The following is a 144,179-nucleotide window of genomic DNA, read 5'->3' on the forward strand; positions in this document are numbered from 1 at the left end:
ACATAATACCCCCCACTGAACCATGCAGACACTCAAACTGATACTCAAAAAACCAACTAATAACCTATATAGACACCCATGTAGCTACTCAGCAACCCATGCAGCCACTTATACACAAAGTGAGAGACTGATACAGATATTTACATATTTAAACATTACTCACTAAGCCATGTATTCACTATGATACACTTAATCAGTCAGTTACACAATCAATTTTTCAAAAACAAATCATCCATTTAGACACTTATATACCCATTTATTCTTCCATCGACCTTGAGATATACATATATAAAACATATTTAATTTTCAGAATAACACACATTCACTGGATGATGTCATCAGTGATGTCATTTGAGATGTCATCAGTGATGTCATGAGTGATGTCACTGACCATGTCATGAGTGATGTAATATGTGATGTCATCAGCAGTGCATTGGGGGGGCGCGAGTTATAGTTAGCTGAACTAACTGTAACGGGGGAATTCGATTGGTTTTTCACGAGTGAAATGTCCAGCTAACTATAACATGTGTGAAACCTATGGTTTTTTCAGTGAATATATATATATATATAAATTTTTCCTTTACCATCGCAAAAACTACTGAACGGATTAACACCATTTCAAACAAAAGCGTGCTTTCTGGACCAAGACCTTTCTCCCTGCCAAATGTGGCGTAATTCCGTTCAGCAGTTTGACCTGTAGCCTTGTCTAAAGTTTCCTATGGAAATTGCATGGAGCAAACACGTTTTGGTACCCCCATTTTTTATCAGCCCCCCTTGACGAATCACCCCCAAACGTTCAAGATAGGAGCTGATATGAAAAGAGGAACTTTTTGGAAAATGTCGTAAAGATTCATCAAACGACGGCAAAGTTATAAGCACATCAAAAAATGCTTTTCCTATGGAAACTAGCTTCTAACTATAACTATCTACTGGCGACCGCCAGTAGATTATAGATATATATATACATATATATATTTTCACTGAAAAAACTATAGGTTTTAGGGAAAGTTATAGTTAGTTGGACATTTCACTCGTACAAATCCATGGGAATTCCCCCGTTATAGTTAGTTCAGCTAACTATAACTCGCGCCCCCACAATGCATGGCTGATGACGTCACATATTACATCACTCATGACATGGTCAGTGACATCACTGATGACATCACTGATAACATCTAAAATGACATCACTGATGACATCATCCATGTGAAAAATGTATGCATCTTCTCACACCCTAATATAACCTTTGATACACCCACTGTAAATTAAAGACTGCCATTCTCAAAACAATAGACACTCCAACACCAATAACTACATACCCACTCACTGATTCTTAGGTTTACACACACATCCACTCACTCACCCGTACAGTCACTCATACTTATGGTCACTCAGTACAGGACTATCATATGCACTCATACACCTATATACAAACTCATACACCGCCACTCATCCATAGAGGTACTCACACACCTAGTCAGTCATGCAAATAATTAATCACACTGCCATTTAATCACCTATACAGTTATACACACTCCAGCTCACTTACTCATACAAATACTAGCACATAATTACACTCTTATACAATCACTGATACAAGCACAGACTCATCCATACAGCCACTCTCACAATCACGCACTCTCAGTTATAGCCATTTATATACTCCAACACACATATATACTGCCTTTCACATATGTAGTTATTCACACATATACAACTGAGATATACATTCATTCACTCACTAACACACACTCACCCACCCATACAGTTCATCACAGATGCACTCTTGAAACCATGCAACCATGCACCCAGTGAATCACCCACTCACACATCTATGTACAGAGTCACACACAGTCCCCACCCACACATACACTCAGCAGCTTACACACCAACAGACAGACGGATACAGACATTCACACAGTTTACTCACTAACCCATGCATTCAGTAAGATAAGTTTAATCACTCACTAATAGAGTCAGTCACGCACCTACTAAATCATCCGTTCAGACACTTATACACCCACTCATTCTTCAATACGCCTTTCCCTATATATATTAAACATATTTAAACTTTACAGATATACACAGTCATTGGATGATGTCATCAGTGATGTCATTTGAGATGTCATCAGTGATGTCATCAGTGATGTCACTGACCATGTCATGAGTGATGTAATATGTGACGTCGTCAGCAGTGCATTGCGGGGGCGCGAGTTATAGTTAGCTGAACTAACCATAACGGGGGAATTTCTATGGTTTTGTACGAGTGAAATGTCCAACTAACTATAACTTTCCCTAAAACCTATAGTTTTTTCAGTGAATATATATATATATATATATATATATATATATATATAAAATATATGTATTTATTTCTAAACACACCCTCCTAGTCTCTTTATGGGATTAGAGGTCAAAACAAATGAGTTACACTTCAAACATGACAGTAAAATAGCACAAATACACGTCAGGCCCTAGGGGCGAGCCAAACCATATACTAAAATAGTGGTATAAGAACCACGAATTAGCTAGACACAAGGCCTAGAGCCTGTAGAATCTCTGGCACCCCAAGGAACCACCCAAGGTAGTGACACAGGGGACCCACGGGGGCCGTGTGTAGTGTGAGAACACAGCCGCGAGCTCCCGCTAGTTTCTATGTGGAAAGTCGCGGTTACATTTTTAAAGATTAGGGACACTTAGAAACGAGTCAGGACCAAACCCTTTGGGACTTAGGAAGTTCTAGGGTCAGCACCCACGGGAGCACCAGAGTACTCATGTTACCTCACCCAGGGAAGCCGGGTGCATAGGTGTCAAATGGTGTAAGGTCGCGTCGTCGATTTCAATGGGAGCTGGCAAAGAAGTGCTGCTGCTGGGAAGATGCGAAGTGTCCGAAGAGATCCAAGCCTGGATTAAAGTCAAGAAGAACCTGAAAGCAGAGGGGACAGAGTCTGGGTCACTAGCCAGTGACCAGGAAGGCGACAGGCAGTTGCCCACCGATGTCGGGTGATTTCAGGTGAACAAGGTGAAGCTTGACTCTTCAGCCACGAGGACCAGGAGGCATTAAGGATGACCAGGAGCTGCATTTGAGCTGTCCCACATAGGATGTCGAGTGCTGCAGCATCGGTGCCCAGATTGGACACAACAAGCCTTGGCAACAGCATCCCACGCAGAAAGGAGAAAGATGCTTCAGTGCAGACAAGCAAGGTCTGAGAGACTCACCACTTGGTAGGGAGTCAGGGCACGTTTGGAGCAACCAGAGAAGCCCAAGGAATAACAAAGTTACCCCCTCAGGGACCACCAGTCGACAGACCAGGGATCGTGAAGGGACCTTGGGAGGAAACACAAAATGGCAGCCCACGGGTCACTCGGGGTGACTCAGCAAATAATCTTCGGTGGTATCTCTGCTCGAGGTAGGGGCTACAAGTAACACCAAGCACGACTTCAAGAGATGTCTAGAAGTCAATGAATTTGCAAAAGTGCATGGTGACCAGGAGTTCCGGTTTCACGCTACTCACAAGGGCTGCGGGTCCCAGCTTTGCTGGGGGCTCAGGTCAGCCTCTGAGATGTCTGGAAATCTTCTTCCTGGGCTTCAAATACTTTGGAGTCCAGCGGGAGCTTCAGAGATTTAGACTAGCAAAATGCTTTGTTGGTGCCTGCCAAGCAGGGGAGTCACTCCTTGACCCCAAGGGAGATTTCTTCAGTCCTCTAGTCTTTAGTCGAGCATCGAAGTTCCAGGATTCAGCTTCAAAGTTTCGTCCAGGGATATCTAAAGTTCTGGTTACAGAGGTTCCTCACTTATACCTAAGGAAGGGGTTGGACTAACTCTGGGGACCCACCTATGGGAGTGTTTGGAAAGAGGGGTGGCTACACCCATTTCCTTTGTCCAGTTTCGCGCCAGAGCAGGGGCTGGAAGCCCCTGAACCAGTTTGAGCCGGACTATGAACAGGGACACCAAATGTGCCCCCAGTGCAGGACTTCAAAGCACTCAGAGAGTGCTCCCACCCAGCCCCAATACACATAAGCCTGTCTGGGATGTGGTTACACCTCCCTGTGACAGGAAACCTACTGTCCAGGGCTCCCCTGCCAGAATTTCAGTCAGCAGGAGGAGAACAGACCCGTGTCTGTGGCTGCAGCATCCATTTTGTGATGCCAGGCCTCTATTAGATTTCTACTGGGTATACCAGAACTGCCATGTCTCTCCCTCTAGACGAGTGGGATCATATCCTCACATCAAGAACTGATGTGGGGGTATGATTCCAAGGTGTTTGACACCGAACACAACATGTTTCCGTGCAGTCAGTCCAAAGTTAGAATTAACCATTTTAGATACAATGCACTTAAGAGTATATGGTCAGGCTGCACTACTGACAACCCTGGGGAAGAGATTCCGAAGGCAGCAGAGGGGCTCAGCTCATGCTTGGGCACCCTCTCACATATAACCAAGCACCCTGCCTTCAGGCTAGATAAGGCCTGCCATAGGGGTGACTTATATGTTTCTATGTGCAGTATTAAGTGAGATATAGTGAACCTATATCTCAGTAAGTGGTGCATGCACCACCTTCCCAGGCTGCTGTAGCAGACCTGTGGTGTCATTTTGGAGGACTTTCCAGGGGTGGCACAATACATGCTTCAGCCCCTGGTAAGCCTCTGGGGTACCTATGCCCTGGGAACATAGTATACCATATACTAGGGACTCACAAAGGTACCCCAGAATCCAATCTGGAGTATACCTAAAGTACATGCAATCAATTTAGAGAGGAAGCAGCTAGGCTGGGGCCCTGAATAGCAGGGTCCCAGCCAGACTAAAGTCGAAAAACAGTGAAACACCAGCAAAAAGTGGGGGTAAACATCTGAAACAGATCCTACTCTCCTACACAAGGGCTCCTGTGATCCCTCTTCTATCTCTCTTCTAACTTCTTGTACATACGCATGCCTCACACCGACTGTTGCATCGCTTCCCTGCTGATGCTCTAGCCGCTTGACCTGGCAAATCGATTCTGGTAAGGAATTCACTTTCTTTGTTTGTCGCATCAACGGTCTGTGCCCCATATGGTTTTAACACCAATTTAATTATACTCATGCATTTTGCCGCCTGATGTGGCAAGGCTGGAAGAAAATATTCAGTACTGGACAACACCCATTACAGTATGCTACTGTCTGTTGACACTGCTCTTGCCAAAATGTAAGATTGATACAGGTTTCTTATCATATCTCATAATTTAAACTCGACCCTGTGATCCCTTAATCCTGAAATGACGAGACCAGGATGGAGTCATGAAATGAGTAACAATGGATTAAACAACCTGATTATCTGCATAGGACCTTTTACCCAAAGATGCTGCTTGAGCTTGACACACATATACTTCAGTGCAAGACACGTAAAATCTTGAAAACTGCTTAGCATCGTCACATTCCTCTTCACATTGTTGCATGATCTGCATTCGGTCTTTTATTTTAATTTTATCTTTATTACATTTTTTCTTAAACTGGAATTCATCTGTTTACTATTTTTCTATCTTTTTCCCTTACTTTTCAGGTGGTTTATATATTTTTGTAATATTTTCAGGTGTTTTAATATATTATACTATTTAGTCTTGTCTCAGGCAATTGATTGACAATCCTGACGATGATCTCATATTTTCACTGGATCGAAACACCATCAACACACACTCTGCCCCATCAAATCATTATTCATTTTTTCTTTTGGGTGCAGAAGTGTGCTATTTTCTCTAATTATTTACCTTTCTGCTGTTATGTTTTTTGGTCACAACTTTTTTATTCTTGCCTGCATGTTTTACAAATGTCTTGTTTTGCTTAGTTTTAACACCTGTTTGGAATTCACTCCAGTGGGGGTAATTTGTTCCCGAAATTACTTATTACCCTTGGACCCTAACTATCCCAAGGTTAATGGACCCGCAGCACTAATTGTGCCTCCCACATGAGTAGCCCTGCAACCATGTCTCAGGCCTGCCACTGCAGTTTCTGGGTTTACAATTTTAAACTGCCATTTTGACATGGCAAGTGCACCCACTTGTCAGGCAGGGTACAGTTTATTTAAAATGTAGGGCATGTACTGGTGAGGTTTAGATATCCTGGTGGTGAAAAACTGCCAATTCATTTTTCAGTACAGCAAGGTCTATCACTCCCTTAGGTTAGCATTGAAGCTGCCTTGTAACATCTTAGAAGTGTATCTTCCAATTGGAAGCTGATAGAAAATTGGAGTTTAGTGACTCTGAACTCACAATTCAAAAATACATCTTTTAGTGAAGTTATTTTTTAAATTGCAGTTCTAAAAATGCTACTTTTAGAAAATTGGTATTTTCTTATTTTAACCATTCTGTGCCTCTGCTCATCTCTGAATACATGTCTTGAATGGATGACAGTTGAGCTTTGTAAATTCACTCTAGACAGTCACTCACAAAGGGATTTGAGGTGTGAGCTGCATAATTTGATGGCCTATCACCAGGCTGATGGGTCTTCCTGAGCTAGAGTAGTTGACACTTGCATGTGAATAGAGCTGTGGTTGTCTCTTAACAAAGCAGTATCTACCCCTGTAGTGGGACTGAAGCCAGGGCCAGGATGGGCAGGGTCTTGTTCATACAAAGACCTTTATTTGATATTTGCCTACCCCAAAGGCTGAACCTTTCTTTGAAGTGTGCCTACTTCAAAGCCAGAACTGGGTATAAGTACTGGACCTCTGACATCATATACTTGGAACACTTCTGGAGGGAGGACATTCTGCCAGGTAGAAGAGCTGTGTTATTGTCAGGAGAGACTGCCACTTTGATGTTTGTCTTGCTGTGCTGGCCTCCTGTGGATGATTCTGTCCTGGGAGAGAAGGGACTGGACTTTGCTTTCTACATTCTGCTTCCTAAGATTCTCCAAAGGCTTGAGTTGAGCTTATCTCTTGTTGGAAGTCCTAGGGCCATAAAAGACTTCACCTGTAGCATCTGGGATTTTTTGCTGAAAGCCGCATTCTGCCAAGTGTTGCCAAATCCAGTGCCTGGACCCTTGGAGGTGAGTTTGCTGTACTCAACAAGGAGAAACTTTCAGTGTAACTTCGGAGCCAGCGCTGCTCTTTCACACTGTGTCACTGCCTGCACCGGAACCGTGGTTCCTGCTGATTGACACAAATGCGACTTGCAGCGCAGTCCCCGACCCCGCTGCAGTGCCTCTGAAAAACTGCCACAAAAGGAGTCCCGAGTACAGCCTCCCCGAAGTCTGTATTGCCCAATTCTGACTCCGCACCTGTGGCTCGTGGTGTGACATTGACACTGCAAAATCGACGCCATGTTGCTTTACTCTCGACACTGAGCCGTGCAACATTCTGCACCAAGCGTAAGGAACTGATGTCGTACTAGCCCCAGTGACGCCTCACCTCCCCAGCGCCTTGCACCATCTTTGATATTGTCATCATGTCCAAGGTACTGTAACTGAGGTCTGTATAACTCTGTAGCCAGTCTGCGCTCCATTGCTGTCTGCCCTAAACCTTGAGATTCAACTCCATCAACACATCGTTATACCCCTAGTTGGAGTTATTGTGTTTCTAAGCTTTATAACTGCATGTAATCTTTGAGGATTCATAATTTGATTGGTATATGTTAGATTTTTGGTCTTGTTTTATGCAGATAAATATTAGCTATGTTTCTAAACTGGTGTGGATTACGTTTGTGGTGTTGTCACTGTGTTACTGTGTGTGTGTGAAGAAATAAATTACACATTTCCTCTGAGGATAAGCCTAACTGCTCATGTCAAGCTACAAAAGGGGTGAGCATGGGTTATTATGAGGGTGTAACTTACCCTGACTAGAGTGAGGGTCCTTGCTTGGACAGTGTGCAAACCATTGCCAACCAGAGACCCCATTTCTAACAAAAGTACACAAATGTAATCGCCACAATTTGTGCCTTTTAAGCCCAATCACTCTAGATCGTGGCTGAAATGCAGCCCATAGGTTCACTTCAGTCTACTGTTTACATTCAGACAAACAAGCATTATAGAAGTAAACATTTTCCTGCAGGGCATGACAGGGCACTGTATCCAGAGAGGTATGGATGAGACCAGGTATGATGTATTTGTTGTCCCAAAGAAGTATTGAATTTTGGGACAAAATTTCCGAGTGGGAAATTTCGAAAAAACCTAGACACCAATGTTTCGTCATCACTGGGATCACTTTAAGCCTTTTCTAGGCCTTGAATTTTACCTTCAGACTTTGAAGAAATGTTGGAGGCTAAAATCTCATAATGGAACATTATTGGGAACCAAATCCAATTTGGCTACATAAACTAAATACCTTCTGAATGAGATCCCACTGAGGCTGTATTTCCTCCAGCAACATGTTCTGAATATGACAAGCCAGCAAATCTTACCTGTCAAACTCACTCCTTTCTCTTTTAGCTCTAGCAGCTTATCCTGGTCCTCTGGAGGTAGAATTTATTCTAAGACCCAAATATTCTTGGATGCTGATGCTCATTCTCCGGCCACTCCTCAAGAACCCAGACTGCATTCAACAGCATACTGGGTACCAGGACAGAGACAGTTGTGTGGGGCTTTCTCAACCACTATCTTTAGCAAGGACCCTGACACTCTCTGTTTCATTGGTCAGTTGGTTCTTTAGCAGGATGTCATTTGTGTCCTTTATCTTTACATGACTAATGGAGGTCAGCTGGTCTGATCCTTGAGAGAACGTCCAATTCTTGGGTACTGGGTAAAGTAGGCCAGGGGTTGGTCCTCTACATTGTTAGACAGACAGTATGATATTCTTTTTTGATCTTCTCCAAGTCCTGCTGTGTTCTGACGTCATTAGAGGGAGACCTTTTGTTACAGTAGCCATGGGGTAGTAATTGGTCATTGGATATCAATCTAGCCTAAGAATGTTGCTATACCTGCTGTCAACAATTCTAGAAGCACAGCCAATTTCAAAATTACTCATTTCGTGATGTTTGGAATCTAGTCATAATCTGGCTGGTACCATATAGTAAACAATAAGAGCTGCTAACAATGTACAATGGGGATACCTTGCTTATTTCTTGGCACATGCTATGAAATCACTTTGCCTCTGTAATCGAGAATAGGCTGCATTACTTTTTAAAAATCTGACCAATTAGTGTGTGTAACAGAAAGCTATAACTGTAGGTCATGAACTGACAATCAAAGGACCAGAACAAAATTGATTTTTCAGAGGTTTTTATGTAGGTATAACGAGGAAAACTAATTACTCCATGCCAAGGTGATAACATTTTAGGATTCTACACCATAAAATGCTTAATTCCGAAGTTCTCTTTAATTGATTCCAATTTAATTTGGAAATATGCACTTATCAAGAAATGTAAGGGATTTAAATGTTTCCAAATTAGTTGTATAGATTTGCTGATGCATCTTTATGCCAAGCAGAGCCAGAGCAACAAAGACATTTTGCTATTGCTTCAGTAAACAACCTTGATGCAATGTGTCGGTTTCACTGTGTACCAAAGATGAGAGTGCAATAGGTTATCTGACTTTTTGATTATTTTCTTTTGTGACAGATAAAAAGACCAAGGCTCAGTGTCAGTTCTTATTTAAGCACCTTTCACCAAAGAGGGCTTCAATGGTTTGTAATGAATAGAACTTAGAGGGCACAACCTTAGAAACGTTGGAATTAATCAAACTTTTTTTCAGGTCAGCTCCAAAGATTTTGCTTCTTGTCACTCAAAATAATGCAGAGCCTTTAACTGTAGCCAAGTTAAACTATTGCCAATTATAAAAAAGTGATATTAATGTGGTACAGATGTTAAAGCAGATTCTAAAAAATAAATAATTTAGAAGCAGTGTATATATGCAATGGACAAAAGGCTACCCATAAAGTGTATTGCATAAGGTCAATGTTGCACATAACACAAGATTGCTTTACCTGTGGGGTTGTATGTATGATAGCAGTAATGATGAATCATATTAGTCTGAGCTATTTTGCACTTACTTTCACAGCTGTAATGCTATGCCCATTTATAGAGCAATTTGTGCATAAGAAGTTTGTATGATGCTATCAGTGATGTCTTCAGTAATGTCATTTGAGATGTAATCCGTGATGTCATAAATTATGTCATAGAACATCACAGTCACCTAACTCTAATCTTATTTTAAGCTTCATTTTCTTTCCGTGATTTTCTAAGGTTTTATTTGAACAAAAACAATGTGTGTATCACATCGAACTATAATGTTACTTTAACCTTTGTTTTTTTCAGTGAATTTCTAGTTTTTTTAAACATAAAATTATACTTTATTACCATACTTAAAGTCAACTCCCTTCTGCCTGGCCCTGTAGCAAACCTCCCCCGGTGTGCCTTTGAATTTTTTAACGGTAGGGGGGCCATGTTGCCCCCTCCCCAAGCCTTAGAAAGGGCCTGGGGATCCCATTCCTCAGAGCCATATCTCTATAAAGGGGAGGGGGCAACAGGCCCCCCTTCCCAAGCCATTATAGGCCCAGGGAGCCCATCTCTGAGATAAAAACTTACAGGAAATGGGAAGAGGCATATGCCCCCCCTCCCTGAGTCTCTTTGTGTCAATGGGGACCCCATCACCCAGGTCCTTTTTTTTATTAAAGGGGAGGGGGCCACATAGTCCCCCTCCCAGACCCTAATTAAGCCCTGGGGACCCCATCCTCTAGGACCGTATTTTTAAAAATGATGGTGGAGCCGCATGGCCCCCTCCCAGGGCCTCATTAGGCCCTGGGAACCCCTCCCCATGGCCCCTACTTAAAATAAAGGATTGGTGACTAGGCTCCCCTCCCTAAATCAGTATTGGCCCTGGGGACCCCAGCCTTGGGGTCCCTCATTACTTAAAGGTGGGTACACTGGTGTCTACCTAGGGCACCCACAATGCATGCAGTGGGAGCTGTAATTGCTCATACATGCAGCAGCAGCTCCTTATGGTGCACCCTCCAGGTGGGAGAAATATTTTGATATGTTTCTCTGCCTGCATCACTGTGGACAGGAAAGCAGATTAAAAGTCTGCTTCCAGATGTTGGGACCAATTTCAAAGCTCCCACCCTCTGGGAGAAGACTTTGTGTTTGCTCCTGCATGGAGGAAGATTCAATAATGCTCTTGCCAAGCTGAAACAAACACAGGTGCAGGCAGGTAAACAGTCATGTCCTGGGGTGGGTTCCCTGGGGCATACCTAGTGAGCCAGCCCCAGGGGATGGGATCCCCATGGTCATAGAAGGGCCTGGAAAGGGGACTGCATGATTCCCCCTCCACTTAAATTGTGACTAGCAGCCCAGGGGGATGGAGTCCTAGGAGCTTTTTAAAGGCTCGAGTAGGGTGGCGCCCAGCCCCATCCCATTTTGTGAACCATTTCAGGCCAGTGGTAGGGCTCCCTAGGGCCTTTAATGGCTATAAAGAAGTCCCGTGGGATTGCAGCAACATTTACTGATTTTTTTTTTGTTTTTGGTCCAGGGGGGTTCCTCTGGGTAATCGTTTGTGAATACAGAATTGAATAAAAATTATATGTTTCCAGTCATTGCGGAAATTAGTAAAGAATGATGAGATCACATTTGCCAAGATAAAGATGGAAGTACGACCCGAGGGTACACCAAGAAAGATTGCCATGACGGACAGAGGATTAGATCCATGTCCGTGGCTCAAATTTTGGCATGCACTTACTGAGAAGGATGAGGACTTACTGTTTCCTCATTATGGGACATTTAATTTGAGGATTTTAGAAAAGTTAAGGAGAAGAATCTATGAAATGAAGAACCTCTTAGATCCATTGTTCTTGAGGCTTTAAATACCTGGGAACATATTGTTCAACAAAAAGATAAAGATAAATACCAAGGAAGGTATAGGAGAAGTATGGATCACCATGCAGAAGCTAGATGGGATGCTCAACAGAAAAAGTGGAGAGCAGACATAATACATGGAATGCAATTGTATCTGGTATAGGAGTTTGGGAAAGAAGCAAGAGGCAAGAGAAATCAGAAAAAGAAGCCTTTAAAGATGGCCAAAACTGAAACAGGGAAAGAGGGAGAAGCCAGTGACAGAAATAATTAACTTTTGATGATTACCCAAGAAACAATGCTTAGTTCTTGTGTAAGCGGGAGGACAGAAATGTTAACTCCGATAAACCTGATTGATTCAAATGCTCCAGATGCTTTGACTGTTCCTGTTATTATTGCATCTGGTGTAACCCTTTATAGGTCCGGATTATAGGTAAATATGATTCACAATTTAGCGGTATTTACTGGATTAAATACAGTACATGGGAGTTTTTCTGATCTGACTGTAGAATCACTGATTCACACACCAATGGTTCCGATGCGGACTGATAATGTTGCTGCTGTGAATGTTGTCCCTAATCAGACATAAGCTGATCTGACGCAAAGAATGGAACAGAGGCTTCAACCTTTTTATTGTTCCAAGCTGAGTGGACCTCCTGAAATGAATTCTCATGCTTCTGATATTAATGTGCCAATGGGTATTTCAGTACCAGATTAATCTGTACTAAATGTGTAACCTGGAACCAGTACATATTTTACTTCTCAAGAATTTGAGAAATGGCTTAAAGGATACAATACTCTGAAAAATCAGAATTCAGCAGTAGTTCCAGCTTCAGTTCCAGTTTCAGCTATGGATTCAGTCCCATCTCAAGCTTCACCTTCTAGTTCAGCCCACATTTAAAATATGGTTACTGGTCTAAGTTCAGTTCAAAATTTAATTCAGAAAAATAAACAGCTCTTGGATGTGAGCAGATTAAAAGTAGAATTAGAAGAAATGATTCAAGGACTACTTCGTCCCTTCAAGATTAGAGACTTACGAAGAAGAGGAACTATTGACAAAGACAATGAGAACAATAGAGTACCATGAAGGAAATTAGTAATTAAGAGCTAATGAATTTAATCATAAAATGGGAAGAAAGAGAAACATAGGAAGGCAGATGGTCAAAAAAAGGAGTAAACAGAGCGAGTTAGAGTGCAGTCACCAACTGACATTTTTGGTGGCAGTGTAGGAGATGTACAAATGCTCCCTATGAGAGAAGTACCTGGAGGAGTTTATGTTCATGTACCATGGAACACACAAGAGATTTTTTCATTTACGAACGAGTTCCATAAATTGAGAGAAAATCCAGTGGAATGGTACAGACAAGTTGAATGATTTGTGAACATTTCATAGGTTTTGTGGATTGATATGAACACTTTATTTGAAATTGTGGTTCTATAAGTTTTAGGGAATGAATGTAAAAGTACTGTTGATTGGTCAGAGTGAGAACCAAAAAGGTATTCTAGAAAAGGTGCCATGCCTCCAGAGGTAATATGGAAATACCAACAGGTGATAACTCACCTGAAGTAAAAAAAAATCCCAAAAGAAATTGATTGGTTGCAGATTTGCAGGACAACTCAAGAGCTGAAAGAATCAGTACGTGCATTTTATGAGAGATGTGGTCAGGATTTCAAACAGTATAGTCGATCAGACTCTATTGCTGAGAGAGATGTGGGACAATTTGTTTACAAGTTTGTTATGGGATTGAGACCTGAGATTTCTAACATGATTCAACAGCAAATACTTTGTTGGCAAAGTAAATCAGTGGATGACATTTTGCGTTTTGCTAAATATTGTTTAGCCTATATTGATATAAGATGCAAGAAACTCAAAGAGAAATCAATTTTTGCATAGATAAATTAGATGCAGGAAAGGCAAAATCAGATGGGTTTTGAGAACACAGGACAAGTACAGAGAGGTTATAATCAAGTTCCTATGATGTACGGTTTTAGTGGTGTTCAACAACAGAATTTCCCATTGTAAGGTAAAGGTTGTGGTAATTCTGTAAATCAAATAACTGGTATTGAGGTGTCGCTTTTGAAAAAGATAAATCCATGTCACGCTTGTGGCAAGCTTGGACATTGGAAACGTGAGTGGAAGTCTGTTTTGAATAATATGGGGAATCAGATTCTGAATGTGGATTACGCACAGTCTCAAGGAAATAACATGGGACAAACCCAACAAATGCAAGGGAAGAGAATGCAGAATTCTAATGTATCACAGCAAATGCAAATGCTTCAGGCTCCCATGCCACAACAGAATGTTCAGGTACAATAATACAACATGAATAAAAATTCCTACCAAAATCAGAATATAGCACAGCAATATTTGATTGAATTAGATAACAATGATCAGTACCTGTTAGCATGATGGTGCCTAAGGGGAGGGGAGGACTGGGTGTTTGGCGCAGCTATAGAGGTAGACCAGAGTGGTACATGTGTGGATGGAGCAGTGGATTGGAATCCTATCTCATTCTTTGAACTATTAGACATAATTATTAGTTATTGTTTTTCTTCATTATTGCAGATATGTTGGAGAGCAATATAGCTCCGAATGTTTAGTGTGGGCATTTGCGACCTTTGGAACTTCATGTATAAACCAGTGTGCGATCATTTCTGTAAAGGAATATATTATACAAGGACCAGGAATATTTATCTGGTGGGTTGTATATTAATACTACTACACCTATCACACTCGGGTGGCAGTTACTGTATCTGAAATCACATTTAGGTGACATCAGATAAGAAGAGCACTCCCGGTGAAGGCTTGGTTTTATTCTATCACAGACTTTTTTGAATAAGCTTCGGTCACTTAAATATTCCTTCTCCATCTCTCATTCTTCTACACATTCTCTCTAACATCTATTTAATTCTTTTTTTGTACCAGAAATGGTAGAAATTTCAGGAATTATCTCCATTTATATCTGAAACATCAAATATTCAACAACAGTGAATTGTCGTTTAGTTACAAATTGTTTATAAGTACCTACATTATGTATTATATCTATATTTCCAGCCTTGAAAAGGTCTAAAGAGAGGAAACATGTGATGGCTGATGTCTTGCTGGAAGCATTGTTGCACAGAATACATCAACATTAGAAACTGGATTATATTAATGTTATTTGCAAAGATATTTCTGCTTGTTCCTCCACAAGGACACATGATCTTCATTGGATATATGTTTGTGTCTATCAATATCCATTAGTGCTTTGGTTAAAATATCTGCTTAGGAGGGTGCTAGGTGCAGTTCGATTAAATGCTCATTCTTTGTCAACACTGGTGATACCCACTCTACTGTAATACCAGCAGAGGTTCCAAACCTACCCCTCATGGGAGAAAGTATCCAAGTTATAGGAGTTATGAATAAAAAGTTGTCTACCCTAATCTCAGAGCCAGTTCCTGTTAAAACAGGATCTTTTGGGGATTGTCACTGATGTTTGGCATGTGACACAAGTTCAGTGAACCTTCTTGTATGTGATTTACTTTGTAATCTGAATTGTTCAATGTATTGCACACCCAGAGGAATTGAAATCCATACTAAGGATGAGGATGTTGTTTTCAAACTTGGCCAAAAGAAATCAGATGTAGGGATGTATTCTCTCCTGAGGAGTGAGTAACTGCCAGAGAAATTAAGAGACACAGTCCTACCTGAAGTCAAGGACCAGGTAAAGATATTGGACTAATCAAAGGGATTGAGACAGTCTGAATTCCAAATAAACCAAATGCAGAGTTTCCAAGAATCCCACAATATAATTTGTCTCCAGATACTATTGCTGGACTTACTCCTGTGGTTGACTCAATGAATGAGCAAGGGATTTTGAAGGAAATAAGAGAAAGTCCATGTAACTCTACTAATATGGGCTTGCAGAAGCCGAATAGTAAATATCGTAATGTGCAGGATTTGCGCAAGGTGAATGCCATTGTTGTTCCATGTTATCCTGTGGTACTGTATCTAGCTGTGATTTTATTTCTGATTCCATATGAGGCACAATGGTTTTCAGTCATTAACTTGTGCCAGGCCTTGTTTTCGATTCCATTGCATGAAGACAGCATATTTTTATTTGCTTGCTGTTTCAGCAGTCCTGTTTTAGCATGATGCTGATTCCCACAAGGGTGTACAGAAAGTCCCTCGATCTTTAATCGGATACTCAAAAAGAATCTTGAATCTCTGAAAATGCCTAATCACTCAGTGTTGATCCAATAGTTTGATGACCTATTGGTGGCGTCAACTATGAGAAAAGCTTGCAGAGTTGTAATAATTGCCTTGTTAAATCATCCGGACAAAAAGTATATATCCCTGACTAAGACACAGTTTTGCAAAACTGAAGTCCTGTACTTAGGACATCCCATTGAAAAAGGAGTGAGGAAGGTGTTGCAGAAAAGAATCTCAGCAATTTTTTACCATGAATCCTCCAATTACCCAAAAGGAAGTTTACATGTTCTTAGGAATGGTTGGCTATTTAAGACATGGATTTCAAATGTTTCCCTTTCAGCAAAATTCTTCAGAGGTTAACAAACAAAGACATGTCAGATCGTGTACCCTGAGATGACAAGGCCATGACTGCCTTCACAGAGCTGCCAGAATGCCTTTGCTGGGAACCCCACCCCTCTTATCGGGGGAGAAAGATTTGTCAGAGGATTATTGACTCTGTGGTAAATGAAAACGCTTCAGACTGTCTAATTGTAAAGGGTTACAGTTAGAGTAGTAAGGAGAGTAAGCATATAATGAATATTTTACCACACTTTACACACAAACACTACATTAGTTGATCCTAGCAGACTGCAGTGAATGGGTCCAGTTGTGGTCCTGGCTGGGATGGAATCTCTGTTTCGATTACTTGCATTATGCATATCTTACCTTCTGTTGGTGGTGCTTCGCCGGTGATGGAAATTAATGAAAGTATTAACAAAAATCCACAAGCAAACATCTTAGGACCACCCTTCCTCTTAGTCAGGTGCTAAAAATGTCATCAAGTTCTTTTTTTTTTTGTATATAACTCTTACAATAGATCATTTCTTTCACTGATAGACTGTAGTTTTTGAGGGATGCACTACTGTTGGCTGGTCAGCACCACATGAACTTGTCGTACTTTAATATTCAGGACCGCGTAGGGGACAGGGCCCTACCCCTGTCTATGCCGGTATTGGCGAACCGCAAATGGTTAATGCGGTATGTACAAGTGCTTTATATAACGTTCTAGCTATTAATGCACTACGTACACGCTATTTTTGCATCACTACGCGGGTTCCATTTTGCATCAGTGGCCATCTTATGGTTGCCCTCACATAGACTATACTGCACGAAGTAAAAACGGGTCTTTAGAAGCACATGTGCCTTTCCTTGACTTTTCCGTGACCTGGGCAGCTCGGCTCTGCTGCCCCAGGTCAAACTGGTCTCACGAGTTCCCCGTCCCCTGGCCACCTGTGATTAGCATCAGGGCTTGACACACCATAAAGTCTTTTCATCCTACACGAGCCTCCAGCTAATCTCTTTCACACCTGGCTGTTCCTGCTTTATGGCTTGTTTCCCAAAACAGGAGATGCTCATGTTTATTGGGGCCTATCGATATCTGATGTGGGATCTGAGCCTTACTGTGTAAATAATTGCGGGCTGGCCGAACTGGAATGTGGGATGGTCATCATGACTCTGCCTTTTCTTTTGAAATGTATACATGTAATGGCCATATCATAAACCTAGGAATGTATGCCTGAGGCAGGGAAAACTGTATTTAAGATGAAGTCCGTTGCTATGATTTTTAGCAGTCTCCTGAGAACATACACGCTGTTGTACTTCTAGGATATCTGTAATTGGTCTGCAGCCAATAAATGAATCTTTGACTTCACCCAGAAGACTCTGTGTTTCTGTAGGTCTGGAACAGGGAGAACCCAGAAGTCATAGGGTGTGTGCCCCTGCACCGCTGGGCTTAAAATACCCAGTACTTCAGTTTGGCGCCCAACTCGGGACGATTTCAGCGGTACCAGTCCAAGCCAGAGGTTCGTGAGGAGCTTCGTGTGGAAATTCCGGAGGAAGGCCGCCACTTCATCGACCCCTGCATGTCGACGTGGTCCGAAAGTCTTTTCTGCGAGGTTCTCCGCGTCCCGACGGCTACGAAGGACTGCTGCCCTGATTAATCGACCTGTTTTGGACCCTTGACGAGTTTTGATAGAGGGAAACAATCGAGAGAGTCTTCTGGTGACGCCATTGATCATCAATATTCAGTTAAGTATAAGTGGAGCGTCTCCCATTTGTTTGGTATCCCTCGGGATCGTTTTGATTTGGGAATTTGGAGTTTGCAAATGCCAAAGCCAGAGGACTCGTGTATTCACGAGACTATCGTAATTGATAATCCTTTGACGTTTAGATCTAGACTAGTGAGCGAAGATGCCTGGTTCTAGAATATTTGGTAGAATATTTTGTTTGGGTTGTGGAAGAGATTTCCAGCTGGAGGAATCATGTCCGGTTCCTCCGGTTGGAACTCCAACTTATGAGCTCTATGTCAAGCATGGCGTAGGCCCTATTGCATATAACGAAGTATGGATCCACTACACCAGAAAAGACGGTGTTTTAAAATGGCCCCAAAATGGTAGTTTTGATACCGATATTTTAGATAATTTGGAGATTAAATTGTTTAAAAAGAAAGCCCGGCCGGCGATGTTTGATTCTTTCCGCTTATGGCGAAAGGAAGCCAAACAGAAGGAAATTAAGCTAGCGAAAAAGAATAAAAGAGAGAAAGGTATGACAGTAATGCAAGCAGTTGTACAATTCAAAGACAATGAGGAGGAACAGATGACTGAGCAATTGCACAGGCAGCGTAAGCTAGGGATCGACAAATGTTACCCAGCTTTACCACACTCTAAGCAGAATGAGTCCAAAGAAAAGGAGAAAGATCCCTTGATGTCGCATTTGTTGAGTTTGCCACCCCCGTATGCTCAAAATGCCACGGCGCCTCCACCGCTTGTGAATATGCCACCTCCAGTTAATATACTGCAAGCCTTGCCGCTACCGCCAGCTGCTTTGCAGCCGGCTCCTATCCCTATAGCGCAGCCCCCTCAAGGGCCGCCAGTTGTGTTTCCAACTGCCCCCGCGCTTCCTGCGACTTTATCTAATTCAGCAGCTGCCTCCCCTGACACTCTTCCTTGCACCACTCCAGTACCTGTTTCTGCATCCTCTTTTCTCCCCTCTGTTTATCCCCCTGTTTTCGCCTCAACTTCTCCTTCAGCGCGACAGCGTTTAGCTAATGTGGTTACTACGTTAATGTCACCTCTCTTTGAGTCATCCGGTGCGACTCCTGGCTTACAGCGTAAGCAATTGCGCAGTCAATTGCCTAGCCCCGATGAGAAGAAGGTAATAGATCGCATGGCGCGTAGATGGATTGTTTTCCCTTCACTATATGATGTGGAATCAGTTGTCAACGTTTTCCATCAATGGGATGCCCCAAAACAGAGGTATGTCTTTGAGAAAATGTGCGAAATTCTCTGTGAGGAATTGGATGATAGTGGTAAAGACCCAAGCCCGCAGGAGTTGTGTCGAGTAAGATTTGATTTTGGAACTGGTACCATTGTAGATCGCGATGTAGATAAAGCAGTTGCGGTTGTATTATCCTTCAGGAATGATGATTGTCAACAGTCGTTGTTTGAACCTGATGTTCCTGTGGGAAAAAGGGTAAAAGCACGCCAATATCCGATGCGTGAGGTTCCCCCAGTTTGGAGACCTGCTGATCCAAATGCTAATCCACCTGTCGTAGCACATTTTCAGCGTATTTGGGTACATGTTCCATGGAAAAGATCTGAGGTGTTAGCACTGAAGCAGACATTGCCCGATCCCCGTAAAAACCCTACCGGTTATTATAAGGAGTTGTCACAAACTGCAGAATCCTGTGTAATGAATCTGGCTGATATAGATATGTTGTTTGGGAATGTGGTTCCACAGCCTTAGTGGGGATCCATTCGTAATACGGATCATGCTGCAGAACTAGGGGACACATGGGCTAACATCATCGCTGCTGACGCTAGACAGATTGGTGGCACGAAACCAGAGCCTTTAATAGCAGAACTCCCTGGTAGAATCATCACGTATATGAAGACAATAATGCCCGCGATGCGCGTAAATTGGGACAAGCTATCTGCATGCAAGCAGAAGAAAGATGAGACAGTGTCAGACTTCTTTACCAGGTTTGAAGAAACGTTTATTGATCACAGTGGGCAAGATATGAGTACTGAGGGTGGCCAACGGTTATTTGTGGATAAATTTGTGCAGAATTTACTTCCTGACCTGTGTAAAAAATTAAAAGAGTCAGAAAGTTCTTGGGCTGTTTCTTCTTCAGCGCAAATACTGGCTACTGCATAGTATTATGAAAACAGAGATAAAGATGAGAAAGATAGAACAGAAAAGAAAACGAAAGAGCTAAAAACGAAGGTCCTTTTACAGCAGGCCTATCCGCCACGTGGAGGTCAGAATAATTATAGGCAACCCCAAGGTGTCTATCACCAACCCCAACAATTTCAGAACAATCAGCAAATGAATGAGTATTATCAACCACGTGTCCCTGTAGGTCCCAATCAATGCTCATACTGTAAAGAGGAAGGTCATTTTAAATATAGTTGCCCTAAATTGATGCAGCGTAACGGCAATATGTATGGCGCAAGAGGGAGGGGTGGTCAGCAAGTTCCTAGAGGCAGAGGGCGTGGGAATGTTCCCCAGAACTCGCGTCCTCTTCCGCCTCAAAATACCATCAATAGCTCTGATCAGCAAGCCAACGCGACTAGTAATACAGCTCAGTACTACAATAATGATTATTATGCAGAGGACGGCGATGCAGAAAATAACGGTTAGTAGGACAGCCGTAGACAGAGAGAGGGAGTTGTTTCAGTGCCAGTGGATCAGAGCGGACCGTATGTTAAGGTGACTACAGCAAATATAACGGAGCCCTTTCTGCTAGACACTGGTGCTGCAAAGAGTTCAATTATGCATTCAAAACTCCCTGGCGCACCTTTGTCTGGCGATATAAATGTTTCAGTAGGTTTTTCTGGCGCCCCAGTTAGAAACCCGATTTCTAGTCCCATGTCACTTTCTATTGGGCCTTGCGAGCTGAAAGCACCCCTGATTCTAACAACAGGTTGTGGTGAAAATTTGCTAGGGTTAGACTTGTTAAAAAGATTGCATGCTACCCTGTATTGTTCACCGTCAGGAGTACAACTCACATTAGGCAGGAAAGTGATTTCCCCGATGTACTTATCTAAAAATACAATGCCGCCTGAATTGTCATCCCTTCCGGATGTTCTTTGGGCTACTGGTCCCAATGATGTGGGCCTCTTGGAGATACCGCCATACGTGGTAACTTTAAAGGCTAATGTCAGACTGCCACGTATTCCCCAGTACAAGATCTCTAATGAAGGTCAGAAAGCATTGTTAGAAATTGTCAGTGACTTGATTAATAAGGGTGTGATTGAAGAGACAAGAGGCAACGTTTGCAACAGCCCGATTTTACCTGTCTTAAAACGAACGGACCCTTCACAGCCACCTGTTTACAGATTTGTGATTGATCTTAGAGAGGTTAATAAGATTGTTGTGCCCCAGTTTCCAGTTGTCCCTGATATAACTGCCTTGTTAACGATGATTCCAGCCTCGGCTGCATGGTTTTCAGTGATTGATTTAAAGAATGCTTTCTTTAGCATCCCAATTGCAGAGGAGAGCAGAGACATTTTTGGCTTCAGTCTGGGAGGCCGAAGCTTCCGCTTCAAACGCGCTCCCCAGGGCTACTGTGAAAGTCCATCAATATACAGCCAAGCTTTGAAAGCGCAGCTTGATGCACTTGTTTTACCAAGTGGCGCTATCCTGATTCAGTACGTTGACGATTTACTAATCGCCGCGGATACTGAAAAGATCTGCAAAGAAGCCACATTGTCATTGTTGCGTCATTTGTCTGCTTTCCATCACAAAGTGTCTCTCTCAAAGCTGCAATATTGTCGACAAGAAGTGACCTACTTAGGTCATCTCTTATCGAAGGAGGGAAGGAAACTGACCCCAGAGAGAATTCAAGCCATTGCACAGTTGAGTGTGCCAAGAACACAGAGAGAAGTGCGTGCTTTCTTGGGCATTACCTCATACTGTAGGCACTGGATCCCAAATGTTTCCTTGTCGGCAAAACCTTTGTTAGCCTTAACATGCAAAGACACACCGACTCCTATCCCATGGTCTGAAGAGTGCCAGAAAAGTTTTGTGGAATTGCGCAATGCATTATGCTCAGCTCCTGTGTTCGGTACCCCTGACTACAGTAAGCCTTTTACATTGTATGTTCACGAGAAAGATGGTTGTGCATTATCAGTGTTAACACAGCCTTTTGGCGACAGACCACGCCCATGCGCATATTTTTCATCAACCTTGGACCCTGTAGCGAGGGCATTGCCAAGCTGTCTGAGAGCGACAGCTGCTGCAGCTATGTCTATCCGACAATCTGCTGGTTTGGTAATGGACAACACATTGATCGTTATGGTTCCACATGCTGTAGACACATTATTGAACAGAACCAAGACACAACACTTGACTAGTGCGCGATTATCAGGCTATGAGCTCAGACTGTTAGCAAACCACATACACATAAAGAGATGCAACACGCTGAATCCAGCTACGTTATTGCCAAATCCAGCAGACCTAGATGAGATTGAGCAACATGACTGTCTGTTCAGAACAGAGGAAGAGACGAAAGGGAGAGTAGATCTAAAAGATACTCCCCTGACTGAGTGTGATGGTACTTTATGGGTGGATGGTTCGTGTTTCAAGCTCCCTAATGGTGACACGACTGCTGCATATGCTATCACGACTTTACACACGGATGTGGAAACTGCACGAGTGCCACATAATTCGGCCCAAGCAGCAGAATTAATCGCCCTCACGAGAGCATGCGTGTTGTCTGAAGGAATGAGAGTGAATATATACACCGATAGCCAGTACGCCTTTGGCGTGGCTCATAGTTTTGGGCGATTGTGGAAAGAACGTGGGTTCCTGACTTCGCATGGAACTAAAATTCAGAATGGCAAGTTGGTGAATGATCTCCTTGAGTCACTGACCCTACCGTTACAAGTTGCGATCATGAAATGCAGTGCGCACAGGAAAGTCACCGATGACGTCGGACGTGGAAATGCGTTTGCTGATGAGATCGCAAAAGAAACAGCACAGAATGTAAAGACTAGAATGTATGTTGCAGGCCCCGCAAGGTGGGTTGATGATGCTGGAATGTGTGAAAACACGATAGAGAGTGTGAAGTCGCTTCAAGCTGAGGCCACAGAGAAAGAATTAAGCAAGTGGAGAGAAAGTGTGGGTAAGTTAGATGAGAATGGTTGTTGGATTGATCTGACAGAACATAGGCGATGGTTGTTGCCTGATGCATATGTGCTCCCAGTAGTTACAATGGCACATGGAATGGCGCACATCAGTACGAAAGGAATTTGTAAGTTGTTGGCTCCAGTATGGCAGAATGCTGGGATCCCCAAGTGTGCAGAGAATGTGGTCAAGAATTGCATGGTATGCTTGAAATACAACCCTGGTAGGGGAACCCCAACTCCAGCTGGTCATTTTGCACCCCCATCATACCCATTTGAAGTTTTGCAGCTGGACTTTATCCACATGGAAAGGTGCAACAACCTGAAATATGTACTGGTGGTTGTTTGTGCTTTCTCGAAGTGGATAGAGGCTTATCCTCTGAAAGATAACACTGCCCTGTCCACAGCCAAAGCTCTTGTGAAGGAGTTTTTTCCCAGGTTTGGAATGCCAAGAATGGTGTGGTGTGATAATGGAAGTGAGTTTGTGGGTAAAGTAATGAAGAATGTGTGTGAGGGTTTAGGCATCAAGCAAAAGTTCCACGCTGCAAATCACCCCCAATCAGCTGGATTAGTAGAGCGCTACAACGGTGCTCTAAAACTTAAACTGGCCAAAATCCAGGCGAGCACCAGTCTTAAATGGCCTGACGCTCTGCCTTTAGCACTCCTGTCCACCAGAATGACCGTACACTCACGAGTGGGACTTAGTCCTTATGAGGTCGTTTTTGGCCGCCCGGCTAATGTATGGGGTGTGCCAAGACCGGCGAAATTCAGTGAGATCGAGCATCCAGTACTACTCGATTACTTGTATGATTTGACTGTTAAACTGCGTGTTTTACACCAACAGGTGCATGATACTCTTCCCCCGGCTCCTGAAACTCCCGGACACCCTATCAACCCTGGCTCGTGGGTCCTGGTCCGAAATTTCCAGTGCAAAGGCAACGACGAGCCTCGCTGGATCGGCCCCCACCTTGTACTTCTGTCGACAAGATCAGCGGTTCGAGTGAAAAGCAAGAAGTACTGGATCCACGCCACCCACGTGAAGAGGATCCCTTTGCCTCTGCCATATGACCGGTGGGTCCAGGAGGGTATCGCAGACTCAGAAACAGACACTGTACCTCGTTTTGTACCATTCAGTGATGCACACATAAGAGACACAGCTTCAGACCAAGAGAACAGCGATATTCTGCAGGAAGCTGTGCTACCATCAAATCGATTGGACACCACAGAGCCTGAACTCTTGTTTCAGGATCAAGCAGCACCTGGCCGTCTCCGCTATAATTTGAGACCAAGGCCTATGGACAAATAAAGATTTCCTCACTATCTTTTCTTTTTTGACATTATAAGCTCTCCCATCTGAAGGACTTTCTTGATTTTTGTTTTTCGAACCACCATCCGGGTTCAGCCGCAGGGTCGTGGTGCCAAGACTTTGGGGTACAGGCCGAAGACGTTAGGTCAACGGTTCTGGTTGGTCTAGGGCGTTTCCCTGGACTGACAGGCGTACTCCTTAGCAGAAGAAACTCACCCGCCGCGAGCGGCACGATTAGAGGATGGAGTTTTGTAAGATGGAGAGATCCGCTGAGGAAATTAACTTTAAAGCGAGAATATGTACGATAATGAAAAGTAGATGTTTTGTATTCTTGTGCCTATTTATACTATGTAGTATAATGATGTTCATCGTTGGATTTGTATTTTTCTCCTTTCAAAAGCCCATTGCACCCACTGTACAGCCTATACCTCTTTCTACTGCCTCCTCACACTCTTTTCACCCTCTGCCTGAACACGAACAGACCAGACGATCAGAGTTTGTAAATAACTCGTTTATTCAGCTCTTGCACCAGCACCAACTAGTCATGAATACAACCAATTGCTGGGTGTGTGGGTTAATGCCACATACCATTAATAAGGGTATTCCTTATTTGGTGCTGCCATTTAGTTACAATGGATCGTCATGGGCATTCCAGACCATGTTCCTCTATGCTCTAGATGCCTACTCCCCGCGACAACCGCGTTCCATCAGACCTAGTACAAATAATAAAGCCTTAGTGAGAGGAATTGCCGATATGAGTAGGGATATTGATGCATACTCATCCATTCCCAAAGAAGAGCTGAGAGCTTATGCAGGGTGGAACGCGACGGGGTATAGTATTAGTCTGGGTGAAAGACAGCGAAAAATCTCATCTCCAAACTGGGTCGTACCCCACATAGGTCGTTTCTGCTTACAGGGTAATGGTCAGAATCCTAGAGCTCAACTGGGAAGAAGTGACTGTACTGAAACGTACACTTTCCCGTCACAGTTTTCCCCTGCGTTTTTGGCTGCCAAGGGTACATATTTCATCTGCAATGACCGAGCATATACATGGTTGCCCCCTGATTTCTCGGGCACATGTTATATTGCAAACTTGCTACCGCCAACATTTACTGCTGCCTCTGACTATCACAAGACCAGAGTTGTGAGAGGCGTGATCAGTAAGGAGGATACTGCCGGTCAGGAAGCGGGAGACTTCTTCTTGGGTTTCCTCCCGTTTTGGGGACCTATGGTAAATAGTAGGAACCTGAGACAACTGACTCGTGTGGTTGAATCCACTGTCAATGTAACGGCTGGTGCCCTTGGTAATCTGACCGCTGAGCTCCAAGCGGATCGCCTTATGACTTTGCAGAACCGCATGGTTCTAGACGTTATTCATGCAGACCGCGGTGGGGTATGTAAGGTGATCCAATCCAGTTGTTGCATTTTCATACCAGATAACGCTCCAACAGTCTATCAAGCCATCTCCAAACTCCATAAAATATCTGAATCCATACACGTGGATAAGGGAGACTGGTCACTGGTGGGGTGGTTCTGGGAATTGATATCTGCCTGGGGTTGGAAAGTTCTGATGGTCATTGGAATGATCTTAGCGATTCTTTTCCTGTTCTGCCTATGTATACAGTGTGCTCCCGCGATATGTGGCCTCTGTGCTACATTTTGTGTCAGGAAACCTGTATCGAGGGACGAACTAAGTAATAGGATGATGCTACAGCAACATCTCCATGACTTCGTGAACATTGACCTAGACTCTGATTGAGATGAGTATAGTGATTGCCTATGTAAGGGCAAAAGGAGGGTCTGTCGTACTTTAATATTCAGGACCGCGTAGGGGACAGGGCCCTACCCCTGTCTATGCCGGTATTGGCTAACCGCAAATGGTTAATGCGGTATGTACAAGTGCTTTATATAACGTTCTAGCTATTAATGCACTACGTACACGCTATTTTTGCATCACTACGCGGGTTCCATTTTGCATCAGTGGCCATCTTATGGTTGCCCTCACATAGACTATACTGCACGAAGTAAAAACGGGTCTTTAGAAGCACATGTGCCTTTCCTTGACTTTTCCGTGACCTGGGCAGCTCGGCTCTGCTGCCCCAGGTCAAACTGGTCTCACGAGTTCCCCGTCCCCTGGCCACCTGTGATTAGCATCAGGGCTTGACACACCATAAAGTCTTTTCATCCTACACGAGCCTCCAGCTAATCTCGTTCACACCTGGCTGTTCCTGCTTTATGGCTTGTTTCCCAAAACAGGAGATGCTCATGTTTATTGGGGCCTATCGATATCTGATGTGGGATCTGAGCCTTACTGTGTAAATAATTGCGGGCTGGCCGAACTGGAATGTGGGATGGTCATCATGACTCTGCCTTTTCTTTTGAAATGTATACATGTAATGGCCATATCATAAACCTAGGAATGTATGCCTGAGGCAGGGAAAACTGTATTTAAGATGAAGTCCGTTGCTATGATTTTTAGCAGTCTCCTGAGAACATACACGCTGTTGTACTTCTAGGATACCTGTAATTGGTCTGCAGCCAATAAATGAATCTTTGACTTCACCCAGAAGACTCTGTGTTTCTGTAGGTCTGGAACAGGGAGAACCCAGAAGTCATAGGGTGTGTGCCCCTGCACCGCTGGGCTTAAAATACCCAGTACTTCAAACTGTCTTCTTATAATGCATACATTCCATTGTTTAATTGTTTAAAAGCATTGCCATATTTGAGTAATACTGAGAAATGCAGAGCTTTTCTACTAGGATAAAATGCTGCATTACCTCATTAAAAGCAAAGGGACATAAACAGCGATCCTGTTCAGAGGTACATTAGTATACACTATAAAGGTAAGGCTACATTTATTCATGCAACTATCACCACTTGATAGCTTTGATCATCCGCATTATTCTAAAATATTATGGGGCATATCAGCAACGAGGCGATAAAAAATTATCGCCGCTTTTGCATCCGTTTTCTGGCGAAAAGCGGCGATAATTTTATCGCCTAATCAGCAAGGTCACTCTATCGCGTGAAACCTTGCATTAGCGCCTGAATTCTGAACACCGAGCTTTGCATCTCTAATGAGATGCAAAGTGGGCGTTCCTGCCCTGAGATGACTGGAGAAATGTCGCTAAGCGACATTTCTCCTATCATCAAGCCCCACGCTATGAAGCATAGCGGCAAGAAAAGTAGCGATAACCTGTGTTATTGCTACTTTCCTTACGCCTGTGTCAGGAATGACTTAGCCATGATATCCTATGGAAGGAGGATATCATAGCTAAGTTTGCCTTGCCCTATCATCAAGCTAACGCCAAACTTCGGGAGATTATCGCTGGGTTTCCAGCGATAATCTCACGTTTGGCAGTTAGCGTGAGGATTTTTATCGCTTTTGAGATAAGCGTTGCTAATAGCACGCTATCTGTTGGACTTGGCCCTTCTGGCAGGTTCACCCCTGAACTTTTTTTCTTTTTACTGATGACTTGGTGTGGTAATTGTTTGGTCTCTGCGCACTTTCCCTGTGTCCCAGGGTAAAGTGCGTGCGTGCTCTGAGTGCATGTGGTGAGATAGGCCTGCCCTCCCATAGGAATGCATGGGGAATGTATGTGTCCCTAGTAGTTCCTGATGCGTGGGGTGTGCAGGCCCGAGTTTGGTATGTGCGGACTCGTGGGAGTAAATGCTGCGCGATGATGTGTGCGGCGTGCATGTACCTAGTGTGGAAGTGCCACTTCTAGAAGTGGGCACTTCTGTGTGCAGTGTGTCTGTCGCGTGATTGTCTGGTCATGTCATGTGACGGGCTAGGGATTCCCCAGTGTCAGGATGAGTCACCCAGTGGTGAATGGGGAGATCAGCAGCTAGATGGGTGGGAGGAGTCCACCTGGGTCCTGAATAGGACAGGGTTTTCCAAACACAATGCTGGCCCCGCCCCCTGTGGTGCGACTGACGACCCTAGCCCTGCCAGTGAATAGAGTGAGGGGCTGAGCACATCAAGGGTGCTCCCCAACCAGCTGCGACTGGTTTTCCCCCTCACTCTGAACCCAGAACAAAGGGGTTTGCTGTATAAAAATGGGGCTGTGTCCCCACAGAAACTGTTCTTTGCCAGGATCCTGCCTGAGGGGGGCTGCTGCTGCTGCTGGACCAGAGGACCGCCACTTGGACTACCTCCCTGCCTGGAGGCCCAGTGAGCTGGCTCTGGGTCCAGCCTTGCCCCCACCCCTGCCCTGCTGCATGCAGGGGAGAACTTTGCTGGACTTTGTGCTTCCTGGAATTTCTAAGCGCCTGGAAGCGCTGGACTTGCTTGCAGCGCTGAGAGCGCTTCCACTTCTGCCCTTAGCGCTAGGAGCACTTTATGTCTGAAAGCCGGTGCCCACCCGGCGTTTGCCCCATCTTCGCTGATCTTAAAGTCCCCTGGCAGGTGCCCACCCTGCCAGGGACATTGCCGTGGTCGTTGGCGGGTGCCCACCCCGCTTATTGGTCTTAATTTCACGGCGGGTGCCCACCCCACCGTGTATTCCATAGCGCGAGGGAGCCTACCCCTCTCACGAGTAAAAGAATCACCGCCGCGGCCGGGGAAGCGTAGGAAGTCAGGCAGCGCTGCCTAGGACAGGGGCGTGGCCCAACCAGGAAGCAGACGGGAGCCTACCCCGCGCTCCTGGGACTCTGGCGACAAAGGAGAAAGAAGCCGTGTGGTGACCCAGGGAAGCGGACGGGAGCCTATCCCGTGCTTCCCCGAAGCGGAGAGAGAGACAAGAAGAAGCGGAGCCGGAGGTTCGGCGGGAGCCCATCCCGCCTACCGGCGAAGAAGATGGCCCCGGGCATGCTGCTGCTTCAACACGAGACGAAGGAGAGCCGGTGAGTGGGGCGCGAGCTTCGGTGGTTGGGAGGTTGTCGGGCCACATTGGCGGTGACCGCCCCCCTGTGCAAGCTACCTCCCAGCTGCCCCATCTGACAGCGGGCAGCTGCGACGTGTGGAGGGTAGCTTTAATCACGAGTCCCCCGAGCGGGACTCCAACGGCAGGGGCATTTCTGTTGTGCCTGAGCCAGGCACCGAGGCCCCCATTGATCGTCTGAGAGCCCAGGAAGGCTCCCACGCCCGTGGGGCATTGTGTACTTCAGAGCGCGAGTACGCTCCAACGACGGGGGCAATATTTGTTTAGAGCCCTGAGAGGCTCTAGGGGGCATCTTGCGACGAGAGCCCAGACAGGCTCCAACGACTGCCCTGATTGTCCTAAGGGCCCAGCGGTGCCCAGGCCCCAGTCCCTACAGCTGCCCAGCACTTAGTGGGCAGCTGCATCGTTTAGGTTGTGCCCCTGTGCATTGTGCGCCTGGTTTGCGCAGCCTGCGCAGTCGCGCACTGACAGTTGGATATTGGCCATTTCTGCACCCCTGAGAGGCCAGTTGGCCTGGGGACAGTTTCTGCTGTGTTGTGCCCTCCCCTAGGGTACCTGGTGATTTTCATATATGTACTTTTGCGCCTGCGCAATGCCTTCATGATATTTTCTTTCCTAAACTGTGTTTACACCTCTGAATGTTATGCATCATGTGTTTATGTGCTTAGACCCCTACAGGTATTGTGATACTTAGGTGGTTGTTTTTCTCCTAGTACAGGTGGTGCTAGTGAGGTCCTGATTCCCTGCGCAGTATTTTCCTAAGGTGGTTAGGGTTGCGTAGGTGGTACTACCTGATACCAGTAATTACTGGTTGTGTGCTATATGTTCTATTTTTAGTGCTACAGTGATTGTATGTGCTATGTTCTAAAATATTATTCCTACGTTCTAAGTGCTATTTCTACAAAGTGCTAATTCCTGACAGTGGTCCATGTGACCCTGTCCCCTGTATATATAATCCCTTGTAAATTCTGCCCGTGCCTGTTGGCACATTGTAAAGTGTGTGTTTTTATCTAATGTGTTGTGTATAATACAAAGGTTATTTTTTATAGAATACCCTGTGTGGAGTTTCCTTTGTGGTGGGCCTTGGGTGTTGTTGCTGGGTGCGCGCGCAAACGCTTTACACATCGCCTCAGGGATAAGCCTGACTGCTCGTGCCAAGCTACCAAGGGGGTGAGCAGGGGTTATCTTTGTCGTGTAACTCCCCAGCCCTGACTAGAGTGGTGGTTTCTGTCTGGCTTTGGCGCAAGCCTCAGCCAACCAGAAATCCCATTTCTAACACTATCTCAGCGATAAAAATCCACGTTAGCTGGCGATAATTATCCTAGCGCTAAGTGCGCTTAGCGATAATAATCGTCGGTCCTTGATGATATGCCCCTACTTGTTTTACTTGTGTACGTTCTCTGGGAGCATGTCCTCTAGGTAAAGAATGCTTAGACCTTGCCTTGCTTCGCTTTATTTTGACACCGAATTGGTAGGGCGCTGGCCATTGATAGACGCATGTAGACTTCAGACAGATTATTTTACAATAGGGTTTTTTATCTGTTCCCTGGATGCCTACAACAAGTTACAGGAAAACGTACAATAAATCCAGATAAATGTGATTGCAATATAATGAAAAATGTAAATTAATTGCACAAAATCTGCTTTTTTTAGGGGTGTGTGTGTAACATGATATTTTATATTATGTAAGTAGGAAACTCACTTTTTACTTTTGCCTTTTTTCACATAGTTCTGTAGTCCTTGAACTTTCTAAATGGTATGACAGAAATTGCTTTAATATATGGCTTCCATTCCCCCTTTTACTGACAACTTGAATGTGTGGCTGGTGCGGTGAAAGGCTGTATTTATCCCATATGGAGGAGAGCTGCTGGGCTCGCTATTGCTATCAAACTGTGATCAAAGAAGCGGGCTGCTGAGCTTCCCAAGTGCGCCGATCCTGCAAGCAGAATAATGTGCACTTGAAAGAGTAGCTTGAACTTGTTTTGCAAGCATGAGGAATCGTAAAAGATGGCACTTATTTTCGCCACCTGATAGCTTTGTTCATGCTGATGCCTCGAATGAATTCTGTTTCATGTCTCTGCGTCCTCCGGGGACATCTGTTCCCCCAGCGTGCCGTGCAGTCTGCGGTTAATGATATTTTACGCACCTTTGAGCTTCTGCGTGTGTGTACGTAGTTGCATCTCCGTTCAAGTGCAATGTTTTGCTCTGCACACGAGGAGCATATTTGTTAAACCCAGTAGAGCAGGTTCCTGAAGCAGCAGGAGGCAAATCTGAGCATTTTCGTTAATGTGCGCTTTAAACGCAATTTGATAATGGAACTGGTGACAGCTCAGCAACACTGCCTGACTGCAAAGATGAGATGGGACATTATGTGCAAAATGATGTTTAAATTAAGAAAACATCCCATCTCATACTTATAGGATAAACCTCCTTACCCGCTTTAGTAAATGTCTTTCGAGACAGAGGGAGAGGGAGCTGAGGGCAGGAGGGAGGGCAACTCGGGAAAGAAAACAACGACTAGGTATGGGAGCTTCTAAAAGAGTAAAACGTTTTAACCAGCGGGTTCATTGAAACGGATGCGTGAGGAAATAGGAGAGAGTGCGGGTCAATTGGGAAAGGAGGAGAAGGGCAACTAGAAGTCACACAAACAGGGGGAAGCGTAAGTATGTTAGGGCAGAGAAAGAGATTGCCAAAAACCTGCTCCTTTTGTGATTCCTCTCAAAAATATCTTCAATGTCACTTGTTTTAGTGTTTGTGCATCACTGTTGTAGGAATATAGCCTTCCACTTCCGGCTCCATGCACCTTTAGAGCAGCCATCATTTGGTTAACTGCCTGGAAAGTTTACTGCTGAAACCACAGAAGTGGCAGGCCACCATCTCGGATATTTTGCACCCTTAGAAGGCTTTATTGACGCATTTGCGGAAAGTCACATGGCGGATCACAAACATTTTTTATTTGATTTGATTTGTGCATTTATATAGCGCGCAAATGCCCGTTGGCATCTAGGCGCTGGTGCCAGTGAATCCAGTAGGGTTGCCGATAAAGACCATAGGTGACAATGTTAGTTGGTAAAGAGCCAGGTTTTTAGTGATTTCTTTAAAAATAATAGTGTATGGCTGTTCTTTATGCTGGCCGTAATCGAGTTCCATGTTTTAGCTGTCCCTAACAAGAAGCTTATTCCACCCCATCGAGCTATCTTGAATCTGGGCGTTTGTAGGAGTTTGCTGTGTGCAGATCTTAGATTTCTGGAAGGCACGTACCATTTCAGATGTTTCAGAAAATGAGGACCGGCTCCCTGCAATGCCTTAAATGCTAGGTATAAGGATTTAAAGCGGATCCTCTTGTCCACTGGGAGCCAGTGCAGGGATCTCAGACAGTGGGAGACTGGCTGGAATCTGGTGATATCCAGCAGCAGTCTAGCTGGAGACGCTGTAGCTTTTGTAGATATTGTGTTTGGATACTCATGTACAGAGCATTACCAGAGTCCAATCTGGATATGGCTCATGCTGTTACCAATGTTTTTTGGGTGTCTGGTGGGATGAACGGGCAAACTTTCCCAATTATCTTTAAGATAAAAAAGTTAGTTGAAGTGAGGGTACTGATCTGGTTTTTGAAGGTTAGGTTTTCATTGAAAATGAACCCTAAGTTTGTCACCTTCTGCACTCCGTCTGAAAGGTCCCCCAGACTGGATGGCTACCATCTGAGTGACCAAACAGAGGTATTGACACTAAAGGAGGTTTTGACTGGCGCTATAGAGATATTGCTTCTTCTAAGTACCATTTACCTCCATATTTTGAAAACTTGTGGGCATATTAACAAGCCAGGCGATAAACTTATCGCCGCTTTAGCGGCAGAAAACTGCCGCTAAAACGGCGATAATGGGCTTGATAATATGCTCTATGGAATTCCAATTGAAGCCCATGTTAGATGTGAAGGACATCTAACGTGGGCTTCAATTGGAATTCCATAGAGCATATTATCAAGCCCATTATCGCCGTTTTAGCGGCAGTTTTCTGCCGCTAAAGCGGCGATAATTTTATCGCCTGGCTTGTTAATATGCCCCAGAATTCTGAAGGTGATAATGCGTATCAAGAACGTTTGTGCACATTTCCCATGTGACATTTTGTTATGCTTGATATTTATTTTACTGTTTCTGTGCTTCTTTATTGCAGTGTGAATTGGATTTTATGTATTATGTTTTAATTGAGGTGTTGTATTGCTTTGTGTATGTCATTGTGTTATGTTCAGTTGTTTACTTGAGATATGTCAACGAACACGGCTATATTTCCAGGCAAACGCATTACATGCCTTCAAAGCTACCTTCTAAGACAAGCAACCATTTACCACTTTGTAATGTGGAAATATCGTTGCTCCATTTCTTTACCCACTTAGGACAACAGTCACCTTCAACAGTGGATGCTTACTTTATGTGAACATATCCTCAGTGTTAGAACAGTGTAAGAATTGGAATGTTTTACCCAAGGAAGCTCACCATGCAAAAAAACTTTCTTTAGCACTGCTGGTAAAGTCTTTAACTGTATTGGGGGCATATCAACAAGGGCTTTATCTCTGCTTTTTGGCTTTAAATGCCAAAAAAGCAGAGATAAAACTAGCGCCCTATCAGCAACAGGGTGCGAACACACAAATTTGCATGTTAGCACCCTTTTAGTCTACGCTTCCCCTTGCATCTCTAATGAAATGAAAAGGGGGCGTTCCAGAGTAAAATAATAGGAGAAATGTCGCTAAGCGACATTTCTCCTATTATCAAGGATATCTCTAACCCTGTTAGAGATTAAAAAAAAGCAGCGCCAATCCTCGGTTAACGCTGCTTTTTACGTCTGGTATTTTTCTGATTTAGCCATGATATCCTATGTAAGGTGGATATCATGGCTAAGTATGTCTATCCCTATCAGCAAACTATCGCCAAACCTTGTGGGATTATAGCTGTATTTCCAGCGATAATCTCACAATTGGCAGCATGCGCTCTGAATTTTATCGCTTTGGAGATAAGCGTTGCTGATAGCACGCTATCTCTGCGATAAAATTCAGAGTTGGCCAGCGATAATTATCCTCACACTAAGACCGCTGAGCGATAATTATTGCCGGCCCTTGCTGATATGCCCCTTGGTTCAATAGCAGTGATAGGGCACTACTGAAATAGTCTTACTCTACAAGAGTTGTATAGAAGGGACAGGGAACTCCTGAAGTAAACTCACATTGTTGGAGACCCATAGCAGTGACAGGGCCATGCTGGGAAGGCCTTTCCTGCTGGAGCTCTCTGTTATGTTATGTTATGTTAAAATTATTTATAAAGCGCTCTTACACCCAGAGGTTTCATGGTGCTGGTGCATAGAGAACGGCAGAGGTATGATGACAGGGGATTACTTGTATGCCTGAGAGAATAGAAGGGTTTTAAGGAGGGATCTAAATCGGGTATACAGAGTTACACATTTGCGCTCGGCGGGGAGGGAGTTCCAAAATTGAGGGGCCAAGAGAGAGAATCTGAGGCCACCGTGTTTTTTCCGCTTAAAGGGGGGGACAATGAGCAGGTTCAAGTGGGAGGAGCGAAGTGCATGTGAGGGAGTATAGCGGAGTATCATAGACAAGATGAAGGCCGGGCCTTGACCGGCCAGGGCTTTGAAGATAGTGCAACCAAGTTTGAATGCGCAGCGGTAGGCCACCGGGAGCCAATGAAGGCTTTTCATCATGGGGCGGACATGTTGATGTCTAGGCTGATAAAAGATGAGCCTAGCTGCCTGGTTCTGAACCAATTGTAGGCAGCGAATCTGATAGGCCGGGATGCCAACATAGAGCGAGTTGGCGTAGTCAATACGAGATATGACCATGGCCAGGAGAACCAGGGTGAGGGCCTCGGTGGTTAAGAATCTAGAAATTTTTGGGATTCTGCGTAGATGGAAGAAGCAAGATGATACGACTGTACTAATCTGAGCTTTCATAGACAGATCTTTGCTTACTGCTACCTGACTACTCCTGAGGCGGAAGCCGGGAGTCCACCATTTTAAAAACTTTGTATTTTCTGTGTCACCTTGTTCGCCGAATTTATTGCTTTTAAGCCTCACTCACTCACCTGGCTTGTCCAGAAACGAGTATCAGAAACCCCCTAAACAGCGCTTCTCGCTGCAACATATTCCTGGCAGAATCACTTGCCTGCCGCCATTGACGGCGAGGTCACGTGGCCACGCCCACCTTAGGCCACGCCCACCGCTCTGCCGAGTATAAGACTCCGCTCGCAGCGCCACGAAAACAGAACCTGACTACTCCTGAGGCGGAAGCCGGGAGTCCACCATTTTAAAAACTTTGTATTTTCTGTGTCACCTTGTTCGCCGAATTTATTGCTTTTAAGCCTCACTCACTCACCTGGCTTGTCCAGAAACGAGTATCAGAAACCCCCTAAACAGCGCTTCTCGCTGCAACATATTGCTGGCAGAATCACTTGCCTGCCGCCATTGACGGCGAGGTCACGTGGCCACGCCCACCTTAGGCCACGCCCACCGCTCTGCCGAGTATAAGACTCCGCTCGCAGCGCCACGAAAACAGAACCTGACTACTCCTGAGGCGGAAGCCGGGAGTCCACCATTTTAAAAACTTTGTATTTTCTGTGTCACCTTGTTCGCCGAATTTATTGCTTTTAAGCCTCACTCACTCACCTGGCTTGTCCAGAAACGAGTATCAGAAACCCCCTAAACAGCGCTTCTCGCTGCAACATATTCCTGGCAGAATCACTTGCCTGCCGCCATTGACGGCGAGGTCACGTGGCCACGCCCACCTTAGGCCACGCCCACCGCTCTGCCGAGTATAAGACTCCGCTCGCAGCGCCACGAAAACAGAACCTGACTACTCCTGAGGCGGAAGCCGGGAGTCCACCATTTTAAAAACTTTGTATTTTCTGTGTCACCTTGTTCGCCGAATTTATTGCTTTTAAGCCTCACTCACTCACCTGGCTTGTCCAGAAACGAGTATCAGAAACCCCCTAAACAGCGCTTCTCGCTGCAACATATTCCTGGCAGAATCACTTGCCTGCCGCCATTGACGGCGAGGTCACGTGGCCACGCCCACCTTAGGCCACGCCCACCGCTCTGCCGAGTATAAGACTCCGCTCGCAGCGCCACGAAAACAGAACCTGACTACTCCTGAGGCGGAAGCCGGGAGTCCACCATTTTAAAAACTTTGTATTTTCTGTGTCACCTTGTTCGCCGAATTTATTGCTTTTAAGCCTCACTCACTCACCTGGCTTGTCCAGAAACGAGTATCAGAAACCCCCTAAACAGCGCTTCTCGCTGCAACATATTCCTGGCAGAATCACTTGCCTGCCGCCATTGACGGCGAGGTCACGTGGCCACACCCACCTTAGGCCACGCCCCCCCTTTCCTTGATATGTGCCTGTATAGGAAGCGCAGCGGACGAGCGCAGCGGGAGCGCCGTTTGCGCGCCGAAGGCGCGCCCAAGGCAAGCCCGTCTGCGCCCGTCATCGCCAAGACATCGCCTCTCGCCAGTCCCCCTGCACAAAATTCCTCACTTCGAGTCAGCTATGACAGAAATCATCTCCACGCACTAAACGCCAAAACTATATGCAACAAGCTCGAAGGCCACCTCGGACAAACTACACTCCAGTGTGAATCCTGTAACTTTGCAACGCCCCTGCCCAGCCTGGTAAGTGGTACAGCAGCGATACCCAAACTACCCTCCCTCCGGGTTCTGCAACTGAATGTTAGATCTCTTGTAAAACACCATGCAGAAGTCAACACTCTCATTATGGACGAAAATCCTGATATTCTGTTCATATGTGAAACCTGGCTCCATAACGATCAAACCAGCATTTTAAATCTCACGCTGCCTAACGGTTTCTCCATGAAACTGGTTAATAGAGAATCTAGAGGCGGAGGAATAGCCGTTGTGTACAAAACCATATACAACTGCTCCTTCACCAAAGAAGAAATCTGGGGCTGCGAATGCGCACGCTTCAAGATTGCCACCTGCCCGCAATTCACTCTCTCTGGCCTTTACGTCTATCGGCCTCCTGGCCCCTCTGCCAGGTTTATTGAGGAACTCTTGGAACTTGCTCATACCTTGGCAGTCTCCTCCCCCAACTTTACCATCCTGGGTGACCTCAATCTTCACTTCGACTCCACCACTGACCCCACCATCAAAAACCTGCTAGCCGACATCACAGCATTGCAGCTAAACCCCTTGGTTCACTCCCCCACCCACACCGCTGGCCACTTACTGGATCCCGTTTTCTCGAACCTATCGGAAGTCACGGCTGATCCCCCTGAACCCATGGGCTGGACTGACCACTTTCTTGTCAAACTTACTATTATGGCAAAAAAACCACCCCCCAAAAGCACGGCCAACTCCTGCCACAAACGACCCTGGCATAAACTCATCTCCGGAGACCTCATCAGCCATCTAGGTGAATTCCACCCCCCCGAGGAGAATAGGGATATTAATACAGTTTACGCCGCCTTCCACGAATGGATAGTCACAGGGCTCGATGCCTTAATTCCGCCCAAATTGACCAAAACCCGCAGCTCCCCCTCTAACCCATGGTACAATGATTCACTTAAAATGTTACGGAAAGAGTGCAAAAAAGCCGAACGCGAGTGGAGGAAAGAATACTTAGATACTAACAAAACCCTCTATCTATCTAAACTTCGCATCTACCACAAGGCGATTCGCACTACTCGAGCCTCTTTTTACGCAAAGGAAATCGAATGCAGTTCCAACCCCACCAAAACCATCTTCAACCTAGTCCAAAACCTGAAGAACATCCCCAATCCAGGCTCCTGCATCACCTCCCTGAAACAATGCGAGGACCTTGCCACCTTTTTCACTGAAAAAGTGAGGAAGATCTACGAGTCCTTTCCACAAGACGATGCTACGCACCATAGCATTCCCCATTCAACGGCAGAGACATCAAAACTGCTAAGAATACCCGATATATCCCTAGACGACCTCGCTAAACTATGTAGACAGGTCAAGTCTGGTTCCCCAGCAGACCCCATGCGACCGTCCAAATTCCTGGAATCGCTTGACTTCTTTCTCCCCCCGCTTGCCAAAATACTCAACCTTTCCTTTTCCTCAGCGGTGGTTCCCACTTGTTGGAAATCTGCTTGGGTTTCACCCATCATTAAAAAACCCGCACTGGATCCCAATAAACCAGAAAACTTCCGACCTATTTCCCTGCTCCCCTGGACGTCAAAACTAGCTGAAGCTCACGTCAACAAAATACTATCCCACCACATGCAGCAAAACCATGTCCTGGACCCTTCCCAAAACGGCTTCAGACCAGGTCACAGCACTGAGTCGGCTCTGCTAACCACCACGGAGCACCTTCGAGGAATCCTAGACGCCGGTCAAAGTGCCGCGCTGATCCTGCTGGATCTTAGCGCGGCCTTTGACACGGTCTCACACAACATCTTGCTGAAGCGACTTGAGGCCATTGGGATTGGCGATTTAGCCCTTGACTGGTTCCAGTCCTTCTTAAAGGACAGATCCTTCCAAGTCTCAGCCCCCCCCCTACATCTCTCAACCCCACTCCATCGGGCAAGGAGTCCCCCAGGGGTCGGCACTTAGCCCATCCTTATTCAACCTATACGTTCAGCCTCTCGCAGTGGTAGCAAAAGAGTGGGACCTTACGCTGGTGTCGTACGCTGACGACACACAGCTGGTCATCACACTCTCTGAAGGTCCCTCACCTTCGGCAACCAAATTCAGAGACGGCCTCGCGGCAGTCGCACAGTGGATGACACTCAACTGCCTGCAGCTAAACGCCGGGAAAACGGAGGTCCTCCTCCTGGGAAAAAACCCCGCCCTTTGGAACAATCATTGGTGGCCCGCTGTGCTTGGCCCCACACCCGTGCCAAAAGAAGTCGTCAAAAACCTAGGAGTCTGGCTCGACCCCTCACTTAACTTTCAGTCCCACACAAAGAAAGTGGCAGCCACGTGTGTGGGTCTCATGAGGAGCCTCTACCCCATACTTGGATTCTTCAACTCCAAAACCCGTCAACTCATCATGCAAGCCATGATTCTTGCCCGGCTAGATTATGCCAATGTCTTGCTCTTAGGAGCAAACAAAACTGAACTTGCAAGACTGCAGCGTATCCAGAACTCGGCCGCCAGAGCTGTGGTTGGTCTCCCACGCAGGTGCTCTGCCAGAACCACCATTCGCAATTTGCACTGGCTGCCTGTGGAATCTCGGATCCAATTTAAAACCCTGACCACGGCTTTTAAGATTCTCAAATCCGAATGCCCTGAACTTCTACGCCCACTTTTGACACCATACACGCCCCAGCGCAACTTGCGTTCTCTGGGACAACACCTCGTGATGGTCCCCCGAATTAAGCTCTGCAGACAGGGTGGACGTTCCTTCAAAGTCCTAGGAGCTAAGCTATGGAACTCACTGCCGCCACACATCCGTGCCCAAACCAATCTGATCGCTTTCCGGAAAGCACTTAAGACCCATCTCTTCTCTGTCATCTAATTTCTCTGCTGGTTCCCCCCTCCCCTCTGGTATTGGTTAGGTCAGCGCCGGGACGCTCCGTTGCTGGGGCAGCTGTTTGCGCTTAACAAATAAATAACATAACATAACACATAACATGACGACCCCTAGGCTTTTCACCGATTCCACTGGGTGAGGGGGGTTGCCTAAGAGAGGGGGCCAGAAGTTAGGGTTCCAGGGATTTGAAGTACCGCCTGTCAGGACCAGTTCAGTCTTATCAGGGTTGAGTTTCAGTTGATTAGCATTCATCCAATTGCTGATGAGGTGCAAGGTAGACTGAAAGTTTGAGACTGAGGTGGTAGAGGAGTCAATTTTAAACACTAACTGGAGGTCGTCGGCGTAGTTGAAAGTGGCCACCTCACAGTCGTGCAGGGTCCGTATCAGGGGTGACATATATAGGTTGAAGAGGAGGGGGGAGAGAAAAGACCCCTGAGGGACCCCGCTTGTCAGCCTGACCCTTTTGGCCGAGAAAGTGGCAAGACGGACTGCCTGGGAGCGGCCATCCAGGAAGGAGGAGATCCAGTTCAGGGCAGTTCCCTGGATGCCGGCGCTGCCGACACAGTCGATAAGGAGATCATGATCGACCGTGTCAAAAGCCGCCGACAGATCCAGAAGGATGAGGGCCTGAGAGATGTTGTGGTCGGCCCCCTTCCTGAGTTCATCCATGACTGCGAGGATGACCAGCTCAGTGGAGTGAGCTGGTCTGAATCCCGCCTGCAGCGAGTGTTCCATGAAGGAGCTGATGCATTTAGTGACATGAGCTTCTAGGATCTTGCTGAGGTAGGGGAGTAAGGAGATCGGTCGAAAGTTACTAAGTATCAGGGGGTTGGCGTTAGGCTTTTGTAGGATGGGGACGACATCGGCGATTATAAAGGAGTCGGGGACAATGCCTAGTGTCAGAGAGTTGTTAAGAAGTGCTAGTGGGGGGTCAGGGCAGGAAGAGAATACTTTTTGTAGGATGTGCGGGGGACAGCAGTCTGTAGGGGATCCAGACCCAACATTTTTTAATAGGTCGAGGAATTCCTCTTTAGACATTGGAGGTATTTCGCTCAGCACATGGGAGTTATTGGACATGAGCGGAGGGTTCATGGGAGGGGTGGGGGGGATACTGTTTTTGATGGTGGCAATTTTCTCCATAAAATACACATTAAGGGAGTCACATAGCGGTTGGGAGGGGAGTGGTTTAGCAATTACTCTGTCCGGCAGTGACAGTTCGTCAACTATGGCGAAGATGTCTTTGGTCCTAGTGGCAGAGTTGATGATTTTTGACGAGAAATACATAGTTTTGGCCAGGATGATAGATTTTTTATGGTCATTTGAGAGGCTCATATAGATGGCTTTTTTATCCGGGGTATAGTCGCGTCTCCAACTGCGCTCGGCCTGTCTGAGAGCTAATTTCTTTATTTTCAGCTCATCAGAGAACCAGCGTTGGGCGTCGTGGGGGCGTTTAAGTTTGGAACGTCTAAAGGGGGCAACGATGTTGCTGGCTGATTCGAGCCAGTGCTTGATGGCGGCGGCCTGGTTATTTAGGGAGCCCTGGTCAGCCGGGAGGGAGGTTTTTAGTAGGGTGCAAAGTTCGTCGATGTTGGCCCGGTTCCAATTTCTAGGCAAATGGTTGCCCAGAAGAGGGGGTTTTGGAGGGGGAGTGCAGTGCAAGGAAAAGGAAATAATGTGGTGGTCTGACCACAGGCAAGGGGAGATGGAGGGTAGTGTAATTTTCAGGTTGGAGGTCCATACCTGATCTAGGATGTGACCCTTGACGTGAGTGGCGGTATGTACATGCTGGACACAATTTAGCCCGGACAAGAGGTCCGTAAATTCTAAGGAGCTGGTACTCTCCTTTATGTCAGAGTGCCAATAGTTAAAGTCCCCTATGATAATGACTTTAGCATTATTGATAACTAGTTGGGAGATCAATTCGCCAACCAACTGAGGGAAGGAGGGCATGTATTGGGGGGTCTGTAAAAAAGAGCCCAGATAAAAGGGGAATAGGGGGAGTCAAATTTTAGAATGAGGCTGTCCACTGACGGTATGCCGGCAACTGTCAAGGAGGTAAATCTGAGTTTATGGTGAATAATGGCGACGTCTCCGCCGCCAGGTTTCCCTGCAGTTCTGTTGGCCTGAAGTATGTAATACCCCATGGGTATTGCTGTCAGGATGTCAGGAACGGAGTCGGCGGTGAGCCAAGTTTCTGAGAGGAGAAGTATGTCTGGTTTGTTGAGGTCAAGTAGCTGGAATACTTCCAGTTGGTGTTTAACCAATGAGCGAGTGTTTAAGTAGTTAAGCAGCACGAGCACTCACCCAGCACAGTTGAAAAAGCAGTGCATTGTTGTGCTTTGATAGCACTGGGAGAGCGTTTCTGCTGAAAGCTCGCACTGCTGAAGTTACTTAGTACTATTGAAGCACTGCAGAAATAATTCTATATTTCTAGAGCTACATAGCACTGAATGGCACTGCTGTAGAAAGTTCTCATTGCTGGAGTTCTACTGCACTGACATCATACTGCCGGAGAAATCATACACTGTGGGGTACCTCTGGGATTGAGAGAGCACTCCTAGATTAAGTTCACATTCCCACAGTTAAAGTAGCTCTGACAAGGTACTGGTGGAGAAAGCCCACATGGCTCGGTTTCTGCAGCAACGACAGAGCAATGCAGAGATATCGTACTGTGCAGGGGTTCACACAGATGTTGAAATTGTACCTTGCTATAGTCCCATAGAACGAATACAACACTGCTATGATAGGCCTACACTGATGGATGTCTATAGCTCTAGCGAGACACTACTGGAGGAAGCTTCCATAGCTGGAGTTCTATAGCATTTACACGGCTCTGACAGAGGAATCATGTACTGCTGGTGCTCCATGGTGCTGAAACAGCACTCCTGGGGAAAGCTCACACTGCTCATGCATTAACATTAAAATGGAAGTGCTGAAATATGCTCATACTTCTGGAGTGATAGAGCACTGAGAGTGCACTGCTAAAGAAAGCTGGTATCCTATTGCGCTAATGGGGTGCTGTTGGTAAAATCTCACAAAGCTGGTGCTATGGCACTGAAAAGGCTTTGCTGAAATAGGCCTTTGCTTCCAGTTATATATGACTGAGTGGACACTGCAAGAGGAAGCTGACAGTGATTGAGGTCTACTGCACTTACATAATGTTGCTGGCAAAAGCTCACAAACTCACTCTTGCACTGGTTGGCCACTGCTAGAATAGGCATACACTTCCAGGATTATATAGCAATGACAGAGCACTTCTGGAGAAAACTCGTATTCCTGAAGTCCTATAGCTCTGACAAAACACTAACACGCTTGATTCACTGGTAAATTCAGATGTACACAATTGTAAAAGGTACTTTTAAAAGTTACATTTTCGCTGCCCACAGTCTGTGGAGGCCCATTTGCATGAACTCCAAGTACCACCTGGCAGCTGAGTAGTCCCCTTGATGAGGTATGAAAACTGCTCACAGAGCAGGACTAAGGCCTATTTGGATGTAGGGAGGTGTCCTGTTTCTCTAATATGTTGACCATGTGGGAGGCATCCAAGCACTTGATTTACTTTGTAGAGGGCTACCCAGTCACAAGCATATGTTAGCTGACATCTGAGCAGAGCCTTTCTTTGTTCCCCCAGGCAGACAGGCAGTAATCACAGTGAGAGAAAAGCTGCCCCAGAACTGGTGTGAAGTGACCACAGAGGAGGAGTTGCTTATTTCCGTGACCATACCTCTACCTTGGTAAAACAGGCTCTCTACAAGGGGAGAAGGGTTTCACCATCTTAGATTTGGGCATAGAAGGGCACTGTGGGATTATTTGCAGTAGTCGCAAAAAAAGGGGAACCAGGAGCTATATTTAAGCAGGTCCTGCACACAAGCTCCAGGGTAAAATGTGTTTCAAAAGGGTGTGCAGTTCCTAGGGAAAGGGGAAGGGAAAGGAAGGTATTTTTTCCTTATTGCCCGCCCCCACCCCCCCCCGGAAGATGTCATGCTTCATCATTGGGCCTTGCTCCTCGTTGGGCCGGCGCTGCAATGCCCGACGGGCTCTTTGGCGGAGATCTTTTGAAGAAGCCGTTGGGTGTGTGAGGGTGTGAGGGCTAGGTAGTGCACTGGGCTAGTGAGATAAAATAAGTCTAGAGCAATCCTACTGTAATGTATTTTATTCCTGTGGTAGCTCTAGCCTAGTTAAAATATGGGTAAGCCCCTGCAAGGGTGTAACGTTCCTACAGGGCTGAAGTAGTGTAGTGGGTCAACATGTTTCATGCCTGTTGAGCCCCTAGCGGGTCTAGTGGCACTTCATCAGGACCATATGTGAAGTTGTGCGGTTAGTGTGCACTACCGTGGAGCTGGTTCAATCAGTTATAGTAAGGTAGCAAGACCTGGTAGCGGACCACAGTTGGAATTGTCCTGGGGTGTAAAAGACCAGAATTAAGGATGGTCAAAAGCTGACGGGGGAAGGCAGAGCCCTCAGTTGCTCGTGTTAGCCGGGCGGCATGGCAACTTGTGGTGATCCTACCCTGGCTCTGGGCCCCGTGAATTGGTTAGGAAGTAGCACTAGACATCATACACAAGGCTTACATGTGGCAATCCTGGGCACCCTTTTTAAAACACCACTGGACCTGTGGAAGACAGGAGAAGGACTGCATCTTCTGTTGAGAATTGTGAGGAGACCTGATATCCAGGACCTGCTCCCTCTTGTACTCAAGACAAAGAAGTAGCCTCCAAGAATCAGTTGGCTGACCTCCTATTAAGCTACAGGGAAACCACATGCTGTAAGAAGCCACTTTTCCTGAAGAGCTCAGCTGATCAGTTCAAACTGGACCTACCCTGGACCCTGCTCATGGATTATGCTGGAGTGAGTTCTGAACCCCCATTGCTGTTCCTCAGGTCCTGGGACCCTTGGGCTGTGTACAAGTTTATTTCTCCTAATCTCCTGAAAAATCTAGAACTTTTTTGCCCCAATGAAATCTGAAGGACCTGACTAAACCTGCCATGTCCCTCTGATGAAGTTGTTTTGATGCCGAGTCAAAGATCTAGGTTGCTTTTACTCAGATCTTTACAGCAGCAGCTATTCTATTTCAGCTAGACATCACAAAGTGGGTATCTGACCTTGTGAAGCCCTTTTCTGCAACAGCATGCTTGCCCTGCTGGAGGATTTAGAACTCCAAATCAGTGACTAAGTTTGGAAGTAAAAATATTCACAGGGTGAAGGTGCGGGTCGTTCATTAAATGAGAAGTTTGGATTTCTCTCACTTCAAGCCTTCCCACCAAAAGTCAGCAGCTTCACCGGGACCTAGTGTGATAGCCATCTAGCCTTGTGGAGTCCTCCTCTGCCACAGCCTGCTGCTTTACCCCACTGAGGGCTTTTGACTTACATTTCAATGAATAAGAGACAGATTTTCAAACGTTTTTCCCTGGACTGTGGTCCAAAAGTGTCCCAATCCTGTGCAAAATATTTTTTGTTGGTTTTACTTTCCAGGGCAAATTTTGCATTACTCTGCATCAAGGGAGTGTTCCATGTATGGTGAATAGGTGTTCCCATGCAACCACTCAAGGTTTTTGGTCCAAAATCCCTTCAACTAACAATAGCAGACTCATCTTTGCACTAAAAATAAACACTACTTTTTAACAGGCATTCAAAAGAGAAATGTGTTTATTTCTCTTCCCATTTCCCACTTTACATGTGTGGTGCAGTCTGCAGCACACTGCTGAAGTTGTAAAAGTGTTAAAGTTAGTCTAAGCATAGTATTTTGTACTGAAAGTGTACCCTTCCAGTACAAGCCTACGCTAGATTCTTGCAGACACCTTTTCACTTAGTTGCACATATTTGTGCATGGTGCTCGTCAACTTGATTATGTGCCAGCGCTAGGGAGAGAGAAGAATAGCGGCATATCTCTATACATATAGTGCTTTCCTGCTCTCTCCCTGTCACGCAAAGCAGTACAGCAACTATGCTTTTTGCACTGCGTTGTGTGAGAGTTTGGTAAATCTGGACTTATGCAAAGGTAAAACTTCCGACTGGGTCAGACCTGGTTTCTGGATTTGACCCACGCTCCATTAAGCCAGCCTTAAAAATGTCTATATGTGCAATAGTTCTATCCATACAAAGATAGCGGTGATGTAGAGAGTTGACAATTCCGGGAGCCCTTGCATGATGTTTATGACTTTGCTTATAGTAGATGTCCCTTTTTACTTAAAGTTGTATCTATTGGGTGATCTTATCTATCCTAAGATGTTGTTGATGTAGGACGCTGACATTTAAGGTAGTCCATTCTCAATGTTCCATGACCAGGATGGTCATAGACTCAAGACTTGATGCTTCAATGGAGATTCAGTGCCCAGATACCCCTAGGGGTGACAGAGCTGCGCTCTACAAATGTTGTTTGATCGATTCATTGCTTGAAGTAGACGTTCCTTGTTTTCCTTAAGCTGTACATTTTGGGTGTCCTTATCTATACTAAGATGGCGCTGGTGTAGGATGCTGACATTCAACATAGTCTGTCCTCATTGTTTACGATTATGCTCTTAGTATAAATAGACATCACAAGATGGCGTGGATGTGGCACGCCAGTATTTTTAAATGGATTACTTTCCTAGAAGTTACAAAATATTATGGGTAAGATATGAAAATACAGGATTCCTTACTAATGACACAGGCAATGCTCTATTATGTATTGTATCTACAGGCACAGGATAAGGCAATCAATTATTTTAGATGTTGGGTCGTTCAGGCATATTAACGTAAGTACGTTAGACATGAACTGTACAAAAAGCCATTATAAATTGGGTGTCAAGGGAAAGTAATAATACTTAGTATAATTGGCTGTTGGGATAGTGAAGATATTTGTGTTGGCAATGATGATATAAATCAATCACTTTATTACAGAGGGATATATATATTTTAACTAGATGAATTGCCAGATAGACGGGTTGGCAGCCCCATGAAGAGATATGGTAAGAATACAATATTAATAATAGTAAACATAAGATTTTTGCTGGCTTTAGACTACTAAATATATTTCTTTATCCATATAGGATATAATGAGGCAGTAGCAATAAACATTGGATCATGTCTTGAGGTTTTATGTTAGAAACATTGAGTGAGTAGAACAGGATATTTCTAAGAAAAGTATAGCTGATTACTGGACAGGTTTAAATTCTAGATCAAAATAATGCAGTGAGAAACATGGCATGCTCCAAGAATGGGGATACGCTTGCTACTCCAACTTTAATTTCTTATTTTAACTAGATCCTTTGTTTTACTTCCGGCTCACAATGGTGAAATGAAGGTTGTTTTGGTGGAACTATGGAACTACAGCACATTTGCACTGAGAACTAACATTTCAGTACTTTTGCAGTTTGCTTTGTGATTTGGGGTTTGTTCCATTTATGATCTTGATCACTGTGGTGATAGTTAATAACATGGTAGAACAGTGAAAGAATATTACTGAGGTTGGTTATCATTTAATGTGTAGCCCTCATGAAGTCAATGGTCTACTTACCATTAGACAAAACACATGTTTGCTACATTTTCGTGATGGATGGATATGAAGAATAGAAATAAAGAGAAGATCACAACAACTTTGATTTTTGTGGACATTTGAAATTAGAACACTGGGGCTCAGAATAATAGTGAATGTAATTAGGAGGCAGTTTGTCTTAGTTTTGAAAGCATAGAGTAGCCGCTTCTTTTCATTTGAGCGCTATTTGAAACTGAATAATCTGAAACATTGGGGGATAGGATTGTGTGCAGATCTTACCCTGCCACATCTCTGATGTACATAATTATCGGTCAAGTGCAAACGATAACTGTGGTTGCCGTTTAACTCTTTTTGGCACTATTTTTGCTCAACATTTTAAACCTTCATAACTATTGGATTTGTGTGGTGTTGGTATTATTTTGTCCATTAAACTATTTTCTATTGTTATAAATTGGAGTAGGATGTTTAATATGTTGGGTTTTCAACTTTTTCACTGCTTTAGTACTGCTGTATGGTGTACACATTTTCGTAAGTTAAGCTTGTCTTTTGCCAGAGCCACCAAGGGTTGAATTCAGGTTTAAACAAGTGTATCCTTTGCTAGACCTAGCAAGAATGGTGACATTGCCACCTGTGGTGGACAAAAGGGATAGAGTCAATTTTGAAATGTATGCATGGATTATACTGAGTTCTTGCTGTCCATCTGTATGCCAAAGAAAAACATCAAGGCATCATCGAGGCATAGGCAGTCCAGATCTCTTTAATTCAGTGGTCAAATACATTGTTTAGACATCACTATGATTACCTTTAATTATAAAATTGGTATACTGGTTTTCTCACTGTTTTTTCTCACTGTTTTATTTCCTTTGCAAGTAACACCACACCTGGGCATTTGGAACAAGACTGCTCTGATTGGATCCATTATTATCTGAAAAGTAAAGATTAGAAATTCGTCATACATATTACTTCTGCCATTTTCCATTGAAACCTAGAGGCTACCTGAAGGTGAAAAAACAGCAAAAGAGAGACAGAATATCAGATTATGTTTTTCTTTTTTTCTTTTTCAAATCAATTTGTATTGCAAAGGGGAACAAAACAGTGCATTTTAATGATAGCCAGCAAGTCAGACGGTACGTAAGTGTTGTGTCCTTCAACATAAAAATAAAAAAAATCAAGTACCCAGGCTGCTTAGTCCCACACCATAGAAGTGCCTGCATTTACCCCAAATATGTTTCTGGGAGCATCCTCAGGCACAATAAATAGGTTCTTCCTGGTGGGCATCCAAATCCACACTTCTGTGCCAGTCAGAGGGTCTACAGACTTCTGTGAAAGAGGGTCTACAGACTTCTTCCATGCAATGTCTCTCTTCACAACCAAGGGGACCATTCCCACCACGATGCATTCACTTCAGGTGCTGCCAAGTCCCTCCAGGATACCAAGTAGTGCAATTTAGGACATCAATTTGATCATACAGTCAAAGATCTGGGAAAGAATATCTCCACTCCGGTGCCAGTAGTCTGCAACTTTGGGGCATTGCCAGGCCATCAGAAAGAAGTTGGTATTATAGGCAAGCGTTGTGGAAACGGACGGGTTGATGGATTTTGCCAGCATGCAAGAGCCGGCAAGGACTAAGATGTTGCACACAGGCAATTTAATTGGATATGCTGGAGTCGAGAGGATAGAGCAATTTCATGGGGCACCATACAAGCGTCCTGCCACTAGCCATCTTCTAGGGGGACTCACACATCCCTTCCACTTCTCTCGGAGGGTGGCAAGACAGTCGAGGGCATTAATCATGAGTGTGCAGTATATTTGCAGTATATTTGAGAGGTGCCACCTTTTCCAATGTCCTTCATCAGGAGTTTGTCTTTGAGGGTGTTGTACTCAGGTAAAGATGCCTGTGTGGTTTCTTGACAAGGGCATGGCAGATTTGCAGATATTTGTGAAATTGGATTTGGGACAGGTGTAAGTGGGGTGAGAGATATTGGACGGTGCACAGGTTTTCCCTGTGCCAGATGTCTCCCAGGGATGTAATATCAATCTTATGCCATTTGGCAAAGTAGACTAAATGTGCAGTCTGGTAGAGGCCTCAGCTGTGCCAGACCAGAGTTTTTTGTGTAAGTGTCTTGCCCCACCTGATGAAGCCAGTGCAAGAAGATCACTTTGGTAACCTCAAGGAGGTCTTGGGTAGAAGGGTTGCCATACAGCAACCCCTAGAACATTGTCAATGCTCAGGAGGGAAAGTTCTGCCTAGTATGCTGGGTCACTCCAGCCACTGCACATCCAATAAATAATATGTCGATGTTGTGCAGTGTGGCCGTAAAGCTGCAGATCTGTCATTCTCACACCTCCTTCAAACACTGAGAGGCAGCATTTGTCCATCCCTATGCTGGGGTGTTGGCCTACCCAGAGGAATGAGCATTGAGCATTGAGCATTGAGTATTGTAAATTAAGTACTCAGAACCATGTGTTAGGGATGATCAGTGAAAAGATTTGGAGGATGTAAAAAAAACATGGGCATAATTTTAAAAAGAGCAATCCTCCCAAGCATGTTGAGTGGCAATAATGCCAAAGAGAAAGGCCTAAACTTTATACCCAAAATGAAACAGAACTATACTTAGAATTATGGGACCTTAGTATATAGGGACTGAGTTATCCTATCACCTTAGTACCCATGAGGCCAGGACCAACTAGCTATAGTGTCTCACCTGCCCTCCTACTCACTCACAGAGAAACAAGTGATTAGACACCCCAGAACACAACGCTCCTGACTCTCTCAGGAATCGCAGTTGCAAGACACACCCTTCCGCTCACACTCTTGTACTTGTCCAGAATAAGATCTGATAGAGACACAAACACGATTAAAATATTTATTTTAACTAACGTGTTCTAATCCGCAGGATTATGTGCCGCAATAAGCAGACAAATGCATAACACAAGTACAGTCTCACAGCAAGTAGACTGTAAATCATAAAAGGAGCTGTCATGGTGAAAAACAGCGTAGCCTAACCTCCCTACCCTTGAGTAGAAGCAGGATGATTATATTTTAGAAGCTCTCTGGGCATTAGCTGCAGACCCCCTACCTCAGTCTATAGATAGTAGATCTACATCATAGTTGCTGTCATGCTCTTCTCCCCGGAAAGGTCCCTCTCCAAGTAGGGGTACCTGTTTGTCTGTTCCAATAAGACCAAAGTACACATTCCCAAACAACAGCTGCATCTGTATTTTTTGTCTAGTTGCTAGGGCCTGACCAGCACAGAATAACAAGCGGCATTGTTATTCGACCTTCTTCACAATGTTCAGACTAAATCCCAGGAACTTGCAAAGCATGAACACAGCAATAGTTTCTCATGTGAAAATATCAAAAAAGGCATTTGCAAAAAGAACTTGTGTAGTAACATGAGCAAAGCAGCGGACAGTCTGCAGCATGTTCAAGCTAATTTAGGGAACACGACAATGACCCCATGGGCCATGTACAGAACAGTAGTTAATTTTACAGAACAAGCACACTGGTCCTGTGGGTAACACTTTAAACAAGAACTATCATACTCATGACACAAATTCCACAGAGGGCATGATAGTATGTCAAATAAATAAATGAGACAAAAGAGCCCAAACTATTTTCCAGGATGATATATTATCTCATAACATTCTAATACAAATGTGAAGCAAATATTATAGATGGCGCATGGTTCAAAAGGTGCTCAGTGCGAAAACAAAAACAGTTTTACTTCATATACATATTTGTACATCCTGATCCCACAGGGTATTCACATCCTTTAATAGATCAATTCTGAATGAATCCATATAAATGGCTAAGTCCCATGATAATGTTAGCATCACAGCCATCTCCCAAACTCCTGGATGCAGAATTGCCTATGCCGGGTTGCCGCTCAGATTCCTTGAGTTGTGTCCAGTTTCCCTGTGGACAGCTGAGTGGACGGTTTGGATAGATTCCACACGTTCACTTGTAAGGCTAGGTGTCAGTCTTTTTGATCGAGGTCATTTATTAGATGGTGCTATCCTGAAGAGCTGTGGATTGTTTCCTTTATGGGTTGAAGCACCAACCTTAACATGCAGTTTCCCTATACACATTGACTTTTATATGGATTTATAATAAGAGGTGGATATGTCACCCAGTCAGTACATAGAAAAGGTATAGTTACAAAAAGTAGCCATTCTCGGCTGGTAACCATCATGTTCGGAAGCATCTACTAAAGTCACATCTATTGTCTCACTTATTCAAGGGGATCTGCATGAGGTGATGTGCCAGATTGCGAGGGCCTCAGTTTGTAGCGCAATAATATCGGGTTGAGGGGAGGCCGACGGCATTTGTTCAGTAATAGGGTATGTTTAAGGACAGGGGAGTCTGGCAAGTCCAGACGAGTCCGGGTGCTCTGGCGGGATCTCATCCGGCATGCAGACCTGGGTCTCCTACTGGTTGAAGGTAGTCAATTTGGCTTAGCAATTGGTCTTCTAACGTGTGACCTGGGGCTCCAAGAGCTCTTTTTTCAGCTGCCTATTTCTAGACTGATTGAGAGGTGTAGAAGAAGAAAGAGTGGCCATTGAAAAATGCCTAGAGTTTGGTGGGAAACATCAACATATATTGAATTTTAATGTCGCAGAGTTTTTGTTTAACATAGCCGAATGACTTCAGTTGGTGATAGACTGCACGAGTATAGGCTAGGAAGATCATAATTTGAGGGGATTGATACCACAGTTTGCCGGCTTTGCATGTTTCTTGGAGAATTGTGTCTCTGTCACAATATTTCAAGATTCGGACAATCAATGGATGCCAGGGGCCCCCGGGAGGTGGGTGCTGGGCCAGGGAGCGGTGTGCTAATTCGATCACAAACCATGAGAAGAGTCATCTCTCATGTATCCTGTAGTCGTCTGTGTGTTTTTTAAAACTGCTAGAGAAAATCTATAGGTTGTATTTTTCAGTGCCCCACCTCATTCTCTACTGTCAAGATGCACCCCTCTGCCTTGGCTATTCTTATGGAGACATTGCAGAGGTCCTGGCAGAGGAGGGAGACATTGATCCTAACCGCTCTGACTTTCATCTCCCCTGCCTTCTTTGAGGCTTGGATGGCTTGCAGTATTGCGGCTAGGTCCCCAGAGTCTGTGAAGCATGGAGGTGGTGGGAGATCTATGCCGGACCCGATGCCCTGGGGTAGAGACCATACATTTCTTTTCTCTGGTTTGGCAGCCTGAGCTTTTATCTTTGCCCATGGTGTTGGAGGCAGCTGGGGCCTAAAGGCTCCAAGAGGTCACCAGTGCCAGGGAGGTCAGTCATGAAAGCTGTGCATCCAGGGCAGGGACTGGAAGGTAGAGGGAAAGTGGAGAAGGGCTGGAAAGTCAAACGTCGGGGGAATCCCCTGAGTTATCAGACTGACTCACTTGCCCTGGAATACCTATAGGCCCAGCACAAGCAGTCAGTCATAGTTTATGCTGCCTGGGGCAGACTCGACACAAACAGTCAGATGGGCCCTCAGGGGGCTCCTATTGATTGCAAGAATGTCAATCCAATGCAGCAGATGGGCGCGCACTAAGTTCAGGCTGGTCGCACCTTTAGGGTGGGTGTATCACTTCCTGGGTGCATGAGGGACCAATCGGTCAATCCAGTCCCTGATTCCAGGGACAGGGTGGTAACTGTGGAGCCCACAGTAGTCAGATTGCACTCACTAGGTGCCCGCACTGGGTTAGGTCATCTGGCCTAGGAGTTGGAAGGGCCATAATCTCTATCTGTTGGGGCCACTGTAAACATGAGCCAGGGAACAAGGGGTCAAACCTGTTTGACCAGTTGTCTTTGAAGCGCGAAGCCTGCATCTGACTCCAAACTCCACCCGGTTCCCTCTTACCATATTATAGGTGTGTCTTCAGGGACGGGGAAGCAGGCCGAGCCTGTGTGGACAAGTCCGCACTCTCACAGCTGCAACCATGGCGTACATCAGTTGTCCTCCGAGTACTGCGTTTGGCTCTAGTGGAGGTTCAAGGCAGCTCAGTCAATGTAATATTCGGTGCAGCACCAGCCGCGGTTCCTTCCAGGGCACACCCGCTATGTGGGAATTAGCTGTATAGGGTTCTCTGGGCTAAGTCCAGATGGTTGGGTCCCCACTAATGTGCAGATCCACCATTTGGCCCCAGGGGAGAATGGGGGTGCCCTGTGGGACCAAGAAATCATTTAGGTGTGGTTGACCAGGCTCCATTCCGACAAATGATGGAAGAGGTCCTGGACCATTCTTTTAAAGCATCCACCATCTTGATCGGTCAGACCACTCCCTCCATATTTATTTTTCTTTGTATGCACGTCTTTGATCGTCCCCTACTCCCCCATGGTACTCAGGATCACAATTTTTACACATTTTATGCACTTTAGTCTCCGCTTTTAAAAAAAGCCAACCAGGAAATGTGCCAAATAAACATGACTGTCCTTTCAGGCCATGTTCAATTACAAGTACTTGCAGAGGCATTTAGGCCACCCTGGGCATACAACCACAGACTGCCAAGGGCCCCCCACAGTTTGCAGAGCACTGTCCTTAACAGTATGAAAAAGCCTGTAATTCAAATAGGTTTGTCATGCATCCATAAAGCAGCACATACATTGCTCTTTTTATTCAACACTTACCATAGAACTATCAGTGCAATGCTGGTAAAAATAAACACTGCTATACTACTTTTGTAATAGGAGAGACTCGTGTGCTCTGACTTGGAGTCATAAAGAGTGAAATTATTGTATTGAATACTGCTTCACCCGACTCCACAGTGAGCTGGTGCTCCCGCACCTAATTTCCCTTTCTCTCTTAAACTTCCCCTTTTCTCTCCTAGTCCACAAGACTCCACTTCCCATCCTACACATTTGCAGAAGCATACATATTCAACCTGTTTAGAGTAACTGGTACATATATGCTTTAAACCCCAGGGTGTAGCTGGATCCATTCACAAAAGAAAGTTCTGAAGAGGGTCCAAAGGAAATGTTATAGACCTGCAGAGGAGTATATCACCAATTCCATACTTAAATATAACATCCAAAATCCTTGGGTTTGACATGGAAAAGTGAATGGACAGAGACACTAGAAAAATCACACAGAAATATCTGTGGGATAACGTAATCCCTCACCCACCAAAGGGGACATGCTTCATCATCTGGGATTCTCTTCTTGTTGGAAAGACCTAGTTCCACCAATGGCTACATTCCCCTCACTGTGAGGGAGGAGCTCAGGGATGTTTTTTATATCTGCTCTTTAAAGGGAATTCTAAATCCACTGGATGAGAGAAATAAGTTGGGAGAGGGCGCAGCGCAACAGAAAAGTAACGTGTCAGAAGTGATGTTAAAACTAACTAGTGAGAACAAATAGTTGCTTTATTTGTGTGTTCTCACTGTCAGGATTAAAAACAGTGCACCTGCAGTATGGATTTAAACTGCATGCATAAGAAGAAAACAAGAGGTCAACACGTTTCAGCCATAATGACCCGCAAGGTGTCAAGGCTTTCATCAGGACCTAGGGAGATGCTGCTTCACAAACACCAGTGATTAGTGAACAAATAATAAACATTAATGATACCTAAATACGAAACCACTTGTGCATCTGGTTTCAGTTAAAAAAGTAGTAAGAGTTCCCGTCGTGTACGGGTAGGATACCTCACCTCTACCTGGCGACAGCTCAGGGAAGGGGAGCACCGCTCTCTCCGTCGGTACCCCAGACCGTGTTGCAGCTTCACCATCGCTGGGTCAGATATCATAAAGCTATCGAGACAGAGCTTATTTTCAGATGCTCTTTCTCCGAAGGCAGAGAAGAAGTGGGGCGCTTTCCCTGCTTACAATGTTCCAATATTACAGGTATCTTCCCAAGAGTCATTGTGGGTCACGCCATTTGCTTCAAGCATGTTCACATAGTTAGCTTTCCATTGTATAGTGATGTTCCCGAACTGCAAAATACTGACCCAGATTCCCAGGCCTTCTCTGGTGTGAAACACAACAATTACTCTTATCGACTTCAGCCCTGTATCTCCTTCTCCCATTTCCTAACTACTAAAAATAAGCATTATTCTAGCTAACAAGGCACTTCTTCCACCTGCAACACAAAACGTGATAAAGAACAAGATTCACAACACACATGAAATTGAAACTGCTAATTCGAAAATGAGAGCTTCCAGGGAAATTACCTTTTAAGCCTACAAGATGCAGCTAACATAAGAAAATGGCATATGACCTTCACGGAATTGCATACGAAATAAGGCACGCTCAGTTAATATTGCTACCTCTATGTAAAATACACATTATTAAACACATTTAATTGATGAGCAATTGTCAATTGCACAACACGAGTTAGTCACATCAATGTTTTCTGTGAGTTACATTTACTTCCAATGTTAAATATCCAAGGTACCATTCAATAGCCTAAAACACATCACGATTCAGGTTATTATATTCCACGATCCTAAAACTTCATATTAATACAACATAGGATTATATGTGGATGCGCTCTACACGTGTGATTATAATGCACCCCTACAACTAAAATGCGATTTCCGCTACATCAAGTATTTTGATATTTTGGAAGTGAGAGACCGTTATGTGTGCATGCAATGCCTGTCTCAGTCGAGGAGGGAGTTCGATACCATCACTGACCAATGACTTTAGGCATTAGTTGTAGTTTACTAGTTAGTATGTTTTACAGAAAAGGCCATTATTTCTACTACTTCTCAAATTATGATATGGTACTCTGAGAAAATCCTGTATACAAACATTTGAACAAATACAATTATTATAAACCAATAGAGAGAATGGAAAATTATTTCACACCTACAATTATTATAAACAAATAGAGAGAATGGAAAATTATTTCGCACCTACAGTAAAATTAGATACTGCTTATTCACATGAAGTTAACCTAACATTCATCCTAAGAGATATAGAAAAGAAATTTGTAGATCAAGAAAAAGATAGACGTACGGGATTAGTTGATAGTACTAACAACAAGGACAAGAATTCTGAATGGACCAAGGAGGAGTTTGCTCACAAGGCTAAGGGAAGTTCTGGTTCTATAGCTTTAGATTGGAAACAATGAGGAAAACTTTGCATACGTCAAGTTGCAATTAGATATGATACAGTGTTTGTGGAACAGAGTGCGTGTGATCATATCTTCTCAATAAATGGTCAGTGAAAGTTGTTTTTGCAAGAGTCAGTTCAAATGGTGCCAGGAGAGTATTTTGTGTGTGTAAAGAATGCATACGTCCGGTTATTGAGGACATGTTATTTGGCTGTCGTGTTTCCAAAGATATACCTTATGGAGGGTTTAGAGAGTTTGGAAATGAAGTCGAACAGTGGGGAAAAATGTGGGTTGAGCATAGGAGAGGTTGTAGGAGATATATTTGGACCAATAATACCTAGTTTAGGAGTAGTGTTAAATGAAGTCAAGAACAGAAGGCTGTCTACAATAGTGGATAAGATGTCTGTTAACACAGCTTAGTGTTTGTTAATCCTGGATGAGAAGATGGTCTCAATAAGATCCATGGTGATGCAGAACAATCTTGCATTAGATGTATTACTAGCAAAAGAAGGCGAGGCCTGTTGAATGCCGGAGGTCTAACAGTGTTGTACTTAAATCCTTGTTAGGAGTAAAGCTCCGAGGGCATATATTAATAACATCACTGATATTCATCTGAGATACAGGATTTGGTAGCCAAGGGAGTTTGGGATAAGGTTGGGAAAGGGTTTGGATCAGTTGGAAAGTATTTTACATATTTGGAAAATGGATTATTTGGATAACACTTGAAGCAAACATGGATTGTTATAATCTGCACCATTATCCTGGTAGGAATGATAAGAGCGTATAAATGGCACAAGGCAAGGAAGGTTGGAAACGTGTTAAGGGAAAGAGAGAGGAGGATGGAAAGAAAGCAGGTCAGTCATTTTGAGAGTCAGAAGTGAATGGAGGAGTTCAGACAGAGAAGACTAGCTACGACATCTGTTTCGATCAGTCTACTCTACTGGGATTTTGAAAGTTTTGTATTAATTACTCAGCGTCATCAGAGGGGGGAACTAATGTAGCAGAGATCTCATTTAAATGGTAGGGGTGTTAGAATTGTGAAAAGTTTTAACACAATTATGTGACGTGCTTTAGTTTACGGATAAATGCCCTGGAGAATTAACCCAGAAAATAAATGTAACTAGCAGAATAGTTAATACGGAGGACTCATTTTATGCAACTGACACATATACATATATCGAATGTGCTTATTAATCATGTTATTTCACATGTAGAATGAATGTATTAACTGAAATGCTAATAATGGTTATGGAAATCGTACTTATGGAAAAGAGACACATATTATGTTAGCTGAACTTTGTAGGCTGAAATGCAAGTCTCTGGAAACTCTGGCATTAAACTAATAGCTGAATTTCAAGTTCATTGCAGATTCTGTTCTTTATCACGTCTCCATTGCTGGTGTAGAATGCATTCTTTAGGAAAAATAATGTCTTTGTTTTAATGACATAGGCAGGGAGAGAAGAACTTACACTTGTGTGGCTTGGGTTGATAAAGGAAGGACTTTGACCTTCACACAGTAGAAGGCATTGGAACCAAGGACAAATTGTATCGAGAAAGGTACACCGTAGACATTGTGGAAAGTTACCTTCATAACTGTACGCAGGATGGATGCCGTGACCCGAACTGTACCATGGGAAGGTTATCCCTGATTAATTGGTTGTTGAAGTTAGGGATAGTGCACCACTCTTTTCGTTCCTTCAGCAAGAGAGCATTTTAGAACAAGCTCTGTCTTCTCTATCTACATGCTACTTGACCCATTGATTGTGGAAAGACTTCTCAGGGAGACTCCATTTGCTGGCAACTTTTACCCTTCTTTCTGAAAATGCTTATTTAGGGATATCATATTAGTGTTAGAGTGGGGATAGATTTATGCTTTTGACTCACCAACGATCCACGCAGGTAAATCTGGACTCATGCGTCCTGATTTTCTGTATTCTACTGTTGTGAGGGTTTAGGGGTGGCAGCGGATGTTGCTAAGTTAGCATTAGTTTGTGCTTTGCATCACCGCCATCTTGCCGCTTATGCACACAACACTACATGCCTTGGTTTTCCGTAAACACTTTTGCCGGTGCTGCTTCACATGGGAACTGTTTGCCTTTCACTATTTCTGTTGTGCTCTGAGTTTTCATCTGTACATCGTGTTCAAGGCCAGAAAACAACTCCACTGGTTAATCAGCTTTGGTCCGTCCCACACACATATAGACATAACATGGAACACAGCTGCACTTCTGACTTTTCGGGTGCTTTTGATATTGCACGGGATGCAAGTTAACAACACTTGGAGAAAACCTTTCCAGAGGAAGAGCTGTGCTTCCCGGAGATGCAAATCCTATCATCTAAGACTTGAGGTAAGGGGTTCCGCTGTCCAAGCCCAGAGGTCTTCCACTGATATAATAAGCATAGCTTGTAGCACCGGGAGGGTGGTAAAGCACTATAAGGCTTCATCCACTGTCATTATAATATGCTATCCCCGTTCATATTATATGGAATTGTACCCTTGCTGATTATATTGTTTGTATGCATTTCTTTACTAATGTTAGCACGTATACTGCATTACAGAGCATGTTAGTTGAAATAAACATTTTAAACTATACCGTGTCTCTGGTTACTCACATTGTGAACAGGTATGAGTGTCTAAATGAAAGAGTATCTTGTTCCCACGAATTCTGAGAGGCCCTGAATCACATGTTCTAGGATATCCAATCATTGGTAGCTTCGCTGTAGTACAGAGAACAAATGGGATATTATAGCTAGCCGGATAGGGGTTCTGGCAACTGAGGTGTATTTTGGTACACCACAATACACCAAAGTCCTGGTTTCCTGTGCATAGTTCTGTGTATGTGCAGAATCCCCGCAACATGGTGCACCTAACGTTTGGTCTGGTACTTTTTCACGAGGCACTTTAGTAGTTCTCATTGCTTGTTCACAATTCCCTCGCCTCCGTTTCCGGAAAACATTGGTGATGGTATACCTGCCTATATATATTTACTTTTATAGGTGATTCAAGCTTGAAATTTACAAAAAGGTATCGTTCGTATTTTGAATTACGACCCAATTTCGTCTTGCCGCCTTTTTATTTTGTGTTTTCTTTTCACATTTCTAAATAGATGACGTTGACATCGCGGCGCACATCTGTGTGGCGGTTCGACAACACTTGCAAGCATGTGGGGTGCGGACGCTGGTGTCAATCTGATCTTTGTGGTCCAAACCGACCCAGTGTACACATATGAGTTGTTTTATTCCTGGGTGACCTTTCCAACAGTTGAAGGGGCGGATCATTTGTGGCATGAAACAGTCCTACCGCCCTTCCTGCTGTGTATCGGCCATATAGAATGCTGGAGGTTCCGTTGACGGCATGGCAGCATCGCATTTGGTTTGATTGGGCCCTTCCCGTACCCCTGTCACCTGTCATGTTAGGCCCGTTATCGATTGATGGGGCCACTTGGCCCGTGTTAGCGGGTTACTCACCGCATCCACAGTATTTCACGTGTGATGTGGCAGCTCTCCATCTCATACACACTGCAGTTGTCTGTGTGTATAGAGCGCAGGTTCAATATATGAACCGCACAGCACCCAGCTGGTACTGGCGGTGTTACTATTAGCCCCGTTATGGTTAATTTGGTTATGGGCAAGCCTCCCCAAAATAAGGAGGGTTTACCTTATTCGCTTGCTGAGACATTTTACCTGCTGGAAGTGGTGATTCCACATACCACTCCTGTGGAGAAGCATCTGATTTTGATAATTAGTTTTGCAGAAGGACTTAGTACCCGAAGTCCATGATTGTGAGATTTGAGGTAAAATACTCGTGGCAGTTTATGCAAAGGGTTATGGCCCCCCATCCATGACAGTTCTCCCCTCTGTAATAAAACGTGTTCAAGATGAGCACGGACAAGAGGCGGCAGTAGAATTGGGGATAAGGTTAGTTGGAGCGTATGACATGGTTGCTGATCTAATCCTTGCTAATGTTAAGCGTGATGCAGTCAACTTTCAAGTGTCTAATGCTTTGGCGCTTGTCCCAGATGTAGACAAGCCCTGCGAATTATCTAAGATTATAGCCCAGGCTTATAAAACAGTTGGGCGTAATAGTTTGGGTGTTAAGCCTTTTGCTAAAGTACCTGCACAGCTGCAGGCTCAACAGACGTCTCAAACTGATCAAGGAGGCCGTCCACAATTCCCCAAAAATAATTGGAAGAATAACAAACAGGGGAAATCACAACAAAAGCAAGAGGGACATGCAGCGTCCCCTTACACATTCGGTCTCAGAACGCACTTATGAACTGCGTGACCGCGCGAGAATTACATCTCCTGATGGATTTCAGGTTCCTGATACGCGTTCTCCTCGTTTTTCACAGGAAGCATCAGGCTCACTTGCCAGTGGAGGTGATCGCCAGGAGCGCGGAAGAGGTTGAGCTGCCCCGTAGGGACGTGAGCAGCCACGGGCAAGTGACAGAAAGGGTAAACAAGACGACTTTACTCGTCAGCGCCCTCCTTTTCAGAAGGAGAAAGTGGCCGCTTTAACTGCCAGGTATGCCACGTACAGTGAGGACCCAGCTCCGGAATCTAACATGGGCGGTAACGCTGCTAGACTGAGCAGCAGAGGTTACAGTAGTGCGGCAAGCACTGCGTCAATTTCTGGAGGCCACAGCAACGGACACTTTCATCACAGTTGAAACTGCTGACACCCGAGTGGCTCCCCCTGACAGACTATATGAAATTAGTATTCTCATTGAAGGTAACATAAAACGCATTATGAAAGGTTTTTTGGGGGAAAATCTGACTTCTTCGTATGACATCCTGTTAGTGGAGGCAGACTTTTATTCTTGCAGCTCCGAGAGGGGAGGAGGCAATCTTCCCTAGTTTTTCACACAGTGTCTCAAAGGAGCATGCACATCCTTTTGCAGAACCGTGGGCTTCAGTGCTTGCGCCGGCTTTATACCATACTCAGGTGGGTTGGGATAAAACATCTCCCCACCACGAGATACCATTGCGGTCCATGCCACAAACACCACCCCAATATCCCATCCGAAGGGAAGCAAAGGCTCCCGAAGCAGAAATACTAGACCAATTGGAGTATCAAGGGGCAATTGAGACATGTGGGTCACCTATGAATAACCCTCTTTTTACCATGACCAAGCCAGACGGGTCGCACTGCATAATTTTGGATTATCAACATTTGAACTCTCATTGTCGGGCGAATGTGGTCCAGAATACCCATAGTTCAGCCCTAGTGGACAGTCTAGTTCGGAAAAAAAATAAAACAACGCTAGATATATCCAATGGATTTTTTAACCACAATCTGTCCCCCTTGTCAAGTCAGAGGACAGCTTTTACACACTGGGGCAAACAAAAACAATGTACAAGATTAGCGATGGGCTATAAAAACAGCAGAGGTGTTTTCGCTGCACGTGTGGTCTCATTGTTAGACACAATCGACCCTGATGCATATTCGTATGTAGATGACATTTATCTCACAGACGACGATTTATATCCACATCTTTGTCGCGTGGACCGCATCATTGTGGAGTTTGCGGACTACGGTTATAAATTTAATTTTGAGAAATCACACATTGCTGAGTTTGCAGTGTTGCTCTTGGGCTATGAGCTCAATAATGAAGGACACGGTTTGGCACAGCGCTTCTGGGAGAAGTGCGCACGTTTGCGTCCTCCTACAACCCTGAAAATACTACAATCCTTGCTGTTTTTTTTAACTTTGGTCGCACTTACGTACCAGTGTATGCCCAGCGTATCAAGCCTCTCTATGCTTTGATACAACCAACATTTGTGAAAGCATGCTTGCTTCTGGAACATACAAATATACTGCAGTCTTTGCAGTCTGATTTACTGGACTCTCAACTCTTGTTAACCCGTGACAACCATATTAACTTGGTGATAAGAATCGTCCCAGGCGCGGTGGGTTTCACTTACTTGACGGTTAATGAAGGAGACACAGTTCCTATTGCTTATAAGTCACACTTGTACACTTCAGCAGAACTGAGGTTTTCCTCTGTCGAAAAGTCTTGATGTCGATTCTAAAAGAACGTGCACTGCCACAAGGAAAACGCATGTTGGTGGTGACAACATATCCTGTTCTGGAAGCAGTGACAAAGACGAGTGTTCCTAATTCCAAAGCTTTACATCCACGGTGGATACAATGGGCTACATCATTGACATCCCCGAATGTCATATTTATCTATGATTCCTCGTTACAGACTCAGGAGTCCCTACAATATGAATTTGTTCATCCAGCATCTCTGTCTATGCGCCCGCTCGAGGAATACTGTTGTATCATTTACACTGACGGTTCGGTGCAACCGGCGATTAAATATTCTTATTCTGCAGCCTGTGCGATTGTGGCTGGTTCCATGGTGAACGGCGAGTTTAAGTCCAGTGTGGTTCACACACAGGCACTCGGCGACTATACTGCCCAATTGGATGAGCTGCGTGCTTTGTTGCTCGCACTGTAGTTTGCAGATCCTAATGTGACTACTTTAATTGTAAGCGATTCCTATAACTGTGTACAATCTTTTAATGACAATGTATTCATTTGGTCTAAAAATGACTACCGTGATTCCAAAGAGCTGAAAGAACGCCTGCCACTCACACAGGTAATTCATACTCTTGTCCACTAATGTGTAGGAGTACACATGGTTGGTAACAGCTTAGCTGATGAAGCAGCTAAGTCAGCAGTGAACGCATACTTAGTAGCAGCAGTTACAAGATCCATGAGTAAGATTGATGATGACATTTTGGCAGCTATACCTGCCACTGAGAAGGGAGGTAATTATCCTAAAGGATTCCCTTCCACATACTCTTATCATTAAAACCCTGATAACATTCCCTATGTGACAATTAATAACGTTGGTGAGAGGTTGATTCCTAACTCGGACCGCAGGCTTACACTGATAATCGCAGCACACAAGGGCATGGCCTCGGCGCATGCCGGTGTGTCTGCTACAGTCAGTATCTTGCAACAACATTACTGGTCGCATGGCTTATATAAACAAACACATACTTATGTGCGTACTTGTGAAATTTGTCAGCAAATCAAGCCATCTACTGTGACCCGACCACCACAAACACCGTTATGCATATCCAATAGACCACTTGCTTGTGTTTATTTGGATCACTGCGGTCCATTTTCTGCATATAAATACATCTTAGTTGCAGTTGATTCGTGCACACGTTTTCTATGGGTTTGACCACAACACAGTGCTGACGCTCGAACTATAGTCAGGGATTTACGTGTCTTTGTGGGAATTTTTGCAGTGGGTACCTTACATTCGGACCAGGGTCCGGCGTTCGCCTCTAAGGCGTACAAAGAATCCATGCGGTCTTTGGGGGTGCAGGTCACATTTCCGTCTCCATACAGGCCTGAGGGCAATTCGGTTGTGGAGCAAATGAACCGTGACTTAAAGCAATCCTTAACAGCTAGAGTCCTAGGCACTGGCAGGAACTGGCTCACCCATTTGTACAGCGTACAACATGCACTTAATAATCTCCCTAGAAGACCTCTGGGTGTGCGGACCCCTTACGAATTGCTCTTTGGCATGAAAATGTTTGTGCCAGACCTTGATGGTCTAGACTTGTCGTCTCAAGCCATCCCTTTTGACGTAGATAAACATTCTGCTGTATTACAGAACCTACAAGACACACGAGACAGTCTAGCAAAAGAACATCTACCTGCCGTCGCTGATGGTGCACTGCAGATTCCAGTGATCAGCTGGCTGCCTAAGGTTGGAGGACTGGTCCGAGAGAAGGTGGAGAACAAAAATTAATTTGGTCCATCCTATCGAGCTACGGTTCCAGTGCTGGGCGTGCAGGGAACTCGTACAGTAATTTTACCACCACTTCCAGGTCGCAAAAACAACAGCTACGTCTCAATTGACAATGTCAAGCTACAACATCTGGCCGATTCTGAATAGTTTGCCTCCTGCATCATCGTATGCCTCCATTTCAGGGAATCATGAGACTGACATAGAGATGAACTCTGTTTCTAATCCTTTGCTGGTCCTAGAGTCCACAGCTGTTACTGAAGAACCAGAATATGCTTACCCTACAAGTGGATCGTTGCCTGGGTTAAATGCTACAGACAGGAACGAGTCCTTTTTTTCCTTTGATGTTCAATTTTTATCTTCTGGTTTAAACGCACTTACTTGGTTCCCCCTTGGATATATATTTGGCTGGTGCTCATCTTTATATTTTTATTTATGTCCATTGGATTTGTGACAGTATTTTTTCTTTTGAGGATGGACACTACCTTAAAGAACGCTCTGCGGTGGAACTGGTAGATGGAACTTTGGCCCCGCATTCTTCATCACACATCATGAGAAAGGACCTGACTTTCGTCAACATTACAGCCTTGCCAGTTACGTATGACATAGTTTGGGACACAGTCCCATTTCAAATTCATGGTCCAACAGAGATTAATAATGTTCCGAATGTACTTTGTGTTTCAATGGGTGATGTGGTTAAATATAACATACGTTCTGATGACTGGGATGTGCGAGCAATACAATCTCTGTTTTCAGATTTAAAATACTATGCAGCATTTGATGCTGAGGACTTGTATTTGAATTCCGGCGAATTATGCTGACTTGTTTTGCTATCAGCATTATAGCCACCATTATTTGCATAAAGCAACTACTTTTAGAGCTGTTTTTAATTACACACAATGGGAGCATTGCCCCACCCCAACAATAGGGAGTTCTAAGACCCTGTTAAAGGAATATACATATTTTATGAGTTTTGATAGATCAAACCCTGAATCTTACTATTTTAAATTTTCTACATCAAATACGAAAGTTATGCTTACCCACACTAAATTGTTATACTCTGATTCCTTTATCCTTAAGTTGGTGGTGGGTGGCTATGATCATTGGAAAAATACAGTTGATTTGAAATCAGTTTGGGGTTCAAAAACCTGGCAGCTGCTGGGCACAGAAGCTTTGTTTTGTGCATGTCTTATACCAACACAAATATTGTTTTTAAATGAGTCAATCCATCAGACAACTTGTCTGGGCTTAGCTACAGCTAAACAACTGAAGGCTCCTGCTTTTCCACCACTTGCTGAATATCCAAACTGGATTTTTACTACCAATTACACATTTGAGGAGTTGCAGTCTTTCTTTACAAATGCGACATTTAATATCTCGAATCTTGACTCTATGGGGTGGTTGGTTTAGCAGACCAGTGCAGATGCATGCCAAATGCGTTTCCATAACAGGGCTCCAGGTTACACACAGGATAGGCCTGATCCACGATTTTCAACAACACATTCTGTTACAAGGTATTCTGTTGGTAAATTATGTCAAACTTGGTTACAGCACTCTACCTTAGCTTCTGTAAAACAGCATTTGTCAATGTTATCAAATTATGTGGATTTATCAGATTTCATAAAAGGCCCGATTGGCCCTAGGCTTAAACTATGGATATATGCTGTTTACAATGAAATTTGGAAGTTACGCTCTATTATGCAGTTAGCATGCACCTTGCAGACGCTTAAAAAGGGTCAAGTGCCATGGGGCTATGTAAACACGTCCTCAATGTTTTTGCCATTTAATTAGACTGCAAGACAGTCTCTGTCCATGAAAGATGCCACTTATACCCTTTTACAAATAGAAAAATTAGACCCTTTACCATTCTCAGTAGTGGAAACAAGCTCTGCTGTTTGGCTCGTGCACAGTGTTATAACACTGCTGTTCTCCTTATTTAAATTTACATCATGCATGAAACATTTTCCCCTCGGCCGCTATGAACCATTAGGAAACTAGTTCCATCATGAAGTTTGGTCACTCCCCTTCATGTTTAGATGTTTGCGTGATGACACAGAGGTGTATCTGACTGGTGAATCTTGTGATTCTTCCATTGGACACTCACTTGTGTGCAAAAATATACAGTTGCACGGCGCTTGTAATTTAGAGGCGCCGAATTTGGCTTGCATTTTAAAAGGCAAACCTGTCCCGTCGATTAAGCCGACATTCACACTGTTGTCTAACGGCAGTTATTTACTTCTGAATAATGAAAAAATGCTGCAACATGTTAATAGGCATACCGTACATTGTGACTGTGTCACAACGAGTAGTTTGCTGCAAAAATGCACGGTTTCCTCCACCTCGTGGGAGTCCCGATATCTCAATTTGGCCTTCCATTCCGACCTTGAAGGCAGGGTTCGACAAACTGAGCCAAAAAGAGCTTTATTGTCCCAGAAAGAAGTTTCTCTCACTTCTGCCCGTGAGACCTATGTCCTGCAGGTGGCTAATACAAGAACAGAAGTTCAAGAACTTTTAAACACTGACCTTCCACAACATTTTGGTGAGCTAATTCATTCTATTTTCAATGCTTCACATACAACGGGGCTGGCTCATTTTTTTTAAACTGTGGGCTGTGGCCTTGCAACATCTTTTCAAACTATTTTTGGTGTGATCCCGGATTTAATTCATTCTATTTTTTCCAGCGTCTTCGGCGGGTTGCCACTAATACTCGCCTTAGCTGCCGGGGTATTCCTGTTGATTTGCCTGCTCAGAAATGGCTGCTCCTTTCACAACTCGGCCCAGCTACAGCTGCTTTGTAACTGCATGCTTCAGTGCTACGGTTCCTTGCCACTGATAATCTGTCTTTCTGCTTTCCATGGTACACTTGCATGCAACCAGTTTTCACATGCTTGGAATGTCCTTTTCAATGAGCTTCGGATCTCTGCCTCACCAACACAGCATCTTTTGACCCAGACTTTGCCTTACTGATGAGCCCTCTAGTGTCTCATGAGCAGGACTATTCCGTTATGGGTCTGATGGGCTGTGCGGCTGCACTCAGAGTGCTAGCTCAGTGGGATAACGGTGCAGCAGCACATGATTTCCTGCAACCGAGTTACATCGAGTACCACGCAAGTTGCCCACCGATGGTGCTGGAAGCACCCATCATTAATGAGCATGTTTGCTCCTTTGAATTACTGAACTGGATGGCGTCTACTTTTTCAGACGATGACAATGATTTCCAGTTGGAAGCTGTCGCCACTTTTTGCGATGCATGCTGATGGATTGACACGACCAGGACATACACACATTTTTTTTAAATGATTTTATTTTATTAATTAATATAAGGATATATATTTTTTTTAAACTAAAGGAACTTTCCTGTTTTCCCACCCAATTGACTTTCTTCGCATACAGGTGGTTCCTATATTGGATATATGCTCTTGTTGCTCAGACATTTTGAACTCTGTGTTCTATTTCGATCACTGTGCGTAGGACTGCCCAAGGGGAGGGTGTCGTGAGGGTTATGGGTGCCAGCCGAAGTTGCCAAGTCAGCATTAGTTCGTACTGTGCATCATCGCAATCTTGCTGCTTATGAACACGACACTACATGCATTGGTTCCCGTAAACACTTTTGCCGGTGCTGCTTCACATGGGAACTGTCTGCCTTTCACTATTTCTGTTGTGGTCTGAGTTCTCATATGTACATCGTGTTCAAGGCCAGAAAACAACTCCACTGGTTAATAGGTTTTGGTCCGTCCCACACACATATAGACATAACATGCAACACAGCCGCGCTTCTGACTTTTCGGGTGCTTTTGATATTGCACGGGATGCAAGTTAACAAAACTTGGAGAAAACCTTTCCAGAGGAAGAGCTGTGCTTGTCCGGAGATGTAAATCCTATCATCTAAGACTTGAGGTAGGGGGTTCCGCTGTCCAAGCCCAGAGGTCTTCCACTGATATAATAAACATAGCTTGTAGCACAGGGAGGGTGTTAAAGCACTATAAGGCTTCATCCACTGTCATTATAATATGCTATCCCTGTTCGTACTATATGGAATTGTAACCATGTTGATTATATTGTTTTTATTAATTTCTTTACCGTTGTTAGCATGTGTACTGAATTACAGAGCATGTTAGTTGAAATAAACATTTTAAACTATACAATGTCTCTGGTTACTCACATTGTGAACAGGTATGAGTGTCTAAGCGAAAGAGTGTCATGCTCCCACGAATTCTGAGAGGCCCTGAGTCACATGTTCTAGGATATCCAATCATTGGTAGCTCCGCTGTAGTATGGAGAATGAATGGGATACTATAGCCAGCCGGATAGGGGTTCTGGGCACTGAGGCGTGTTTTTGGTACACCACAATACACCAAAGTCCTGGTTTACTGTGCATAGTTCTGTGTATGTACAGAACCCCCGCAACACTATTTCTTGAATAAATTGTGTTGCTCATGTTGCTTCGTCTAAACGGTATGCACAAATGTGGCTTCATGCTAATTTCTATGCATTTCTATACTCTTGTGTTGAGGTGTCCCTATGTTCAGTTGTTCTTGGCTTTGTAATAAATTAACTAACCTTAAGTAGTTTCCTGTGGGTATCAACGAGAGTTATTGGCTAATGGATTGTTCTCTAACGATTTTCCTCCCCTCTACACTTTTATGGGCATGACCCTTTCAGTGACCTAACATAGAGAAACCTGGAAGCCTGCACTTGGGAGTCTGCCACATGCTCGTATACCTGAACATTTCACAGGATTAAATGAGGCATTAAAAAGTATTAGTTTTTTTTCCAAATGATATGGCCTTCAATGAATGCGGGAACTGTTTTAAATTCCCATCATCAGTTTAAAAAATTAAAGCTTTAGACATAAAATGAACTAACTTGCTACAATGATATACTAATGTCAAATCTAGCCTGCCAACAATTGATTGGTAATTGCATTGCTTCTTTAGGGCAATTGCTAAATTGATTCCAAAGCTAGCAGACATTTTCAATTAAGTTAGCTACAGAATAAAAAATATCAATCCATTTTTGCAATGAACAAAGTATTGTAGTGATGGACATCACAATAAAGAAGAAAAAGATGAAAGAAGATACAAAGGAAAAGAAAAAAGAAAATGTGATTATCAATTTCCATGAATAATATTTATGATTCAGTAGTTATCTCAGTTCAGTAGGTATATCTTATAGTAGAGTCAATCAATTGAAAGATTAAATACCAGCATAATATGACGTCAGATTCAAAAACATAATTTCATTGGCATTTTCTCTAGTATGGATTCCTTAGTTAAATGTGATAAATTGTTCCATCTTGTTATACATGATAGGTAAATATTTTTGAAAATTGTAAATTATAGTTTTTAACCTCAATATTGAAGGTTTTACAACATTTAGTGTGATTCCTATTTCTTTTCCAAATATGCAATCCTTTGTTGACAGAAAATGCATTCTGCCTTGGGTTTGAAAAAACCCTCAAGGGATGTTAGATTTAGGGACTGAATTAACACTAATATTAATTCCTATAGATAATTACATCTATTTTCCCTGATTAAAATGAAGGACACTTCTTCAATGTTAAATTCAATGACTGACTGTTAGAAATTGGGTTATTGATCGAGGGGTGAAAAACCTACTCAAACAACAACCACAATGCTTGTCAGGGTGAACCTCAACTGTCACTGGATTAACCCGTGCTTAAACCTCTAGTAGCTTGGCACAAAAGCTTAACATAGCAGCAAAGTGTAAAGTATTTATGAAGCACACAAACAATAATAAAGTGAAAAGTCAGCACAAGAAAAAATGAAAATAATGTATACAAAATAGAAACAATTGTAATCAATAACATCACAACAAAACAAATTAAATCCAATTAGTCGAACCGGAGTTTCACATTTCAAAAGTTTTTTATTGAAATCCAGCACCTAGAAGAGCAAAGAGCCACTCGTGGTTAACTAGTCGCACAGGACTGGGGCAAGTCAAAAGTTAAGGCTGACCACAAAAGAGTGTGGGTTAGATACAAGAGGTAGATTAGGCCTGGTCTTGGCTTACCTTGGCATTTAAAATATTTTTTGAAGAAAAGTCCTGGAGAAGGAAGGGTTCAGCATGGCAAGGCAGCAGGCTGTGTCTTCGGAGGCATTGCTTTTGTTGTTGAGCCACTGTTTGAAGTCTCAGTGAAGCCACCGATGATTGTGGGGAAAAAGCTCAGAGCAGGAAAATCTCAATTTTCAGGTGGAGGAGGTCATCTTCATTGTTGAGGAGGCTAACCCCGTAGAGCCCATTAAAGATATTTACCTTTGGACTTTGACAACATTTTGGAAATTGAAAAATATCGAGAGGGATGAAGCCAAAATCCGTAGCCAAAGAGGGCTTCATAAGACTAGATATCAGTGCCAAGAGGTCCAGCTGAACAAGATTTACTGATGTGGAGAAAAACTAAGGTAAGTGCTGATGCAAAGTCAGGCCATCTGGTGATGCACATTGGGCTAATCAGCTTACATGTAGGTCCCGGTCTTCTGTTGGTTCTTCAGGCACCTTTTTGTGAAAATTATTTCAAGTCCCAACTTTTAGGGTTAGGCAGGATCATCATCTGTAACGCCACTTCCTAGGGTCCAGGATCTAGAGGGCACCACATGGGAGGTTAGCACTCACTCCAGCAGAGGCCAGGTGCAGTGTTCTAGGTCTTTGGAGCTTGTTATGTCCCTGTTGCTCATATCGGAGGCCATCCCATTAGGCCTTGGATTCTCATTGTGTATGCTGTCAAGTCCAGTAATGCGCTCCTGTGAACTTCTGAGGTACTCAATTCTTCTGCTGCAGATGTGGTCACTGGTGCATGCAGATTGTGGGTGTGAGGCTTGGTGGCTCCATCAATTGCAGAACTCAAAACACACATATGGAGTCAAAAGTAACAACATTTCCCAATGTGCAACAGGATTCAGAAAAGACTTGCAAGTGGGGCAGTCATTTTAGAGCCATAGAACATATATTTCAGAGTGTTTCTTGTTAGGCACCTGAAATACATAGTTGAAGCAGCTGGAATGAATTGCCAGGAGATTGGAACTCATACTGCTTCTATCTGGATTTATCAAAGACTTGTTCGATTCAGAGAAGTATTCTAGGTAACCTTTTAGATGAAGGATTTATGCTTGATTTGCAAACTAATATTCGACTCATCCTCTCAATGATTCCAAACTCTATTGTACTTCTTTACAAGAGGAGGCAGTGGACTCCTCAACTTGTACACACTTTGTTAATATTACTTGAGTCTTGTATGGTATTAAGGTATTGCCAGTGGTGGATAATGAATATTGCTGGGAGTGAAAGCATGCCACTAATGTGTGTTCATTATGTTACTGCTGATGAACTATTGATATTGTGAATCACTCACACAACAGACTTGATTTACAATTCACTTAAAATAGTTATCTCGAAGTTGACAATGTGATGTTTGTCATATGTGTGTTTTCTTAGCTAATCTCTCTGAGTTGGTCTTTTTTAGGTACCTTCACCATGTAAGCTTAATTTAGAAATTTCAGAGTTCTGACATTACCAGGTATATTATGCTGTTCGAACGTAAGAAGTGGACATGGATTCTTCATGGGAATCTGTGTCAAAGAGTTTGATTGTACAAAGTTGGTACCAAGAGAGCTTGCACAGCAATAGGATGGAAGTTTCCTGGCTTCCAATGGACTTGTTCCTTGTGGTGCTTTGGACTCTGTCTCTCTGGTGTATTGAGGCTGTCTCTGTGGTGCACAGACAGACCTCAGATGTGAGGCCAGTGAACTATCTCTGTCTCTCTGGTGTATTGAGGCTGTCTCTGTGGTGCACAGACAGACCCCAGATGTGAGGCCAGTGCACCATCTCTGTCTCTCTGGTGTATTGAGACTGTCTCTGTGGTGCACAGACAAACCTCTGATGTGAGGGCAATGCACTATCTCTGTCTCTCTGATGTATTGAGACTGTCTCTCTGGTGCACAGACACCACGGATGTGAGGGCAGTGCACTGTCTCTGTCTCTCTGTTGTACTGAGACTGTCTCTGTGGTGCACAGAACTTCCATGTACCTGGATCTGTGTGTTGAAAAAAGCGATGTGATGGAGGGTCTAGTGCCCTTTAACATCTATCCAATGTAGACTTGGAGTGAGGGTAACTCCGGTGCTCGTAACTCTATCACAGATGTGAGATACAGGAAGATTCATAGTGGTGTTCCTGTGTAAGATCAAGGAGACAGATTTGATTAGTGACATAGTTTAGCAAAACCATTATTCAAAAAATACAGCTATATTTCACTCTAGTTGGTTACATGTAATTTGCACAATTTGTTAAACCTGTACATTTGGTTGAATATAGACAAGGAAAAAGTGCATTTAGTTTAGAGAGGTTTAAAAACAAGGGGGGAGAAATATGGATCGGGCGTGAGTAGCCCACCAAGGTCTTAATGTTTCTGTATCTGGCTATGTCTCATTATAGGTGGGAATACAGTTCCTCGTCCTGATTCAGGCCATCTGGAAATTTGGTGCCTGCTAGGAGGATGAAACGTGATTCAAGTTTGCGTAATGAGGCAATACGGTTTCCTCCTCTAGGGTTGGGTTTGACTGCATGCAATCCAAAGAACTTGGCTTTGTTCCAGTCAGCCCCATGTTCCTTTGAGAAGTGTGTTTGTTATTTTTCTCCTGAAAAAGCATATCCAATGCACTGCCCTATTTGTCATCATGTAGCTCTATCAATATCTTTAATCTTCATATACCTACCTCCTTTATGCATCTTATGGATCTAAATATGTATCACTTCCTTCTAATTTAGCATTTCCAATGCACTACCCTATTCCTCAGCTTATACATCTCGCAATATATCTTCTAGCCCAACTTTCTGACTCATCTCAAACTTTTCTACTACTCTTTCCAATGCACTACCCTATTTCTCACACTATACATCGATCAATATATCCTCTACATCCACTCTCATTTATCCCAAACCGAATACCACTACTTTAATCCCCCAAATGACCCTTTCTAGACTCTCCCCTACTCTACCCCTCAGTGCATTATCTGACACCACTTTTTACTATACCAAACCCCCAATACAAACCTTCATAAACTCTTCCCTGACTCTACCCCTCCAAAACCCATTTTTACTCATCCAAAAGCCTCCTACTGCTATGACCTCCAAAAGAATATATATATATATATATATATATATATATATATATATATATATATATATATATATATATATATATATTCGAAAAAGTCGATTCCAGTCAAGGCAAGAATCCACACGAGCCCACTCGATCAGTATAGCAGTATTATTCTTCAACAGACAGAAGAGGATGACGCGTTTCGACCACGTCCGTGGTCTTGGTCACATGACCGTTGTCTCCATTTCCACCATTTATAAAGGGTGAGTGCACTTTTTTTTCCTCATAGACATAGAAAAAATATATATAGTTTGTTGTAAAAAATAAAAATCATGTACATTGAAGTTACAAAATACAGATCAAATAATACAGGTAATTTGTGCCAATACAATTGTTTACATTGATTGTTCGTACCAATACACATGTTGGTGAGTAACACAAGAGTGTAGTGTTAATTTGGTTAAAGGCCATGAAGGACTAGTGCCTTACTGGTAAATTATGTGATGGTTTTAGCATGGTTTTTTTAGAAGGATATTCTCACGTCAGTCACGAGTTGAAAAAAGCGATGTGATGGAGGGTCTAGTGCCCTTTAACATCTATCCAATGTAGACTTGGAGTGAGGGTAACTCCGGTGCTCGTAACTCTATCACAGATGTGAGATACAGGAAGATTCATAGTGGTGTTCCTGTGTAAGATCAAGGAGACAGATTTGATTAGTGACATAGTTTAGCAAAACCATTATTCAAAAAATACAGCTATATTTCACTCTAGTTGGTTACATGTAATTTGCACAATTTGTTAAACCTGTACATTTGGTTGAATATAGACAAGGAAAAAGTGCATTTAGTTTAGAGAGGTTTAAAAACAAGGGGGGAGAAATATGGATCGGGCGTGAGTAGCCCACCAAGGTCTTAATGTTTCTGTATCTGGCTATGTCTCATTATAGGTGGGAATACAGTTCCTCGTCCTGATTCAGGCCATCTGGAAATTTGGTGCCTGCTAGGAGGATGAAACGTGATTCAAGTTTGCGTAATGAGGCAATACGGTTTCCTCCTCTAGGGTTGGGTTTGACTGCATGCAATCCAAAGAACTTGGCTTTGTTCCAGTCAGCCCCATGTTCCTTTGAGAAGTGTCTTGCCGTGCTGTAAGTTTGATCGCAATTAGTAATTGCTCGCCAGTGTTCCAGGATACATTTTTTAATCGGGAAGGTAGTCGACCCGATATACCATAACTGGCAAGTACATACTATTGCATATACCACAAAGTCAGTATTGCATGTAATGAGTTTCGGAATTTTCCAGAGGGTTTTCGTTCTTTCTAGTGTTACTTCTAATACATTGTTGCTGTTTTTACATGCCTTGCAGTTCCCGCATTTTCGGAAACCCTTCGTTTGCTGGAGCCAGCTTGTTTCCTTCGTTTGTAAATGGCTATGTACTAGCATGTCTTTCAGAGATTGGCTTCTCATGAATGTCATCGATGGAGTAGCCCCTATCTCATTTCTTAAAATTGGGTCCTGTTTCAGGATATCCCATCGGTTTCTGAGGATACTTCGCATTTGGTTCGATTGACTACAATATTTCGTTATGAATCTCACTGTTTTTCTGGGAGTGATTTCATTAGTTTTGGTATGTTTGGTTTTGTTGAGAATCTCATCCCTGGATTGGCTTTCTACTCTTTTTTCAGCCTGAGATATTGCTTTCTTAGAATATCCTCTTTCCTTGAATCTCATTTTCATTTCCTGCTTCGTGGTTTCATATGCTGCGATCGTGCTGCAATTACGTTTCGCTTTTAAGAATTCGCTGTAGGGGATTCCCCATCTGAAACTCGGTGGATGAGAACTGGCAGCATGCAGGATAGAATTTCCTGCTGTTTTTTTCCTGAAAAGATTAGTACTGATTCTGCCGTTATCGTTCCTGAGCTTCAGATCTAGGAAATCAACACATTCTTGACTGTAATGTCTGGTGAAATTCAGATTGACATCATTCTGAATAAGACAGTTAATAAACAGATTGAGTTCAATCTCCGTTCCTTCCCATACAAAAAAGATGTCATGAATGTACCTTAGCCATTTAGATACACATAGAGTCCAATGTTCGGTTCGTTCGTTCCAGAGCACCTGCTTCTCCCACCAGCCCACCATGAGGTTGGTGTAGCTGGGAGCGAAGCAGGTGCCCATTGAAGCACCTTGTAGTTGTTTATAGAACTCTTTCTCAAACATGAAAACATTCTCCTTTAGACAGATACTAATCATGTCCAAAAGCATGAGAGTATGTTCCAAGAATTCTATTCTGCGTTTTTTGAGAAAGAATTTACAGGCTTTTATACCATCATCATGTCTGATGCTGGTATATAATGCCTCCACGTCCAGACAAACCATCCAGTGATTTGCTCCTAATTTCACATCCTTGATTTTAAGAAGGAAATCTGTGGTATCTCTGAGGTAGGACGAAAGATCCTTGACAAAGGGAAATAAGAAATAATCGACATACGTGCTAGTGTTCTCAAGCAGACTATTTTTTGATGAGACAATAGGTCTCCCTGGAGGTTCATTCATGTCTTTATGTACCTTGGGAAGAAGGTAGAATGTCGGGATCGTGGGAGTATTGTTTTTAAGGAATTGTTTCTCATCCCATGAAAGTAGGTTTTTCTCATGCCAAACCTGGAGTTTATCATGCTAGATATTTTTTAGTTCACTTGTATATTTTCTATTTACTTTGCCATAGCAGGTAGGGTCATTCAGTTGGCGCAGTGCCTCTTTGGTATACATGGCTCTCGTCATAATGACGACATTACCTCCCTTGTTGGAGGGTTTAATCACTATTTCTTGGTCCTTTTGTAACCTGTTGACCACCCCCCACTGGTTTTTGGTCAGATTGCTGCTCTGTGTATTTTTCTTTTTAAGAAGCTCAAGAAAATCTTGTGCCACCAAGTCACTAAAAACATCAATATTGTCTTTAGCTAGCGTTGGAATATATTTAGATTTGGCTTTGAAATCTGTGTTAATGGTTTCTCTGGTGTCTAAGTCAAGGGTAGTAACGATTTGGGACATCTGGGAACAATCGAGGGGGTCAAATGTTTCATTTACAACTGCGGAGGACTCCGACTGTTCGAGAGTGGTTATGGCATGTAATGTGGGTATGTCACCAATAGACAAGCCTATATTGCCAGTAGTTGATGGTCTAGATGTTCCCTCGGTTTTTTTGTTTGCATGCATTTTACATAATTTCAACTTTCTTTCAAATTTATATAAGTGAACTCGTGCCTGTGCATAATCAAAACGCATCTCTGGGCAGAAGGACAGACCTAATTCAAGTACATTAATTTCATCTTTGTTAAATACTTTTTTTGTCAAATTAAATACCGTCATTTTTGGTGTATTGTCCTCCATTATAGTGTTGATGTCTTCTGGCCTCTTGTTCCCATTCCAGTTGTCCTTGTATTTCCTGCGTCTGATGTTTCTTTTGTAGTTCTGCCTGCGCTTTCTTGTTTTTTTCTTTTCGGTCTCCCACGGTTTGATTGTTCCTTCACTTTTTGGAGGAGGCGTAACTCCTTGGAAAAAACCTGCTGGTCGGTACTAGTTGAAGCGATACTGTCAGTGGATTCCAGGTCTGAACTGAAATCAGTTGTAGATCCTTCTTTGCTTGACTCAAGAAGACTCGGTGTTTGATCTTTTGCGAAGTCTGTTCTTATTTTGTCAAATTTCTTAGCAAAGGTTAAGATTCGTCCTGACGCATAGTCTCTTTCATCGCGTGTAAACTTTCGTTGTTTCCTTGCTATGACGTCCTTTTCAAAGTTTTTCATTCGATCATCAACTGATCTTATCATTTCCTCAGCTTCTTTTTGGTTGGTTTCTTTTTTGAGCTCCTCCAGTAGGTCCTGGATTTGTTTCAGTAAGTCTTTGTGTTCATCCCAGGCATTTGTTATCAGTATCTCTAGCATCCGCTTTGAGCAAGCTGTCGTATTGTCAATCCAGTCTTTTAATACCTGTGGTTTAGGTATTGATAGCGTGGGGGTGATGAAAATCCGCAATCCTCGAGGAATGCGGTTAACATCCACATAGTTCTGCAAGGCAGTTGCTTCCCACCATCTACTGATCTCTTTCCGCCTTAGACGTTCCAGGATATTGCCTTTTTGTTTCAAGTTGGTTTGTGTGGTATCAGTCTTGGCATTGCCTGTTTGTACATTGGACTGTATTTTACTGAAAATTGCCTTGGCGGATTCCTCACGTCCTTTCATAAACTCGTCTGTCATGATTTCAATTATATAAAGAAAGTGCGTAGTTTGCACTCTGCTCTGTTACTGATCGTACGTACTGAGCCCGATGGCTCACATAAACTCTGGTCTGTGCAGGTTACGGCGTGATTCAAGAACGATACGAAGAACAGAGAAACGGACGCGCCGATGCGCTGTCTGCTTCTGTTCTCGGTTGTCAAGGGAACGAGGTATACGGAAGGGGGCCGGACACGAGAGTGCGCAGAGCCTTGCCTCCTCTCCCTGGTTATTGAGACAGACAAAGCGGGACTCCAGGAAGTGCTCGCACAATTCGACACAGTGCGCCGCTGCCTTGCTTGGGCTCCGTAGTTGCCGGTCAGTTTGCTCGTTTGCCGTAGTCAGTACTTTTCGCCATTCAGACCTGACAATCAGCCGGCGGGTGCTCAGAAATTTCAAAAGGACCAATCGGAGGATGGGCAGAAGAAGAGCACCCTTCCTAGCGAGTCGGGGCTTCGCTGGCGGTCGCCGCCGCCAAATTATTTTCGAAAAAGTCGATTCCAGTCAAGGAAAGAATCCACACAAGCCCACTCGACCAGTATAGCAGTTTTATTCTTCAACAGACAGAAGAGGACGACGTGTTTCGACCACGTCCGTGGTCTTGGTCACATGACCATTTTCTCCATTTCCACCATTTATAAAGGGTGAGTGCACTTTTTTTTCTTCATAGACATAGAAAAAATATATATAGTTTGTTGTAAACAATAAAAATCATGTAAATTGAAGTTACAAAATACAGATCAAATAATACAGGTAATTTGTGACAATACAATTGTTTACATTGATTGTTCGTACCAATACACATGTTGGTGAGTAACACAAGAGTGTAGTGTTAATTTGGTTAAAGGCCATGAAGGACTAGTGCCTTACTGGTAAACTATGTGATGGTTTTAGCATGGTTTTTTTAGAAGGATATTCTCACGTCAGTCACGAGTTGAAAAAAGCGATGTGATGGAGGGTCTAGTGCCCTTTAACATCTATCCAATGTTGACTTGGAGTGAGGGTAACTCCGGTGCTCGTAACTCTATCACAGATGTGAGATACAGGAAGATTCATAGTGGTGTTCCTGTATAAGATCAAGGAGACAGATTTGATTAGTGACATAGTTTAGCAAAACCAGTATTCAAAAAACACAGCTATATTTCACTCTAGTTGGTTACATGTAATTTGCACAATTTGTTAAACCTGTACATTTGGTTGAATATAGACAAGGAAAAAGTGCATTTAGTTTAGAGAGGTTTAAAAACAAGGGGGGAGAAATATGGATCGGGCGTGAGTAGCCCACCAAGGTCTTAATGTTTCTGTATCTGGCTATGTCTCATTATAGGTGGGAATACAGTTCCTCGTCCTGATTCAGGCCATCCGGAAATTTGGTGCCTGCTAGGAGGATGAAACGTGATTCAAGTTTGCGTAATGAGGCAATATGGTTTCCTCCTCTAGGGTTGGGTTTGACTGTATCCAATCCAAAGAACTTGGCTTTGTTCCAGTCAGCCCCATGTTCCTTTGAGAAGTGTCTTGCCGTGCTGTAAGTTTGATCGCAATTAGTAATTGCTCGCCAGTGTTCCAGGATATATTTTTTAATCGGGAAGGTAGTCGACCCGATATACCATAACTGGCAAGGACATATTGCATATACCACAAAGTCAGTATTGCATGTAATGAGTTTCGGAATTTTCCAGAGGGTTTTCGTTCTTTCTAGTGTTACTTCTAATACATTGTTGCTGTTTTTACATGCCTTGCAGTTCCCGCATTTTCGGAAACCCTTCGTTTGCTGGAGCCAGCTTGTTTCCTTCGTTTGTAAATGGCTATGTACTAGCATGTCTTTCAGAGATGGGCTTCTCATGAATGTCATCGATGGAGTAGCCCCTATCTCATTTCTTAAAACTGGGTCCTGTTTCAGGATATCCCATCTGTTTCTGAGGATACTTCGCATTTGGTTCGATTGACTACAGTATTTGGTTATGAATCTCACTGTTTTTCTGGGAGTGATTTCATTAGTTTTGGTATGTTTGGTTTTGTTGAGAATCTCATCCCTGGATTGGCTTTCTACTCTTTTTTCAGCCTGAGATATTGCTTTCTTAGTATACCCTCTTTCCTTGAATCTCATTTTCATTTCCTGCTTCGTGGTTTCATATGCTATATATATATATATATATTAAAAAACCATAGGTTTCACACATGTTATAGTTAGCTGGACATTTCCCTCGTAAAAAAACAATGAAATTCCCCCGTTATAGTTAGTGCAGGCAACTATAACTCACGCGACCGCAATCCTCTGCTGATGACGTCAGATATTACATCACTGATTACATATGTGTCTTTCTGAAAAATAAATATTTGTAATATATGTATAGCTAAAGATTAATGGAAGAAGACATAGGTAAATAGGTGTCTAAATACAGTGATGTAATATCTGACGTCATCAGCAGAGGATTGCGGTCGCATGAGTTATAGTTGACTGCACTAACTATAACGGGGGAATTTCATTGGTTTTTTACGAGGGAAATATCCAGCTAACTATAACATGTGTGAAACCTATGGTTTTTTAAGTGAGTTTGCATGGTTTTTTAAATGCTAATTCCTAACTATAACGTGTGTGAAACCTATGGTTTTTTAAGTGAATTTGTACGTTTTTTTGAATGCTAAGTTATGTATTTATTAATATTTTTTTTTCAGGTTTTTCACCGTGCGCGCGCTGTGGGCGCGCGGTGCGCTTCGCGCCCTGAGCGCCCACGATGCGTTGTGCGTGCCGTGCGCGCACGGTGCGCGCACCCCGCGCTTTTTCGTAAAAAAAATAAATGTTTTTTTCACCCTTGGGGGTCCGTCAGTGACCCCCTGACAAAGGCTAGGGGGTCAGGAACTGTCCACCCTGCCCCCTTTTCACGTTCTCCACCTTTGTTTTTCACTGCCTCAGACTGTGAGAGACAAAATGGCGGCCGACACTTCCTGATTTCGACCGATTCGAATGTTTACTGACATCTAACAACCAATCAGAATTGCGCTCGCGCACATCACCGTGCGCGCACCGTGCGCGCACGGTGCGCGCCTATAGATATATATGTACTTTTAACTGAAATTTTCTCAGGAACTACCAAACAGATTGACTCCAGATATTCAAAAGGCACATCCCTGACCTGAGGACTACCTCTCTGCCAAATTTCAAGTAATTCTTTTCAGCCGTTCGAGCTGTACCTTGGACTAAAGGTCCCTATGGAAAAATGCATGGGGAAAACACGTTTTGGGACCTCCCTTTTTTCTCGGCCCCCGCTTGACTAATCACCCCGAGACTTTCAGGGTAGGAGCAGAGCACCCCACCTATTTTAAAAAATTCGCGAGGATTCGTCAACCGGCGCCAAACAAAATCCCTCACTATTCTATCCCTTTCAATCAAAATAACAGACTAACATGTTGATTTCTCTAATTCCATATTCCACTACACTAATTCACCCCTAATCCTTAATGGGTTCCAGAGTAGGGTGCTACTCACCAATAAAGCATTTCAACACCCCATCGGGGTTACAAGCGCTAGATATCTGCAAACCATTTTCCCTTTTCTACCCCTCCTCAACCCTTCTCAATCCAAATAATTGACTAACATATCCACCACTCAAATGACTTTCATGTTTCACCATACTAATTCAACACTAATCCTTATGGGTTCCAGAGTAGCGTGCTACCCGCCAAACAAGCACTACAAAACCCCATCAGGGGTAACATGCGCTATATAAATACAAAACTCTTTCCCTCTTCTATCCCGCCGCCTACCCTTCTCTATCCAAATAACTGAATAACATACCCACCACTCAAATTACTTCATATTTCGCTATACTAATTTTCAACACTAATCTTTTATGGGTTCTAGATTAGTGTGCTACTCGCCGGATAAGCGCTTCAACACCCATCAGGAGTAACAAGTGCTATATGAATGCAAACCTTTCTTCCCCTTCTATCCCTCCGCTATCCTTCTCACTCCAATTAAATGACTAATATCCACCACTCAAAGTTCTTTCATATTTCACCAGACTAATTCACCACTAATCTTTTATGGGTTTCCGAAGTAGCGTGCTACTCACCAAATAAAAGCGCTTTAATCACCCCAACAGGGGTAACAAGCGCTTTTTTGCTCTTCTATCCTTCTGATATCCTTCCGAATCCAAATAACTGACTAACCTATCCAGCACTTAAAATTACTTTCATATTTCACTATACTAATTCAACACTAATCTATATGGGTCCCGGAGTGCTACTCGTTAAAAAAGCGCTTCAACGCCTCGTCTGGGGTAGTAAGCGCTATATAAATGCAATTACAATACAATACAATGCAATATGTGTGCCACCATGTGATCCAACACAGTGTTGTGTTGTGCCCAATTTATGCTATCAAGCCTTCACAGTGGATAATTTGTCATTGTCTATGAACTCGATGTAGCTTTTCATGTGTCTCCTCTTTGTAGTGCAAAGTGCTTGTAGCACATCACTGACATTTGTTTGTGACATTCCACCAGATGCAAGCAACACTGGATTGAAAATACATTGTGGTCAGAAACTGTTGTACTGACATGTGTCTATTTTTTTGTTACTTTGATGTAGAATTCCTTTTGGAAGGTGGTTAAAATGGCTCCAGATGATGATGTAGACCTAAATCGTTGTTGCCTATTGTGTGGGACATTGGCAGATGTATCCCCTCCTTCCAAGCTGTGAGAGTCTGCAAGTGATTATGTGATCACTGACCTAGTATAACTGAAAGATGTCTTGTTTGTTATGTATCTGACATCATGTCAACCTACAATTTGAACTATGGAATAAAGATGTTGTAAGCCAAGACACTTGTATGCATGTATTGTCCTGACATGGTAGGGATCCTGATTTTAACATGCTTTACAGACAACATATCCATTCTTTCAGAAGTCCCTAATTTTGACATCACAATGTTCATATGGTAGTACATCAACAATGTTATATGTGAGAATTACAACAGGAGACAACGCTTTGGTGATGTGTGTTTTAATTTGAGTGCATAAGCCCAAAAAATCAAGTACAAAATTAAATAGTGACAACCAAAAATGTAAAGTCTTCAGTCATGGTGGATGAAACCATTGCGTTAGAGTCTATTTGTTCTGGGTTCCAAAGTCCAAGATACTCCTCCCATCTGAAATGGAAAAGTGGACAAGATTAGTCAACAAAGTGAATGCGTAGCACACATAGAAGGACATTAGTGGTGAGGTTTCTTACTGGCACTGGTGGGGGTTTTGCCATTCTGAGCTCCTGGCTGGTTCCGTGGATGTTTCCTTGGTCAGACAGAGGGGGGGGAATCTGTAGCTGCTGAGATGGGGGTGCTTGCAGGCATATCATCCTCTGCAGGGCCTCCCTTCTTGTGTTTGTGGCAGATGTCGATGAAGCAGATTTCGTTGGGCCACAGAAAGGGATAGACACAAGTGGACAAGTCCTGCAGAGGGTGGTGTTTATGTCCCTCAGCCCCTTGAGTATGGAGGCCACTTCTGTAAGGAGGCTGGTCACGGCCATGCGGATGCCGGCTACCTCTGTGAAGATGCCAACCATTACAGTGTGGATGCTGGCACCTCTTTGTGGATGCTGGCCACTGCAGTGTGGATGTCTGCAACTTCCTGGCATGTGTCCCCCAGTAGCTCCTCTATATCCTAGATTTCAGTCAAAATCTGGCCCATCATACTTTAGACTCCCAGGACTTGGGTGATGGCATCCTTGGTGTCCACAGTTACCCTTCCAGGATAACTACCCCTGGCGTTGTGACCTTGGCACAGACTGCACCCCTTGACTGGCGTGGTGCTAGCTAGATCAGAAATCATGCCTGGGGGGCACAAAATGGTAGTCACTGTGCTAGGTGCACAGGTGGGGGGGCTGTGGTTTGCAGTGTTGTCATAGCTGTGGTGGGTGGTGTCCCCTATTTGGCACAATCTATTTCTGATCACTGCAATCATGCATCATTACCAGGCTCTCATCTACTTACTATTCTCAAACAAACTGAACTCAAATATATGTAAACAATTCTGATATTTATTATATTATATCAAAGTACATGTACAAAAACATTTACAAGTATTAAAAGTCTGTAATTCCTAAAACATCCTCTGGTTGCATTTCCTTTTTGCACACTTTCAACTCTGTTCAGTGCTTTTTACATCAATATACTTGATCGGTATAATCAGAGGAACATACAGACCAATTGATCTTCTTTGAAAGATGGTCTATCGATTTTCACCGGGTGTAAATGAACAAAAAAAGAATGAATCTACTCAAATAATCACAGATATTATTGAAAAATTATACAAATCAAAAATTATACAATAAAAGTTGTCGGCGCGACCTTTCAGTGGCCGAAAATCGATATACCACCTTCTTCAGAACTTTAGATAGTGATAACAATCCTCGTTTAATATGATTGTCCAAGATCAGCACTTAATACCTTCCATGCTTCTTGATAGTAATTCACTCTCCTGAAAGGTCTTTATATCTTGGACCACATATGTAAATGAATTAATCCCACTGCGGTTCTTTTTTTGTATCCTTTAGTCGTGAAAAATGAATTAAAATCTCACAAGTAATCAAATGTATTTCAGACTGCCTCTTTTCTTAATTTTCTTGGTCAGTTGCGAGCATTTGTTATCGTGGGTTGTTTGTATCTAGCGTGCGCCTGTTCTCGCTTCCGTCTAACAGCAGAGTGAAGCCAAGGCTGACCAGATAGTCCAGGACTGTCATCCATGTCCACCTCTTCAGCAGCGTTGTCATCACTGAGGGCGTCTTGCTGGGGAGAAGAGGAACTTTGTTTGGTTTCCAACCTCTGTTCCATTGCAGTGGCAGATCAACCGGTTGAGAAATAAAGAGCACTGTTAATGGTGGAAGTGAGGTATCTATACCCATGTGGTTTGTGTCAAAGTTAATGGGTACCAAGAATGGAACAAAATAGTTAGTTTGAGATTAGTATTGTCAGCTGTGAGCATGGAGTTGAAGTTGGTTACTAGACATTTGTAGACATTCAAAGGAAGTATTACATTTCAAAAGCTCATTATATGTGAATCTATGTTGCATTTTGGCTTTAGGTATGCACATGACAACTCCAAATCTCATCTACCAACAAATTGTACTCATACCATGTGTTTTTGGCCATATCAAGGCCTAGTTGTGCCTAATTCAGGCAAACTCCCAGCTTGTTTGTATATATGTAACATTGTTTATCATACAAGAGGTGCAGAGTGAAGGGGTCACGTGGCAGTGCTAATGAGCTAAGTTTGCTTCATGGCTGACATATATTAGGGGTACACCGCTGTTATGGTGTCACTTATGCCATTAATAGTTTCAGTTTATGGGTCCGGGACACCATCAAGCAAAGTACTCAGACGTGTATTTGAGTTGAGCATTTACTGTACATTGCACATTTTATGACTAGTGTAGATCAGTAGTAAGATGGGCGACAAGTGAGAAGGGGCAAAAGCAGTCTGCATCTTGGTTAGAAATGGAGTGACAGGGCTTCATGGTATTAGTGGTAGGTGTTCAATCTCTACTTACCAACATTGGAGTAAAGTTAAGCTGCATGACTACAGTAGATCAGTGGTTATATGGCTGACAAGTGAGAAGGGGCAAAAGCAGTCTAGCTTCTTGGTTAGAGTTGCAGTGAGAAGTCCTCATGGTAATTGTAGTCAGTTCAATCTCACTTTGGCAACACTTGATGCACGGTTAGTGTACCATAGCTGTAGGCAACATGAATTTGGGATGGACCATACGTTTACATATTGACACATATCATGGGTCCTGGATTGTAATTTTGATTACAAGTCACTTACAGACAGCTTTCCAGCATGTGGCATGGCATGGATTTGGATACATGGGCTCTTATTGGCATCAATACACATTGCCAAAGACCAAAAAACATCTCCAAATCCTTGAGTATTTCATGCTAGGAAAGTAGAAAGGCAACAAAGTAACAAAAGCAGAATTGAAAGCAAAAAGGACATTTTGATATTTTGGCAGTTATTGAAGTGTAGCTTACCAGAGCCCACACCCCACGCTATTGCTGCCCAGCACTCAGTATACACGATTGCCAAGACCATCTCCTCCCAGGGCAAGAGTTGTAATGATGCACTGGGAGGGGCCACCACCAGTCCTCTGGGCCTCCAGGTGGTGTTTGGAGCACTTGGTGTACCGCAGCAACTGCAATTGTGTAGTTGTAATACGCTCAGCAGGTGAGCCGCAGACCTGCCAACATCATTGGATACTCTGTCGACATTGCAGACTGCTGCGGTCCTGCTGGGTAGACTGCCGTGGCTGGCGTTTCGGACATCATAACTCATAATACATTACATCGCCGGTGCAGCAGAAGCGCGAACGATGCAGATGTGGTTCTCGGGCGGTCGGCCCACCAAACTGGCAATAGGGACTTTAATAGAAAGATGATAAGAGCTCTTTTCAAACAATTAGGATCAATTTTGCCCCAGCATAGCACCTCAACATACCATAACATCGATCACATGTTAAGCTTTTAGCTGTATTACATCTTCTTGGCTTTGGTTCCTTTCAGAGGACATGTGCCAATGTGGCTGGTATTTCAGAGTGCTCTCTCATCTTTTCTTCGAACTGTACGGAATGTACTTTAAAAAAATGACTCCACAGCATATATAATTTCACAACTGCACAAGAACGAAAATAGGTAAAGCAAGGTTTTTATCAAATTGCACATTTCCCAATTGGCCTTGGATGGTGATTTGTGCATATGTTAATTTAATATCAGCAGCAGCAACTGTTCACCTGTGTACAAATCACAAATATACTAATGCCATAAATGTGCAGGTTTTGTGGATTTAAATACTGTTTATAAACATATTCCTGGAGTGCATACGGTTTATATATTTTACAGCACTGTAACATTAATCATAATTTTGAGAGTGGCCTTCATGGAGATAGCCTTTTTCTTTGTAAGTAGTTTTATTATTGTATTTTATATTTGGCAAATATTTTGAACTGTTTCAATTGGTTTCAAAATGAATTATTTTATTAGATACATGTATAACTTTCAGCTATGATTTTGGCTTTTATTTTATTTTTTCCCAATATGAATAATGGAAAATGTTTTAAATTTAAGTATTGTCACTTTGTCTGAATAGGAAGATATATTAATGTGATGTTATTGTCTAAAACAATTCAAAATAATAAATGTTTACTTTATTTTTAATAATTATTTAAGGTTTGAATATGTATTGCCTCATTTTTTATTTTAGGTGACCACGGCCATGCCTTACTGCCATGGATATTAGAGCCAATAGGAAATACCAAAAAATCAGCTGAAAAAAGATACAATTCTACACAAAGAAAAACCAGAGGCAGAATCAAAAGAAGTTGTGTAATCTGGAAATCAAGATTTTGTTGTCTTGATCAATCTGAAGGAAGGTGTCCCTACACTCCTCAATTGGTGTGTAAAATAATTGTTTTATCAGCTGTATTAAACATTGTCACTGTCCAGGCATCTCTACCATTGGATAAGGATTGGTACATATTGAATGAGGATGATCATTTGTAAAATATTTTATGTTTTAAGATAGTCACAGAAAAGAGTTGAAGAAGAAAATCTGTAATTGTAAAAAGAAATTCAACATATTGCAAAAATTAACTAGTTGTCCTAAAATACTTTTATGTATTAATATAGTAAAGATTTTGTTAAAACCATTAATATATTTTTTTTACTAACTATAATGTTTTCGATTCATGTATGATGACCAAATTTGCATTATGTTTTAAAACTAGAATACATGCATCGTAAAACATTTATGGCATATCCTTAGATAGCAGAAATACTTTCCATATGTTATCATACATTCGTTTTTATTCAATAGCATAAAGTACAGTTGTAATGCTTAAAATAATCAATTAAACTATTCTTCAAAATATTAAATAAATAAATAAATACATATTAACACTATTCTAAAATTTCAAACAAAACATTTTGATTGTAGGTTAATAACAACTAACCCACCTCACTCACCTTTTAATGATAAACTCTACACTAAACCTTAAAACTCACATTTAACTTAAAACCTATTACTAATTTACACTTCTGGAGGGGGACAAGGTTCAAGCACTGCTGCTAAACAAAACCGACCCCCAGCACTGCAGCTTTTGTTAGTGGGGGCCGAGAGTGCAGCATCACTGCAAAACCAGCCCCCAAATACAAAATCTGCCCCCACTGCTCCAAAACCTGACCCACCCTTCCAGTCTCCTTGGGAAATGCCCAATGCCCGCTACTGCCAGTCTGGTTCTGGCTCTAAGATTTATTAGGAATTGACACATTTACTTACTAATTTTACATACATTCCTCTCAAAGTTTCTTAAACATCTTTGTTGAAAACTGTTTCTCTGATGCTTTAGTACATGAAATACTACTGTACTTGGGTGTTGAGGTGTAACACTTCTCCTTTGTTGCTAAACATTTTGCTCTGTTGATCGCTGATGAATGGCTATATTTGAGATTCCTTTGGTCACTATTTAATGTGGGAAATTGAGTTTTTTGTTTACTTGGGTGTTAGCCTTTATCAAGCAACAGCCACAATCACTGACACAGTGAACCACAGAAAATCACTAAAATAACCTGTGCTGACTGTGGGTAGCTTGGCACACAAAGCAGTCAGACTTAACTTAGAGGCAATGTGTAAAGTATTCAGGCCTTATTGTAGAAAACAAACAAAAAATAAAATTGTGGGTCAGAGAGAGACTTTGTCCCAGTTGAGCAGTAATGTTCCATGCTGATGTAAGAACAGGTAAATACTCGATGTTTCTACAGCAACTAATTTATTCATTACACACATTTTAAATCATATACCTTTTTGTTAATTGAAAACAAATTCCAGAGCTCATAATTGTGTAAAGAAAATGCAGTGATGAGTAAAAGATACAAAAAAAAGTAAGCAAGGGACTGACTAAACATAGCAAACAATGTAAATGAAGGTGAAAAGGCAGGGCACTTACTCATTTGGGGTTCCTAATCCTTTTCCTTAAACTGTCTCTGTGTAAATTCACAGGCTGGCCAATGGATGTTGCTAAGTCTACCGGGCTACTGTTGCTGGATGCTCCAAATTAATCTCCTGGATTCCCTTACTCTTTGCCAATTCTTTCCATTTCCACAGGTGTTTTTTTGTCAGTCAGTCAGTCAAAGCTTTTATTTCGGTAAAAAACCATAAAAAGACATAAATAATTATGTACAATAAAACATGATTAAATAGACATTGCATAGAGTGAAATCCATCAAAGCATTAAAATTTTTGTAGTAGAAAATTGCACGAACAATAAAAAACAGAATTTTTCCACATAAGGACATAATATTGGAACTGTATCCAAGGCCCAAAGTGTTCTCACTACACCACAAGCTTCTTTAGTAACAGTGATACAATGCTAGGAGCAAAAGAGTTATGTGGCAGATAGCATTTTTTTGGACCTGGTGAACCACATAGAAAGAAGGTATTTAGCCATCGCGAACACTATCAATGGGGTGGTGTCGTACTTCAGGATTCTAAACACCTCCTGATAGTCCCTGAGACCCCTAGACTTGCAGAGCTGGATGATCCACTTCTTCCTTGCCTTGGTATATAAAGGGCAGAAAAGAACAACATGCAGCTCTGTTTCACAAGTATCAATACATACAGGGCAAGTGCTTAAGGGATCAGATGAATTAGACCATCTATATGTAAAAGCCCTCAGTGGTAACGAACCGTGTCTAAACTGAATGTAAAGTTTCTTTGCCAAAGGGGGTTGGATAACATCCAAGAAAACTTCGAACTGGGGACTAATCTTGATGTCCAGAAAGGTGTCAGTAAGCCTTCCCAGAGAGGAGTGCAGTAAAATTTCCTTCCGGTACAATTGTAAGGCCTCACGCAATGATTTCTTAGATAGTGAGCGGCTTGTCTCTTCCGGTGCGGACCATAGGTCCCCCATCCCTATAAAATAACAAAGGTTATTTACATATGTTAACCGAGGAATTTTTTCCAGTTTTCCCCTTGACAGTATATCACCGAGATCGTACCTGTAACTTGCAAGCTCGGGCGTTGACCACAGACGTCTCCAGAACAGGAGAGGGCGATTCAGGGCAATCTCTTCTATAGGAACTAAACCTAGATCCCATCTCAGTGGGATTAGGGGGGAACTCACGGGTAGTTTCAGCAGTCGCCTAATAAAAGAATTCTCAATTGACGATAAGGAAGCAGGAGAACAATATCCCCAGAGTTCAGCGGCGTAAAGCGCACCCCCTCTTGCTTGGGATTTGTAGATTTCCATGGGGGGGCCCAGAGGTTTAGAAGAAGTATCATTAAAAACCTTCAGGATACCCCCCACTGATTGCGCTAGCTTTAAATTTGCCTTCGCCATGTGAGACCCCCATTTCATTTTGTCATTGAGGGTCACCCCCAAATAATCAAAAGTAGAAACCCTATGCAGCTCAACATCTCCCATCTTAGGGTGGGGACAGTTGGTTGAATTAGAGCTGAAAACCATAAATTTTGTTTTAGATAGGTTCAGTTCAAGGTCCCGTTTTTTACAGAAGGAGCAGAAGGCCTCTAATGTACGCTGGATGCCCATGTGAGATTTAGACAACAGGAGCGTATCGTTAGGGCCGGAATCTTACGCCCCGCTAGGATTGGGGAATCCAAATTGGCGGCGCACAAGAAATGCTCAATCAACCCATTAATAAAAAGGGAGAAGAGAGTGGGGGCCAGGACACAACCCCGCCTCACACCCTTTTCGACCGGAAATGGCCCTGAAATTTCCCCACATCTCCCAAATCTCACCCTTGCATAAGTGCCTTCATGCAGACGTTTGAATAAATGGCAAAGGTAGGGGGGAGCACCCATCTCTAATAATAAAACCCATAGTTTTTCCCTTTGGACCATATCAAATGCGGACCGAAGGTCCACAAAAATCAAGTAAAGATTACCTTCACCCATACTGACTGTCTTCCAATAGATCAACTGTAGCCTAAACAATTGATCAATGGTAGAAACCTTTGCTCGAAACCCCGCCTGGAGGGAGGTTAGGATTTGATGGTCCTCCATCCAGGTCTGCAGTCTTGTTAAAAGGACACGGGCAAACAGCTTCTGTAAGACTTCGATCAAACTTATGGGGCGATAATTAGCTGGATCCAAAGGGGAAGATTTTTTGTGAATGGGTATAATTTCAGCTCCCAACCATGTATCCGGGATCTCAAGGCCCTGCAGAATGGCATTAAAGTATACCCGAATGTAAGGGGCCCACATTTTTTATTCGCTTCTAAACAGATCCCCAGGGATCCTGTCGAGCCCCGGAGCTTTCCCAACTGATAGGGTGCTAAGGGCCAACTCTATTTCTGGAAGGGAGAAGGATCGACTCGCTGAATCTTCCTGGTCCATTTGATTCATTACAGTGTCATTAGGCTGGATTACCGGGTCAAATCCTCCGCAAGGGTTACTGAGAGAATAAAGGGGTTTAAAATGGGCAAGCCAGACCTCCTCACTAAGATTGGGGATAATAGCAGGGCTGGATGCTGCCGTGCCGGTTCGAACAATGTTCCAAAAAGCCCTTGTGTCACGATCTGCTAATGCTTGCTTCATATTTTGCCACCTTAGATCCTCCCACTCAGATTTTGCCTCCTTAATCAGATTTTTGTAAAAGGCCCTCTCAGCCTGGATACTAGACTGTGTGCCGTTTTTTACCTCTTTAATCAGGGCAGTCTTAGCCAGCCTACAAGAACTATTGTACCAATGCTCAGGCCTTGAGACCCTTGGCCTTGGGAAACTAGAACTGTAGAAAAAGCCAACCAGGCCACCGAGGAGTTCCTTATGAATTTTCTGGAAGTCTAGGAGGTGGTTCTGCCGGATGTCCCCATTGGGGCTCAAAAGGTGGGAAACCGCCTCCAGGGAGCAAGTGACACTGCTATATAATGCTGCAAGCTTTGTCTCATCGGTCACGACCCTTGACCACCTAATCCGTCTACCTCCTGCAGCTAGCACCAAGTTCTCACAATTTGAAGGTGTTAGGCCCTGTGGGACTCCACTACCACCAATGTTATTTACCAATTCCAATGTCAATAGGTTGTGATCACTATCGACCCAGGTCTTTTTTCTTACTCTGTGGTGATTCTAATACCAGAATTGTCCCTCATCCCATTTACCTCATTCTCATTTTCTTCTTCCTAACAGGGCGATCAACCTGCCCTCACTATTTGTTCTCTCCTTATCCTGGTTTTGAATACCCCCTCGCTTACCAGGTAAGTGGACACATGTTAATTAGGTGATGTAATTCAGATCTTTCCAGGCTGGATATACATCTGATATACATCTGATCTCTATGTTCCTTTCTCCTAGATACTTGGTGCTCACACACCCGATGATGACCTCACAGTTAAAGAAGTTGATTCGCCATTGCTGTAGACATATCGACCCCTCTTTACACATTATATAAAAATAATGAATGTTTGTTGATGCTCTTTTGTCTCTTTCACTCATCACTTACACAAATGTGAGGATTGTTTTATATTGGCTAAATAATTTATATGCTTTAAAAAGTGTGCAATGAATACATTATTTGCACTAAAAACAATATTTGCCTGTTCTTGCATTTGCCTTATACATTACTGCTCAATTGGGCCAAAGAATGTCTCTGACCCACATTTTAATTTTTTATTTATAATGATATATGACTTAAGTGAACCACTGTTTTCCACATCAAGGTTTATTACTCTAGGTTCTCAAGGATATTCGTGGTTTCCCTTGTTTTAAAATATATTTAAAGTAGTTATGCAGCACACAAACAGTAATAAAGTGAAAACTCAACAAATGACAAATTGCACAACAGTTTAGAAAAATAGAATCAATTTTAATGAAGTATTTGACACTAAAATAAAAACAACTCAATCAGTAGAATCTAAGTTATGTAAAGTGAATCCAAGTTACGATTTTTTTAATATTTTAGTATAAACAAGTGTCTAAAGATCAAAGCGCCAACTGCGGACATCTAGTCCCGCGAAAGTAGGTCAAAGTCAAAAAATATTGCAATGATGGAGTGCTGTTCGGTTGCAAGAAGTGGATTGGGGCCAGTCAGCGCTTACCTTTAGCATTAAAGATTTTGTGGGGTAAGGCTGCAGGCGGTGTTGTGGAGGAAGTGTCATGGTCAGAGAGGCACTGGATGAAGTCACGGTGAAGATTTCTACATTAGGTCTCAGTCACTTTTTTGGAAGTCAAAAATCTCCAGCGGGATGAGGCAGGAGGCTGTAGTCAGAGACACTTCCAAGAGGTTAGATACCCCTTCGGAAAAGAAACACTGAACAAGATGTTCTGCTATTGAGAAGAGCGTAGTGGAAGCAGCTGCGAAGTCAGGCCGACCAGCGATGGGCCTTGGGTGGATCGATTAGCAGGTTGGTCCCAGTCTTCTCTCAGTTCTCAGAGCAGTTTTTGGACAAAATTTCCCAAGTTTAGGATTTTGGCTATCTGTGCACCTTTAGCACCACAACCAAGGACTCGGACTTACTCAGGCTGGGTCAAGATGCAGGTTCAAAATGGTTGGAGCCTTTCATGCCCTTGTAGCATGAACAGAAGTCCCTAAAACCAGCCCTGGGAATCATTCTGGTAGTTCTAGGTTCAGTTGCCGATGCAAGGCTCAAACAGCAGGGCTAGCCTCTGAGGGATCAATGCAGGCTCCAGATGGAAAAGCAGTCCTTCCAGGTGCAGCAAAGCAGTCTTGAGAAGTACACAGCAGGTCACAGTAGCAGGCAGTCCTCAAAGTTGTTCCACAGGGCTAGTGAACTGAAGAGAGGGCCTGAGTGCCCTATTTATATACTTGGTACCTTCCTTGAAGTTGGAAGAAGTTTCTAGAGGTTTCTCTGTGAATTGCTTGGAATTTCCTGACTTCCCTACCCTGGCTAAAAACTGGCTACAGGGACAGTGTAGTAGTAACAAGCCCTTTGAGGGAAAGCAGAGCACATCCTATTCTGTTGCAAGTGGGATTGTGCCCAGCTCCCTCCCCCATTCTGCGAGCAGATGGCCCAAACAGGTACACCTAATCCCTCTATTGTGTTACTCTCTGGTAGGAATTCACAAAGTCTTAACTGACAACTACACTCAGTCATGTGACTCACGGGAGGCTGCAGGCACCAAATGGTTGAGGGCAGTAATTGCCAACTTTCTAAAAGTAGAATACACCAATTTCTCACCAGGTAATAGTTAAGTACTTATTTACAAAGGGTAAATTGATTTTAGAGGGAAAATGAGAAACACCAAGGTTTAAATATTGCAGTTTTTATTCACAGTAATAACAAGAATAACTTGGAGACAGCATTAATGTTACTCTGAGAATGTGCAATTGATATATGGTGGACACATAGTGCTCATGAAAAAGCAAGCTGAACAGCACGTGTGAAGCACATGAGAAGGTGAATTTAACAGTGAGAGGCCATTGATTTAAAATGGTACAAAACATAAATATTGGAAAAGACAATTTTGCAAAAAGCTTGTTAAGTGCCAGATGCTGTAAATCCACTGATTTCTTTCAACTGTGTTTCAACCTATATTACGTCAGGTCAACATCAGGACAGAGATTGTAAAAAAATAATTGTATGCTATAAGGTGAATAAATAAAGAAAGAGGACATGGGAAGGGGCCCAATATAATTTGGCACTTGGTGAAAACGGGCCAAAAATATACTTAACATTGCTACCTGGACTCAGTCTTGGAGCCTGAGAAGGGGAGACAAACAACAAGACTAGTGTTAACCCAATAGTTTAAATAGAAACACTTCTAATAAATGGAACAGCGGATATACTAGTGAGGATGGCTAGCTTACATAAGTGTAGGTTGGGCACTGAGTACCATGGCCCAAGATGTCAGCCACACAAGTAAAAAGAAAACAACTGTGAAGAATTAATTCATGGCATTGGGAACCGATAAGTGTACCAGCCGGTACCAGGACCAGGAGGCAGGAGTTGCTGGAGTCGAGGATTCTAAGAGAGCCATCAACTATTTGGAGGATCGTAGTTTCTGTACTGTGACCCTGCTGAGAACCTGATTGGAGAGTGTGTAGGAGGTTGTTAGTTCTAATGTGTGAGGCTAGTTGGGATGCTGAGCAATTTTCAATGACTTTGCCTAAAAATGGGAGTGTGAAGACAGGGCAGTAGTTGTTCAGATATCGAGAGGTTGTTTTTTCAAGAGCAGAATGATTTGACCAATTTTTTATCATTCTGGGAAGAGGCCCTGTTTGAGAGACTGATTGACCATGGTGGTCCATATGGGAGTAGTTGTGTGGCAAAAGACTTGCTGATAGAGCCTGGAATGGCTTTCTGATGATGGTTTAAGGGTTTTACTTTGGAGATAGTTTTTTATAGGTCCTGCTTGAAGACTGGAGAGAAAGAAGACGAGTATTGTAGTGCCTTGTATGGTAGAGACTCAGCCGTTTCAAGGGAGTCATTGATGGGAAGCGATATATGGATATCTCAACTGTTTTTATCAATAAATTCCATGAAGTTGTATCATCGGGCCATGAATGACTCAGTAGCCGTAGTGACAGAGGGGTTAGTAGACTGTGCAAAAGCCCTGAACAGGATGGGCAGTCTATGCTTAATCATATGGGAGGATTTGGCTCTGAGGATTTGGGGGCATATCATCAACGAGGCGATAAATAATTATCGCCGCTTTTGCGTACATTTTCGGACGAAAAGCGGCGATAAATTTATCGCCCTATTAGCAAGGACACGCTAACGCGTGAAACCATGCATTAGCGCCTGTTTTCTGAACGCCCAGCTTTGCATCTCTAATGAGATGCAAAGTGGGCGTTCCTCACAAGAATAACAGGCGAAATGCCACTAAGCGACATTTCTCCTATTATCAAGCCTCATGCTAAGAAGCATAGCGACAAGAAAAGTAGCGATAACCTCTGTTATCGCTACTTTCCTTACGCCTGCTTTGACACTGACTTAGCCATGATATCCTATGGAAGGTGGATATCTTGGCTAAGTATGTGTGGCCCTATCAGCAAGCTATTACCAAAAGTTGTGCGATTATCGCTGCATTTCCAGCGATAATCACACAGTTGGCAGCTTGCGCTCTGAATTTTATCGCTTTTGAGATAAGCGTTGCTGATAGTATGCTATCTCCACGATAAAATTCATAGTTGGCCGGCGATAATTATCCACGTGCTAAGTGCGCTTAGCGATAATTATCGCCGGCCCTTGCTGATATGCCCCTTGGTTTTTGTAGTGTTTTCTCGCTTTGCAAAGCTAAGTCATACTCAGTTGTGATAGTGCTTGCCTCCATTCTTTCTCTGGTTTCTGAAAAGCTTTCATCCTTCATAAAGTTCTTTTGAGAACCTGGGCCTAGAAGGTTTTGGCCTGGATAATTTGCACTTACAGGTTGCACATTTGTCAATAAGGAATTCCATGCAGGAGTTGTATTTGTCGGTAGCCTCGTTAATGTTAAGATGAGGTGTAATGAAAATCAGGGTGGGAAAGACCACAATGGTTATGGCTTTTGTGTCAAGGTTGTATGTGTCTCTGGTCCATATATTTTCTTTCTTTATGCCCATAAGTTTCTGTGTAAGAGAGAATGGGGTCTGCATGTGATCAGACCAGTCAACTGGGATGCGGTCATATGTCTTTAGGTAGGGAGAATTGGAGATTATCAAATCCAGAATGCCTTTGTGGTCTGTAGATTTATGGCAGTTTTGGAGATTGTTGGCATTGAGAGAGGAGGTTAAAGGGTCCATATAACTGTTGCTCATGTCTTCCCAGTGGATGCTGAAGTCTCCAAGGAAGATTTTGTTGACAGAGCTGACCAGTTGCAAGGTGAAGACATCCATGCATCCCTCGAGGAAGGTGCCTGTTTTGACCTGGTGGGTGGTAAATCACATTCAATTTGAGGTTGGAGGTATTAGATGAAGACAGATCCACTGACATGCATTTGAAGGACTGAAAGTGAGTCGTTGGGAGGGTTCAGAATCTCAGAGAGTTTTTGTGAATGAGTGTGAGACCTCCACCATGTCTATCTTCCTGGTTGTGATGCAAAACGGAATAGTTAGGAGGATGAAGAACTTCTAGAGCGGGGTTAGATGAGACATTGGGTCATGTTTCTGTGAGGATCAGGATGTCAAGATTATGGGTCAGGATCAAGCCCGATATCTCTAGACAGTGACAGCAGATCGACAATTGCATAGGATGCAGTTCAGGGACAAGTTGTTGACTTTCAAGTGTTTGAGGAGGGTTGTAGAGGACTGGTGCAGAGATGGTCTATAGGTCTGGTATTGGTTGTGAACTGTGGGTTGTGGGGGGCATAACAGAGTGTAGGAGAGTCCGGGGTGAAAGATGTTGTCTGGTTAGACCGTAAAGGGGAGAGATAGGGGTGTTATGGGTGGATGGTGAAGGGGATTGTTGAGGACCATAGTTGGGCCAGAGATGAGATCAATTAAGTCCATCATGTATAGGATTATGTCGTTGGCTTGGAACATGATCTTCCCATTGTTGTAAATGGATATAGGAAGTTTGCCCAAGAGGCCAAAGGGGGAGTAGCATTTGAGTTTGTGCCCAATGGGGATGACAGAGAGAGAAGAGGATGGGAGAAAACTGCATAAGAATCCGATCAATAGGTCAGTGTTGTGTGTGAAGAGGAAGAGATCGGTTTTGAGGGAGCCTTGTGCTGGCAGTAAATTTGGTTGGGAAGTCTGTCAAGGTCCTGTGTTTTATGGTATTCACTGCATGTTTGAAAATATTTGGGGAGTATTTGGTTTTGAAAGCATTGGCTCCAGATATGGAAAGGGGCAATAGTGGGGAGCTGGGGGCAATGGGTGTTGTCATGTTGTAGGATGAATCCAGTTGGAAAGTTATAGGTATTGACTAAAGCAACTATTGCTAGGGTAATGATGTACATCACAAGGTCATCCACAACCTTGGGAAGCACACTGTGATCTTAGGGTTCAAAGGAGACCTCATTAGATAGACTTAGGAAGAGAGGTAAATGGGACTAGGATTACGATCTCAAAGTCATCGATATGAGACGCTGGGTAGTTGGAGGGGAGTGAAGTCTTTGTAGTCACTCAAGGGAAGGTGCCTTGTGTATGTGGAAACAGTGTCCAAAGAGTAAGTGGCTTTAAACAGGGGTTAAGGACTAGGTGTAGCCTTGGTTCAAATGTAGGGGCTGTTTCCCCCGCCACCTCTGGATGGGTCTCTGGCAGGGCAGGTCATAGAGAAACCTAGTGGCCGTCAGGCAGGGACTGAAATTTCCAAAGGAGGGCAGGTGTCTGTCCAACAGTCTGCGGATAGAGGGTTGCAGTTTCTCTTAGGCTGGCTGCCTGGTTCCAAGATGGTTGCTTATGTTTGGCCCAACAGCGGACAAGCAGAAACTGATGGTGTACTGAGAGCTGTTGACTGGCTCTGGGGCCTCTGGTACTTGTCTATGGAAGTCCCAACTATGGACAAACAAAAAAGCACAGTTTTTCTAAGGTCCGAAACCGGATTTCAAGATGGCTGCTGTGATGTGGAGCTATATGTATCTGAAAGTGTAAGAAAGGTGAATGATAGATAATGATCCAGATGTGGGTTCCAATGACTTCACCAGCTATTGTCTTGTGGTACCTCTTTGTGCCTAATGTTGGCCACAAGGTAGTTCACATTACAAGAAAACTCGTAGGAGCAGGGTGAGCTCTCTAAAGATCGAGACAAAGGTGCCCAATGAAATAGCTCAACAGCATCAACTGAAGTTAATAATGAGAGAGTGGCAAAACCCAAATTTGGTTGATAAATCAGTGGGTTTGAATCCTTGATAGGTTTATACTTGTTGGATTCCAATTGATATGCAGTATCTCTCGAATGTCATTTTAGGGTCAGGCATCACATCTATCAATCCTGTTGGCAGTGTTATATTTCTTTTTTGAAATTGTCACAAACGTGCTAGGTCAAGTAGTATGAGGCAGAGCTTTTAGCGAGTGTTGGTGATCAGACCTGAATCATACAAGCAAGCTGAGTCCTGGACTAACTGTTCTTCATTCTGATCGGCAGCCACCATTTTGGGATCACAGTAGCACTGTGGGGTGAAGAAGGCAGAGAGCACTCCCCATTAGGATGATTAAGGGTGTTAAGTTGTCCCGATCATTGTTGGGTACCTTCAGACATTGGGAATTCTGTACAGTGGTGTATAAATGTGATGGGCTCATGAATGGCAGCGGTATTTTGATGTGAGTGCCCTGCTATGTGGGATTGGACCTGTGACTGGCAGCATGAAAATATTGGGTGCTCTGCGTGAATGGCATGTGAATGGCTGTTAAAATGACTGGTGCTTTGCCGTGGCTTTATTTCTCAACTTCACTAATCTTGGTTTCAAAATTGTGATACTTTGATTAGTATGTGTTCTTTGAAGCTAGCACTTTTAAAGGTGCCCAAAAAAACTATATGAGTAGTGGTTTTAGTTTGAAAGTTCACCAACAACCACAATTTCTTTTTAAACTGAACAACAGGAGGTGTCCGCAGTGGTGTAACTTGCACTGATCCCACTCACTTTCCCTCAATGCCCCGCAAAACCTTTCATAAATAGCAAAGATCATTTCTATTTCTACATTTTGTGCCAGATATTTCTAGAATGTGTTGCCATCCACAAATTGCCAACCACCCAGAGTTTTCATATGTCTCCACATAAAACTGTAACCCAGTTTTTTTGTGTGGACCAAACGGAGCATGGAAGCATCACATTTTCCACAGAAAACAACACTTTTCCTTTTGCAATGTTAGGTAGCTGAGGATCTTGATGCTAGTCCATATTGCCACTCAGGGAAACCTACTAAACCTGCACATTTCTGAAACCTAAACAAGCAGGGGTGTCCATTCTGGTGCTTCTTTTGTGGCTGTCACCATGTCTTCCTATTCAGTTTCCCTTGAAAACCTCAAACTTTGGCTTAAAACATACATTCTACTCACTTGTGTGAGAAAGTTTCAGAATCTGCAGGGATCCACATGCCTCACACTGTCAATGGCCCTGGCTTGATCTGTTCCTCTACCGGGCACTAGGTCCAGCCATACAAGTGGGGCAGCTCTTTAACCAGCACAAGTGAGTTAAAGCTGGATGATAGCGATTGTGTGGATTCCCGCTGATTCCAGAAGTTTCCATCATAGAAATGCAAAGCAAATGCATGATTTTTAGTGAAAGTTTGAGTTTGGCAGGGCATTGTGGTTAATATCTGTGATTGATAGAATTGCATGTGTGGTGGCACAGCACAACCCCAAATACAGCAGCTACCCCTATTGCCCATCTCTTTGCGTAGTGCTATACGGACTTTTTGTGTGGCGGTCTATTGAATGACACACAAAAATTGGGTCTATTCTTATCGAGAGACATATGGGAAGTCAGATTTGCAGGACATTTGTGGCATTTGCAGTATCTAGAACTATGGGGCATATTATCAAGACAGGCGATAAAATTATCGCCGCTCTAGCGGCAGAAAACTGCCGCTAAAACGGCGATAATGGGCTTGATAATATGCTCTATGGAATTCCAATTGAAGCCCATGTTAGATGTGAAGGACATCTAAGATGGGCTTCAATTGGAATTCCATAGAGGATATTATCAAGCCCATTATCGCCGTTATAGCAGTAGTTTTCTGCCACCAAAGCGGCGATAATTTTATCGCCTGTCTTGATAATATGCCCCATTGTGTCATGGAAATGTGAGAAAAAAAACGTAAGGATTGCGAGGGCTTCTGGGTAACTTTGCCAAGTGAGTCTCCCCATACTAGATTCCCATAGATGTCTTGTTTTAAAAAGTGTGCAGGTTCACTGAGTTTCCCTAGGTGCTGGCTGAGGTAGGACCAAAAAAACGGTCAGTTTTCAGTAGTTAGATTTGATGTGTCCTGTTGGAAAGTGGGTTATTGGTGGGGTAAGTATGCACCTACAACTAGTAATAAGGCCATCAACACCTTCATAGGGACCAGTAGATGCCTTAGTAAACTATCCCCTTGCTCATCCCCTGGGAGCTGACAGCGAGCAGTCAGGCCTAACGTAGGAGTCAGGAGTGCAAAGCATTTAAAAACATCAATACATCAAATAAGATACAACACACAATAAGTCCCACACCAATTTATAAAATTAGTAAATATTTTTATGAACAAATAGATACCAAAATGAAAAAAAACAATGGAACCTGAAATATGAATTTTAAAAGATTAACCACTTTATATTGCTTAAAACATACAGTGCCACTCTGGGACATCTGGTCTCACTTGACTGGGATGAAGTCAAAGTTTTAGGCTGACTGTGATGGAGCGCTAGTTGGATACACTAAGTGAGAGGCTCCGGTCAACATTTTTTTTTCACACTTTTTCTTTTGAAGTCGCTTGACCCTCCATAGCAGGCAGGATTTGGTGAGGGTTCCCTGGCTTGACATTCTGTGAGTTCCCAGTCAAATCCTGGAAGTCTGAAGCTCCGGAGCTTTCAGCAGGATGAACCTGAAATTATGTCTTCCTTGCAGTTGAAGGATGAAGTTGACTCTCGACGTCGGGTTGGTGGCCTCATGGAGCTTTTTCAAAAAAGGTCTCCAAAGTTCTCCTAACTTCAGGAGGTGCTTCCTGAATGTCGTCTTGTATATTCAAAGTGCACAAATTACCAATCCAATGGTCTGGAATCTCCTTGATAGTCTCTGTGATGTCTGGACTACAATTCCCAGAATGCACCTGACCAAATCCTTAAAAATCCACTGGACGCACTCCAGGATGGGGACTTTTGGTGGAGAGGATACAGGTGGGCTCTGTTAACCTGCAACTTGCGGGGAGTCTACTCCTTAATCCCTCTTGAAGTAAGGCACAGTCCACAGGGCTGTCATACCAGATTGTGCAGCAGGCACAGTAATTCAGAGTGAAGGCCCTTGGATGCAGATCCAGATTCTAGCAGAGCAATCCTTGTTCTCCTTGTAGTTTCAGGCAGCGTATCTGGAAGATTAGGTAGCTCTCACATATTTATTCAACAAGAAGGCAAGGGCTCTGCCCAATCAAATACTAAGTGCCACCCAAAAGAATAGCAACTTTCTACAAAGTGTAGCATCTTCTTATTCCGCAAAGCACTGCATTTCGAAAATCCAGCTAGCTCAACCAACATACAGTGTGGCTCATTTCCTTTAGCTCTCCTCCCATTGACCTCTGCAAATTCTTGTCCTAAGCCTGCCGTCTGGCTGGTGGCACAGAATGTTGTGGTAGGTATGCCTGGCATTCCTTACTGATCTGCTCTCTCTTTGTGCTTAGTTTGATTTACAGAGCCACCTCTTTATGACATATCCTCAGGCCACTTAACATCTAATCAAAGCAAACTTTTCTAAGCCTGTTAAGGCAAAGACTACTAGAAGTCTGGATTTTGGCTCACAGAAGGGAAAGTTCTATAGCTTCCCCTTTGTACTAGTTATGATACATTCAACAGTGTTAAGTTGTTGAATTTATCAATGCTAATCTTTTAAGTCTTTGAATGATATTTTCTCTCTTTTCCTTTCAATAGTTATAACTAAATAACATATTGCAATTTTAATCTATGGAGCTAAGTATCTTAAAAGGGGAAAAATTCAATGGGCATTTTATCCTCACTAGGACATATAAAACATATTTAATAAAGTCCCTGCTTATAGTTACACGTCCCCTGCCCCTGGGATACCTAGGGGAGACCTTGGGGGTCCCTAATATGTAAAAAAATAAGATAGATTATCACTTTTAAAGTACCCAAACCACCAAAGTCGAATTTGCATGCAATATACTTCTAAAGACAGCCTGCAAAGCCAGGCTGCCAGTAAAATAACAGCAGGCGCTGAGCAGTGCATACATGCAAGTGCAGGAAATCTGCAGGGCCACTAAACTTCCATTTGTCATTATATGCTAGGGACTTATAGGTAGTTTGAACCCCCTTGCTCTATTTTATGCTATGGACTTATAGGGTTTGTCAATACCTATTGTGAAAATTGTATTTTTAAAGACAAGAGTCTCTTTAAATGTACAGCAGGCACATAGCAGCACACATGTACATGCGCAGGAATCTGCTGGGCTTCTAAACCTCTATGCCCTATTATATAATAGGGACTTATAGGTAGATTGCAGCCCCTGGCCCTATTATCTACAAGGCACTTATAGAGTCTGTCATGGCCAATTGTAAGAGTACCCAATTACATGCACCTTTTTAAACATAGCACTGGCCCTGGGCCTGATTATCAGAGCCCAGGGTACGGTCAGAGTCAGTTACCATCAGTATCATTCAGCAAAAAATGGGGGTGAACAGGGCAAAAGGATGACTTTCTAACATGTCCATGTTGCAGATTGGCTAGTTCCTGTTGCATACACTAGGCCTACCCACACAAGTGAGGTACTATGTCTATTGGGAGAATTGGACAAATGCTAGGTGAGAGGAAATTTGTGGCTCCCTACAGATTCCAAAGGTTTGCCTCACAAATGTCAACAAAATGTACATGTTTAGTCAACTGTTGAGTTAGCAAGAGTTTCTGGGTGGGAAAAGCCATGAAAGTAACCCCACCCTTAATTCCCCTCCATGTCTAGTTTTTAAAAATGGTCACGTTTGCTAGGTTTCCAAGCTGCTGGCTGAATTATAACTTAAAATGTACACTATCAACATTGTAAAAGATCAGTTTTCATTGGAAATTGTGATTTAACCATGTTGCGTTTTGGTCCGTTTCCTGTTGCGGGCACTAGGCCTACCCGCAAAAGTGAGGCACCATTTTTTACTGGGAGACTTGGGAGAATACTAGATGGTAGGAAACCTGTTTTTATTCAACATTTGGGGTTTGCAATGGCTTTTGGATATATAAATTTGTGAGAACCATGCAATTCTCCCCACCCTGGATTCCTCTTGGTGTCTAGTTTTCAGAAATTTACAGGTTTGCAAAATATCCCTAGGTGCCGGGTGAGGTAAAGCCCAAATTCCACAGCTACAGACATAGCGAAACATGGGTCAGTTTTCAGTGGAAAATGTGATGTGTCAATGTTGAGTTTTGTTCCCTTTCCTGCTTCCCACACAAGTGAGGTAGAATTTTTATTGTGAGATTTGGAGAAATGCTGGGTGGTAGGAAACGTGTGGCTACCCAGAATTCCAGATACTGTCCTCACAGAAATGTGAGGTAAATGTGTGGTTTTAATCAAAGATTTCGGTTTACAAAGGCTTCTGGGGAAGAAAAGCTGGGGACAACCACGCAAGGGACCTCATCCTTGATTCCCCTCAGTATCTAACTTTCGAAAATGTAAAATATGTACAGGTTTGCTACGTTTCCCTAGGTGCATGTTGAAAAAGGGCCATCAATCCACAGTTTCTGATATTGGAAAAAAGGTCCAGTTTTCAGTGGAAATATGTGGTGTCACTGTTATGTTTTGGGCCACTTCCTGTTGTTTATTGGGAGACTCTGGGGATCCTAGGTGGCAGGAACTTTTTGGCTCCTTGTAGATTCCAGAAAATGGAGGAAAATGTGTTTTTTAAGTCAAAGGTCGAGGTTTACATGGGCTCCTGTGTTAGAAATGCTAGTGAGAGCCATGCAAGTCACCCAAACCTGGATTTCCCTCAGTGTCGGGTTTTAAAAAATGTACAGGTTTGCTAAGTTTCCCTAGGTGCCATTTGAACTAGGGTCCAAAATCCACAAATTATGACATTGCAAAAAAGAGATCATTTTTCAATGGAAAAATGTGACATGTCCATGTTGCGTTTTGGGGCATTTCCAGTTGTGTGCACTAGGCCTACCCACACAAGTGAGGTACTATTTTTGGGGAGACTCTGGGGAATGCTAGGTGAGAGAAAATGTGTGGATCCTTGCAGATTTCAGAACTTTGCATCACAGAAATGTGAGGCCAATGCGTTTTTAGTCAAAGTTTGAGGTTTGAAGGGCTTTTGGGTAAGAAAAGCTGGTGAAAGCCACATAAGGCACCCCACCCTGGATTACCGTTGGTGCATAGTGTTAACATTTGTTACAAGTTTGCTAGGTTTCCCTAGGTGCCGGCTAAACTAAGACCCAAAATGAAAAATGTGGTGTCTGTTTGCATTTTGGGTTGTTTCCTGTCACGGACACTAAGCCTACCCACACAAGTGAGGTTGAGATTTTTATCATAAGGCTTGAGGCAATGCTAGTTGATAGGAAATTTGTAGCTCCTTGCAGATTTCAACTTTCTATCACAGAAATATTAGGGGAATGTGTGTTTTTAAACAAGCTTTGAGGTTTGCGAGGGATCCTGGGTAAAAATATCTGGTGAGAGACATGCAAGTCACACCAACCTGGAGTCCCCCAAGTGTGTCGTTTTTAAAAATGCGCAGATTTTCCAGGTTTCCCTAGCTGCCGGCTGAGATAGGGCCCAAACCCCACCGTTGCCAACATTACAAAAAAGGGTCAGTTTTAAGTGGAAAAATGTGATGTAACCATGCTGCGTTTTGGCCCGTTGAAGACACAGATTAAAAAAAAAGGTTTTTTATTACCAACTAGTTTGGTCCCTGTGACTATTTTCTGCAAGTAAGTGTTGATCCTAAGCTTCATTTTAGGCTCTTAAACATTTTAGTGCTTAGGCTACCAAATACAAAAACTCGGGGTGCGGTACAAACAAATGATTACAAATAAAGAGCTTTACTGATTATAGCATGAGTATGGAGAAATGATAACTCCACTTACACACTTTATTGATAGGAAATAAATTGAAAATAAAAACGTTTTTAAGGTAAAACAAAATACAAATTGGAAACAAAAGGACATGGAACATCCATACAGAGAAAAATATTACTCTGATGAAGTCACACTTGCATAATGACATGCAGTGATTTCACTTACCAGGCTCCAATCCACCAAGGATTCCTGTAAAAACCTTCAATGTGGAAGATTCCATACACCTTCTGCTCCCAGGCATAGAGGTTCAAGAGCCTAGAAATACTACCTGTTTGCTGGGCCTCTAGGTGGGTGTTTGAGGCCAGCGAGTGTGCTCTCCCCTGCAGATCATTCCAGCGCTTCCGAATTTCCTACTGTGAGCGCCTGGTGTTAGATACTGCAATGACTCTTGGGACAATTCTACTCCATGTTTGCCTTTAATGGGTTACTGTTGTATATAGTACACTGGCATCTAACAACTGTAGCTCTACCATAATAATTTCATCAACCATGACAGTTAAGTGTGTCTCAGATAAACTGTGGCTCCTTCTTCCAGACATGTTAAAAGAAAACAAAACAAGATAAATTAAGATAAAATAATAATCATAATGAATGGAGTAAGGTAGTGGCTCAAATACACTTAAGTCTTACTGCTTCCAAATGAGAAAGGCAAAGGATTTTTTTTTTAATGGGATGTGTTTTATAGTGTGGTATGCAGGTGTAAGTACTTTGCACATTAATATCAGGTCAGTGACATATGTGTCCATCATTAAGACGGATGTATACAGGAGAGTAAAATATGACTGTGACATAATTACTCCACCAGTACACCACTGCAAGCCTGCCAATATTATGGACACATTTAATTCAGGTGAGGGCTAAACCTCCACTCTAGTGCTGATGGAGTATTATCCAACAGCAGACACCTGTATACCACAGACAGAGTTTACCGCAGGTTGGACAGAAAAAACCTCCACATAGGATGACAGAGGTCCTTCCATCACACATATAAATCTAGTGGGAGAACCAACATTAGCATGTCTGATGGATTGAAACCTCTGTCACGGAGGATGGCTAAAAGAAATTCTAAGATTTAAATCAAGCCCTTGGTTTCTGAAATCAAAGTTGAAATTCTCCAGCAGGGTAAGTTTGTAGGCTGTATCTGCCAAATTCCTCTCGAAGCCATGTAGCTGCTGGAAAAGCTCCTGCTGAAGCTATTGGTTTTGGTGGGAAACCCTCTAAGTGGAAAAAATTCAAATTTTGCAGCAGACAAAGTCCTCACATCAGTGCTGTGGCAACAAATGATGAACGGAATGCTGAAAGAATCAAACATTCACCCCCACTCAAGAGATCTGGGTTAAATCCATTATTCTTTTGCTCACTATGCCACCCCAGTTTGGACCCAGGCAATTGAAAATCTGGGAGGCAATAGCTACACAGTTTGGGCGGGGCCATGAGAAGTGGTGCTACTTGTACCCAGGGCCTGTAATTTAAATGCTTCTAGTGGGCCTGTAGCACATATTGTGTCACCCACTTAAGTAGCCTTTTTAAATATGTCTCAGTTCTGCCATTGCTCCCTTTTTATTACATATGTCACCACTAAGTTAGGACCTAGATAGCCTGTAGGGTTGGGTGCATTGTAGTCAAAAAGTTGGAGATGCACTTTTAGGCTTACATGTCCTGGTAGTGAACAACTCACAACTTTATTTTCCACTACTATGAGGCCTATCTCCTCACTTTGATAACATTGGGTTACCTCCTTACATTTAATAAGTGATAACATGTTATTGGTAGGAAAGTCATGTTTTGTGTCTGAGGCATTGTAATTTAAAGCCATCTTTAAAGGTAAAGTCAGGTTTTAAGTCACAATTCTGAAAATGCCACTTTTGGAATGTTAGTAATTTCTGGTCCTAAGTGCTTGGTGCCTGTAGCCGGTTCCTGGGTCACATGAGTAGATGCATTTGGCAATTGGCCTTTGTGTATTCCTCCTTGACAACATCACAATGGAGGGTCTGGGTGTTGACAGGATGAGGGGGTAAAGCTGTCACCTACCACACTTGCACTTCAAAGGTACAAGCCCAGCCCAGCCCACACACATTGGACTTCACACTAATCTATTGTGCCCCAGAAAGACTGGGTCTAAGGCAGGGGAAGGATATTCCAAACACCTATGTAGGTGGAAACTCCAGATGCTTTTCCCACTTCAAAGTGGACATTATATATAACAAGCTTTTGCAATGCAATCGGTCTCGCCTTTGGGACTCTATATGTATTTAGCTATGCAGCACATTAGCCTGGGTGCTGAAACATCTACTGTTCTTTAACATGGAGGGAAAGTAAGCACCAAACTGCGTGACATGCCAGGTATGGGAACACATGGAGGGAAATATCGCCTTCAGCGGGAAATGGTATAGTCCAAAGCTCTGTTTTTAATATAAAATCAGGGCCTTCGGTGGTTATATTACTGAAAATACAAGATTTGAAAAAAATATTATTGTTTACGGGTGCTCATAGGAAGATAATTTCTATGGACTGGAATCTAAAGAATGCTAAAGTGATTCTGGCATTTTACTGACCTCTGGTGGTCGTTTATTATCAAGAAAGGTAAATAGAGGAAGGTGCCAGAAAAATTTAAAAAAGGAAAGTCCCTCAGCAGAAAGCAATTCTGGTATTTTACTGACCTGTACTAGCCGTTTTCTATCAATACAGTTAAATAGAGGTAGTTGAACAAGCATAAAGCAATTCTGGTATTTTACTGACCTCTACTGGACGTTTTCTATCAAGACAAATAAATAGAGGCAGTTGAACAAAAATGAAATTCCTAAGTGGAAGGAGAAAAGTCCTAAAGATTATCTCCAGAGCCGACAAAGTACATACACATATAAGTATACAGTGGTTTCGAATGCTCCACCTACAAATGAGAACCTTAAACTCACTCTTCAGAACACTTCTGGATCTGTGGAAGACTCAGGAAGACTTCTCTGCAGTGCTGCTGCTCTTCTGCAAGAAGGACTGCCCAGCTGCTCTGCTGGTCTGCTACCCAGCTGTCCTGCCTGCAAATGGACTGCTCTGCTGCCCTTCCACCTGAGAAAGAAAGACTGGACCTGCACCTTGAAACCAGGACCACCAATTGACTCCAAGGGCTACTTGGCTGGCCTCCTGTTGTGAGCTACAGGTACACAACTAGCTCCAACACCCTTGAGGCCTACGCCTGGTCTCTGCCGACCTTTACTTTCAAACCACCAAGTGGTGCCTCCCCAGTTCTGGACCCTGGGAAGTGGGGCTAAAGGTGCTCTGCCTCCCCAGCTGTGACACCAATCAGAACCGACACAGCATGATACGACACAGCGTGATTCAGATCTCACATCGCAGCCCTCGCAGTTCCTCATTGGAACTGATGCAGCGCAAGTCATCTCCTAGCAGGACCCCATATCACTCATCAGAACCGATGCTGCACTATGCATCTCGATAGAGGTCCCTGCATCGCGTTCCGTGGATCTGCCGTTTAGCAGCATAACACCCCGCATAGAGATCCTAAGGTACAATTCTACACAGCCTAACTTAGTCCTTGTATCCCTCCAATGCTTCATGGGAGTCAGCTCGATCTTCTGACTTCGTCCTTGTCCAAGCAACCAGATGACTACAATTGGTGCTTTGTATTTTTAAGCACTATTGTTATGTAAATCTCTAAAATTGCATAGCTCCGGTTCTACTGGTTCCATTTTATAGTTTTGTAATCACATAATTTATTACATTTTACCTTTTTTTCTAAATCGGTGTGGGATTTTTATATTTTTTGGGTTTTGTGGGTTTTCACTTGATTGCTGTTTGTGTGCTGCATAAAAACTGTATGCATTGCCTTTAATTTAAGTCATACTGCTTCTCTGCCAATCCACCAGAATGTTGAGCACAAGTTATTTTGGTGACTTTTTGTACTTCAGCCTGACAAGGATAGTGGTTGTTGCTTGATTATGTTTACTTAGATGTCATCTTGATTTACTCTGATACTTTTAAGACTCGTATTTCACATTTCAAGTTTGTGTTGAAACATTTGAGAGAGCATCCTCATTTTGCTAAGATAGATAAATGTCTTTTTTCATACCATTTTCAGTGTATATCATTACAACTTCAGGTGTAGAGATGGGTAAAAATTCAGTTGTAGTGATGCTGCAGTGGCCTCCTATATTTTCAGTTAATGTAAAATCAAACCTTTTTGGGCTTTGCCATCTTTTGGCCGACTCATTTATTCACTTTCTGAAAACGTATGGCCCATTACCAAGGCATAATGAATGGTGTTAGAAATGGTCTCTAGTTGTCAGAGGTAGGTACCTTTGTCCAAATAGGGACCCTTGCTTCTAGTCAGGGTAAAAGGGGTACACACTTTAGATAACCTCTGCTCACCTCCTTGGTAGCTTGGCATGAGTAGACAGGCTTATTTCAAATGCAATGAGTAAAGTATTTGCACCAACACTCACAGTAACACAGTTATAACACCACAAATGAACACCACACTGGTTTAGAAAAAAATAAAGTATCTTTATCTAAACTTAACAAGACCAAAACAACAAACATCCAACATACAAGTATTAAGAAAAATTACTTTCAAAAGGTTTTAGCAACTGAGTCCATAGAAAACTATGGATTCGTGATTTCTTGGAAAGTACCTGTTGTTGCAACAAAATTCACCAAGCCAAACAGCTGCAGCGATGAGAAGCGCTAAAAACAAAGAGATGCACCGTTCCTTAGACCTTTGTGGATGTGATGCCACTGTACACAGGGGGGGCGATATGTCAGGTCTGGTCTGCAGGGAGAAGCGATGCATCGATTCTGAGACGACTCCGATCCGCGGATGATGCATCGAGAAAAACTTGCCGCACAGGGACGATGCGTGGAAATCCGGCACCGCTGCATCGACCTTTTCAACCATGCTCCCTCGATTCTTGACACGGAGATGAGTGCTGCATTGCATTTCAGCAGCAGCGCGGCAATGCGGGGAGATTCTTCTCGCACCACAGCTTTGGAAAAACTGTCACAAGAAGAGCGATGCATTGATTAACTTGTCATTGCATTGCTTTTCCAGCTCCCAACACCAGAAACAACCTCCAGAGGCCCAAAACAGTCACAGGTACCTCTTTGCAGGTCAGAACTCCCAGCAAGGAAGTTCAGGGAAGCTGGGGTTGAAGTCTTTGTGTTCCTGAGACTTCAAAACAGGAGGCAAGCTCTACTCAAGCCTTTTGAGACATTCCTCAAGCAGGGGACACAGCACAAAGCAAAGTCCTTCTCCTTTCCTTTCCAGAAAACAGCTCTTCTCCTTGGCAAAGGTTCCCCTTGAATCCAGAAGTAGTCTAAAGTTCAGGGGTTTTATACCCCAAAAATATATTTGTTCTCTTTGTGCACTCCAAACCAGTCCAGTCCTCTCTTGTGCAGCTTCCTGGCAGGAGGTGGGGACAGCATTGTGTAAGGCAAACAGGCCCTATTCATGTGGAGGTGAAATCTCCTCCCACCACTCTAAATTCAGACCGGTCCTATTCAGGTGCTAGTGAGAATTCCTCCCCTTACTCTGAATGTAGCCCAGGTCTATTCAGCCCAGCCCTGCCTCATTCAGGAAAGGTAGTACACATCAACCCCCCCGGTGGCTGTCTCTGAAAATGCACCTCCCCAGCCCCTGTCTCTCCAAAACAAGACAGTCAATACACAAACAGGAAAAGGCACACAGAATGGTTAAACAAGAAAACGCCTACTTTCTAAAAGTGGTATTTTCAAACACAGAATGGAAAAATTACCCCCGCTAACAGATGCATTTTAACATTCTGAGTTCAAGCATACTAAACTTTATTTCCTTACTTTGTTCCCAGGGGCAGTTATGTTTATAAGATGTTATAAACAAACTCCCCATTCTGTCCTATGGGAACAGGTAGCCTTGCAATAGTGAAAAACGAAATTGGCAGTAAGTCACTATCAGGGCGTGCCACACACATCAGGGGATCTACTACCGCTCACATACACTGCACCCTGCCCACCTTAGGGGTGGCTGACATGTATGAAAAGGGAAGGTTAGGGCCTGACAAGTAGGTGGACTTGCCAAGTCGACATGACAGTGGCAGGCCTGAGACATCTTTTCAGGGCTACTCATGTGGGTGGAACAATCATTGCTGCAGGCCCACTTATAGTATTTGATTTACCAGCCCCGGCACACCCAGTGCTCTTCACCAATTCACCAATCAGGGAGAACCAATCATAATAACAATTTACACAGAGAGCATATACACTTTAGCACTGATTAGCAGTGGTAAAGTGTCCAGAGTTCTAAAACCAACAACAACATGTCAGGGAAAAATAGGAGGAAGAAGCAAAACGTTTGGGGCTAACCCTGCAAAAAGGGCCAAGTTCAACACAACCCTCTTCCAGTTTAAAGCCTGGGTAGACCAGTTCATACCTCAATGGGCTTCCCAGCTTGGGGCGATAGAACATGGAACCTGGCCTACAACAGCAGGTGTCTATTCCCATTCTGTGCTTTCCTGAACCTAGTTGGATCCCTCTATCCATACTGTCAGGACCCACTAAGCGAACCTATGGGGAACCCTTCTCCTTACATGTGGACCCCATCTGTGCAGCGCCTAAGCTTACTTTGCTCACAGATGTGTCCCAACAGGCAGTTAGTACCCACATGGCCAACACAGTGGTGTGGCCCAGTCCTGCCCCTGGGGTCTGACTCCTGTCCCCCTCACAAGGGCAACTCTGTCCACCAGGACAGCAAGCCACAGTGGCCACTGAAAACTGTCAGTGATGAGAGCCAGGTCTCATGCCTTTCAGGCCTCTCTAACGTCTGTGGCGTCAGAAAGTGGGGGCGGTAGCCCCAGGTGCCTTGCACCTTTTGTCTACCCCCCTCCTGCCAAGTCAGGTATGGCATCCTGACTGTTGGATTTGGCCCTTCTGGCAGGTTCACCCCTGAACATTTGCTTTTATTGGTGACCTGGTGGTAGTGATTTTTGGTTTCTGCGCACTTTCCCTGTGTCCCAGAGTAAAGTGTGTGCGCACTCTGAGTGCATGTGGTGAGATAGGCCTGCCCTCCCATAGGAATGCATGGAGAATGTATGTGTCCCTGGTAGTTCCTGATGCGTGGGGTGTGCAGGCTCGAGTTTGGTATATGCGGACTCGTGTGATTGAATGCTTCGCAATGATGTATAATGCATGATTATGTCATGTGCGGAAGTGCCACTTCTAGGAGTTGGCATATTAGTGTAAAGTGTGTCTGGCGTGTGATTGGCTGGAGCTGGCTGGTGAGTCTGGCTCCATGAGTCTGGTTGGGTCTGCCCCAGTGGTGAGTGTGAGATTAGCATGCTGATGGTTGGGGAGGAGTGCACCTTGGATCTGAATAGGGCAGGGCTTTCCCCACACAATGCTGGCTCCGCACCCTGTGGTGCGACTGATGACCCTAGCCCTGCCAGTGAATAGAGTGAGGGGCTGAGCACATCAAGGGTGCTCCCCAACCAGCTGCGACTGGTTTTCCCCCTCACCCTGAACCAAGAACAAACGGTTTTACAGTATAAGAAGGGGCTGTGTCCCCTTACAAGTTGTTCTCTTCCAGGATCCTATCTGAGGGGGGCTACTGCTGCTGGAGGCCAGGAGGAACCGCCACTTAGGACTGCCTTCCTGCCTGGAGGGCCCAGTGAGCTGGCCCCTGGCCCAGCTTTGCCCCCCTGCCTACCCTCCTGTAATACAGAGGGAAACTTTGCTGGATCTTGTTTTTATCCCTAAGCGCCTGGGAGCGCTTTTATTTGCCTTATAGCGCTAGGAGCGCTTTATTTGGACCCCAGTGTAGAAGAGCGCTTTCCCCTGAAGAGCGCCTTGATTGTGGCCCGTAGCGCAGCGCTACGATAATCTGTGAGGGAACCCCGACGTAGGGATTCCCCCGCTTTCTGCTGCGTTTTTGAGGTGGGAGCCCACCCCGCATTGTGTGCTCATTGGCGGGTGCCCACCCCGCTTATTTAATCATTTTGCTAGTGGGAGCCCACCCCACATACTGGTGCTGTCGTGGGTGCCCACCCCGCTAATTGCTGTGTTTTGATTACGAGGGAGCCTACCCCTCTTACGGCAGAGAATCACCGCCGCAGGCCCAGAGTCTCTGTGACATCATCTCTCCCCCGCGCTGGGATTGGCCCAGCAAGAGGGAGTGTACCCACGTGACCGGGAGAGCAGAGAGGCAGCCGCGCTCGGATGGAGGGAAGCGGACAGGAGCTTACCCCATGCTTCCCCGAGAGAAGGAGAGCAAGCCAGTAGAGAAGGAGAGCGAACCAGTAGAGAAGGAGAGCGGAGACGATGCTGGAGTCCCCGCGGAGTAGCCCGGTAAGTGTGTAGGGCTGGGGGACTCCGGGCGTGTGCTGTGGGTGCCGGTCCCGGACCGGCCTACTCCTTGAGCGGCCCCCGCGCTCCAACGTGCAGGGACATTGTTGTGCAGAGCCTACGTGGCTCCAGCTGCTAAGGGCATTATTACTTAGTGTTCTCGAGCGCGAGTGGCGCTCCAACGAAGGGGCCCATTGCTTTAAGAGCCTGCGAGGCTCGCGAGTTCCCCGAGGTGGGACTCCAACTGCGGGGGGGCATTTCTGTTGTGCCTGAGCAAGGCACCAGGGCATCTCAGGTGTCGGGCGGCCCCGGAAGGCTGTGGGTCGCCCCAACGTGTTTGGGGCCAATTGTTAAGAGCCTGGAAGGCTCCAACGTCGGGGGCAGTGTTCTCGAGCCCCTGAGAGGCTCCAAAGTATGCCATATTTGTTCAAAGAGGCACCGTGGTGCCCAGGCTCATCTCTCCAGCTGCCCAGCACTTAGTGGGCGGCTGCAACATTTAGGTTGTGCTCAGTTGCCCTGGTTTGCGCAGCCTGCACAGCCGCGCCCTGACTTTGCTGGACACAGGGTGTTTTAGCCCCCACAAGGCCAGTTGGCCTAGGGACAGTCACAGGTAGTGACTTGTGTGAGTTGGGCGCAATTGTGTTTTCCTGCACCTCTGAATGTGTTTTTATGCGTCATGTGCCTTGGTTTACACCGCTGAATGTATGTTATGCATCATGTGTTTTCTTTCCCTACACCTCTGAATGTGTTGTGATGCATCATGTGTAATGTGTTTCTACCCCTACAGGTATTGTGATACTTAGGTGGTTGTTTTCTCCTAGTACAGGTGGTGCTAATGAGGTCCTGGTTCCCTGCGTGACATTCTCCTAAGGTGGTTAGGGTTGCGTAGGTGGTACTTACCTGTTACCAGTAGTTACTGGTCGTGTGCTACATGTGTTTAGTGCTACAGTGATTGTATGTGCTATGTTCTAAAGTATTATTCCTATGTTCTAAGTGCTTATTTCTACAAAGTGCTAATTCCTGACAGTGGTCCATGTGGCCCTGTCCCCTGTACATATAATCCCTTGTAAATTCTGCCCGTGCCTGTTGGCACATTGTAAAGTGTGTGTTTTTATCTAATGTGTTTTGGTATAATACAAAGGCTATTTTTATATAATACCTTGTGTGGAGTTTCTTTTGTGGTGGGCCTTGGGTGTTGTTGCTGGGTGCGCGCGCAAACGCTTTACACATTGCCTCCGGGATAAGCCTGACTGCTCGTGCCAAGCTACCAAGAGGGTGAGCAGGGGTTATCTTTGGCGTGTAACTCCCCAGCCATGACTAGAGTGGTGGTTTCTGCCTGGCTTTGGCGCAAGCCCTGGCCAACCAGAAATCGCCATTTCTAACACTGACATTGGCATACGACCCCAGGGTCTGTACCCTGCGGCTGGACTGGAGACAGGGGTGAGCTCTCCCACACTCTGTTACCCTCCCTCGGGCTCTGCATCCCCTACTGGGAGCAGCCCCCCTCAATTCCAGAATTGTCAGGGCACCTGTGGCAGGTGTTTTGCACAATTCTCCCACGAGTTCAAGGGTGCTATCCTGCAACTGGTACACCAGCCCTGGGTCTGTACCCTGCGGCTGGACACAAGACTGGGGTGGGCTCTCCCACACCCGGTCCTCCTCCCTGGGGCTCTGCCCCATCCCACCGAGAGCGGTAGCCCCAGAAGACAAACTGATAGGGGCACAGTTAGCAGTTGCCCCTTCCTCCAGGTCAAGGGGGGGACACCCTGCACCTGGGCTTCCAACCAAGGGTCTGTACCCTTAGGCTGGACTTGTGCCTGTCAAACCAGGATTTCTGGGAGAGTACACCAACCCCCACAAGTAAAACAAACTCCTCATCAGCTGAGTGTGAGTCCACCTGGCACAGGTCTCCAGCCTCCTGCTCATCTGACACAGCATGATGACCCCCAGGCCAGAAGTGGCCTTACCAGGGTCAGTCCTGGGGTTGTCTGACCTCAGAGCTGGCAACCCCTAACCCACTGGTCCTTCCATTTGGGACTTAGTCCCCCCTCACCCTTTTCTCTGGACTCATGCACCCTCCCCACTGGCGCATTGCTGCCAGGCACCAGAGGCTTGTTACAGCAGTCCCCCCTAGTTCACCTGACACTTTGGGATCCCCTCAGGGGGTGGCCTCTCAACATAGACTAGCCCCCCATCCTGGTGTTCACTCCATGAACCAACCAGGTCCTGGGACTGGGTTTCAGGTACCTTGGGACCCAGCCCACTCCAATCCTATACCACTGACACAGGACGTGGGACCCTACACCCTTCACACTACACTGGGACCTATCTGGTCTACCACCAACCTCCCATACCTCACTTGGTTAGGAAGAACCTGATCTTCCCCCCTCAGGATCACTCCCAAAATCTTCCTCACACCTTCTGAAATCCACTGAAAGGTCTGCTTCCAGAGCAAGCTCCCTGGGGTCAGAGAACTCACACTCCATCAGGCTGTTGGCATAGCTCTGGAAAACAGGCACTTAAAATATGCTCTCCAACAATCGAATCGCACAACCCCACATATGTGTTAACCAAGCTACCCTTTTTCTTGACCATCCAGTGCCTCACACAAGTACCCCACACCACTCTCTAGAGCTTGGCAAGACAGGGTTTGACTGTCTCTGTCACTCAACCCACACTCTTCAGGGGCGGTCTCCACACTCACACATCAAAGCTTCTACCATGGAGGAACCCCTCTCCCTGCACCTATCATCTAGAGTTAGTAGAGTGTCCCTCCCACTACTAAGAATATGAACCACTATGCCAGTGCCCCTATCCACCTCAGGGACACTGCACCCCCACTGGAGCTACCTCATATCCCTGAACCCCTTGGTGTATATCAACCCCCTCCTTCAAGTCTGGCGCCACATCTCTGGGTGTGTGGACTTCTCCCTCAGCACTAGACACTACATTGTTTTTGCCACCATCTGAGCTGGACTCCACCTCCAACCCAGCCAAGCTCACTTTGTAAGCTACACAGTCCTTTTTATTAGCAAAGACACTCATGGCCTCCAGCATTCTGAGCTCCTCATCAAGCTCTCTCATGTACCATGATCAATTTCTTCTCCTCCAAGACATAAGTGTTCCTGCTTTCCTCTGCCTTTATTCTCATGACCTCTAAAACATGATCCTGGCTCTTTGCCTTTCCTCCTAATCCTCTGGAGAAACATTCCTGGAAGACTGATTGCTGCCAGCCTTAGATGCTGCTCTCCCAACAGGCAAATCCTGGGATCTGAAACAACTTTCTGGCACACCCGCATCCACACTGCATCATCTGTCTCCCCAGCTTCTTTGGCCTCCCACCAGGCCCCTAAGGCCTTCTGTTGCTTCTCTTTCCTATAGTTGCTCCTCATGGGACATCTAAAGCTCCTGCAGAACTGCTTGAGTTGCTCTACTTAGTAACTACTGAACATTTCAATGTCAAACTCCAATTCTGCAACCTCACGTGCTGGTTTACTACTCAGAGACATGGTGCGTGGATACTCATGGGTCAGATCAAAAATAGAACAAAAATAAAACACAGTATGTGGTTGCATAGTGGTCTGCATTAAATTAGTGATGTACACCAATCACTGTGGGTCAAGTACAAATACAGGTTCAAATCCTCACCACTGACCACCAATGTTAGAAATGGGGGTCTCTAGTTGGCAAGGTAGGTACCTTTGTCCAAATGGGAACCCTTGCTTCTAGTTGGGGTAAGGGGGATGCACACTTTAGATAACCCCTTTTCAGCCCTTTGGTAGGTTGGCATGAGCAGACAGGCTTATCCCAGAGGCAATGTGTAAAGTATTTGTACCAACACTCACAGTAACAAAGTGAGAACACCACAAATGGACAACACACCGGTTTAGAAAATATAAAGTATCTTTATCTAAACTCAACAAGACCAAAACAACAGAAATGCAACATACAAGTATTAAGAAAAGGACTTTCAAAAGGTTTTAGCAACTGAGTCCATAGAAAACTATGGATGCGTGATTTCTTGCAGTGTTAGATAAAGGGCAATAGCAAATTTAACTGAAACTGCCAATAATTACCAGGTATATGTCCATACGTAGTTAATCAGTACAATTCCAAATATAGATCCAGAAAGACATATTTAGGTGTTTTATGATCATTTATTTGTTATTATTGTACAAAAAGATAAAGTATCTATATACAGGAACAGTGATTTTTTCAAAATAGTGAACAATGATTCTAAATTTAACATAGATTCATATCCTAAGACAATGATAATACGGTCAATAAAGTAGTCGATGGAAGCAAAGCGGCAGACTTTGATTTCTTGCAGTGTACATGTTGTTGTGACAAAATTCACAAAGCCAAGCAGCCGCCGTAATGAGAAACATCGAAAACCAAAGAGATGCGTTGATTCCTTCGACCCTAGTGGATGTGATGCGACAGTTCTGCTGGACACAGAGGAAGGGGTATGTTGGGTCCGATCTGTAGGGGGAAGTGATGCGTCAATTCTGAGATGACTCCGATTGGCGGGTGATGCATTGGGGAAAACTTTCTGCACAGTGACGATGCCTGGAAGTCTGGGATGCAGTGCCGCTTGACGCTGCCGAATTGTTCCCTGACACAACTTAGTATTCATCTACATGGTGTTCCATAGGTCTTGGTTACCTACATAGGATCTTAGTTTTCTTTCAAAGTACTATCCTGCTCTATGTAAGGAATATGTAAGGAATAAGATAAGAAATATATTAGTCCACTAGTTATCATCCTGAAACAGGTGGACGGATAGAAATATCGATTCAGTGCACTGAATAGTATCTGATAAACCAACAATTCGCACAAGAAGTGAACTGGAGCAAGATGATATGGTTACCAGAGTTGACCTATAATAATGCGCAGCATTAATATATTAGCAATATACCTTTCTTTGAATGCATGTCATCATCCTTGTATTTTTCCTCCCAATTGCTGTCTGTCTACCTCAGGTGCCCTCTGTGAGAGAACTTTCAACTGAGGTAGTTGACAGTCAGAAATCTGCACTAGATTCTTTGAGCTAAAGAGGATTACAAATAATGTGCTGTTCGTAATATAAGCCATGTACCTCAGTATGTTACTGGGGTGAAGATGTGGTTATTTGCTATCAAAATACATTTGCAATATCCTCAAAAGTGCAGTGTAAGTGTGCTGATCCTCTAATTAGCAAAGCATGTCTATGATAGGATAAATTGTGAATTCAATTGTAAATGAGTGGATTCGCTAAATTGCTGTGCAACATTGTGATGACAAAGACATGTTTCAATTCAAATCTTATGCCAGTGGAAGTGAATTAAGAACATTAGTATGAGGTACACAGAATTTAGATGCAAGAATCATAAGACGATGTAGGAAAGTCCTTTTTTTTATATGGTCACCATCTGACATTTTACTCCAACGCTTATGACTCTGAAAGTGCCCTGGAGCCTGCAGCCCAAGCCCCAGTGCCAGTGCTTTTCCCCTAAAATTGATATATTTAAATTAGCAACCCCGCTGGCAATGCCTTTAACTCACTTCGAAGTCCCTAGTATATGGTACCAGTGAAACCCAGGGCATGGGTGTTAAATGAGTTACCAGGGCCTGAAGCACTGTTTGTGCCACTCTAAGTGACCAAAGTAAACAGATGCCAGCAGGCCTGTCATTGCAGACCACAGGAGCAGTGCAAAGTCCTGAAACTCAACTTTGCCCATGCCATGTGTGGCAAAGTCAATACACTATTTTCAATGTAAACAAGTCACCCCTAAGGAAGGCCTAATGAGCCCAGGAGGCAGGGTGCATAATATTAACAGTGAGGGAATATAAGTGCAAGCTTATATGTCCCTATAGTGGCCTTTACCATTAAAGGCTATTGTAAGTGATAAGCGATCCATAGCATAGCATGGTCTGGCACCTGGGAAAACTCGAGGTCGCCAGCTTCATTATTTTGCCAAGAAAATATGTTGATGTGACATACCTTTGAGGTTACCCACCTGGTTTCTCCAACCTTGCTTGTGCTGTAGCTGCCAGTCTGCAGCTACTGCCATTAAGACAGGAATCTGACCTCCTGCCAGGGTGTGTGCACCTTCTCAGGATGGCTAGTGAAGTGGCACATCAAGGTGGTGAACTTCAAAACCTTCACCACCTGTGATATGCAACCAGGTTGCCTCCCAAAGGAGGAAACCTCAGGCATATTTGCACATGGGTAGGTGGGAAAGTAGGTATTCTGAAGATGTCCAACCCCAGAAGGCTAGCCACACCTGTATGGTTGGTTTACTTGTCTTCTACAGCTAACAAAGGGTTCTGCCACTTTTAAAAGTGGTGGAATAGAGGTTTCTGGGTTGAAAAGGTGTCACACAGGGGCAAATTAGCCATTGGAGCTAGTAGCCCATTGTCCACTTTCACCCATACCCATAACACCCCTAATTATAGGATTTAAGGGCTACCCCTGAAACCTGAACGTCAGTCGTGATCTGATTTGGGACTTAAGAAGAGACCTGAGTCTGCAACAACAGAAGCTGCACAAACCAAAGGCATGATACACTGCACCTATGGCAACCTTCCTGGAACTGCGACTCCTCCCAGACCATAGACTAATTCCTTCAGACAGAGGGACCTATATCAGAGTCAACAGCAATTCCAGACACCACTGGAATAGTACCACTTGTCCCCTGCACACCACAGATAAAAACAACATACTGGAACCAAAGAATCAATAGCTATCGGGTCTTCCGATGTGTCGCCCAAAAGTAGATGGTCCACAGCATTGTGGGAAATGTAGTTCTGACCTCTAGCAAGTTCTAGGCAGCCACCATTTTCTGCAGGACCTCCAGACGTCGAAATAGCTTCCTGCTGAGCTTACTGCTGCCAAAGCTCGTTGATCGCCACTCCGGCAACCACCCCCTATACTTGATGCTGCACCTCAAGGGAACACTGCACAACCTTCATCCAACATCAGCAGTGGCCTTGGTGTTGACTTTTTTGCTCCTGTTTCCTCACCAGTACTGTGAAAGTGGTAAAACCAGCTCCCCGCGACTTACCTTTTTAGCACCAAGAACAGCCAGGACAACTCTGTACCCGAGCTTCTTGAGCCAGGTGAAATCAAACTGACTGCTGTGGATTGTTCCCGGGATCTGCATCACCTTTATTCTCCTTGGGTTCCATGCAATTCGACCTGCAAGTAACCGATTGTCACTAGTGCTTTTCCTAATTGACTGCAATGATAAAACCAGGAGCAAAAAAGGGAACATCAGAGATGTCAGGGCAGGCAACCACACCCTCTCCAGCCCCAAGAGGAGTAAGAAGAGGACAGAGAACTATACAACAGAGAATAAAATTAAAGGCCAAGGCCCTAGCCAAGAGAGGAAAACAAAATGGGCAGAACAACTATACGGATCCTATCGACCTCATAGATCCATGGGGTGATGAAGAGGGCATATCGGATCTGGAAACGGAAACAGAAAATGGTTCATATAAAAATGGCCAATCACCAGATGGTCAGATTGGGTGCACAGAGGTATAACTCCAGATAAAAGTGAAGAGACTTGTGATGCGAATAGTGAGGCTCTACCCAGCCCAAAGCAATATCCTCTCTTTTGCAAACCACCAAAACATCAGGTTGCGAGTAGACCTAGAGATATATTGCAACTCCACAATGAAGATGAAGATAAAGATGAACCTAGCCTGGTAGTACAAGATGTGACAAATCTTCCACAAAATGCCTGAGCAGTCGCTCCTCCCCCTCAAAGTACCTTAGGGATAGAGGATCTTTCACAGGTCGAGCTAAGCGGAGGGCAAGCAAGCACTGTAAACGCAGTAGAGTCTGTATCTGAGACTTCAAGAGAAGGCCTGAGGGGAGAAAAAGCATTATTCCAAAAAATGCTAATAACCATACTGAATGAGATCAGGGATTTTGAAAGCATCTCAGGCATTAGAGATTGCTCAGCTGCATGTAAGACTGGTTAAATTTGAAAAGAACACATCAGACATACCAAAAAGATTGAAAGAGGCCGAAACTCGCATTTCAGATTTGGAGGACAAACTCTCGGCTGTAAATCAAAACATGATAGCTCAGAGTAAAAGTAAATGTCTAGTAGAGCAGAAACATCTGAACTTAGAAAACTATAATAGACGCTCAAATTTGCAGCTTGTGGGAATCCCGGAAGGCTCAGAAAGTACAGAAATGGTCAAGTTGGCTGGGTCATTACTTAAAATTAATGCCAGATTTGCAAGGATACCTGACAATAACTAGGGCCCATAGGGTCCCAGCACAGAAGCAACTCAATGCTAAATATCCATGTACAATATTATTGAATTTCTCAAATTGCAGAATAAAAGAAAAGAATTTAAGCACCGCCATTGCTAAAATATCCTTCTCGACGACAGAGGTTCAGCAGTTCAAAATATTGTCTGACATATCCGCAGCTTCTGCACGCAGGTGGAAAGACTTTGTTAAGATGATGGAAACATTCAAGGGAAGGGGAGCCCAAGCAGCAATTGTTCAGCAAACAAAACTCAAAGTACTGCCCAAAGGGAAAGTCTATATTTTCTCAGATATTCACGAAGCTCAATTCCTTCTTACATGTCTGAGGGGTGGGTTTAAGACCTTCCCCCCTTCTCTTTTGGATGTAAACAGAGGGCCGGCACACAGTATATTAGCTTGGCAATTATTTCTTTTTTTTTTTTTTAAGGGTGGATTGGGGTGAGCTAAAGGGTGAATAGGGATGCAACAAAATGGCATCCAACAAGAGGGGAGGAAGGAGGGAATAGTGGGCAATTCCGTCCTTCCAGGGAGGGGTAAGGGAGGGAGGTGGAGGAGGTGAAGCATTTACAAAAAAGAGAGTTCTCATGTGTGTGCTCCAAAAAATGAATCTTTGAGCTTAAACATTATAGGATCAGCAGGTGCCTTTCTGAAATCGAAATTGCAATAAGGGGTAAACCAGATAGGTATACCTACGCTGCCTGTGCTTTTTATTGGAAAATCTTGATGCCTTTTAGATGTTCTTGGCTATCGCAGGATGATTCAGGTTTTTTGTAAATCTTGCAGGTATTCAAAGCGGATGTGATTGGATTGAGCACGGAGCACTTTATATAGTCCTTGTACATTTTGAATTTAATTTAGCGCCAAGCCATACAGGTACTATAAGCATACATTATTGTTTCCTGTCCTTTAAGAATCTTACTCAAAAGTCACCAGTTACAACACAAGGCACTTTATACAGTTATGAGCTAGATCTGACTCATGTTAGCTCTTGCCACTTCAGGTATCATAAATATTGTGTAAGCTGTACAAGCACTTTAGATATTCAGCTACTAGGAAATGTATTTCGACGCCTTGTGCTTTTACAGAGATTTGATAATCAGTGGTATTTTAGATATTTATGGTTTGTGCCTGTGGTTTTTGACTCATGCTAGCACTTGTCATTTTATATATTCTAGGTACTGTAAAGGCTATTGCTATCTAATTACTATCTGTTGCACTTTAGACTTCTATCTTCTACAGATGTTATTGATTTATATCAGCATCTGTCACTTTAAAATTTTTTGGTACTGCATTCGTCACTGCTATTTATATGCTATTTCTTGCACCTTTGACTTTTGTCTGCATGCAAGTGTATACCTACACTTTAGAACAGCTGTACAAATTACAAAATTATCATCTTTGAGGCTCGCAGGGTGGGGGCTGTGTCTGTATGGGCAGCTCGCAAAGTTACTAGCCAACTTCTGATAAAAACAGCTATGAGCAAGAAAAACATCACAGTTCTCTCTTTCAATGCTAATGACCTGAATAATAAACGGAAAAGCTCAGGCAATTGAAGGGTGGCTTAGAAGACACAACCCAGATGCCATTTTTTTAACAGGAACCCCATTTCGGGACCACATCTGATGCGAGTAAAATCTTCCCGAACGGACTGGCTTCCAATGGGCAGCGAACGCAGGATGTGCGCAGAAGGGAGTAGGGATTTATATAGGGAAGCATGTACACTGCCAAGTAAAAAACACCCAGTCAGACCCGTGAGGGCAGTTGGGCTCTTCTACATGCAACTCTAAATCAGTCAAGACTCACTTTGGCCACAATCTACGCCCCCGTTTTGGATAATCCTCAACCCCTGCTACAGCTGAAGCAGAAACTCTTGTGTATGCCTGGCCCTATTATATCGGGGGGCGATTTTAAATCCTTCAGGATCCTTCAGTTGATTCATCTAAGAAGGCTCGTAAGCAAAACAAGCCCCAGGTAGCTATTGCCCTGGATAGCTGGAAAAAGTCTTTAGATTTGATAGATCAATGGCGCTGTCAAAATCCGTGAAAACAGGACTTTTCGTGCTTTTTGGATGTTTCTCTGATCTCACATGGCCTTATGGTTAATACATAAGCTTATATCCCGAATGCGTTCTCAGACCATGCTTTAATTAAGATGGAAATAGTGGGAGCAGGATCAAGGACCAATGAGATGGTATCCCAATAAACTAAATTTGGAAAATGAGAGCTGGTGTATGGAAATAGCCAATGAGATTAATACTTTCTTTTTCAACAACACAGACTCAGCACCAATAAATATAGAATGGGATGCATTTAAGGCCACCCTAAGGGGGATAATCACATCAAAAGAAAGCCTGCAACATAAGGCTAAAAAGGATGAAACAATAAAAATTGCCGGCAAATAATGATCACGTGAAGTATAGGAATTTAAAAACAAAACAGGAATATTATTATCAACTGGGGGATCTAGTAAGTAGTACTTATCTTCAAAAGGCATATGAGGAGAGTGGGTACACTGGGAAGTTATTTGCATGGCAGGCAAAGGGGAAGCAGCTAAAAAATAGAATTGAAAGTGTTCAGGATGAGGTATCTAGAATACAATTAACAGACACTAAAGATATTGGGGATACCTTTCTGATACACTACAGGGGAACCTCCGGCTTCTTTTCACACAGCGGTAGTAGTCAGCATTGTGAAGAAAGATAAAGATAGAGACAACGTCAATTCTTATAGACATATTAATCTTCCTGACATTAACTATAAGATTTTTACAAAACTTCTTACAAGTAGGCTTAATAGAATTGGGGGTTCTCTTTTAATGTAGATCACTATGGAGATGTGGCAGGGAGACAGCTTTCGACAAACACAACATTTTTAATAGAAGCCCTGGATTACTTTCATAAGAATAGAATTGAATCTCAGGTGTGGTTTTTAGACACAGAGAAAACCTTTAATTTAGTATCCTGGGACTGTCTTTTTATTATTCTTGAAAAGTTCTGTTTCCCAGAAGGTTTCATACAATTGAATTTAATTGAATAGGGAACTTATAAAGCGCATACTGTCACTCCGAAAGGAGCATCCTGGCGCTATCCAGTTAAGGTCAAACATACCGAAGAAGGAGGGACCTATATAGGAGTGTGACAGACTTCGGCTACAATTAATAAGAGAACTTTATAAAGGCTCACAGGTGCAAATATTAATTAATTTGATAAATGTAGGTTCTTGTCAAATAAATCGGGGTACAAGACAAGGCTGTCTCCTCTCCCCTATTTTATTTGCCCTTTTTATTGAACCTTTGGCAATAGCTATTTGACAAAAAGCACTACATACCAAACCTCTGCAAGGCATGACTAATATAAAACTCTACGCTGACGATATTGTTCTTTTTTTAAACTCTAAGGGCCCTATATATGAGCACATTTTCCCATAGACACACACTTGGCAAAACTCTTTGATACATCTGGCCCTAAGGATCCTACCCAAGAAGAGATCCTAGAGATCTTTTTGGAATTCCAAGCAATAGGTGGATACAAAATAAATAAGGCCAAGACGGAAATTATCTTATGCAACTGTTCCGTGGATACTTTACTGCACAATTTCAGGCCAACGTACAACTTACGCCTGAAGAAATATCTAGGGATATATGTGACAGAAAAAGCAGAGGAGCTGTCCCAGCTGAATTATATTTCCCTGATACAAAAGGTTAATCACCTTTTAGCATTATGGAATCAACTACCATTATCAGTCTTAGGACGAGTGGCACTTATTCGAAAGTCTATCTTACCACTGTTTTACTTCTTATTCGCAGCAGCTGCGTGCGCTCTACAAATGTCTTTTTTTAAGGAGATAGATAGTTTGTTTTCATCTTTTCTATGGGCCAGTAAGATACCAAGATTAGCACTAGGCACTTTAAATTTTTGAAGGAAGAGGAAGGATTATCCCTCCCAAACATAAGAGAATACTATTTTGCAAATTTTGCACACAACAAACAAAGATTGTTTACCCAACTTGACACCTCAAAAATCAATATATTTTTAATGAATATAGTTTTAATAGAATACAGAATTAAGGACCCCACAAGAATAGTTAAGGATCCGAAGAAAATGCGGAACAAAGCACTCCAATGGATTCTTAAACAAAGAGCTCAACTGTTAGCTTTCTATAGGATTCCGAGAATAAATGGTACAATGAGTCTGTCTGATCTCTGTACGGGGGAGGTTAAACTACTACAGACCGGTGAACTGAGAAAGTGGGAGGAAAACGGATATAGGCAAGTAAAAGACCTCCTTAACCTAGACTCCTGGAAAAAGTGGCCTGAGATAGAAATCAGACTCCTCCATTCCAAGGACATGCTTACATGGTCAAGCATGGAGAGCAAAACTATGTAAAGTCAAAGAACTAGAAAGGCGTTATGCACAAAGAACATGATCTCTTAGGAAGTCTGAGAAACGTTGGAGACCTCTAGTAAACTAATAAAAAAAGATTTGGGTAATAGTATTGCTTTTTTAAGCAACCGTTTAACATATGGTCTGAAAAAGTAGTTTGATATAGATGTCTGTGTTTAGTTGATTAATTCCATTCCATATTGAATGAATGCACATGTCACTTTATGCTTGTCTATTACGGAATAGGAAACTGTGCACTGTCCGACTATATATATATATATATATATATATATATATATTACCTACTGGCGGTCGCCAGTAGGTAGTTATAGTTAGGACCCCTTTTCCATAGGAAATCCGCAACATTCTATTTTGAATAACTTTGGCGCCGGTCGATGAATCCTCGCGAATTTCTCAAAATAGGTGGGGCGCTACGCTCCGCTCCTACCCTGAAAGTCTCGGGGGGATTCGTCAAGCGGGGGCTGAGATAAAAGGGGGGTCCCAAAACGCGTTTTTCCCATGCATTTTTCCATAGGACCTTTAGAACGAGCTACAGCCCGAACGGCTGAACAGAATTACTAGAAATTTGGCAGAGAGGTAGTCCCTATGTCAAGGAAGTGCCTTTTGTAGGTTTGGTGTAAATCTGTTCAGTAGATTCTGAGAAAATAGCCTTTAAATCAATATATATATCTGAGCCCGCTTACGGTACGCTTACCGTATGCTTACCGTACGCGTACGGTGGCGTGCGCGAGCGCGATTCTGATTGGCTCTTAGATCATAGTAAACATTCGAATCGGCCGAAACCAGGAAGCGGCGTCCGCCATTTTGTCTCTCGCACTGAGTGTTATTTATCAAACATGATGCCCAAAAACATGTTACGGGGCTGTTTTGACAACTCCCTCCCACATAGTCATGTTGAGGGAGTCCCCAAACATCCCCCAAGAGCAAAAACGGTTTTATTTTTTTTTCGGCAATTTCGCCGAGTACGCTTACCGTACGCTTACCGTAAGCGTACGGTAAAAAATAGAAATAAAAAAAACACTATCCACACTTACCCCACCCCCTGTGCTTTTGGTGGCCGTAGGCCACCAAATGTACAGGGCTTATTACATCAGTAAAAAAACTATATTTTGGCAACATGAAATTATAAAATCGAAATAAAAAAAACACTATCCACATTGACCCCACCCCCTGTGCTTTTGGTGGCCGAAGGCCACCAAATGTACAGGGCTTATTAAAGTTGATAAAAACCGTGCACGGAACGCACTGCGTTAAGTGGGCGCGCACGCCGCGAATGGCGTAAAGTAACTTAGCATTTAAAAAACCGTACAAATTCACTGAAAAAACCATAGGTTTCACACACGTTATAGTTAGGAATTAGCATTTAAAAAACCTTGCAAATTCACTGAAAAAACCATAGGTTTCACACATGTTATAGTTAGCGGAAATTTTACTGATAAAAAACCAATGAAATTGCCCCGTTATAGTTAGTGCTGGCAACTATAACTCACGCGACCGCAATCTTCTGCTGATGACATATGTGTCTTTATAAAAAAAAATATTTGTAATATATGTATAGCTAAAAATGTATGGAAGAAGACATGGGCAAATAAGTGTCTAAATACAGTATTAGCATCAGCAGAGGATTGCGGTCGCGTGAGTTATAGTTGCCAGCACTAACTATAACGGGGCAATTTCATTGGTTTTTTATCAGTAAAATTTCCGCTAACTATAACATGTGTGAAACCTATGGTTTTTTCAGTGAATATATATATATATACATATATATATATATATATACAAAATTATTTCCTCACAGAAATATGACGACTCCAGTGCACAAAAGATTTCAAGCACTTTATTGCACACAAGTGCAACATCAAACTGTTTTCGGACCTTTACCCTGATGATCAGTTCCTACTACCATTTGAGGCTGTGGCATCTCCACGCCCCACAATTTTGATCACAGTACTCTATTACCAATTATGAGCCACCTCCAGCTCACTACATGACACCTTCCCATCCACGACGCCACACCTTCCAGCGATGAAGCACCGCCTTAGCTCCCCATCCCCATGCAAACTGATAACTCCCCTATACAACACTGTGCAGTGCTCCTCACCATTTGCAACCCTGAGGGTGCGGATGTCATGGGATGGGGACATTGCTCCGGCCCTCTCAGACTCACAGTGGTCCTTCTGCTGTGGTCAATTGGAGCTACTCTTCCCCAACTATAGACTTTGTCTCGTTCACTTTAAATTTTTACACCAATTTCATCACACTCCAACCCAGCTCTTCAAAAAGGGGTTGGTCCCAGACCCCATTTGTTTGTGCTGAAACTTTTCATCAGCTTCCTTTATCCTTCTTGCCTGGCAGTGACCGAGAGTGGCATCCTTCTGGATGGAGGTCTACGCGATTAGCCACATGTTCACTGGTAACTCAACCTCCTCTCACCCCCCTGGTGGGCCTGCTGGGATACCTAAAAGACACACCCAGCAGTCACTGGTGCCTTACTGCCATGTTACTACTTTTAGCTAAATTCAGGATGGCCATACACTGAGATAGGAAACCTGCTCCCTCAACTAAAGCATGGCTGTGTGATGTGGCATATTGCCAGGAACAATTAATTAACTTTTGGAAATTAATGCCGATAGGCTCTCATCTCAAGTGTGGCGACCATTTGCCTCCATTCTACGCAACAGGGACACTAAATTGCATGTGGAGGAAATCGCTGTAAGTGGGAGCCACATGGATGAGGATGGGTGACTGACATTTGCTTTAATGCACGAAACGCTGTGACAAGCTGTGGAATCGTTTGGTTGTCAATGGTTTTATGTAAGTTTCTCCCTAGCGGTCTAAACACTCCTCCTACATTGTACCTATATAGTCCTTATAATGTACTTTTAACATGCTTGCAGTGACATCCTGAGTATGTGCTACTAATAGTTTCTATATCAGATATTTTGAGCTGTATTGTGTGTATTATGAATTTGTCCCCCCTCAGATGATGTTGTTGTACTGTTTACTTTGACAAATGTCAATCATAACACTTAAAAAGGTTTTCACTACTTTCTAACTATTGCCATTGGGGGTTTAATTCACCATGAAGTTACAGTAATCAGTTTAAAGTCATATTTTTGAGGAAAACACATTTGAACATAACAAAACTAATTGTAGCTGATTGGAACTGGGGTGGGAGTAATCTACAAGAATATATATGTATAAGGAATTTCTAAGATTTTTTATATATATGTGTATATGTATGAATGTGTTTATATATGTATGTAAGATATATACAAATACTTCAACCTTTCATTCATATTATCTACTGGCGGTCGCCAGTAGATAGTTATAGTTAGGACCGTGTTTCCATAGGAAATCCGCAACATTCTATTTGGAATAACTTTGGCGCCGGTTGACGAATCCTCGCAAAATTTTCAAAATAGGTGGGGCGCTCCGCTCCTACCCTGAAAGTCTCGGGGTGATTCGTCAAGCGGGGGCCGAGAAAAAAGGGGGGTCCCAAAACACGTTTTTCCCATGCAATTTTCCATAGGGACCTTTAGTCCAAGGTACAGCCCGAACGGCTGAACAGAATTACTTTAAATTTGGCAGAGAGGTAGTCCTCAGGTCAGGGATGTGCCTTTTGCAGGTCTGGTGTCAATCTGTTGAGTAGTTCCTGAGAAAATCAAAAGTAAAACTCATATATATATGTGGGCGGAGCCTAACCACACATCTCATCCTGAGATCTGATTGGCTGTCAGCACTTCATCCAAGAAGTGTTGGCAGCCATCTTGGGACCAATATACATGATAGCACCTCATTAAAAAGCATTGCAGTTAGTAGAAGGTTTTAAGACTTTAGTTACATTATAAATCATTTGTTGATGGTACCATACTCATTTTAGGAATTATGGTATGTTCTAAGGTGATTTCACCATGTGAAAAAGCCTTCTGCTGGGATATCATGATTGAGAGAAAAATATTTTCTCATGCTTTTCCCACAGAGGTTTGGAAGGTGATCTATAAGCTAAACTGAGAGCTTATTTTCTGTAAATTCACATTATCTTTCTCAGTCATGTGAGAATGAAGTCTGACATTCTCAGTAAAACATGTACATCCAACAAGGGCAGAGACTGTCAGTTGATTCCTTTGTGTTCTACTGCAGCTTCCCAGAGTGTTTCAAAGAACAACTAGAGCGCTAACAGTCCTACTTATGATAAACGTATGGCACACCTGAAGCCATCTTGCTTGGATTAAAGTGGTAACTCTTAAAACATTTAATTTAACAAGGAACAAAATGAGGGGGTTCATTTTTCCATAAAAAGTATGATTAGTGCTGCAGAAAGAAAAATTAGGGCACATTTTGAGTGACTTCTCAAATCCTCTTCTATTTCATTAAAAAATTTTGACATGCAGACTGAAACATGCACTTTCAATACCAGCAGCAGTTTCCCCTGGTGAGCAGTAGCTTTACTACAGTGATCTAATGAGCAAAAAGAGTGCTAACATTCTGAATTTATGGCAAATGTGTGACACATCTGAATGCCTTCTTGATGGAATCAAAGTAAAAAACTGAAAGTATTTCCTACTGAGGAGACTGCAGAAAATGAGGAAATTAGGAAACTTCATAACAAATAAGTCTCCCAAGATGGCCACCAGAGACAAAAGAGCCCAAATGTAGCCCAAATATCACCCAGATGTAGCCCAAATATAGCCCAATGACAGAAGTGTGCAAAACACTTATTATTATGTTGTGTTTTTGCAGTGTTATATAGTGCAGACTTGTCAGGTATTGGAGTGCTTTACATGAGCATTGGTTACATCACACAAGAAGAAATTAATTTTGGTTGTAGACATGGGGAGACTAAGTGATTTGACCAGAATCACAGAATGTCGAGCTGAAGCAGAAACTCCAACCTGGTTCCCCAGTTGCAAAGTCTGCAGTTCTGGAAGTAACACCACATCCTCTCCCCTAAGTGCAACATTTAATCAAGTGGTCAACTGGATAAAAAAACATAAAGATAACAAATAATTTAAAAGTGCTTTGTCGCTATTTGAAAACTCAGAAAATATGTCCTTATTTTAGTCTTTTAGAGCACTAACCATAATTTTGATGCCAATAAGACCCTCTCATATATGTAATTTCTGAAGGAAATGCTCTAGGTATTACAGTTTTGATTACATCAAGATGACGTCAGGCGTTTCACACTTTTGTAATAAATATAGAATGTTAGCAATCTAGTTGTTCATTAGGATACTGTTGAGAGGCAGAGGCCAGGGGTACGGACTCGGAAAATTGAAGGCAGGTAAGAGGGTGCAAAGGCAACAATTTAACCACGCTGAGCAGGCAGGAAGGGCCGTGGCAGCACAACAGACTATGGAGGGCAGTGGAAAGGGGGGCAGGGGCAACAAGCCAACAATACAGGACTTGCAAGAGAGGCTGTGGCAATGTAATAGACCATTGTGGGCAGAGGGAAGAGGCAATGGTAGTACAACCATACATGCCAACATACCCGATTCAGCCAGGAAACGTCCAATGTTTTTAAGCTCAAATGGGCTTTATTTGATCTGTCTCCTGTCTACAATCTCCTCTTTTTCAATGTAACTCAAAGGGGAAAATCAATACCCCAGTTTTTTTTCAAAATCTCCCTCTTACCAAGTTCAAAATGTTCGCAAGTATGGTACATTGGATCATGGAAGGAAATGGGGTAGGGACATGGACTTGGATAACAGAGGACAGGAGGGACATGGAGAGGTGCACCAAACTGACCCTGCAGGGCAGGCATCAGGGTTTGCAGCAGCACAATACACCACACAGGGCATGCGGGACGGGAGTGCAGCACAACAATCCATAGAAAGCAAGAGGGAGGGGACAGGACCATGCAAATGGACAACAGAGAACAGAGGGGCAAGAGGCAATGGTAGCTAGCTGACCATAATGGACAGACAGGAGAGAAAGCTGCAGCATAACAGACCATAAAGGGCAGGAGGGACGGATCAGGGGCATTACAATGGAACAGACAAGCCAGGAGGGAGGGAGTAGGGGTCTGCACATGTAAGCAGAGGGCTGGGGGCAAGGGGGCAGGGCAGGAGCAGCAAGATAGCCATGGAGGTCAGGCAGGATGGGCACTAGAGGCAAGACACACCATGAAGAGCAACAGTGAGACTGTGATGGCATACACACAGACCATGGAGGGAAGGTGGGAGGGGGTCAGGGGCAGCTAACTGATCACACAGGGAAGGTGGGAGGGGCCATGGCAGCACAGAAGACCATGCATGGCAAGTGGGAGGGTTAGTGGCAGCACAATGGCTATGATGGGCAAGAAGGAGGGTGCAGGGGCATGCACAAAGGACGATGGAGGATAGAAGGGAGGGTCAGGACCTGTGCACAGACAAGAAAGTTCAGGGAAAGGGGCCTCACAACAGACCGCACGGGGCAGGCAGGAGGAGCAGTTGCAGCACAACAGACCAGTGAGGGCAGAAGGGTGTGGCAGTACAATGGACCATGTAGGACAGGAGGAAGAGGATAGGGGCATGGCATGTGGACAGGCAGGGTGGAGGTGGCAGGGACAGGTTACAGTCATCTGACAATTCTAGGCAGGTGGGAGGGGAGTGGCAGCTCAACAGAACACTCAGAGTAGATAGGAGTGGCACGTCCATGGAACATGGTGGGCAAAAAGGATGGAGCAGGGGCATGCACAAAGACATCGGAGGGCAGGGGGAAGGAGAATAGGGGCAGCAAGCTAAGCACAGAGTTTAAGCAGGAGGTCAATGATGGGGCATAGAATTGAGCAATGGAGGGCAGGAGGAGTGGACTGGTAAATCATACTAAATTGAGGGCAGTGGCAGCACATCAGACCATGCATGGCAGGAGGGAGGAGGCTAGTCCATGGATTCACACAACAGAGGATAGGGAGGAGGGGGATGGGGCAGCAAGCTAACTGTTCAGAGAAGGCGGGTATTAGGAACTTTATTGTTTTTAAAACGTGTGTCTGTGCGAACCACTTAAAATATGAACAAGTATGCAGCATAATCTCACTTTTATTCAGGAAGAAGAGGACGTTTGTGACTGTGACTCCGGGCTCACTTGGCAGAAACACCCCCTGACCCTCCACCCCCTATCGCAAAATGTAATGCCCGTGAAAAGGGTAGGTGAACACAGTGTTATATAGAACATAGTCCTGAGAGCACGATTGAAAATGAAAACTAGATATAGTGTATGGTATAAACTATGCACCAAAAAGTGTGATATAAGATGAACCGGGCGTGTAAATAATATGCAATACATTGTGCGCAATGACAGATTCATTGGAGAGCGCGAGATAGCACAGGCACTAGCGCGTGCTATGGGATATGCGCCTTGGAGTGTAATATGCACAGGGCAGTGTTGAGTAACCTAACTAGTCTCTAAAGTTGTAATATAAAATATGTGCTGGGGAGTGTAACGTTGCATATGCACTGTGACAAAGATATGGATCCCAGATTGTAATATGTATAGCATAGCACTGTGCGTTATAACATAGGCATCGAGGAAGGCACGTTAGATGGGGCAATATAACCCGTGCGAAGACAAGTGTGGCATGACATATTCACGGGGTGGTGTTACAGTGCACATGGGCTAGAGAGTGTCATAGCATATGCACTAGCTAGTGGAATACAACACAGAGGTGTGTGGCACTCAGCAGGCAATGGTGGGTGTAACACAGCATTGGGCTCTGCCAGGAGCGCGCTGTGACTCTCAAGTGATGTTCGTCCCCTTTCCAGAGAGTAAAATAAAAAGTATTACACATCCGGCAGTGGATGTGTGTTTTATTAACCGTGAGGGGGGTTTCTTGCATAGATTTGGTCGAATTTTTGTTGAATCCCCTTTGAATGGCTTGGTGTGCATGTGTATTAAATGTGCCCGTCAATAGCTACCCATGTTTGTATAAATAAACGACAAGGGTGTCTACCGGGATTAGGCACGGTAGGGCATCAGACATGTCAGAGCTTCACTAGTGGTGTAAATACATTCCACGTGGATTCATTGTATGCATAGTCGCTTTTTAATCAATACCACGCAAATCGTCATGGTGATAGGTACGTACGGTTTGTCCAGCATGTCCTAGGTGTGTCTATAAATATATATTTTTTTAAAAATAATAAAAAACAGTGGCCGGCCCTGGGGATTGGGGTCAAAAAAATATAATTAGGAGACAGGCCCTGGGGGATGGGGTCATCAGGGCCAATAAATTAGAAGAAGAAGGGGAACCACACAGCCCCCCTTCTTAAAAAATTAAAATAAATAAAAGACTGGCATCGTGCCGTAGGCCACGCCCCCTCCTTGCAGCACTCTGCAAACGCGCCCCCTGGCGAATTGTAAGTTGGGGAATTAATTCCTCTTCAATACTGAGGGTCCCTGAGGGCCAACTAGCCCAACAGGCATCTCCAGTATGCGCCAGGGAGCTGCGCTGCAGACAGGTATTATGAGGCCAAGCCCCTTTTTACACCTCTCTGCAACGCAGCTCTGTGGCGCTTACTGGAGGTACCTAGTGGTCTAGTTTGACCCTAGGGACCCTTAGGATTCAAGGGGACTTAATCTCTCAACTTAGAACAGCCACATGGCACGTTTACACAGTGGTGAAGGGAGGGGACGGGGCCTGAGGTGACTATGCAAACACGCACTATGGCACGTGTTAAATTGGGGATATAATTTCCCTTCAATACTGAGGGCCCCTGGGGGCTAACTAGCCCACCAAGTGCTACCAGTAAGCGCCACTGAGCTGCATTGCAGAGAGGTGGTCCAGGCCATGCCACTTATTACACCTCTCTGCAACGCAGCTCTGTGGCACTTACTGGAGGTACCTAGTGGGCTAGTTGGACCCTAGGGACCCTCAGGATTCAAATGAACTTACTCTCCCAACTAAAAACGGACATAGGGCGTGTTTACACAGTGGTGAAGGGAGGGGACGGGGCCTGAGTTAACGTGTGCAAAAACGCCCTGTGGCCTGTTTAAAGAGGTAGTTTTAATCCCCCTGCCCTATTATATACTAGGAGCTTACAGAGGAGGTCATGCTAATCACAGGGGGACCCCAACGCATAATGTTCCCTAGTGTATGTAGGTGTTTTCACTGTATTCTAAGTGCCTTTTAACATAGCACTGGCTCTAGGACTGGTTAGTCAGACTCAGTTACCACCAGTATCCGTCTGAAAAAGTTGAGGGTACAGGATGATTTTGCAACAAGGCTTCTTTCTGCTCTTCTTTTTGTTCTTTCTGCACGTTATCCTTCTTCCTGCACTTTTCTTCGTCTTTGAGGACTTCTGTTGCTTCTTTCGGCATTTCTTTTTTTTCTTTCTGTGCATTTTTTCTTCTTTCTTCACATGTCCTATCTCTGTAGGCATAGTTTGAAATTAGCATTTTAAAAACCTTTGAAATTCACAGAAAAAACCATAGGTTTCAGGCACGTTATAGTTAGGAATTAGCATTTAAAAAACCTCAGAAATTCAGTGAAAAAACCATAGGTTTCAGGGGTGTTATAGTTAGCTGGACTTTTCACTTGTACAAAACCATTGAAATTCCCCCGTTATAGTTAGTTCAGCTGACTATAACTCGCGCGCCCGCAATGCACTGCTGATGACGTCACATATTACATCACTCATGACATGGTCAGTGACATCACTCATGACATCACTGATGACATCTCAAATGACATCACTGATGACATCACTGATGACATCATCCTTGTGATAGAATGGCAGACCTCCTCTCACCCTAATATAACCTTTGATACACACATTCAAAAATAGAGACTCAAATTTTCAAACAATGGACATACCAATACCAGTTACAACAACCTCTTCAGTAATCCTAAGATCCACATACACATCCACTCATTCACCAACAGTCCTACACAGTCACTCATACATGTACTCACTCATCATATGTACTCATACACCTATACATCCTGTTACACAATGCCACTCATCCATAGAGTTACTCACACACATAGTCACTCATGCTAATAAAGAATCAAACATACATTTACTTGCATATACAGTTATACACACACCACCACACTTACTTCTACGGAAACTTACACATACTTAGTCTTTTAAACAATCACTTATAGAAACACATACTTATTCATACAGGAACACTTTCAATCTCTCACTCTCACATATACTCACTTATATACACAAATAGTCACATATACTAGTTTAAAACATATGTAGTTACTCATATAGACACTATTCAGACAGTCATTCACTCACTAACACATCCATACACACACTCATCCACCCATACAGTCCTGCACACATGCTGTCTTCAACACATACAAACAGTGAGTCACTCATTCATGCACCTATGCACTACGTAATACCCCCTACTGAACCATGCAGACACTCAGACTGATACTCAAAAAACCAACTAATAGCCTATATAGACACTCATGTAGCTACTCACCAACTCATGCAGCCAATTATACACAAAGTGAGAGACTGATACAGATAGTTACATATTTAAACATTACTCACTAAGCCATGTATTCACTATGATACACTTAATCAGTCAGTTACACAATCAATTTTTCAAAAACAAATCATCCATTTAGACACTTATATACCCATTTATTCTTCCATCGACCTTGAGATATACATATATAAAACATATTTAATTTTCAGAAAAACACACATTCACTGGATGATGTCATCAGTGATGTCATCAGTGATGTCATTTGAGATGTCATCAGTGATGTCATGAGTGATGTCACTGACCATGTCATGAGTGATGTAATATGGGACGTCATCAGCAGTGCATTGCGGGCGCGCGAGTTATAGTTAGCTGAACTAACTATAACGGGGGAATTTCAATGGTTTTGTACAAGTGAAAGGACCAGCTAACTATAACACCCCTGAAACCTATGGTTTTTTCAGTGAATATATATATATATATATATATATATATATATATATATATATATATATATATATTCACTGAAAAAACCATAGGTTTCAGGGGTGTTATAGTTAGCTGGACTTTTCACTTGTACAAAACCATTGAAATTCCCTCGTTATAGTTAGTTCAGCTAACTATAACTCGCGCGCCCGCAATGCACTGCTGATGACGTCACATATTACATCACTCATGACATGGTCAGTGACATCACTCATGACATCACTGATGACATCTCAAATGACATCACTGATGACATCACTGATGACATCATCCAGTGAATGTGTGTTTTTCTGAAAATTAAATATGTTTTATATATGTATATCTCAAGGTCGATGGAAGAATAAATGGGTATATAAGTGTCTAAATGGATGATTTGTTTTTGAAAAATTGATTGTGTAACTGACTGATTAAGTGTATCATAGTGAATACATGGCTTAGTGAGTAATGTTTAAATATGTAAATATCTGTATCAGTCTCTCACTTTGTGTATAAGTGGCTGCATGGGTTGGTGAGTAGCTACATGGGTGTCTATATAGGTTATTAGTTGGTTTTTTGAGTATCAGTCTGAGTGTCTGCATGGTTCGGTGGGGGGTATTACGTAGTGCATAGGTGCATGAATGAGTGACTCACTGTTTGTATGTGTTGAACACAGCATGTGTGCAGGACTGTATGGGTGGATGAGTGTGTGTATGGGTGTGTTAGTGAGTGAATGACTGTCTCAATAATGTCTTTATGAGTAACTACATATGTTTTAAACTAGTATATGTGACTATTGGTGTATATATGTGAGTATATGTGAGAGTGAGAGATTGAAAGAGTTCCTGTATGAATACGTATGTGTTTCTATAAGTGATTGTTTAAAAGACTAAGTATGTGTAAGTTTCCGTAGAAGTAAGTATGGTGGTGTGTGTATAACTGTATATGCAAGTAAATGTATGTTTGATTCTTTATTAGCATGAGTGACTATGTGTGTGAGTAACTCTATGGATGAGTGGCATTGTGTAACAGGATGTATAGGTGTATGAGTACATATGATGAGTGAGTACATGTATGAGTGACTGTATAGGACTGTTGGTGAATGAGTGGATGTGTATGTGGATCTTAGAATTACTGAAGAGGTTGTTGTAACTGGTATTGGTATGTCCATTGCTTTGAAAATTTTAGTCTCTATTTTTGAATGTGTGTATCAAAGGTTATATTAGGGTGAGAGGAGGTCTGCCACTCTATCACAAGGATGATGTCATCAGTGATGTCATCAGTGATGTCATTTGAGATGTCATCAGTGATGTCATGAGTGATGTCACTGACCATGTCATGAGTGATGTAATATGTGACGTCATCAGCAGTGCATTGCGGGCGCGCGAGTTATAGTTAGCTGAACTAACTATAACGGGGGAATTTCAATGGTTTTGTACAAGTGAAAAGTCCAGCTAACTATAACACCCCTGAAACCTATGGTTTTTTCAGTGAATTTCTGAGGTTTTTTAAATGCTAATTCCTAACTATAACGTGCCTGAAACCTATGGTTTTTTCTGTGAATTTCAAAGGTTTTTTAAATGCTAATTTCTAACTATGCCTACAGAGATAGGACATGTGAAGAAAGAAGAAAAAATGCACAGAAAGAAACAAAAGAAGTGCAGAAAGAAGCAACAGAAGTCCTCAAATACGAAGATAAGTGCAGGAAGAAGGATAACGTGCAGAAAGAACAAAAAGAAGAGCAGAAAGAAGCCTTGTTGCAAAATCATCCTGTACCCTCAACTTTTTCAGACGGATACTGGTGGTAACTGAGTCTGACTAACCAGTCCTAGAGCCAGTGCTATGTTAAAAGACACTTAGAATACAGTGAAAACACCTACATACACTAGGGAACATTATGCGTTGGGGTCCCCCTGTGATTAGCATGACCTCCTCTGTAAGCCCCTAGTATATAATAGGGCATGGGGATTAAAACTACCTCTTAAAACAGGCCACAGGGCGTTTTTGCACACGTTAACTCAGGCCCCGTCCCCTCCCTTCACCACTGTGTAAACACGCCCTGTGTCCATTTTTAGTTGGGAGATTAAGTTCATTTGAATCCTGAGGGTCCCTAGGGTCCAACTAGCCCACTAGGTACCTCCAGTAAGTGCCACAGAGCTGCGTTGCAGAGAGGTGTAAAAAGTGGCACGGCCTGGACCACCTCTCTGCAATGCAGCTCAGTGGCGCTTACTGGAAGCACTTGGTGGGCTAGTTAGCCCCCAGGGGCCCTCAGTATTGAAGGGAAATTATATCCCCAATTTAAAACGTGCCATAGTGCGTGTTTGCACACGTCACCTCAGGCCCCGTCCCCTCCCTTCACCACTGTGTAAACGCGCCCTGTGGCTGTTCTAAGTTGAGAGATTAAGTCCCCTTGAATCCTAAGGGTCCCTAGGGTCAAACTAGACCACTAGGTACCTCCAGTAAGCGCCACAGAGCTGCATTGCAGAGAGGTGTAAAAAGGGGCTTGGCCTCAGAACACCTGGCTGCAGCGCAGCTCCCTGGCGCATACTGGAGATGCCTGTTGGGGGCGCGTTTGCAGAGTGCTGCACGGAGGGGGCATGGCCTCCGGCACGATGCCAGTCTTTTATTTATTTTAGTTTTTTAAGAAGGGGGGCTGTTTGGTTCCCCTTCTTATTCTAATTTATTGGCCCTGATGACCCCATCCCCCAGGGCCAGTCTCCTAATTATATTTTTTTGACCCCAATCCCCAGGGCCGGCCACTGTTTTTTATTATTTTTAAAAAATATATATTTATAGACACACCTAGGACATGCTGGACAAACCGTACGTACCTATCACCATGACGATTTGCGTGATATTCATTAAAAGGCGACTATGCATGCAATGAATCCACGTGGAATGTATTTACACCACTAGTGAAGCTCTGACATGTCTGATGCCCTACCGTGCCTAATCCTGGTAGACACCCTTGTCGTTTATTTATACAAACATGGGTAGCTATTGACGGGCACATTTAATACACATGCACACCAAGCCATTCAAAGGGGATTCGACAAAAATTCGACCAAAACTATGCAAGAAACCCCCCTCACGGTTAATAAAACACACATCCACTGCCGGATGTGTAATACTTTTTATTTTACTCTCTGGAAAGGGGACGAACATCACTTGAGAGTCACAGCGTGCTCCTGACAGAGCCCAATGCTGTGTTACACCCACCATTGCCTGCCGAGTGCCACACACCTCTGTGTTGTATTCCACTAGCTAGTGCATATGCTATGACACTCTCTAGCCCATGTGCACTGTAACACCACCCCGTGAATATGTCATGCCACACTTGTCTTCGCACGGGTTATATTGCCCCATCTAACGTGCCTTTCTCGATGCCTATGTTATAACGCACAGTGCTATGCCATACATATTACAATCTGGGATCCATATCTTTGTCACAGTGCATATGCAACGTTACACTCCCCAGCACATATTTTATATTACAACTTTAGAGACTAGTTAGGTTACACAACACTGCCCTGTGCATATTACACTCCAAGGCGCATATCGCATAGCACGCGCTAGTGCCTGTGCTATCTCGCGCTCTCCAATGAATCTGTCATTGCGCACAATGTATTGCATATTATATTTCACGCCCGGTTCATCTTATATCACACTTTTTGGTGCATAGTTTATACCATACACTATATCTAGTTTTCATTTTCAATCGTGCTCTCAGGACTATGTTCCATATAACACTGTGTTCACCTACCCTTTTCACGGGCATTACATTTTGCGATAGGGGGTGGAGGGTCAGGGGGTGTTTCTGCCAAGTGAGCCCGGAGTCACAGTCACAAACGTCCTCTTCTTCCTGAACAAAAGTGAGATTATGCTGCATACTTGTTCATATTTTAAGTAGTTCGCACAGACACAATGTTTTAAAAACAATAAAGTTCCTAATACCCGCCTTCTCTGAACAGTTAGCTTGCTGCCCCATCCCCTTCCTCCCTATCCTCTGTTGTGTGAATCCATGGACTAGCCTCCTCCCTCCTGCCATGCATGGTCTGATGTGCTGCCACTGCCCTCAATTTAGTATGATGTACCAGTCCACTCCTCCTGCCCTCCATTGCCCAATTCTATGCCCCATCATTGACCTCCTGCTTAAACTCTGTGCTTAGCTTGCTGCCCCTATTCTCCTTCCCCCTGCCCTCCGATGTCTTTGTGCATGCCCCTGCTCCATCCTTTTTGCCCACCTTGTCCCATGGACCTGCCACTCCTATCTACTCTGAGTGTTCTGTTGAGCTGCCACTCCCCTCCCACCTGCCTAGCATTGTCGGATGACTGTAACCTGTCCCTGCCACCTCCGCCCTGCCTGTCCACATACCATGCCCCTATCCTCTTCCTCCTGTCCTACATGGTCCATTGTACTGCCACACCCTTCTGCCCTCCCTGGTCTGTTGTGCTGCAACTGCTCCTCCTGCCTGCCCCGTGTGGTCTGTTGTGAGGTCCCTTCCCCTGAACTTTCTTGTCTGTGCACAGGTCCTGACCCTCCCTTCTATCCTCCATCGTCCTTTGTGCATGCCCCTCCACCCTCCTTCTTGCCCATCATAGCCATTGTGCTGCCACTAACTCTCCCACTTGCCATGCATGGTCTTCTGTGCTGCCATGGCCCCTCCCACCTTCCCTGTGTGGTCAGTTAGCTGCCCCTGACCCCCTCCCACCTTCCCTCCATGGTCTGTGTGTATGCCATCACAGTCTCACTGTTGCTCTTCATGGTGTGTCTTGCTTCTAGTGCCCATCCTGCCTGACCTCCATGGCTATCTTGCTGCTCCTGCCCTGCCCCCTTGCCCCCAGCCCTACTCCCTCCCTCCTGGCTTGTCTGTTCCATTGTAATGCCCCTGATCCGTCCCTCCTGCCCTTTATGGTCTGTTATGCTGCAGCTTTCTCTCCTGTCTGTCCATTATGGTCAGCTAGCTACCATTGCCTCTTGCCCCTCTGTTCTCTGTTGTCCATGTGCATGGTCCTGTCCCCTCCCTCTTGCTTTCTATGGATTGTTGTGCTGCACTCCCGTCCTGCATGCCCTGTGTGGTGTATTGTGCTGCTGCAAACCCTGATGCCTGCCCTGCAGGGTCAGTTTGGTGCACCTCTCCATGTCCCTCCTGTCCTCTGTTATCCAAGTCCACGTCCCTATCCCATTTCCTTCCATGATCCAATGTACCATACTTGCGAACATTTTGAACTTGGTAAGAGGGAGATTTTGAAAAAAAACTGGGGTATTGATTTTCCCCTTTGAGTTACATTGAAAAAGAGGATATTGTAGACAGGAGACAGATCAAATAAAGCCCATTTGAGCTTAAAAACATTGGACGTTTCCTGGCTGAATCGGGTCTGTTGGCATGTATGGTTGTACTACCATTTCCTCTTCCTTCTGCCCACAATGGTCTATTACATTGCCACAGCCTTGAAGGAGGGTAGATTTTGTATCACAGGGGGCCCCTGGCCCGTTCTGTCCACACCTGAAGTATGAGACCCTTGTCCTTGCCCTGCCAGCTGCATTTGTAGGCCGTATTAAATTGACCAGCGGGTCCTGTGTTGCTATATAATTATCCTGAGACATCCTTACCACTCAGCCAGCATAAAACCCCTGTGTAGGCCCTTCTGTTCAATATGTAGGCCTCTTTGTTAAATTGACCATAGCTCTGCAATTTTAGTGTATAGCAGTCTGAAGGCAGGTCTGCGAGGCCTTCTGATCCAAACTAGTAGCCCCCACCCTACCCGAGTGCTCCGTGCTCGGTATCAAAGTTCAACATCCCCCTGAAGCTGTCGACATACAGTAGGCTGCATCCTGGACTGGTACTTGCTTCCTGGGCAGGTTTCCCGCTTTTAAGGAAGTGGCAACCGCAGAGCGTCAAGTTAGGAGAACTGAGGAGATTTTATACATGAATATATTGAATTCCCGTACAATACCCATTATTTTCTGCTTGCTCTATGGAACTTACGATAAGCGATTGGCCTGAGAGACTGACCTTTTCACCCAGTCCATTGTCAGCATTAAGTGGGTAAATGACGAAATGTCTGGTAAAATCTGCAGACGAAGCTTTTGGGTAGCATACGTAGGTAGATGTAGCGTGCAAAGGAGCCCACAAAATGATATAAAAAGGGAGCACCCACAGATATCGACGGACTACCTCGCCGTCTGTATGTAGGTTAACAGGCAGTGCAGGTTTTCCCCAAGAGCTGGGAGCTCTTGTCTTCCTTTGCTTAAAATGTCTTGCTCTGCTTTGCTTGAAGTATCTTATTCTATTTTACCTATATGAAATGTCATGTTATGTTTAACCATTGTTCTCTTTACTTTTGCATTTAAAAGATTTTGTATTGTAATTGCAGGAATGCTTGCTCTAAGAGTAAACGTGAGTGTTCCTAGGTAACATTTTCCTTGGTGTAACTTGTTTCTCATGATGCATTTATAGATGTGTTTTCTCTCTCTCTCTGTCAGTACATTAATTGAGATACAGAGAATATTATGACAGCTGTATGATTATCTGGATTCTGTATTTTGTACTTTATGTCTCTATTCTGCGGTTTCTTTGAAGTTGCATCTTCTCATTAAACTGCCATTGTATTCTGCCTCCAATTCCATGTCTCATATGTCTGTTTTCTTCATTTTTGGAGCAAGCGTTCCTAGGCACCCCGGCTCAAATTAAGGTGCCCCTTTTGTCCCTGACTCACTCTCCTGCTCAGTTCTGTGGTGGCTCCCGGGGATCTGGGGACCGCCCCTAGCTTCCTTGACCCGTAATAGATCTTCCCTCCAACAGCCTCTCTTGCAAGTCCTGTATTGTTGGTTTGTTGCCCCTGCCCCCCTTTCCACTGCCCTCCATAGTCTGTTGTGCTTCCACGGCCCTTCCTGCCTGCTCAGTGCGGTTAAATTGTTGCCTTTGCACCCTCCTACCTGCCTTCAATTTTCAGAGTCCGTGCCCCTGGCCTCTGCCTCTCAACAGTATCCTAATGAACAACTAGATTGCTAACATTCTATATTTATTACAAAAGTGTGGAACGCCTGACATCATTTTGATGTAATCAAAACTGTAATACCTAGAGCATTTCCTTTAGAAATTACATATATGAGAGGGTCTTATTGGCATCAAAATTATGGTTAGTGCTCTAAAAGAATAAAATAAGG

Source organism: Triturus cristatus, chromosome 5_2, assembly GCF_964204655.1.
Source record: "Triturus cristatus chromosome 5_2, aTriCri1.1, whole genome shotgun sequence".
NCBI lineage: Eukaryota > Metazoa > Chordata > Amphibia > Caudata > Salamandridae > Triturus > Triturus cristatus.